This window comes from Microchirus variegatus (genome assembly GCF_963457635.1).
Source record: "Microchirus variegatus genome assembly, chromosome: 13".
Taxonomy (NCBI): Eukaryota; Metazoa; Chordata; class Actinopteri; order Pleuronectiformes; family Soleidae; genus Microchirus; species Microchirus variegatus.
In genome coordinates, this window is record NC_139814.1 from 23,333,938 (window position 1) to 23,472,040 (window position 138,103).

Genomic DNA, 138,103 nt, shown 5'->3' on the forward strand with positions numbered 1-138,103 from the left:
GCTCCAGGTGCTTTTTTTTTTTTTTTTTTCGTAGAGCGGACACTGAGATGTGAACGTGCCGCGTTCGAAAACCCTTTTTCGTGCCCTGTGCTGTTTCCATTAGCGGGTAGTTTTGTGGTTGTCAGTGACACCGTCCGTATGTGAAGCGTATCAGCTGGAGGGGAGGGGGACTATCTCGGTTGACAGGGACACCTGCTGTGTGTGGGGGGAGGAAGACGCACGGACGGCCGCATCAGCACAAAGTAAATAGCCCTTAAAATGTTGTCCGACTGAGGCGTCGCCTGTGTGTGTGTGTGTGTGTGTGTGTGTGTGTGTGTGTGTGTGTGTGTGTGTGTGTGTGTGTGTGTGTGTGTGTGTGTGTGTGTGTGTGTGTGTGTGTGTGTGTGTGTGTGTGTGTGTGTGTGTGTGTGTGTGTGTGTGTGTGTGTGTGTGTGTGTGTGTGTGTGTGTGTGTGTGTGTGTGTGTGTGTGTGTGTGTGTGTGTGTGTGTGTGTGTGTGTTGGGTTTGCACAGTGGAGTCACATGAATCAGGAGCCCCCAGTGTCTGAGTGGGTCTGTGCCGCAGACTCTGATCCTCATCCTACCAGTCAGCTCCACGTTGTCAGACCGCGCAAGAGCGGAGGGAGGAGGGGGTTAAAGAGAAATAGACTTTTCAGCTGGTGGTACAGTTGGAGACGGAAGCAACAGTTCCCATCCCCTTCTTGTCCCTGTTCACACTGTCGGCTCCTCTTCTCTGCAGTGCAACTTAATACAGCGAGAGTGGAAGGACTTGCTCTGAGCCTCAGGTATGATCACTTTTGTGGTATCTTGGACATGTGCTGACCTTTGCTATTATCCTGAAAGGATTAGTACCTTTTTAATTAATGATTACATGCTATGATAGTATACCCATGCCGGGTTAAGTAAAAGTCATCTTGTAACTCGCTTGAATACCAGATACTGGAGAGTGAGTGTGTCGTAAAAACAAACTTTTTAACCGTTGTATTTCAACACAGCCTTTTAATCTCCTCACTTCAACACTTCAGCTCACTTGATCGTGTCTATTTTCTGTCATCGTTATCGGTTGCGGTCGTCTGCTGCGACAGTGTTCACGTTATCTGCTTCCTGTGTTGTCTTTGTGGTAATTTATGTCCATTTGTATAACAGGAAATTACACGCTCACTTGATTTGACTTTTTAAGCAGATACACACCCTTAACCCTTCTCCTTTTTTTTTTTAACAGCCATTGTGTTTAAATAGTCCAAGAGAGGTGTTGGTTTCACTGTCGGACAAATGGAAGGATGTACTAGTTTCTGGACGCTTTTGAGCCGGTTTGCGTTACACAAGAGTTGGTGTCACGGTGACGTGGCCCTGCCCTCACAGATGTCACAAAGAAACTTGGTTAAAATTGAATTTGTAAAATCCTGAAGGAGGCAAAAGAGTCTACATATTAGTAATATATGTCATATGTCTTCTTTTTGTGTTTTGAGACAAAGTGTAGTCATGTACTTTGACTACATTACTAGATCAGGCTTGTTGTGTAAACATCCCAACTAATTTGCTGTCTTCCAAGTCGACGTGTCTCTCTCTCAGTCTCTCAAGATGAACTAAAAATGAGGCTAAGTTATCAATAAATAAACAAAATATTAAATAGGAACTGTTTTAATTATGGATTGGTTCTTTTCTTTTCTTTTTTTTTTAGAAAAGAAAAACTGCTGTTTTTCGGCTACACAGTGTGAGCAAGGGTTTGGCAAACGACCTAAAATGTGTAAATAACAGCTGTCTTGGAAATGCTAAAATCCTGCAGCGAATCGAGCACAACATTTGTGCTCTCTTATAAAATCTGTGCACATTCTCACAACCTTTTTCACTTCTCAAACATGTCACTGCTACATACTCTTTGTCAGGCATTAAAATAAGAAGAAGAATAGTGCAGTATTTATAGTGCAATAGTTAATGTCCCACAGCAGTGAAGCAGAGAGAGAGACATCCAACGCTAATCAGTCTGTTTATCACCTGTGGACAAACATCTATCCTTACAAGGTTATTGCGGGGCCTATATTTATCGCCACTAATTGGTTTAGGCTTTTTCTAATACCGAGCACCTCCAGGAGAGGATTTAATGCACTGTTCTTCATCCTCCGCTCACTCACTCACTCACTCCTTTCATCCCTCCATTACCTCACAGAAACAAAGTAAACATCTTTTTTTTTTCTTTCTCCTGTTGACACTCGTTTTATTTGACTGGAGGCCTTTGTGTAAGCAACTTTTGAACCGGGTCCTGTTTGTTCTTGGGGAGGTGGACCTTGACTGCGCGGCATAATCTCTCCTAATGACGTGTATAATGTATAAACAGGCCATTTTTATTTTAGTTCATTTCACCCTAATTCCCGATAATTACTCGTTAATGGCGATATTCCTTCTTCTTCTCTCGCACAGTGATTCAGCTTTGAGGCTTTAATAAGTCCTCATATTCGGTACCAGGGGCGGATCAGATGTCATCAAGATATGCAGATGATGTGGATGGAATGAGATTATTGATTAAACCATAGTAAGATAGATGGTCAGACTTATGCAAGATATTGTCTGGGGTGGTCTAAGGGACTTTGATGGCCTTGGGTAAGAGGGAAAAGCTCCCATAGAGTGGTCCTATGGCACATATATGTGAGTTATGGAGGTCTACTTGTATACATTAACTTGTTTTATGGTCAAAAACCTCCTAGTTGCTGGAAACGAGCCGATAGAAATCTCTCCTCGCTGAAGCTCTCGTCAGCTGCGGTGTTTCAGACCGAAACCTCACATCCAGAAGACGGACTGTGTTGTGATTGGTCAGCCAACGACAGCTTTCTCAACTGTCTTGTAATTGGCCAATACCTGGAAGTGACGTAATCAGCACACCAGTTCTCAGAAGCGCAGCTCCCCCTTCTGGAACGGTGGATGCACTGCTACTCATTATCAACAACAATGTTTAAAAATAGCTTCATCACGACTCCCCGCCTCAGTCCCTTTTTACGACTTTGACCCAGAGTCAGAAGCCACTTTCGCAAGCGAAACGCCTCCGCAACGGACGTTCTTCTTCTGCGGTTCAATGTACGCAACCGGATGTGCCCGGAGCAGGAGGATCCGCTGTTCAGGAGAACTGCCCTTTTTAGGTAAACCGAACTGGGTTTTTTTGGAGAAATATCGCTGAGACCGAGATTACAATACAACACAGCGTTCTCAGCAGTCGCTGAACTGTTTGTTTCAACCCTTCAGGGCTTCATAAACGAGATAATGGTGCAGATACACACCAGAAAAACAGCGTTAATTGGAACGCCAATTCAAACAGCAATAACCTTTAACACTTCTGGCAAACAAACAGAATTCAAACGATTAACTGAGCCTGACACTGATATTTCGGATACAGGATCTCGGAACCAAATCGAAAAGTACTGGGACTTTTTTTAATGTACGCAGCCCTGCTGATTGAGGCGGAGGTTGCAGCGCTGCAGTTCTGATTTGTTGGAGCAACTTGTCAATGTTTCGTTTCAAGCTGCCAAAGCACGCAAATGGAATCGTTTAATTTTTTACCAGCACTGAACTGAACATACCTGGCCGACCGATCTCCACAACAACCGTTCACATTAAAGGTCCAAACACAGTTCACATGTTTTTAATCACCGCAGCTCGTCTCTTTAGCGCAGCACGACATGAGCGTTTCTTGGTGCCAGGTGGTGGTAATGTGTCTCTTTAATCCCATTAGTTCCTCCTTTCATCTCCAGTAAAACTTGGGGTCATGAGACTTTCAACATGTAACATTTAAGTGGAGTTTGTCTACTAAAGTGATGTTTTCTCTCAGCCGTTCATATAAAGGTGGGTGTTTAGAGCAGCTGTATGTGCCCTGGGATCTTGACCTCGCACAGAATGCATTAAATATGTTGTCGAACTGGGCTTCTTTTTGTGTTTGGAGAAATTTAAACGTCTTTTTTTTTTTTTTATAAAGGAACCAGCGGTAACTGTTGACTAAACACGAGCAGCTGCTCCAGGTCACTGTGGTTCATTGAACACTCAGTGTCGGCTTACAGGGCCCTTTTGTATCTGCTTGGTTATTATAATGTCGGAAAGATTCATTCTGCTGCTGATTTAATTTCCTCTGTGCTCTGTTTTCAGGATGACGGCTGAAGGATAGCATCGAGAAGTCACAGTCCCCCCGCCCTCCCTCCGAGTCCGAAGTGACCCCACTTCCCCTTCCTCCGCACTTTCTTTAACCCGACTCTGCACTTTTTAAAACTCCGCCCTCGTCTATTTTTGGGTATTTTGATGGAGTTCATGAACAGTCCTGCTGACGCTCTCCTGACCCAAAGAGGGGATGATTCTCAAATGTGAAATATTATATTGAGACTGGATGTCACCGTCATTACCACCTTGCTCTGTAGGTTTCTCAGTCTGGTTCCGGCACTTATTTTCACGACCCGTTCACATTTTTTAAGCGTGATTGGGCCATGGTTCGCAAGAAAGGTTCTCTTATACTATGTGGTGCTTTCCTGTTCGTCGCCTGGAATGCTTTGCTTCTACTTTATCTTTGGGGTCGCCCTCCCATCGGCCGCCCCGGAGAAGGCGGGGGAGCCGAACCAGGAGGGAACGAGGAGTGGGAAGCGGGCAAAGGAGCCCAGGCCAACCTGGCCGGTGAGGTGATTCGGCTCGCGGAGGAGGTGGAAGATCAACTGGAGACCCAGAAGAAGCTGCTCAAGGAGATCGAAAGTTACAGAGCGCTGTGGGCTCGGCACAAGGGCGTCGGCAAGAGACAGGCGGGTGATGCAAAACGAGTTATAGAAGACGTTAAACCCCAGCCGTCAAAGCCGCCGCCGCCGCCTCCTCTCAAAGATAAAGTAGATGACAAGGCCCAGGCTGTGATACAGCACACACAGAAGCCTGTTCACACCGCAGCTCCAGACTCTAAGTTAGAACAGCACCAGCCCAATGAAATAAGGGACGAGGTTGTCGAGACGAATGATTTACCGACGTCGGCTGCCAGCCCAGGAGTCGTCATCCCTATTCTGGTTATTGCTTGCGACAGAGTGACTGTAAAACGGAGCCTTGACAAACTGATCCAGTACCGCCCCAGTCCGCAGCTGCACCCCATCATCGTCAGCCAAGACTGCGGCCACGCCGAGACGGCCCGCGCGATCGGCTCGTACGGCGACCAGGTGACGCACATACGCCAGCCGGACCTGTCGGACATCCGAGTCCGCCCGGAGCACAGGAAGTTCCAGGGCTACTACAAGATTTCCCGACATTACCGCTGGGCTCTCAACCAAGTGTTCAACACCATGTCCCACGCCACTGTCGTCATTGTGGAGGACGACCTGGAGGTGAGCACGCTCAGCATATCAACAACCTACATTACCGTTCATAAGTTTGGGCTCACCTCTACAATTTTTGTTGTGTTTTCCATTAAAAGTTGCACTTTTGTTAATCAAAAGAGTTGCAAAATGAATAGAAAATATAGTCAAGACAAACTTTGCTTTCGTCAAAGAACCAGCAAAACTGTTTTCAGCTGTGCTAACATCATTGCACAAGGGTTTTCTAATCATCCAATATCCTTTTAACGCGATTAGCAAACACAACGTACCATTAGAACACTGGAAATGGGCCTCTATACACCTATGTACATATTCCATTAAAAACTTTGCAGCTACAATAGTCGTTTACCACATTAACAATGTATGGAGTGTATTTCTGATTCATTTATAGTTGTATTCATTGAAAAAGGTGCTGTTCCTTAAAAAATAAGGACATTTTGAAGTGACCCCAAACTTTTGAACGGTAGTGTACATGTTTTAAATTTCATGTTCCATCAAAAAACCTGTGGACATAACATGACTTTGTAACTTTGCTCCCTGGTGAAGGTGTGACCAGCCAGTGCATAGGTTACTGGTGATTAGAGGAGCTTCCCTTGAGAGAAGTTGCAGTAGCTGCAGTTTATTTTCCGTGTCGGTGACGGAGAATAACAAGACATCAGACATAGGAAGTCGAATTAAAACATCAGAGTGAGCGTTTGGCTGCTTCAAAAAAAGTGCCTGAGCAGCATTAAATACCGTGAGCAGGAAATAAAGAGTCACTCTAACTGTGACCTAGACAAACTGTGTCCTATAAATCAGCTATAATTTGTGTTGGTGAGTGGGGAAAATGTTGGTTCTCTTGCGCAACTGTTTTCCAGTATTTTTCCTTTCCTTTTTTTTATTACTCACAACTCTGGGAATGACTCACTTTTATTGGTTGAGATAATCTCTCCTTTAGCAGAAGTTTATTTTACCTACATGACCCAACAATACTGAATTTACTCAGACGACGTGTTAAAACTCCTCCTCCACTGCGGCGCCTTGTCTTTAACAATACTTTCTCCATTTGACTTAAACTGGTGGAGGCATCAGTCGTCCTTTGTGTCGAGATGTAAATTTGCTGTGACACAAAGTTCACTTCCCTGTCGGATCAGACTGTGAAATAAAGTGGTGAAGCAGATGAATTTAATTTGTCGAGACTTGTGCGCGTCTCTCAAGCCGGTACCTGTCGATGGCAGTGTGCTGGTGGAGTTGGCACTGAAGAGACCGCCGAAAACCACACTTAAAGGCATCCATTTCCCCTTTTATTTATGTTTAAAGCAAAGCGTTTTTCTTCTTCTTTTGTTGTTGTTTCAGTTAACTGATAGATTTAAACTTTTAGTTCTGGACCAAGTACAAACTAAAGTAAGGGGTTTTTCCACAGTGTAAGACATCCTCTAAAAACAGGAAATGGCACAAATGTGAGTCTTGAAGTCGACATGTTTCATATTAAACTGAAATGTCAACACTTTTTGAGGGGGAAATTTGCAATTGTTACTCTTTGCTGTTTCTGTTCATCAAGTGTACAGGTTTGAATGGTCTTGAGATTTTTCAATAGCTTACTCAGTCGTCTGTTAGCAAGAAGTTACGTTCCACAGGTTCAGCAAGTGAACAACGCTAACGCACGTTAACGCATGACGCGTTTCCATGACAACTGACTGGAAAAAGACGCGTGACGTCATGTTTACGTGCCGCGCCACCGGAAATCGGGCACCATTTACCAGTTAGCTCCTTTAGCGCCGTTAGCGCGCCTACAGTCGAACTGGAGCGCTCTCGTTATTAAACGAAAAGGGCAGCGCTACAAATAACCAGCGTACCTGTGTACTGCGTATGTGTGCCTCTGTTTTTAAAGTTTAGCGCTACTTTAGAGACTCATTTTAACGTGACGGCTCACGCGTCTTTTTCCGATCAGTCGTCATGGAAACGTGCCATGCGTTAACGTTGACACTGTTAAAGCGATAACGTGCCCAGCCCTACCTAAAACATGAATTCTAGTAGCTAGCATTTAACATTTTTAGCATTCACGCAAAGTCTTTCATTAGCAAAGTGCAAACAAAAGTGAAATAACACAAATTAAAGTTGAGAAAACAGAAACTGTATTTTACTCTATGACCTGTTCTTTCGCCTCAACATCAAGCTTGTGGCGATATCATCTCTTTTCCCAGCCTTACATTAGCCCAAAGTTCTTGAGAATCCTGTGTATCTCACCTCTGCGTCACTCTCCTTCCTCCTGCAGGTGGCGCCGGACTTCTTTGAGTATTTCCGAGCCCTGTACCCGATCCTGCGCGCCGACCCGACCCTGTGGTGCGTCTCCGCCTGGAACGACAACGGCAGAGATGCCCTGGTGGACCCGTCCAAGGCCGAGCTCCTCCACAGGACGGACTTCTTCCCCGGCCTCGGCTGGATGCTGCTGAAGGAGATGTGGGACGAGCTGGAGCCCAAATGGCCGCTGGCCTTCTGGGACGACTGGATGCGTCAGCCGGAGCAGCGCCGAGAGCGCTCGTGCGTGCGGCCGGAAATCTCGCGGACGATCACGTTTGGCCGCAAAGGCGTGAGTTTAGGTCAATTCTTTGACCAGTATCTTCGCTACATTAAGCTAAACACTCAATTTGTGCCTTTTACCAAACAAAATTTGTCTTATTTGTTGAGAGAGAACTACGACGTAAAGTTTATCAAAGAGGTTTACAGCGCGCCGCTGGTGAAAGTTGAGAAACTGCAGCAAGGAGGCAGCTTACAGGGCCCCGGACCGTTCAGGGTGCAGTACTCCAGTCGGGACAGTTTTAAAGTCTTGGCTCGAAATCTTGGCGTGATGGACGACTTAAAATCCGGAGTTCCTCGTACCGGTTACAGGGCCGTGGTCGGCTTCCTGTACCGGGGCCGGAGGGTGTTTCTGGCTCCACCAGAGGGGTGGACGCAGTACGACATCAGCTGGAGCTGAGAGTCTCGGATCAAGACGGTGACGACACACGTGAATTTTTGGTTGACGAGGAGAGAGAGTGCCCCCGAATCAGGGGAACTCTCTCTCAGACCAAAGAAAATCAGCAGACGCTGTGGTTCATAAAGAGACTGAAGACGGCGCTGCGAGGTCAGGTCTTCACCCGGTGGCCACGGCCGCGGTGGAGAAGCTTCTAAAGTTCAGGATCAGTCGTTCTAGAGCCACACAGACCTCACATGGAGCTCCAACAATGTAGGAAAGGAAGATCACACCCTTAAAAAAAGACCTACTATTGGCAACGTGCCTTTCCGTATGGGCCCACTTTAGTTTTTTTGTTTGTTTTTATTTCTGTGAATATCGGCCAAATATAGACTCACACCACACACGGAGGTTTGGAGCGGAAGAAGAAGTCGGCGAGATGATGCTGCATCATAATGAGGCAGCCACACACACGAGCAGAGCGATCATTATCCGGAACAAAAGAAAAAAAAAAACACACAAAGACGTACGAGCGCGATGTGGGTCATGTGGAAGGAAGGTGTCGAGATTTGAGACTCGAGACGACGTTTTGCATTTTTTCTGCCTAATTAGAAGCAGGAAACCAAGAAAGCATCCGCAGAGTTGGAGGTGGTAAACAAAGGGCCGCGTCGCAGACCCGATGGTTGTCATTAAAGAAGAAGAAAGGCTTCTTTATTAGTGATACTGAGCGCACGAGGAATCACACGAGAGGCGGAGACGAGAGCAGCTTTGATCCAGCTCTAACTGATCTGGATTTATAAATACATCTGCTCTGGAGCTGCAACAATTAATCAGTTAATTAAATGCTAAAACTATTTTGATTAATCTGTTTGAATTGTTTTTTATTTAATAAATCAAAGAAATTCTCACATTGTTATCAGCTTAAAGTGATAGTTTGAAAATTTGGACATAAGAACTATTTTCCAACTCAGCCGGTGTGATGGAGACGTCTGGAGACGTTTTCAAGAAATTTCATTCAGTTCTTCTAGTTGCCGAGTTTGCTGGTGCTATTCCTAGCGCAAGTCAATGGTACAGGTTAGCATGGCATTAGAAACACTCATACCGACTTCACTGCTGCTGCTGAGACATAAATCCTTCAAATTGCAAGGTTGGTTTTATTTCAAACATTCTATCAACACATATGTAACAACAGATATGTACATCTATAGTCTGCCGTTACAAATGATTTGCCTCAGGTGCACTGTGGAATCGGTATGAGTGTTTCTAATGCCATGCTAACCTGTATCATTGACTTGCGCTAGCCATAGCACGTCTCCATCACACCGGCTGAGTTGGAAAATATGTCTTATGTCCAAAATTCCGAACTATCCCTTTAAGAAATTGTTAAAACTGGATCATTTTGAGATCAACATTTTCTGACATTTTTATGGACCAAAAAACAAATGGAGAAAATAATCACCAGATTAATCGATTATGGAATTAGTTGCAGCCCTGATCAGATCAGAACACACAGCTCTTTGTTTTCTTTTCTTTTATTGTGAAAGGTTCTTGGAGTCTGAGAGTGTTAACGGTTCAGTGTTGAGAAGTTCTGTTTCAGTTCATGTTGCTGGAGTGTGTGTGTGTGTGTGTGTGTGTGTGTGTCGCAGTCTTCACGGTGCCAAAATTCTACTTCACCCTGTCCTTAAATTTCAGTTTTCAGCTTTAGGAACGTTGTTTGTGAACGCGTCTGCAAAGACTAATGTGAATAATTACATATTTATGATACCTGACAGCCGTTCAGACGATGAATCTGGATCAGTCTGTGGATCGGTGACATTAGTCCAATATCCAATAAGTCAATTTTAGTCAATACTGGCTCTTTTTCCAATATTGGCAAATCCTACAAATTATTATTTTTTTACTCTCCAGGTATCATAAACAGCTCTCTATGGTTGTAAATGTTTAATATCTTCACCTGGGCTTATGGAAACGGTACAAACCACAGTATTTCATGGTGAAGTTGGGCACCACTTTAAAGTTACAGTGTGTAAAATTTTAATATCCATCGCTCTCACCCTTCTATGAGAATCTACGAGTCTACGAGCTAAGTTTTAAGCCTTTGGAAACAAACCCACAGTGATCCAAAATGGCGGCCCCTTGTAGCGCTGACCCTGCTGCAGGTATAGATATTAAAGGCTCAGTCTGGGGTAATGAAAAAATGATTCATATAAACACAACCTCGCACAGTGATATCAGGCCCTCACATCCCCGCCGCCCACGTCGCCTCGTCATTTTTTGTAAGTGTATATAATCGTCTTTTAATTTCTCATGAATTCAGAAGTTAGAAGTTCACCAAATTTTACACCATGTCCCCAAAATGGTGATTTGCTTCACAGGCAGTAATTAATAAAATAGAAATACACGGAGAATTAAACATATGACACCTTGATTAAATAATGTTAATTATTAGTTAAATAACCCTTCTTTTTACAGGGAAATGGAGCGTTGCGCCCATATTCTTGTCATTACGGTAGCCCCTCAGGACTTCCTCAACGGTTGAATGGTAACAGATAACAGATATCGAAAGTGGAAGTTATCTTGGGGGGAAAAAGGGGCAGAAAAACTCACTCATTTAACATTTATTGATAATTCTACAGCCATAAAATCTGAAATAATATGGTCATAATAGGGTTAAGTGTCTCTGAAGGGAGACGTTGGGTTTATTCTGTGCTACTGCACTAATATATGTTCACATCTCTCATGGCTCCATCTTCATTAGAGCTCACGAAATGAAGCGTCCACTATTTTGAAATTTTTTCCAACAATTAAAACAAACTTTCAGCTTCTTAAATGTGACCATTGTCTTGTTTCTTTGCTCCATTGAACAAAGCTTTTTTTTACATTATTATGACGAGGTTTTTTGGATCAAACGAGTACTCGATTAATCCAGGACATGATCGTTAGTTGCAGCCAGTTAATCCTCACGCTTCTTCTTCTTCTTCTTCTGCCGCTCAAGTCTTTGGATTTCACCGATGTGAATTCTGATTCTCCAGCTCCCTGAAGGTCGTGGACTTCCTCGCTCGTGCGTCTCTTGCTTGGCCCGAACGAACTTTGCGTCTTAACCAGTTTTTTGAAGGAAATGATTTAAATATGAAGGACGAACCTGTCGAATGAGATTCATTCAGTCATGATGATGTCACTGATAATCACTCTGAAGCTTTGTAATTACATGACTTCCAAACCGTCGTTTGGTCAACTTTAGGTTTGTTGAAGAACCAATGATTGTGTTGTTTTTGTTTGATTTTTTTTGTTTGTTTTTATTTGTTTGTGCACCAGGAAAGGCTGACAAATGATTATCACTGTACTGTAATTAGATTTGGGAGTTTATCAACAGGATTGATTATTGATTGATTGATTGATTGATTGATTCCCATGTCTGTATGGTGACGTGTAAAACCACTGCCTGATGTGTTTATAACTTTAACACAGTATAAATAAAAAATCAACTATTTTGATATTTGTCCACATGTGAAACGAGTCTCTTTCATTGACGGCAGTTAACGATGTGAACAGTTAGCGAATGGTGAGTTTAATCAGAATTAAGACGGTGTTCACGCAGTACTGCTGTTTTTAACGACGTCTTTTTCACATGAGGCTATAACAATGTGTGATATAAAGTGTTTTATATCGTTTTTTCACCAACCATATCAACACACCTGAGTAAAAAGTACTCAAAATGTTTAAAATCGGATTGAATTTGTGAAATTTGTAAATGCGTCACAGTTCAAAGTTCGCTCGGCTAATTTTTATGAACAGAAAGAAGTGTCTGGTTTGTGACTTTTGATAACTATTGCTGCTTATATCACTACTCAATATATTATATAAAATTAGTCAAAACTTTGGCTCAACAACACATAAGACGATGCATTTTTTTAAAGCCTGTATATGTGACTTATAAACACACCCCCAGGATGTCCATATAAGGAAATCTTAATGCACCAATACATATTGTCAAAGACACTTACTTTACCCCAGATTTCCCTGTGATGACAGCTGGCTGAGTGTGAAATGCATGAAATACCAGCTCAAACCACATGGGGGAGTAGGTGCTACAACTGTGGGGGAGGTTTACAGCTGTGAAGATGGAGAGTTAGATCACATGACAGCCTTATGAGTTGCAGTTGTATAAAAGGCTCTCACTGCATATGCAGCATAATCTCAGTATAGCATCTCTCATATTTTTACAAATGTATGTCAAGTTTCAAGAAAACTGAGAAAAACCATAATTCCAGGACATGAATGCTGAATTATTTATTAAACTTAGCCTCCAATAAATGGATAGCTTAAACAAGGAAGGAAGTTTATTTCAAACTAAATCTCCGTAGAATTTACTAGTGTTGAACTGAAGAACTGATGAAGACTCTAGGATGAAACTTGAACGTGGTCAATCGTTCAGTTTCAGGACCCAGCATGAGACATGGTCACTAGCTAGCTAGAGACTCTCTGAGTTAATAATACTCTGACCACATTTTTAAAAAGTCTAAAGAGTTTAAAGAGTCTTCTTCAGTTCAATGTTTAATACATTTAATTTTTATAGTCAGGAACTAGCTAGTAACTCTCTGTGTTAATAATATCTGACCTGAACTGCTAGCTAGCTAGCAACTCTCTGAGTTAATGCTACTATAAGTTTATACTCTCTGAAATGAACTACTAGCTAGCTCTAAGTTTATAGTCTCTGAACTGAACTAGCTAGCTAGCAACTCTTTGAGTTAATACTACTCTAAGTTAATACTCTGAAACAAACTGCTAGCTAGCTCTAAGTTAATAGTCTCTGGACTGAACTGCTAGCTAGCTAGCTAGCAAATCTCTGAGTTAAAACTACTCTAAGTTAATACTCTCTGAAAATTCTAGCTAGCTCAACTGATGAAATATACACCTGCTTAAGTCTATGATATCTTTAAGAAGAATATGAACATGCACTGGGTGGAGCTGTGAAAACAGCCACATGTTCTAAGTGGTGTGTGTGTAATTAGGCACAGGTGTGCTGCTCACAAGCACATTATAAAACAGGAGAACAGGAAGAAAAACATGTCGACTACAGAAGCCGCGCGTCCAAATAAAGGTGCGTCAAAACCAACGTTATTAAGCCTTTTTTTCTGACTGAAAGCTAAAGTTTGTAACTCTCCCACACCAAAGGCCATAGAGAAAATCAGTGTTTCTAATTTTCAGGTAAACAGGAGCTGCTGATTCACTTGTGTTTTTTTAGTATCACTGCTTTTCTCTGTGGACTTTGGTGCAGGAGTAAAACTGTAGTCATGTCACTTTTTAAAATATATAAACTAATGTCTGTTACGTTCAAACCATCTTCTGTGTTTCTCAGTACAGTCGTGTTCAGATGGCGTGTCTCACACACAGGAAGTGATTTGTCACACGGAGGCAACGGCGGCCTCCATTTTGAATTTCTCAGGAAGGAGATACAGGTGAATACAAAACTCACACTCTGTTTTCACATCTGCATATTGTGTAATACTTGACGAGTGCTATATTTTGCATCCTCAGTTTAGTTTAATTTAGTTTGAACACACAAATAGCATAAGGTCCAGAAAGGGGGAAAAAAGAGTTGCACAAGTTGGAAAAGCTATAAGAAATAACAAAAAGGTAGTACAATATATATACAGTGACAATAAAAGCACCGTATCATATTTAAGTTTGAAAGGATCATGGCTGCAACAAACGATGACTTAGTTTGAATGTTTATTTAATGATTAGAACAAGTTTTCTGATGATTTCTCAGCTTCTTAAACGCGGTTTCTTTGCCCCACGTAACAAATATAAAGAAATATCAACATTTTATGGCTCAATTAATCCAGAAAATACTTGACAGATTAACCGATTATGAGAATAATTGTTAGTTGCAGGTGGGGGGCCCGGTCAATAACTGTGTGGGGGGAAACTAGCTTTAAAATTATATCACAATATTCCATCATGACATAGCAACAAAAAAACCCACTATTTTTTCCATCATTTCAAAATAAAAGTGGTTGTTTTCACACAGGACGATATATAGTTTATATTATAAAAATATATTTGTGAAACATAAACATCAAAAACAGCTATTTAAGTTGCAGGCTGTGAGTTTGAAACCCCCCTGGGATGAGACACTTTTTGCCTGCGCTGCCGCTGTATACACACAAACGCTCCCTCAGTTTTCAGACGCAAATAATGCGACATCATTTCTGTCCAAACGGAGGCAAATATGTCGACGTAGATCTTAGTAGATGAGAATAATGTCCTTTTTCCCCTGTGTTTCTGTGCGTCCTCCTGCAGCAGCAGCCTGCTCATGGTCAGGTGCTGCGTGTCCAGCTCAGGCCACAGCTGGACCATCATGCAGTGGGGTGGGGGGGGTGTTGCAGAGCAGTTGGCCTGCATCTCTCTCTCTCTCTGTGTTTAAATGAATATCAATCACGGCTCCTCAGGCTGAGCTTCCAGCCCTCCATCACCCACACGGGGCTGTGATTGGCTGGCTGGACGGTGACCTGCGAGAGGAGGCCGGTGAAAGCTGCTGCATCAGTGTCCATTCAGTGACAACAATGAGGCTAAATAACTAATGAGCTGCGTGTGCGCGAGCTGAGGTGTCTTCTTCTCTTTCCTCGCTCACTCTGTTCTCGGCGTATCTGTGGACATGACCAGCAGCCTTCAGAGGGCCACGCACTGGACCAGGCAGTGAGAAGAACAACCACAATGCTTTGATTAAGTCAAGCGACACCTATACGTTTGTTTTAGCTTCATCCCCAAAGAAGAGGAGGATACAGAATTGAAAGAAAACCACATTTTCACTTGGATTATTCTTCTTTTTTTTCCTGATCGTCGAGGCTTCCAAAGGGAGAAAAAAAAAAAGAAGCTTTAACATCCCGAAGAACGCAACAGAAGAAAAACCAAAATGAAGCCAAGGCTCTTCCTGGTCTGCCTGGTATCTCTCTGCTGTCTGAGTGAGTATGGTTTCAACTTTTAAACATTTAACTTTTAACAGAGCAGAGGAAACACTGAGGATGATGATGCTGCAGGAGCTGCTGCTTTAACTTTGACTTAACTCAATTCTGGGTCATTGTTGATCCTATAAAACCTATTTCAGCTGATTTTAAACTTGTTCTGTGTATTTTATTACACAAATGTGCAAAAATGAAACTGTGAATGTCTGGATGTGAAGTACAAAAAGTGTGAAGAATCATCTCTGTCACATCCTGAGGTCGCACAAGGCTGCAGGAACACATCGTGTCATCATTTATATTCTTAAAAACTGACACAAATGTGGTAAGAAAATGCAAATATTCCTCATTTAGGCTGTTAAATAATGAAATATCCTGACAACATTTTCCTTAAGATGAAAAAATTATGAATCTGTATCATATTTGTATCAACTTAACTTAAAAGAAAAGCCATTAAATGTTTATTTTAAGACACGATTATAGGAAGTTACAGTGAGATTAACATTAACATGTGAAAAAACAACACATATCATGAGAAAATAAGAAGTCTTATTGATATATAGAAGTTGAATTTAGCGTTATTGAACCGATTCCTTTATTCTAAGCATGGAATAGTTAAAAATAACATATAGAGGGACGAGGGTTTGTTAAATTGGAGGCTAAAGTAAAAACAAAAAAGAGAGAAAACTCCAGGAAATGTGAGTAAGTTGACCTCAATATTTGTCTATTGCTACACCCATTTGTTTGTTATTCATATGTAACTTCACTATTAAGGAGCATTTCAGACTAAAACACCTTAAAATCTGCAGATAAAGTTCTGTTTCCAGTTGTTTTGGGTTATTTTTAGCCGTGAACATCCCATAAAACTTTAAATCTGAGCCTCAGATTCAGGCGATTCTGTTTAATTCAGGAGACGGTGATCGCAGACGGCATTTAGGTCCGACCACGGTGAAGGGTCAGAGTCAGTGACCTCTGACCTTTAGGAGGGGGTTGCTGTTCAGACCATGGACACAATAGTTGCCCCCCCCCCCTCCACCTCCATCTCCATCTCCACCTCCTCTCCATCCCCCCACCCTCATCCCTGAAGCTCTCAGTTTTTTAGTGACCTGACCCTCACACCCTCATCTACATGACACTGCCCCCGCTCTGCGCCGGGATTGAGACCTTATTAAAGATATGTGTGTAAAAGGTAATCCTCCTCCCCCCGACAGCTGCCCGTGACCGTGCCCTCAACAACCCCCCAACACACACCCACACACCCACACACACACACACACACACTCACACAGTGTGTCCATGATGGAGACACCTCTTGGTTTAAACCACAGCAGGGACACAAAGACCCTGTGGAGACCAAAACACAACTAATGTCTCAATCTGTGATCAGAGTTTTAGACGAACGCTAACAGGATTTCAGAGCACGTGGGGATACGCTTGTAAGACATTTTGTAGACGGGCCTCATTCAACATTAAGCCGGAGTTCACATGATGTTTTTATTTAACACAGGCTGTGAACAATCCTTTCATACTTAGACTTAGTTTCTTCGCCGTTTTCAAAAAGTTCCCCGCAAAGACGGCATCAAAACGCCGTAGACGTTACATCAAAAGACGAAAGAAGAACTAAAACGCTGTCTCCATGTCCACTTTCAGCGTCTTCATATTCCATCGTAAGTCTAATCTTTAGGGTTTCAGAGGCAAACACTGAAGAAAAAACACCCACTGGTGTTAAAGAGACAATAGTCCCTCGATTTGTTATGTCTAGAACTTCTAGTTCCAGATAGAGATGGGTTGATACCACTTATTGTGTGTCCAATACCGATATCACAAACTCTGTATGAGTCAGATACAGTCGTTTCAGACGATGCAGTTCGCCGATCACAAATTAGGTTCCCTTTTACGTCAGAACACGCAGTAGTGTTGATGGAACTTTAAAATTTGGGGGTTTTACAACATGGTTCGGCAAAAAGACCCCCAAAAACAGCTGATACCATGGTTGGAAAACCCCTCGAACAAGGCCAAGTGTTCAGTGTAGAATCCCATTCCTTACCCCATTCCTTGGTATTTTTTGGCCGTTTCTGGGGTTAAGAGTTAGTGTTAAGGTGAGGGTTTCTACAGGAAGTGACCACAATTCTCATCTTCATACACTCTTAGAAATAAGTGTTCCAAAATGGTCCTTCTACAAGGTCTGACGTTCTAACTGGAACCATTAGCTTCTGAAAAACCCTTTCCCTGACTAAAGGATTATAAAAGGGTTCTTGGTGGAACGGGTTCTCCTATGAGGACAAGCTGAAGAACCTTATATTGTTCTACTTAGCACTTTTATTTCTAAGAGTGTAGAACTAATCAGGTTCAGGTAGCGACACCATAAAATAGGTTTACCACAGATATTCAGTCGTTGCAGAATAACACAAAGAAAAGGTTTCACCTCAAACCTGCAGGATAATCAAAGACGCCCTATTTCCAATCACATTAGACATTATTGCTTATTGATTTTGGTCAGGCCTCTTCAATCTGCACTGACAAATCAAACCCCCCCCCCCCCCAAAATGCAGATGGGACGTCCTGAGCCCAGAGGGTCAGTGTCGACACTTTATGAGCAGAACAGAAACGCACAGGATCATCTGTTATATAAAAAGAAAGGAAATACATGTGTACAAATCCTGTTAAAGTGGAGACAAATGTGCTCAGTGATGGAAAAACTGAGACAAACGCTGATGGATGAAGTCGAGGCCTCTGCGTGGAGTCTGTTTCACACTCTGACAAAGGCAGCTTCTGTCAGGAGTGAGCTGACGGCCAAGAAAAAAAAGAATAATCATTATTGAAGGAGCTGTTGTTGCTGTTGTTGGAGCTGACGCAAGCAAACAGAGTCGTATTGTTGTTGCAGCAGAGCAGAGTTTAGCATCACACAGCTGATTCGTGAAGGGAAAACCACTGTAAATGATCTATTGAGAAGGAACAGACGCAGGTTTTTGTTCAAATCATGAAGTTGTGTTGGACTAAAATCATGAGGAAGACTTCCAGATTAGAGTGCATTAGAGAAGTTATTGGGATATTATGGAAGCAGTAACTCTTAACTCTCTTAAAAGCTGTTTATAAAGACTGAAATGAGTTAGGGTTAGAGTTAGGGTTAGGTTAAGGGTTGGTGTTGGGTTAGGGTAGTGTAACCCAAGTGTAGTAAAAGAAGAGGGACTTAATGTGGAATGGAACACATTTGTTTGGATGTCAGAACATGAATTTATCTACTATTTAACTCTACATTTGACCATTTAGGCAAAAACATGTATTTGTTGTTTTACTTGACACGACAGGTTAACTTTAGCTGAGCAATGAGGAGAGAGGAACAGAAAAAAAATATAGGAAATAAGATTTTTATGTCCATCAAGACCCCCCCCTCCCTCCTCTTTTCCCCCTATTTCCATGTCTGTTTTTTACGTTGTCTGGACTCTGGACACAAACGTGTGAAGTTCAGGTGCAGCCGTCTCCCTGAACAATAGCAGCAGAGGGTTTGACTAAATAAAATCACAGGCTGGACACAAACTGCCCCCTCCCTCCCTCCCTCGTCCTCCTCCTCCTCCTCCTCCTCCTCCTCCTCCTCCTCCTCCTCCTCCTCCTCCTCCCTCCTTCATCTGCACATCCATCCCTCTCACCTCTGACTCTCCCATGACCTCTGAGGGGCTCGGGGTGACAGGGGAAGAGGGTGCCAACCCCCTCCCTTACCAAAAAAAAAAAAAAAATCTCATTATAGTCGTACCCCTATAGTGAAAATGGTTCAATCTCCAATGTTATGCGCTTAATCACACCCCACGCAGCTCCAGCTCGTTTTGAACTTCTTATGAAGGATATGTTGAACTCCTCCAGTCTGAAGTTTTGTTGTTGTCTAAAATGTTTCCCTCATCATCCATAAATCACGGAAAATCTGGAAATAAGACCAGGGAGTGATGTTGTGACATCATTTGAGGCTGCAAACATCACTCCCAAAACCTGTAAACCTTCATGAAAACTGTCCCGGATTATGTTTTATTCCGATATTTGGTCATAACTGTGGCCTAAAAACTGTGTTCAATAATCTGGGATTCCTCCCCCCCCTCACCCATGGGAGATCCCAAATTTCATTACCAGGCCTCAGGGATGAGAGGTTGACTGGTTGCAGAGCTCTATCAGCCTGTCCAGACACAGCTGACCAGTACACCCTCTGCTGGCTGCATCTGCTGGGGGGGGGGGGGTGGACGGTTGGAGAGTGGGGGGTTGGTGAAGGACGACCACTGCTCATTTCTTAATGTGACACGTTGGTAAAGCTAATTTCAGATTATGAGGATGGAGAATGTTAGGTGGCGTTGTTTGTGCCTCATGGCTGTGTCTATATATCTATATATCTATATATAGATATATATATACAGCGTGTGACAATCTATTATGGGATGTTATAAAGTCTCATCATTTGTCAATAACCTGCTTATTTCCAGTGGTAGTATAGCTGAAGGCAGTCATGGCAACAAGACAGCGGAACACAGTAGAGCGACTGCTTATCGTCAAAAACGCACCTATAAACGTTCATCGTTGGATTATTATATCTGACCTGAGTCGTTTCCTTTATACTGTGTTTGTCTTAGCTTCTAAGTAAACCAGTTCTGAGCCGAGCCAGGCCAGCGAAACTGTCACAATTCAACTTTTTACTATCTTTTAGTTGATAGCCGTCCAGTTTAGCCCTCATGAAAGCAGCCGTTCTACGTTTCCAGATTGTAGCCAGTGGCTAAATTACAAAAGTACATACATGAGATAACTATACGAATAGGAACCATGGATTTTAAAGTTCAAGTGACTGGTGATAACTTTTAACATTTTATCCAATCCAATCCAATCCAACTTTATTGGTAAAGCTCTTTAAAACAACCATAGTCAACAGTGAAAGTGCTGTACGGAAGAATTACCACAACTAGAAGACACAATAAATAAAAGGCAAATATTCTCACAAGAGGCGGAAACAGATGTTATTGTGCTTAGATTTGTAGAAAGTTGGAAACGATACATATTATGTTTTAAGTTCTCACCCTTGCATTGAAGTTAATCTAAACCAGTTCAAAGTGTCACAAACTCAAATCATAGTCAAAAAGTTTGAAATTTTAACCAAATTGTTCAAATTTAGTATGTGAGAAGGTGCATTTTATCCAGAAAGAAGATTGGTGAAGTTAAAGTTTGTGTAATTTTGGTTTTTCGATGTTCTGAACTTCTGTCCATTAGCAGATTAGCATTAGCTGACAGTCACAGAGTTAGTGGACAGAAAATCCACGGAAAAAAGTCCCAAAGCCAAGTTCACATGTGGACAACAAACAAGTGTTTGTGTGGGAAGGAAAAAGAGCAGATGCGAGGCTGAGCCGTGGCGACACTGATGCGGGGCATTGTCCACGTTCAAGTGCAAGTGCATTGTTACCCAAGGTTCACAGCTGGGAAGAAAAGTGGCAAAACGCAAAATAGGGTTCAAGTCTCTATGCATATGAGAACATTAACACCAAAAAAGAAAATGGGGGAGCGCCACCAAGGTCATGGCGGAGCGGGGACAAGGGTGACGGAGAGCGGTCTGGTGGCATGGGAAAGTCACCTCAGAGATGGATCTGAAAGGGCTGGTGCAGAAGGGAGGGGTCGGGGGATGCATAAGAAGGGGCAGATGGTGCCCTTGGGTGCCTGGAAGCTGATGGGAGACTTTACAGAGGTTGCCGGGATTTGGGTGCAAATAAGCATTGTCACAACACCATTGTCACCCTCGGTCCCGGGCCTCAATGGAGGATCTCCTAACTTGACCCCGGCGACCTTTGCCAGTCTTCTCCTCCCCAACTCGGGCTATTGTTGTTTTGGCTCTTTGGCTGGATGGTTCGCTGGTATTCAGCCGCCATTGTGGCTCGTCATCAGTAAAAGAATTATAGCCCGCAAAATGAAATGCTCCATCAATCAAATGAGATGATTTTTTTGAGGGGGGGGTTCTATTCCGGGGGTAGGGTTCCCCGAGGCTCGGTGTCCAACTGAGAAGGTTATGCTTTTGTCTGTGGAGCCATTAGTTTTTTAAAATGATCCACCATCATTTTTCCTGCTCTTGACAAACCCTTCAACGGTTCAAGGTTGGGTTCCCACAGACGACGCTGAAGATGGTAGACTTGAGGTACTTGAGCAACACAGAGCAAAACAAAAGATATAATGACGGCTAATGTCTAACCCAAAAGAAGGACGTGTAACATCACGTTGCGGTCATTGTGTAGCTCTTGGAGATCACAGAAATACCAGATCAATATGAACCCTGGGCTCCTCTCTCTCCACGCTCCATTGAAGCCTTTTTAATCATAAAAAGAAGAGCTTTCTTTGAAGGTAAATCCATAGAGAAACCTTACACTACACTACTTGTTGCCACAAGCAAGAAGCTTGTCATGCTGCGTCATTTTTGACGGATCCTCAACTTCTGAGCCAAGACCAATAACAAGAAAGGGCATGACTTGATCTTGGTTTCTTGTATTTTATATCTTGATCCAAGTCTAGTCTTGGCCTTGTTGTCTCTGAATTGTCCAAATTCAACCATCTTCAACATCTACACCATCTTGAAGGTTTCTAGTCTAGGTTCAGTGTTTTGTTGTTCTTTTCAGATGTTTCAATGTATGTAAACCAAGCTGTGATTCTGTCTCTGATCACCAGTGTCTCTTGTCTCCTGTCCTCAGGTGTCTCTCTGGCCTCAGAACTCTCTTTCCTCCGGGAGCCCAATGACGTGATTGCGGTGAGGGATCACCCTCTCATGCTGGACTGCCTGGTGCAGGGCGAGGATCCCATCATGGTGACGTGGCGCAGGAATGGCGTGCCTGTGCCCACCGGGCCGCGGGTCCAGGTCCTGGCCAACGGCACGCTCTTAATCCAGAGCTTCCAGAAACGCAAAGAAGGGAGCGACTCGGACGTGGGCGAGTACGAGTGCGCCGCCCAAAACCGCTTCGGCTTGCTGGTCAGCCGCAAGGCCAAGGTCGTCTTGGCATGTAAGTGTGCAGATAGATTACATCAAGTCTTAATATTACCCAGAGATAAAGGGGAAAGGTGATTAAGTGGAAGCAAGAAATCAACCTGTCACTGTTCCTGCAGCTATTTTAAGCTCATAGAGACCAGATCAACTCTTGCTCTTGATTCAGACCCAAAATTACAATACTTATTTTCATGTCTACAGACAAAAATTATGGTGATGACACCGGGTTTTGGTCCAAAAATCACCGGTTTAGGTGCTCTGCGACCAGTATTGTGCCTCTATAGAATCAACAACACAACACAAGTTGTCATAACACAGTAAAAGTCCATAAAAAACACTACGTGTTCTAGCTGTAAATTGTTAAATATTCTCAAATTGTATTTATGAAACCATGAAACCAAAAAAACAGCATGTCCCATGATTTGCAAAGAAGTAAAAAACAGGACACAAGGCTGTCAGAAAAACCCTGACCTTCCCTTCGACGATGAAAATACAGATTATTTATTTATTTTTCCTCCCCACAGAATAAACCAAATCCTTAATTTATTACTCGGCTACTTAATGGCTCACAAGTACTGTCATCAAAATGAGTGGAAAAATACCAACTACACATGAAGAAATGAAGCTAAATCAAGCTTCGCATGGCGATAAAACTCTACATTATATATACATTACACTTGTCAAACCAAGTCCCTGCTCTGTGCTTGTATATAAACACACAGTGTATACATTAACGCTGCATATACTATTAAAAACACACACCAGTGTGACAACTAGACTTAGATGTACACTCGGCCGCTCCCTCCTCGTCACTCGGAACAATAAAAGCAGGGGCTTATGGGTAATCCAAGAGAGTTATGGGCTCCTTTAAGTGGTCTTAACGCTGTGCAATGAGTTGCCATGGTGACCCCCCCCTCTCATTTGGGGACCACTCCTCAATAATATACGCCGTTATTGATTATGGCCACAAGGTTATTTGTTATTTGTGTGTGTGCACAACCCGGTTTCAAAGGCTCTGGTTAAAGTTAGTTAGGTTAAGACTGTTTAAGGCTGTACAAGTGAATGGAAGTGACAGGTTATTGATGGTTAAAGAGGATTCCAATAAGTAAGTTAGGACCTAGTTATGGACTACAGCTTTAAAACTCCACAACCACAAGATGCGCTAGTTCCTGCTCTTAGCTAACACCCAGAAATAATGGAAGAAGCCGCTACGTAGAAGAATAAGCTAACCTAGCTCAAAAAATGTGGTGAAAATGAGGCCAGTAAATGCTTGGTTATATGTCCTGTTAGCTTGTTTTTAGGTTAATGTGTGGTAGGAAGTGTTTGAATGACGCTCTAGCTAACAACTAGCTACATGCTAAATCAGAAACCGCCTTACACTAAAACAACTGAAAGGGGCTGTTGTGTTTTAACATTAAATACATTCCTTTAATACACCATAGCTATGGAAAGATACCGTTGACGTCAACGGGGTTATTTTTGCCGATAAAAGCGATCCAAAAAGCCTCGGGCGTCAGTGTTTTTCACAGGATAACGGTGTGTATCCATTACTAAACAGATTGATTACTGCAACTAGAACTGGTATTGATATTTTCCTCATTAAAGCTGATCTGTGTGTGTTTGTGCTCCTGTGTCTCTCAGCTTTACCCAAGTTCCACACCCACCCGGTGTCCATGACTGTGGACGAGGGAGGCGTCGCCCGCTTCCAGTGTCAGATTAATGGAGTACCTGAGGCGAAGATCACCTGGGAGAAAGACAACGTTCCATTCAGCACCACAGACAAAAGGTAACTCCATCTTATGGCCTTTTTTTATATATAAATATACCACAATTCTACTATTTCCCCCATACAGATGAAAAATCACGTGTTTTAGCTCATGTGGAGCTGCCTGCACTTATGTTACCGGTAAATCACGTGGAATCGATCGTAAACGTGACGCGGATATGAGCTGTACTTAAAACTGTGACCTGTTCAAACTACACGTTGTAAACATTTATAATCTCGTAAAATCAGGAGGTACGCTCAAAACACTGCAATTAATGCTTACAGTATGGAAAAGGCCCCGTTTGATGATGCAGGTCATAGAGTTCACGAGGACGAGGAGTAAATCTGTCGCTGATCTCTCTTGTTAACCCCACTTTAAGTGTTAAAGGTTGTTTTATTAAGGAGGAATGTCAATATGTGCAAATAACAATTAAAACTATGAATAAATAAATAATGTGTAATATGACTTGTTTACACTGTAAATATAAAGCCCATACTGCATATTCTGGTACATTTTTATAGTCATATTTAATATTTAGTATTTTTATATTGTACTTTCTTAGAAATGCATGTTTATTCTTTATTATCTCTATTTTTACTGTTTTTGCTGATGTGACAATGTAAATTACTCCAGTGCAGGACTAACAAAGGACTATCTTATCAATTCTGGACTGGGTCCTGAAACAAAACTACTGTTTTATTTTCATAAGAGTCATAAAAGTGTTTACTAAATGCTCTTAACTATCTTGAAAACAGGTTAGCTGTGTTAATCTGAGGCCACTATGACAATTTTTTGCATAGAATTTTGCAGTTTCCAAACCATGACACCCCTCTCTCTCTCTGTCCAGGTACACTCTACTGCCCATGGGTATTCTCCAGGTGACGGGTGTGAGGCAGGTGGATGCCGGCATTTTCAGGTGTGTTGCCTCCAACCCGGCCAACACTCGCTACAGCCACGAGGCCATACTCAACGTGACGGGTAAGTGGACTAACACTCAAAAAACTTCAGGGGAAACTGGCTGTGTTAAAGTGACAAAATAACACTTTATTTATCATCTTTTTCTGTCTTTTTGCACAGGTGGAGCTTCCAGAATCTACAAAGAGCCAGTCATATTGTCAGGACCTCAGAATCTGACCCTCACCGTGCATCAGACGGCCATCTTGGAGTGCATCGCCACCGGAAACCCAAAGCCCATAGTTTCCTGGAGCAGGCTAGGTACACATCAGACATCCTGATTTAATGATAATAAGCCTTTTTTTTAAAAAGAATTTTAGCTCACAAACCAACTCTCTGTGTACGTCAGATGGACGCTCCATCGGTGTGGAAGGTATCCAGGTTCTGGGCACGGGGAACCTGATGATCTCAGACGTGACCCTTCAGCACTCTGGCGTGTACGTGTGCGCCGCTAACCGGCCCGGCACCAGAATGAGGCGAACGGCGTTCGGACGACTCGTCGTACAAGGTGAGGAACAAACGTAATCTGCTGCTGCTCGAGGGTTTAGAACTGACCCAATGGTGAAAAAACATCAGGATTCCTGCTAGGAGGGAACAGCTTGGGATTATTTATCATCATCATCGGGCATCCATTTTGACAGGTCAGAGTAGCAGAAAGCACAGGTGAAAATTATCAAATGAATGATGGCTGAGTTCCATTTAGTTTCCTCAATATCAGTGATTTCTGGCCAAAGTAAGCTAAGTAAAGCATGTTACTTCCTAACTGTTGGATTGTCCCTTTAGTGTATTAAAATGTTAGTACATGAATGGTCCGAGTCAACGTGAGGGAAGGTTTTAGAGTTTAAAATCAGCATAGTACAGTATGTGAAGACGCTCAACACACTATACATGCTATATAAGTGCTGAAATTGACCAGGGTCATTGAATGCATCTCATTAACTGTTCCTGTTAGATCCACATGCTGTGAACCCTGTATTACTTTCACTAGTTCTCATGTGCTGCACTTGAGAATATTCACTTTTATTCTTAACTTTTTTAATATTTGCACATTAATAGTGCAGTTGTTCATTTGATATTTATTCAAGGGACCGTTATCAATTAACACCAGTATCAAAAAATTAAAAACCTTGCTCACCCTGGACCAGAGCTTATTTAGTAAACACCATCATGACATACATATGTGTGTGTGTGTGTGTGTGTGTGTGTGTGTGTGTGTGTGTGTGTGTGTGTGCACTTGACCGTGTTAACTGGTGATGGTGTCGGCGGTGGAGACAGAAGGAGGACAGGGGTCAATACCACAGCTCCTCCCTGTCCTCTCACCTCTGCCCCCTGGCTGTTTAGTGGGGGTGGGGTCCCGGGCAGCTTGGGGCCTGTGTTTGTCGTATGGCGACACTGATGGTGTGAGACCCCCACCTCCCCGACCGCTCCACCTCCTCCGCATATATGCACACCCCCTCCCAGTTTCTCCATAGCAAATAAGCGCTGACACCAGTGTTCAGCTGTGTTGAGCTGTGTGTGTGTGTGTGTGTGTGTGTGTGTGAGAGACGTGGACTCATCCATCAACGTGCACATGCCACTCTGCTTATATTTCTCTCTGTCATTAGCCGTGTGTTTAATTGGCCGTGCTGAGGCCAGCTCAGTTAGCGGTGAGCGTTAGCGACGAGATGGACTTTCACTGAAAGCTTCTGCTTCTTCTGCGGATGATGTATGTGTTTAAACTCTTTAAAACACACTATAAATCCTCAGTCCTCAAATGCACCCAGGCAAAGATGCAGTGAAGCTTATGGCGACAACAAATAATCTCAGTAAAAGCCTGATTGGAGTATAAAGCACTTTAAAAACAACAGCTGAACCAAAGTGTGGTAAATCAGGGATAAATAAAATATTAAAACCATAAGACCTGAACGGAAACAATAAAATACCTCTAGAAAATATAAAAACAATAGTCACACAATAGAAACAATGAAAACACAGCTCAGTTTTCATGTGTGAAGTTTTGAGCAGATCGGTCAACATACAGCAAAGTAACAAACGATTTCCTGTTTCGTTGCGAAATGGCGGCTTAATTCAAAATGGGTGACTTCCTGTCGGGCGGAGTTCATCTTCGTAGACGAGTTGCCATTCGGTCTCCTCCGATTCTCGTGAAGTTTCGAGCAGATTGGTCCGCGTACGGTGAAGTTCCTGGCCACTTCGTGTTTCGTTGCGAATTGGCGGCTACATTCAAAATGGCTGACTTCCTGTTGGGCGAGGTTCATCTTCGTAAACGAGTTCACAGTCGGTCTTTTGTGTCACCCGTGAAGTTTCGAGCAGATCGGTCGGTGTACGGCGAAGTTACAGGCCACTTCCTGTCTTGCGTTTAAATACACCAAAATTCTGTATTTGTTTACGAAATGGCCAATATTCAACTTCCTGTTGGGTTGAGCTCATGGTCCCAATGGACTTTTTTGTTCGTCTTGGCCTGTGACATGTTTCCCACCAGTTTACGCGAAATTCGGTGCAAGTTAGCGTAGCTTTGTGCTACCGGGTTTCACCTTTGGCCGCGCTACTGAGCCAGTTTGCGTATTTAGGTTATTTTAGTCCAGTTTTCACCAACGTTTAGGCCATAAAAGATCAGAGGTGACACTTCATATTGCACATATTATTCTTATCGCCTCTACAGTTTTAACATGTTAGCGTAAAAAAGGGCAGTCTAAATGCTCTGAGTTCACAGGGTTAATATAAAAATGTAGGTTCAGCGACGTCGAAAACGGCAAAAGCAAAATAGATGCTGTGAATATTTATCGGAACGTAACCGCGTGAAGAAGCCGCCTGCGTTTATTTCTATGATATATGACTGTGAAGAGCGAGGACGTTTGATACGATTATAGAACATCACCTACACTTTCTCAGCGTTTGTTAAAGGTCAGCGCTCGGCCTCTCTTCGTATACGGCTTCTCTTAATGACCACATACAGAGACTGTGAGTCACATTCACGCCTACATTCACTCATCTATATATAAATAAATATATATATCTGCATCCTGAGCCACAGCTCGACGTGTTATATTAGATTTTGTCCTCAGCGACGTTAATCTTTATAATTCATATAGAGAATTGGGGCGTCGTGAGCGGATCGATCAATACGTCCTGCTGTCGCTGACTCTGTGTGATTGGCAGAGCCTCAGGTGTACGAGAGGAAGAGGAGGAGGAGGAGGAGGAGGTGCTGATCGCTAACATATTCATGATTTTATTGATCATTCTGAGAGAACAAAGGCACTGAAACGCTTTGGTTAAAACATCAATGTTGTTCTGCTGCTGCAGCAGCGTCCACACACTTCATCACAGTCATCGCAGAGTTAGAGAGAAGCTCCAGCTTCAAATAAATCAAAGATTTACCGTTTATCTGTATCTGACGTCATCATATATGCAGTATATGTGATAAAGTAACACTAAAAGAGTACATTTAGATACTTAAACACACACAAAAGAGTAAAATACACTCAAGATTAGTGTTAAAATCAAGTATTTTAGTTAAAATTCAGTCTATTTAGTCTCAATAGGGGTTGATGTTAAATTTACTCTTTTATTATAACTTAAATACTGCAAAATTGACTGTGTATGGTAGAATATTGTGGATTTTCCTTTTGTTGGACAAGAAAACTCACTTTATTCATGTTTTACAAACAAAAACTTCCATTTTAAAATGTATTTTATGGGAAAAAAAAGACATTATTACGATATTAAAAGTACAATTCAGCTACTTTTTTTAAACAGAGGTTTTAAATCCGGCTGAATTCTTAATATGAATCATTTTGTCACACAGTTTATATGCAGTCAATTTGTTAAAGTAACACAAACATAGTTAATTTAACTCAAATTACCATTACAACCAAATACTTACTTGTACTTAAACACAAAAAAATGTATAAAACATGCTCTACTAGTAACTATTTTAGTTTAAATTCAACACTACAACTGAGTCTATTTAGTCTCAATAGAGGTTGATGTTAAATTTACTCTTTTATTATGACTTAAACAGTGCAAAATTGACTGTGTATGGTAGAATATTGTGGATTTTCCTTTTGTTGGACAAGAAAACGCACTTTATTCACGTTTTACAAACGAAAACTTCCAATTTAAAATGTTTTTTATGGAAAAAATGACATGACAAGTACAATTCAGTTACTTTTTTTTTAAACGGAGGTTTTAAATCTGCCTTTATTCTTAATATGAATCATTTTAACATTGAAATAGCAGTTTGAAACAATGCAGTGATGTTGATTCATATATATTTTAGTTCTCAGAGTATTTGAGTATTAGAGTGTGCAGCTGTTAATGTGTTTTTAATTATCTGAATATGCAAGTGACTCAAGACTGGCTTGAGAAAAGAAATATGACAAATGAAATCACATAGAGTCACAATGTCTGTCCAGAAATCATTCAGCTCTAGTTTTAATATTTCTCACACATTTTCTGCAACCTTTATTGAGCCCCAAGTAAATTAAACTTTACATATTTTAGAGTATATATAGCGTTTAGGAGACGTGACTAAAAACGTTGTATAGTGAGAGTGGAAAGATGTTTTTTCCTCTGGATTTTTAGAGTTTTTTTATAAGAACACAGATGTGAAAGTGAGTCAAAGTTTGTCCTCGAGTCAAGTTCAGTGTGTGTGTGTGTGTGTGTGTGTGTGTGGTCACGGTCACAACACAGGGACAAAGGGAACAAAAAAAAAGTGCAGAGCGACTAGACGGTCATTTCAGGACGCAAGGTGCTAGGCAGGGTGTGTGTGTGTGTGTGTGTGTGTGTGTGGGTGTGTGTGTGTGTGTGTGTGGGGGGCGTGGGTATGAAGAACGACCTGCGACCTCTGACCCCCTGACCCCTGACTTTGACAGGAGGAGAAACAGGGAAACAGTTGGAGGGAAAGAGGTGGAGGAAGTGTAAAGGAGGCGTGGTCTCAGGGGTTAATTAAGGAGAGCTGGAAGATGGATAGCATCCCAGCAGATGGGTGAGGGCAACTGTGGTGTCAACGTAAAGTGACACACACACACACACACACACAAAGGGGTGTCCAGCCATTTTTTGGGAGGATGGTGCGTTTAATTCGTCCACCCCTCCCTCCCTCCCTCACATTACCCAGATAAGATCAGCTGCAGATCATTTCACTTTCCATATGTTGCATAAACATCGTCAGAAAACTTTCCCACAGTGAAGAACTAACTGGTGTAAGAAATTAATAAAAAAAAGTTGTAGAAATAATCTGACGATAAGATTAACACAGAGATTAAAGGAAACGAGTGAGAAAAATACAGAAATAAAGAACGACTAAATGAGTAAAAAGTCATACTTTAGGAAAATAAGATTAAACAATGAAGAAGTATGAAATTAAGTGATTGTAATGTGATATAATCTATTATAATATGAACTTTTATCACTTTTAATACGAACATGTTTAATGATTTTTTAATAATCGAGTTACTTGAATTACTCGAGTAATCGGTACAGCTCTAATATATATCGATCCATATCAAAACAAATGCTTTTATTTTGAAATTCAATGAAAAACATTCCATATTCAATACTGGAAAGTAAAAACATTAATATTAGTAATTTACTCATGTTCTTTTTCAAGATTTATTCATTAAATGTCGTACCTTTTTATATCATTATTATTATTATTATATTTATTTTAATATTCCAGAAACATACATTAAACTAGTGATTTTGAGCCAAATTATGGCTAAAATGAATTCTTATAAGAGTTCATAGACGTATATGTGATTACAGCAGCTTAATCTGCAGCTTCAGCAGAGGGAAAAATCGAACAATAAGAGACAACAGAGACTAAATATTAGGACTTAATGAGACGCGGTGAAACTCAAGGTCAACACGCAAACGCTGATCAATAACAGAGGAGCCGATCGATTGATTAACGGCCGAGGAAACACTGACACTTTGTAACAGATGAAGACGGGTGGAGACAGCTGAACCCCGGAGACAGAATGACACACACCAACCCCCCAACACACACACACACACACACACAAACACACACACACACACACACACACACACACACACACACACACACACACACACACACACACACACACACACACACACACACACACACACACACACAGAGAGAGTCTAACAATAAGAATAAAGGGGAGTTTATCCATTAATTTTACCCTAAATTATTTCTTTATATAAATGTCTCTATTACTTTAAGATAAGACAAAATATTCCAGGGACCTCTTCATGTGTTTCCCTTGAAATAAATTAGACAAATTTAGCGATTAACGTTTGAATTTGAACATAATCCATACATTTTTCTGCAGACGATCCTTTAAAAAATGACTTTTTTGATAATACACTCTTTGATTAGGGAAATTAAATACATGATTACTGGTAAATCAAAGCTGCTGTTGCTGTGTCGTTTTATTCTTATTTATAAAGGAGCTGAAAGATGAAAATGAGCCTTTTCACTTCAATCTTATTTTCTTCTTATTTTTTAATGTTCACCGATAAAAGCCATCCCTGTTTTAAATAAATAAATTCATATAATTATACTTTTAATGGATTAGTTTGGGCATTTTTTCCTCAATGTCTTTGTTATTACATTATGACTCAATACTAACTCTTCTAAATATGTAAATTCTTTAAATCAAATGTGAATATTTTCTGCTTTCTTTGCTCCATTTTGACAAAGAAATCATTAAAACTGAATCATTTTCGGTTTGTTGATGAAATCTAGACACCACGTGGTAACCGTAGCAACAGTCTCTGTCTGGCAAAGACATTTTTGTTAATTCATAATCAGTTTTTAATTGTGATTCCTCTCTCTCTCTCTCTCTCTCTCTCTCTCTGCTCCCCCTCAGCTCCTCCTGAGTTCCTGCAGTGGCCGCAGTCTGTGTCTAAAACAGCAGGGGGCAGCGCTGTGTTCAGCTGCGTGGCCCAGGGAGTCCCAGAGCCTCACCTCATCTGGCTGAAGAACGGCAAAGTCCTGACTCCAGGAAACAACGTCAAACTGACCAACAACAACAGGTAGGGAGGGGTTTGTACTGGGAAAGGAATAAAGAAATCTGAGTGAATCTGAGACATTAACTGTGAATCTGCAGAGAAATAAGTCACTTATTGTCACTTTAAGTAAGATTGGAGTGATTTAAATACATAGGTTTTATAATAGCGCTTTTCTCAGTACCCAAAGACGCAAAGATTTTACCTGAAAAGCAGCTCAGTAACAGTAACATCAGGACGTTACCCAGGCAACACAACCTGATACAATCATCAATATCATGACATCATGATATTGATTAATAACTGTAATATCATCATCATCATCATCTGTGCAGTCATTGTGCTGATGATGATGATGATGATGCAGTGATTCATGTGTTCATGAAACAATAACAAACAAACACGTTCTCACATGATAATATACAAGTAAATTCACCTCAAAAATACTGAGAAGAGGGTTTTGTGTGGAGGGTTTTTTGTTGTCGTGCATTTTCACAGTTCTACCACATGGTGGCAGCACCACGAGTGAGCCTGTAATCTGTGACTGAACAACAACATCAAACCACAACACTTATTATTGTGATGTGACCTTGAAATAAAAAGTGTAGGTCAACGATTAGTGTTAATAATAATTTCGTGATGTTTGTTTTAAGTCACTTCTTTAATTGTAATCTTTTTTCTTTGATTGATTTAGAATTGGAATATTCTGTCAGTGAAGTGAAACATGCAAATCCTGACTTTTTAAAATAATGTTATAATAGTAGTCGTAACAATGCTTGTAGTAATAGTAGTGGTATTTGTTGTAGTGCAAGCAGTAGAAGTAGTGGTGGTGGTACCAATAGTAGTACAAGTAGTACTACTATAGTTGTAGTAATAGTGGTATTAGTTGTGGTAGTAGTAATAAAGTAATAGTAGTAGTGGTGGTGGTGGTGGTAGTAGTGGTAGTAGTAGTACTAGTTGGGTGATGGTTGTAGTAGTAGTGATAGTTGTAGTAGTAGTAGTAGCAATAGTAATTGTAGTAGTATTATTAGTGGTGGTGGTGGTGGTAGTAGTAGCAATAGTAGTTGTAGTAGTAGTAGTGGTGGTTGTGGTTGTAGTAGTAGTTGTGGTAGTAGTAGTAGAAGTGGTGGTGGTAGTAGTAGTAGTAGTAGTAGTAGCAGCAATAGTAATTGTAGTAGTATCAGTAGTGGTGGTTGTAGTAGTTATAGCAGTTGTAGTAATAGCAATAGTAATTGTAGTAGTAGTAGCAGCAATAGTAATTGTAGTTGTAGTAGTAGTAGTAGTAGCAGCATTGATAGTAGAAGTAGTGGTTGTAGTAGTAGTGATGTAAGTTGTGAAAGTAGTAATATAGTAATAATAGTGATGGTATTTGTTGTCATAGGAGTAGTAGTAGTAGAAGCAGTAATATTTCTAGTATTAGTAGTACTATAATAATCAGAGAAGGGCTTAAATTATTATTATTATTATTTTCTTTACATTACTTATTGGTAATTAATTATTATTTAAAGTAAATCTGAGCACTTTAACCTCCACTGGTGTGAGGTCAGTGCAGCAGCATCAGCATCAGTCATGTGACGCAGCATCAGTGTCAGTCATGTGACGACAGCCGTGTGTTTCCTCTTGCGTTTGCAGCACTCTGGCTCTGACCCGCATCACCTCAGAGGACGAGGCCATCTACCAGTGCATCGCTGAAAACAGCGCCGGCACCAACCAGGCCAGCGCCCGCCTGGCCGTGGTCCAGGGTAAAGACCTGCCCGCTGCCCCTGAAGGCTTCACAGCCAGCGCCCTGACCACCAACAGTCTGCAGATCACATGGGAGCAGCCTCCAGCAGAGGTCATCGAGGGCATCATCGGATACGTCCTGCACATCCGCAAGATCGGAGGTGAGCGAAACTCACACCACGTCACAAACCACGCTCTAATGGTGTGACTGTGATTAAGTTACAGGGAGTTGATTTAGTTTTATTGTTATAATAACACATTTGTGTGTATGTGTGAATCTCAGAACCGGACAGTCTGGAGCTGCAGGAAGCCATCAGTAAAGGCACCTTCAAGCATGACATCCCCAACCTGGAACCAGCCACCACCTACTCCCTGTACCTGAAGGCCTACTCTCCTCTGGGAGCCAGTCAGCAGTCGCACACTGTGGTGGCGACGACACTGGGCGACGGTGAGAGCGCGACACGACACGACACAACGCAACACAACACAACATTACACAACACAACAATACACGACACGACACAACACAACACAATACACTGACCAAACACAGTGGGCTTCACTTCTGTATGCTGAGGTTTTACAAGAACATCAGTCTTCAGTTGAACGGCCTATTTTAAACTTTCAATTTTGGATATTTTGGATATTGAAAACACTGAAAAGTGACAGTGAAAATTAGAATTATTCAATATAACTAACATTGCACAGATTTACTTTCATAAAATTGCGCTTTTTCAGTAAGTTATTGTTTAAATTTCATTGTTTCACTAGACCAGAGGTCTCAAACTCGAGGCCCACGGGCCACATACAGCCCTCCGATGGATTTATTTTGGCCCGTCACTTAATATCAACTTACATTGAGTGATTTCTGTATGTTTTTTTATGAATAGATAAAAAAAATTTGGGATCATAAATACATTTTTATTATGAAGTATATATTTATCCATATGAAACATGCTTTTATTTTGAAATTCTGTGACATTCCATCACTAATTATGTTATTTTAGGATCATATCGCTCAACACCTACTGAACAGTTGCTTTTACCAACAGGTCATTTGAGAGAGCCCTGCAGATCGACTAACTCTGATTTAAAAGATATTTTTATGCATTTTTAGCTTTTATTTATTACCTGGACAGATAAATGTGAAGGGTCAGTAATCAGGACTCAGGCCTGTGTTGCTGCAGTAAAGCCTCAGCCTCACAAACTCTAACCAGTCTTCAGTTGTCTTGACGACAGTTTTCTCCTCTCTCTGAGGACGCTTAGCTCCATCTCTGTTCCTCTCATACGTGACCTCATCTCTTTTTTCTCCCCCCCCCCCCCCACAGTGCCGACCCCTCCCACCTTCTTCACCAAGGTGGTGAATTCCAGCGCGGTGCAGGTTCTGTGGGAGCTGCCCAGTAAGGCGGGCAAAGCCGAGGGCTTCAGGCTGTCCTACCGCAAAGTCCCGCACTCGGACTTCCAGGGACCCGTGCAGCTGCCGCATCACGTCAACGCTCACGTCATCTCCAACCTGGGTGAGTGTGTGTGTGTGTGCAAAAGTGTAAATGACACGATCTTATTCCAGTCACCACAACACTCTGTGACCTGTTTAAAATGTCACCCATGTACCAGAATGCATCAGTGCAGGTTCATTATGGAATAGACAAAGAGACGAAACCATAAATATTTCCACTCCCTCTTTGTCTTGATGTCAGAAAAGAGCAGCGCCTGCTCCTCCACCACAGACCTTTGTTTGCATTCTCTCTTCTGGGCTCAAGACCTGTAACCACGGCAACACTCTTAACCTTGTCACCGACAAAATAATGTGACCAGGAGAGGAGGACGCCGGCTACACCGCGTTAGCTCCCTTTTTGTTTTAACAGGTCAGGTTAAGCACATTTTGGCACCGACTGTCAACTGTGTTGACCGTGATATATATAAACAGTAACCCCAGAATTACTGAGTAATAAAGTAGAATTTACAAGTATAGTAGAGCGCATTAATTGTCAGGTGTTGACTGACCAGTCTATTTACGTATACGTATATTATCTTCTTTAACTGGACGCAATAAAACAACACTGAGAACATAACGGGGATATTCTGAGGTTGACAAACTGCCTGGACAAGATAGTGTATGTATGAAAATGTTGTGTAGTTAGCATGTCTAGCCTGAAACATGCACCTTCCTACAACATCCACAGGGAGTCGCTCCCCGATACCTTCAATAGACAAAGAGGTGTGAAAACACGGCCTGGAAAGGCAGACTTCTTTGTCTATTGGAGGAATGCGAAAGGGGAGTTGCTCAGGTATAAATGTGGATGGCTGACTACGCTCTGGGTCTTTTCTGCAGCTAGGATCACTCCTGTGAAGATTGACCTTTTCCTTGCAAAGAAATTAAAACCTTGTTGGCCGGCAGAAGTTCTCTATTTAATTTTTTTGAAATAGAATTTCCACAACAGGATACACGAGCGGCAGATCTGTAGCTGTGGCTAATTCAAATTCAAAGAAACCTTTACACTATTATAGAGAGATAATTAATAACACAACACTAGTGGCATCAGTGTAAGTAGAGAGAGTAGAAAATACTACCTTTTAACAGGAAGAATTCCCCAAAAATGTGCAGCCATCTGCCTAGACAGGTTGGGGTGAAAGGAAAAATGGAGGGAATTGTTGACTTTGCATTCCCGTCTAATAGGCAGCTGATGTCAGAAATGACAAACCTAATGTGTTATGTGAGCTAATTGACATGCTCCGGGTTCCTGTTGTTACTAAAAAAAAAAATAAAAGGTTGACAAGAGCACTTCATTTCCCACAAGAGCCGGGGCTCATTAAACGCGCTGCTAAGAGTCAATCAATTACTGTCTCTCAAATTAGCCGCTGTTCTCCAGACGGTGGCCTCCTCACATGTGAGCGAGCAGACTGTGTTTACACAGTGTGAGGATAAAGAGGCGCTGAAGCACCTGCACGCTTAGACATAAGGGTTCCAAAAGGGTCCTTCTACAAGGGCTGAGAAAGCCGAAGAAAGGGTTTTTCAAGGGTTCTTCTTGGTAACACTAACGGTTCCAGTAAGAACCATTTTGATCCAGAGAACCCTTTAAAACCCCTTTCCTGAATAAAGGGTTTTAAAAGTGGTCTTGGTGGAAAAAATCGAATCTCCTGTCTGACTCTGGACGTCGCGCTTCTCTTTCAGAACGGGGTGGAGTGTACGAAATTAAGCTAGTGGCCTACAATGGAAACGGTGAGAGCGACTGCTCCAAGAGACTGGTGTCACTGGCAGAGGAGGGCAGCAGTGACCAAAGCACTGGTGAGTGTCGTCACACACTATTGGTCTCAGGTTTTTAGATATAATATAGTGCAGTCGTATATAACACACTATCGCTGTGTTTGTTTGTGTCCAGGTGGGGACAGTCCGTGTCAGTGCAGGGACGGAGAGGCCTCTCTGGGCAGCATCGTCATCGGCATCCACATCGGCACCGCCTGCATCATCTTCTGCGTCCTCTTCCTCATGTTTGGATACCGTCGCAGGTGCGTACAGTACAGACTCCCCAGACGCTCCACTTATTCCTTCATGTATCGTTCATGTTCACTTATGCAGGATGTGTATTCATAACCTGGAACCTGTTTGTTTGCAGCCTTTTTTGCAGCAAAGGGACTCAGGACAGCTGGTCTGTGCCGAGCAACAACGCGGGACACAACGGAAACACGAAAGACGGAGCCAAGTGCCTCAGAGTGGAGTCGGCGCCTCAGGTAGATTCAAGATTCAAGAACACTTATGAGTCTAGGGAGAAAAGTTTGTCTTCTGGTCGTATCGCTCTTCTTCTCTGGAGCCTTTTTAGTGGTTCATCAGCTGTATTCAGGTAGAACTCACCAGCACGTTGTGTTCAGGACTTCCTGTGTTTTCAGGAAGTTGTGAATATAACAGTTGGATCAGAGCCTCTGCTAACCTACACTACATATGTGCATAGTTTAGACCAATAGTGACAATACACATGTCTATCCCTACATTCATAGAAATAAAAGTGCTAAGTAGAACCATATAAGGTTCTTCTGCTTGTCCTCATAGCAGAACCCTTTTTGGCTCCAGGCAGAACCTTTTTATAAAGACAAAGAGGTGTGAAAACATTGCCTGGAAAGACAGACTCTTTGTCTATTGGAGAAAGAGTCTAAAACCCTTTATTCAGGAAAGAGGTTTTAAAGGGTTCTCTGGATCAAAATGTTTCTTACTGGAACACCATCAGTGTAACCAAGAATGCTAATGCTAGAACCTCAGCCCTTGTAGTAGAACCCTTTTGGAACCCTTATTTCTAAGAGTGTATTGGACCCCGTTGTATGACTTATTTTTATTTTCCCATACTTGAACGACGTCTGATTCCTTCTCTCTCGTGACTCAGGTGATCTCTCAGTGCCAGGTCATCGTGGAGCCGGAGTCGGCGGGTTTGCCTGGCATAAGCACTGGCTAACACTGGTCAAGAATAGCGACGTTAACACCCCCCCCTCCAACTTCCTCCCCTTCCTACCCAACGCTGCCCCCTTTAGAGAGTCCAGTCAAAGGTTTAGTCTCCCCCCTCCCCCAAAACCTGCTGCTATAACCCCAGTAACAGAATACTGTACCCACTTCACCGCCCGACCTTCCTACGACCTTCCACCTACCTTGAACCAAAGCATATTGCCTTTACTGCCTGTGCACATGCACGTGTGCATGTTGAAAAAAAGCCTTCACTCCAGATTAGGCCCAGTCAAATTCTTTTTTGTGTGCACAAACACTCGCTGTCACGTCTGTCAGTGGAAGTCTGCTCCATAACCAAAATATATTATACCTCATCAGACTTCCGCCGGCGACCTTCGATTCGACGTGTTTACGGTCTTAAAAACACCCAAACGAAGCCAAATAATTTTAACGTGACTGGGCCAATTTAATCTGTTGCCTTCAATTTCTCTGCAATAAGAAAGGGAAGAAACACAGCTGCCTTTGCGAGCGCCTTACAGAGGCGACGAGTGACAGTACGAGCCATTTAGGAAGAGGCGCGTACGCAAGCATTCTGTACGCGCGTCTTCCAAAAGAAAGCTACCTCAGTCTGACAAGAATGTCTGAGCCATAGTCGAGGCCAACGTTAGCCTGTCGATGCTGCTTGTGCCAGCCTACCTCAACCAAAAAAAAACAAAAAAACTTTTTAACCTTCAGCTATTTACTTGACCAGTGCCAATGCCAGTGTTCCGTGCAGGCTGCCGACCAGGCCAGTCCAGAGTGTGCCTAACCAGGATGACCGCCGTGGAGAGCGTAACCCCACGGCAGAGCCTGACTTCCGCTGCCACAAACTGAAGAAGCCTTACCCTTAACGGAGATTTCCGATTTGCCTGAACAAGCACGAGTTCAAGCCGCCAGGTCGCCCGTTGTTTCTGTTTCCGACGTCGGAAAACGTCGATATGAAGTTTTCATCTCCAAAAACACACGATATGTGCAGAGGATGGAGCACGTAGAGAATATGGGAGCGTTAGACTGTTACCTGAACATTGAAGCCTACGCTATTCCATGTTTTCTCTACGACGTCCGTCCGAGAAAACGAGTTACGCGTAACTCGTTTGAGCTGCACAAACCCTGACGACGCCACGCCGCCAAGTTAACTCTCCAGATGCCAAATCGGTCACCCTGGGACCTCAAAGACCCTGAGTTGGCAGCTTAGGAAGTTTCAAAGCGATGCTCGCCTGAATGCACGGACAAGGCTTGCGTCTCACCGTGTCAGCCTATCCCAAAAACAAAAAAAATTAAGAATTTCCTCTATGAAAACCAAGTTGAATGATACCCAAAGATGTAAACATTTTGACGGTTTTCTTTAGTTTCCTTTTAAATGTTATTTTAAGAGAGACTACATTTTCTTACAGTTTTGGTCCGTTCCTGTTCGAAGGCGTCGCCCGTGTTTAAAGTGCTTTAACTGAACTTACGCCAAAAAGAAAAGATTTACCTCATAATTTCATAACATTTTCTTTCTTTTAAAAAAAATAATATACCGTTTGGGAATTATTCCAGGTGTACGCCTTCAACGTGGAACTGTATTTTGTTTATTCTAACGTTTCATTTTTTTTAAATGACCAAATGAAGATGTGAAATATTTTAAAAAAGGACTTTTATGTCAATAGTATAAGGAATACTTGCTTTCTATTTTTAAGTAGGTGAGTTTGTGCCAACTATTTAGCTAATTTTTACGAAATATGTAACCAAATACCTCTACATTTTACACATTTCCCAGTTTTAACCTTTTCATGTCCTCATAACCAAAGCACAGAAACATGCTAGCGAGCGTGGAAATATAACGTATGTGTGTGTGGAGAGCAAACAGTAGGTGAACGTTGAGCGCAGCAGATTTAAAATGGAGCCACACTTTTAGATTCAATGTCAATAACCAAAGAATAACAGCTAACAATATAAACATCTACTCTCAAAATAAGTTTAGCTAGAATTATTTCTGTCTTAACGGGCAGAAATACACACACACACACAACATTAGCTATCGTCGCTGAACAAACAACCAAACAGGGAAAAGTAGCTACACTGCTAACACCACTGTGTAGCTAGGCAGCTAGCTAAGCTGTAGCACAACAAAATGAACACCCCAAAACAGCTGCCTGTTAATTTAAACATACAGAATTATCTCGTAAGATTTTGGGACTCTATAAAAGAAAGACTTCTATAGCAAGCCGTTTTAACATTTAATGACCACATTTGACTGAATTACCCTGTGAAAATAGTGTCACAGATATCCATAGGTCAGTTTTTACGAGTCAAAATGGCGTCACGGATATCCGTAATTCAATTATTAGTCAAAATGGCATCACAGATATCCGTATTTCAGGTTTTTACTACTCAAACTAATGCCACAGATGTCCATAATTCAGTTTTTTTTTACTAGAAAGATTCAAACATATTTGTTGACGTCTCTAATTCCAATTTCAGATATCTACAACGTCATTATGTTTAAAAAGGACAATTTAGATATCAAGTGAGGATAATTAAAGATATATTGAACTTGAATTATGACCAGTTTGAGTCTTACTAGTAAAATTGAAGTGTTAAAATTGAATAACATATATCTGTAGCTATAGTTTTGATTAATAAGAATGACAAAAACAGCTAGCCATAGACTCCTGGTTCCTGAACAGGATTAGGCTAGCTAAAAACCTGCTAACTGTGACTCCATTCTTGCGTCCCACGTTGTTTTTTAGAAACTGTAAAGAGTATTCAGGCAAACAGCAAACACAACTCTGGGCCTGGATATGCTTTTTATACATCAGCAACTTAGCGGCATATTAGCCGTAGCCAACCAGATGATATAGCTAACATGCTAAATGGAGTCAATATTCACCACTGCTAACAGAAAAATGAGAAAATGTGCCTCTTGTTAAATGACCGCAGAAGTTCATACAGTGTTTGATGGGTCAAAAGTGTGCGTTGCCTCAAGCTTTAATGTTCCTCAATGTTTATCTTCATGTTTTCTATGAACGGTATGAAAGGTTAATTCAAAACAGAGCCACTATAAACCTCTATTCTTCTTCTTTTTTTTAACACAGTTGAATGACGTTAACGCGATGCCAAAAAAGTGTATTTGATATGAACGACTGAGAAAAAAGTCTTAAAAGTGTTTTATTTAGTGAGAATTAAGTGTGTAGTTGTTGAGCTAGTTTTGTTTTTAAACGGAAAGCATCTGTAACTTCTTTTTTGAACCATTCAACCTTTGTCTCTTTTCATTTGAGTCGTATTGCGTTGCTCCTGTCGTGCACAGGAAAATGTGCCAAAACAAGTGTTCACTCTTTTTTTTTACAAAAAAGGTTGTTATTGTAATTATTAATTATTATTATTATTATTAGAATTGATGCCATTCATTATGATAATTTCAACATTTTGCTGTTTCTTTTTGTCATGTGTAAGGATGCTAAGAAAAAGGATGTTAGGATTGCTTTGTGATGAGTTTTCAAGTTTTTTTTTTGCCAAATTTGCTTTCTGCCCTGAAGAGTCAGTTTATTATAGCGAACAAAGACGTATAAGAAAAGGTAAAAAAAAAATGTAGGAATGTAGAAACTGGCTGCTCGGACCAATGAGAAAACAGTGCTTTAATAATGTTCTGGAAGGTTTCCACTGGTGAACTGACGGCAACTGCAAAATGAAAGCTTTACACTGTCCAGACCGAGGTCGTGTACTCGGTCTTTAGGTAACGAGGAAAAGGTCGGTGATGACTGACCGCGGAGTTTCGCTGCACCAGGAAACACGGAGACCAAGCTGTGACTTATTTTCCATGTTTAGATATTTATCTTTTTATCACTTTAATGTTGGACATTCGCACAAATCACAAAAACATTGGATTTTTTATCAATTTTACTGAGGTTTACATGGTTTGAATACATTAGTTTGTAAACAGACTCTGGAAAGTTTGGCTAATATAGGGGAGAAATTAATTGTTTTTGTGATTTGTGTGATTTATAACCTTATTTATTTACTTCTATTGTTAGTAATTAACTTGAAAATGTAGTTTAAAGCTCTTAAAAAAACAACAACAGCAACTTATATTTATTGAGAATTTTGTTTTTCCAGTTCCTATAAGCTATCCATCGAGCTACACTAGAAACCGAACATCTATTATTTAAAAAAAACAACGAATAATAATGACCATAGAACAAACCAGTACTGTTTGTTACTTTAGCAGAAATAACCTGGGATTAAAATGTTCCTTTTTAAATTATGTCAAAAGTGAGTTGAATTTAAAAAAAATTAAAATAAATAAAAGTGGTATAATTTTAACTAAGCTATTTTAAAAGTTTAACAGCAGTATTTTCATCTTTCCTAGCAAACAGCTTGGTCTCTGTGTCTCTGCAGACGTCTCTGTTTAAATGTCAGACTTCACTCCGGCCTGTTCTTCCTCTTTCTTCACAACCCAATTTGCCTAAAACCAAATAAAGACATTTTGTTTAATTTGTGTTTCTCGATCTTTCTTTTGTTATTTATCCTTTGCTGCCTAATTCAGTGTGTACTGGATTCTTCGGTGTCAACTTCCCATAGACCGTGAACATATTTTGTTTTTTTGACATAATCACCAATAGTCACGAAATGAAGGCTAATTCGAACAAATGCTAACTCTAACTGAAAAGACTGACTGGGTAATGTATTGATGATTTTGTTAAATATTCAAATTTTTTTGATTTAAATTGATCTTTGACCACTCTAAATTACCACTAGGGCTGCAACCATAACGATTATTTTCATAATTGATTAATCTGCCGATAATCTTCACGAAATGTAAGGAAAATGTTGAAGTAGAAGCAAAATTATTCAGGTTTTAATGATTTCTTTGTTTCATGGAGAAAAGCTACGGAACACCCGAAGTGACATGAGAAAAAAAAAAGGAAAAAAAAAAAAATTGAAATCTCGAGTTTCAAAGTTGAGATCTTTAGTTTAAAAAAAATGATGAAAAAAAATATTTTTTTCAAAAAAAACATTTTTGTCTTTTTTTTCTCATGTCACTTCGGGGGCTCCGTACAAAGCAAATCAGTAATTGATTAATCCAGGACTACGACTACTATTGTCATATAATAATATTTCACACCAAGCGTATTTTCCATGACATCTTTTATTGGGCAAATATAAGACTGTTTAATATATATATATATATATATAACATCACACCTGCTTACAAGAGAGTAATAATGTTGGTATAGTCACATTAAATGAGCACTTTATTAAGAAAACACAGCTGATGGAAAAGGCTGCACTAACTCCAGATACCGTCACAGTTTCCTATCTTTTAATTTAATTCAGACAATGTGTCATCTCTTGGACGGAAAGTGAAAATCCTGCTACATCTACTTCACATCTTAGATAAAAACACAACATCACTTTATCATTCCTGTATCAAACAAATGTCCCTTTCTGTGAGTGTGTGATGGGTTGCAGGTGTGTGAACGCTTGATTGAACAACATGTGTGTGTGTGTGTGATGAATCCTGGGAGCTGATTGGTCGTGCACAGATAGGCTCCAGTATAAGAGGCCGGATTATCCGTCTGCTGCAGTGGACTTTCCTTGAGCCACTCACAGTCAGATTGCTTGTAAACGTCCTCATGCTTGTGCTAGTAAACCTTTAAAAAATGGTGCGTTTGATGTGTTGCTGGTGGGTTTATGGGAGGTAGGAAAAGGGAGTGTCCTCGTAAAAACTTTGTTTGTGGGTTTCCTTCACGTCCAGAAACCGTGAAGTTGGACACTCTAAATTGACGCTCTGAAGCACATGTGTCAAACTCAAGGCCCGGGGTCCAGATGTGGCCCGCCACCTCATTTTATGTGGCCCACGAGTTAATAATTGGTCTTAAAAATCAGTGTTAAAAATAGGTCTACGCTGCTTTAAAGGTGTGCGTTGACCGTAAACTACATTTCCCACAATGCACGGCGATTGTGTTACCCGCACAACGCCACTAGATCGCAGCGTATCGTTGTATACGCATCATGCGGCGAGTGAAATTGAATAAAGTAACAAATACGGAAAGTTATTTAGCAATATTTAACGGAATAGTTCCCTTTATTTTTACATGATATTTGGTGACATTTAGTTACATTTATTCTGTACGACAGTTACATCTGGCTCTTTGAGGGGAACCGTTATGCTGTCCTGTGGCCCTCGGGGGGGGGGGGGGGAATGGGTGGATTCCTGTTGTATCAAACACATTTTCCTTGTGTGAGTGTGTGATGGGTCGCAGGTGCGAATGCTTGATTGTGTATGTGTGTCTTGGTGGAAGCTGATTGGTCCTGCACCATGGATGTATTATATGAACTGGATAGAGCTCCGCCCCCTTCGCTTCCGTTCATTCCTATGAAGCTGCTCACCCAGCGTCCATATGCCAAAAATCTAGATCTATAAAAGCCCGTGTCCATGTCTCCTGTGGACACTTTTACAGGCGTCTCTTTTACTATTGAGGTCAATGGCTCCATATGGGGTGTACTGTTGCAGTACCCACAGTGGCCACCATGTAAACATTGGCTTCAAGGCAGAGAGGGGGCGGAGCTCTATCCAGTTCATATTATACATCCATGTCCTGCAGAGAAGGTTCCAGTATAAGAGGCCAGGATCATCGCTAGCTCCAGCTAGCTAGCTAGTTCCTTGAACCGCTGAGCTAATAAACCTTTAAAATGGTTTGCACTTTGACCGTTTGGCGTGAGAGTGAATGGCGTCTTGTCTCCGTGTGAGGGTGTACCCTGCTTTTTCACCCTGGGATTTGCACCAGCGACCCAAACCCTGCGACCCTCATGTGTTGGATAAAGCAGTAGACGAATGAACGAACACCACAGTCACCACGTGTGAATCCAGGAGATGGTGCAGTCCAGAATTCCTCCTCTGTATTAACTCTGCGTTTCTAATAAAGTGCCTCTTGAATGTGTACATGTTACATATAGATCGCACATATATTGTAACGATGTAGCTGCAGCTTCTGCCCGCGACGACCAACAAACATGATCAATACCGGCATCTTTGTGCGTATAAACCTCAAGAATGAATCAATATTTCATCAGTAACGACTCTCTCTCTCTCTCTCTTACCTTCTATTGCTCTCTATACAATTTAGAAAAAGGAAAAAAACAAAGAGCCATGCAGCAGCATTACAGTAATGACCTTGTTAAGTGGTTCTTAAGCTGCTTTTCAGACATGCACACATGAGAGAGAGTCCCGAGTGTGAACGCAATCTCTGGATTACGTTCCTCATGTGAGGTCACACATGAGGAACGCAGCAGGAAGAGAACCAGGGAGGAACCAGGAAGAGCAGCGAGCCGGTACAAGGACAGTGTTGAGCGTACGATTTAAAATACAAAAACATCACTGCTCCTGCTGCATCGTCCTGACATTACATGGAGCTCAAGTCTGAAAACAGCTTCTTTTTCAGGAGGTAGTGATAACAACACCCGACACAGTTTTAAGGAGCAACATTCTCTTATCTTCTCTTCTAGGACTGAAAGAGATAAGAAGTTTTGACATCAATTTTGTGTCTGTGTTTTATATGTAAACACAGTATTATATACATAGCTAGAGTACCATAAAGTACGTTGATTTCAGTAGACGACACAGTGGGTATTGAATACGTATATAATGTCTCACGTGCTACATATACTGCATGTACTCATGTGCTGCTTCCAAAAACGAGGCCATATTCATTGGGTGTTCAAGGGGAATTGCGGTATTATTTTTTTCACGATTGGTCCAGTGGATCATCTCGGGCAGCAATGGCTGCAGTGTAATCTCTGTTAACGCCATCAAAAGTGCTAGTTTTCTAGTTTTCTCGATTTTTTTTACGAGCGTCGCTGAATGCATCGCAGCCTAGCAGACACTTCTGTGTGTCACAAAGGTCGAAAAATACCAGAATTCCCCCCTTTTTGACTTGAGTTTAAAAACACTGAGTAGCTTTAAAACTCTGAGTCACGTCACATTTTTGTTTCCGTCAGCATGATTCATCATTTCCTGTTTCACTTCCTGTGATTTTCCCACCTCCGAGTCGTCCAGTCAGTGGTTACGTGAACGATTTAAGACGTCACTGTGCTTGTCGTAACGTTTGATCCGTTTGTAACTCCCGCACGAGTCACTTCTATAAAATGTATCTGAGGAAATACACAAGTTTTTCAACCAAAAATGACAAAGTTAATCTCTCGTTAAGCCGACCGTTTGCATAAAATACACTCAAAGTCTTCACAAAGACGTCAAAAACAACAGGAACATCGCTATGTCGTTTGAATTTAAAGGTCCAGTGTGTAACACATTGACAGAACATTATACCACAGTGTTTTTTACCACCACACCAACTCAAAGACGGTGCCTACTGTACGCATGCTGCATAGTTAAAACCAAATCAATGTGGTTTAATTAAAGTATTATGAAGTATTGGCACTCACAGGTCTCGCAGCCATTTGACGACGACTACGGCTAAGGATTCACCACCCTGACGGTCAAAGAGCGGCCAAATAACGGCGTCTCTTGTGTGACATCACATCAGCGTTAATGCGTCAAAATTGAATAATGAAGGACGTGGTAGAGTAGAGCCTTGTTTTAAGTCATTTGCCTTCCACTCATAGTAATCTCTCCCACTGAGATTATGAGCTTATGCAATATGCTAAATCAGCCAAAAAAGCCATTAGCGGATCTCCTTTAAGATGCTGACAAAGGTCAACAGGGACCAACACAGATGGTCATTAATTGCCCGCCTGCTGGCCGTCAGGGTGGTGCGTCGATTGATGTTCGGATATTGCAGCTAAATTCAAGAAAGATGTTTTTTTTTTCCTAATTGAAAACACCTAAAAAGACCGTGTGCTTGTGTGTGGTTTGACGTCGACAGCTGATGTCGCAGCGCTGCTTTAAACCTCCAGGTTTTAACTGGGATTCCCGCTGTGCTGATTGGAACTCAAATCAGACTCCATCTCCCCGGGGGCTCCGGCTCTCCGAGCGGAGAGGCCGTCCTCGGAGCGCGGCGAGGCGTTGTTGTTGCCGCGGCGGCCGCGGCAGCACGCCGCCACGTCGGCGAGGTCGGCGCGGAACGCCGCCGTGTAGAAGCCGTAGATGACGGGGTCGCAGCACGTGTTCAGGTTGCCGAAGACGAAGAGTATGTGGTGGACGTACTCGGGCGTGTGCTGGATCATGGCGGGCTGGAACCAGTACCAGATCCCCATCAGGTAGTAGGGCGTCCAGCAGATGACGAAGGAGCTGACGATGACAATGGTCATCTTCAGGGTCTTCATCCGCGCTTTGGGGATCATGTCTGTGCCGCTGCGCCTGAGGCAGTGCTCGCCATCTGCAGGTGAAACAACGTGGTCAAACGTACGGGAGGATTATGTTCTGAAAATGTGACGCTGTGTTCACGCCGGACCCGACGCAGTCAATGCAGAGACGCAATATTTGCGTCCGCGCGGTAGACGCGATTGGCAATTTAGCAACGTGACAAAATCGTCAGTTTCTTCTCTGCAGAAGTTTCCACAAGAGATAGAGAAATGTCGTACATACACAAAAATACTACGTTTCCCTGAGGGGAGTCTTGCCGCTAGCAAGTACGTGATGTAATTTGGAGAATCTCAACGCTGATTGGTCATCGTGTCTTCGCGATTTTTTCTCAAAAAGTTGAAAAATTCACAGCGCCCACAACGTGGTAGCTGGCACAACGTGGCGAGTTTCACCGCTAAATTCGGGAGCTCCGATGGTATCCGATCGTCTTCAAACCTACGACTTTTGTTCTCGCTCAATGACAACATTTAGCCCGTGTTGCGCCGGTCCAAGAATTTATGGATGATAGCCATTTCCAGCAACCTCCGCATGACGAGCTCACAAAGTTAGCGGCGAATCTCGCCCTACGTCGCGTCCAGATCCTCGCGTAAGGCGTTGTGAATCCACACGAGACGACGGTTTCTTCTCTGCGGACGTTTCCACAACAGAGAGTGTAACAAACGCTTTTAGTGGATGATGGAAATAAATGCCTGTTACTTCTGTTTTAAAATACGCCGACTGGCTCCCACCGACGCGACAAATCATGCTCGGTTTGAACACAGCATCACACCTTTTTTTAAAAACCTTAAATAACGTCTATATAAGCCTCATCACACACTGCTGACTCAGCCATCAGGAGTTCAGTGTCTCATCCAAGGACATAAACCTCTGACAACACTGTAATAACACTACATGAATTATTGGCGTTGAGACACCGAGCTCAGTCAGCTTGTTCTTGCACGTTCCTGGCTTTCTTTCTTTCTTTTTTAGATGTTGGTCACCGTGTTCAATTCGTAGCTGAACGAGCTTCATGCTAACCACAACAAGGGCGACGTTGACAGCTAATGCCGGTGAAATATTGTGTTCCTGTTGGTGGGTTAAACCAGGCGCGTCCGAAGTCCGGATCCCCGCGGGACTTGGTCACGTTGGCTCAGCCCACCTGTGAATGCTGGTGTTTCCGTCGTGGTACGGTTCGGTTTGGCATGATAAAGCCCTGGGTCAGACTACCTTTTCCTTGGTAGGCGGGGTCTGGGCTGTGGGTGGACTCACCCTGACCGTACCATACCACAGTATGGCCAAGTAGGGGCCAGTAATCACTTCACCAAGTATTGTTTTGTCTGTTTGTTTGTGCTTCCACACTTGCACTTGCAAATATGACCAACAGAGGCCGCCAGAGGCTTCTGGTGGATTTCTGGGGGTTAAAGTCTGCCATCTCTGATTGCCTTGTTTTAGGGCCAATTCCAATTCCTATCTTAACCCTCAACCTTAACCCTTAATCTTAACTGGCCCTCAAAACCAAGTGTTGAGGGTTATTTTGTCACTTAGAAATGGGAAACCCCTTAAATGCAGATATGGCTTCAGACCGTGGGGGGCAGAATATACCATCTTTGTTATGTCAAAACACGCAATGCATTCTGGGTAGCCCTTGCTCCCAAGGGTGGTCTCGGAAAATCTCAATATTGAGGGCGATACAGCCCTTAAACTTGGCCCTCAACTTAATTTTTCTGAGAATCGGGACAGCACTTTTTTGAGATTGAGGGTTAAGCAAGGAATTGGAATTCACCCTGAGTACTGTTTCTGATGGAAATGCAAAGAATTTGGACCAAACTGAACCGTTCCACTGGACAGAAACACGGCTTTCGAGACACGTTATTCACGCCATGAGTGAAATGTTGGGAAACACACAAACACGACCGCAGGTGAGAAAGTGTCACACACACACACACCTTTTCTCTTGTGCATCTGCCCATTGATCTTGGTGAAGATGCGGGTGTAGCAGAAAGTCATGACAAGCAGCGGGAAGACGTACAGCGTCACAAAGTGAAACATGTTGTACGCCGTCTCCTGCCAGCGCTCCCGGAAACTGCCGTGCGTCACGCACTGAGTGAAGTCCACGCCGTCGGCCTTAATGGCCCGGAAGATGAACAGCTGAGGGATGAATAGAGCGATAAAAGACGTCGTGAGCGATGAGCGCATGCGGTTTACACAGAAAAAAACCACACAGACAGGAAAAGTGGAGTTTGTTTATGTTAAACAACAGTGTTTTTGTTTACATCCAAACAAACTGCACCGAGGACCATGGAGTTCAGGAGAGAGTCTCTGACTCCATGGTGGTGCATTAAAGTCGTTTTCTTTTGAATGCACCATCATCGTGTGACATCGTAAAAGACACAAGAGCTTGTCGTGGAAGCAGATGCAGGAGGCGATGGAGGTGAAGTCTGTTCACTGAGGCTCAACTCAACGGTTAGTGCTGTTCGTGACAGTGATTAGCAATTAGAGCAGGAGTGTGAAGAAGAGGAGGAAGAAGGAGGAGGAGGAGGAGGAGGAAGAGGAGGAGGTCACTGTGACCACACAACGCCACACAGAAGAATATATATGTGGAATAATAAGAACCAGATTTCATCACATTATTACACTGAGCAGGGCCGGCTCAGGCCTTTACGGGGACCTAAGCTTAATTTGATTTGGGGACCCCCCCCCCCTCCCCGTATATTGATATAAATGTATTATATTTATGTTATTTACACTAAAACCGGTGACCTTTAAAGGACAGTTAAATCACAAAAGGTGTGCTGATACTGAACTTTGAATTAAACCAGTTTAATGATGTGGTTATTAAAACCTAGCACAGAAGCAAATGTGCGCTAAATAAGAAAACTACAAAAATAAAACCAAATAACTAAAGAAAACCTCTATTTAGAATTTTTTTTAACTCCGCACACTTCTTATGGCACTTTTCCATTATACAGTTCCAGCACGACTCGACTCGGCACTCGGCTGGTACTGGTGAGTCATGAGCCCGACGTTTGGCAACAATGCCGAACTGTAGATCAGTTAAAAAGACTTAAAAATCTTAAAAAACATGTGTTAATCTCCAACGTTTAGCAGAGTAAATGTCTAAAATCTCAGTATTCGAACCGTTCAGCCTTCTTTGTGTCATGCAGGAAGTACTGCATGACACAAAGAACTGGAAGAACTGAACTGAATCTTTTTTTTATTGAACCGATTCTAATGATTCCGTACGCTGAAAATCCCTGCTTTTGCTCTCCCACGTTGAGCAGGTACTACAGGAAGGAAAAGAAAACGACGTGTCGAGCTAGAATAATGGAAAAGCGTGATTAGCTCACTTCTGCCTTGGGCCTTTGCTAATAACATAACAACCTCCTGCCTGTGTGCGACTCCGTCGTTTAAAACACTCGCATTATTAACTCCAAACTGTGGAATTCGTCTTGTAACATAATCAATTGCTTCTGTCTATGGATCGGTCTCACATCCTGTTATTGGTCAGTGTATATACAGTACTATACAGTGTGAAAGTGATCTGTGTAAATATATATGATAATGTTCTATTTCTGTCTGCGGCGTGTACTCACACACACACACAAATATATCATTTGTTCTTCCTTCCTGATCGAGTGTAAACAATAAAAGTGAAAATAATATATCATACATATACATATAGATGAATACTGTATGTTTTCTCACCATGAAAAACACATTAAATTCAACATTATATAACTATTACCCTCATGTATTAAATCCTCAGTGTTATATACTGTCGATAAAAGAATTGCACATTCGTCATTAGAGCTGTGAAATGACTCTGTGTAATGATGCTAATGACTGAATGAATGATTCTTTTTGTCAGTATATATCATTTTAATTCAAAGATCTAACCATGTGTGAGAGGTCAGTCGTTATAGTCCCTTTGTAACCTGACTGTTAAATGACAATAAAGACGTCCTTCAAGGGACATTTTCTCGTCCTGTTTTTATGATTCAGATAAAAGATCATCATCATCATCATAATCTAATTTTACGGCCTTAAAATGACGGATAATTAACGTTAATCCAGGGGGATAACACGCGCTGATTTAAAGCTGTAGTTCGTAACTTTTTGGTGTTGGTTTATATGCTGTCAGCATACGTTTGTGTGTATACAGCAGCTGCGCAGAAAGTGGGCGGGGCAAGGAGTTTGTTTTTTTTCAAATCCCGTCAAAATGTTGAATTCACGTGTGAACGTGTTTCTTCTTTGCTAAAAACACGTTTTGCAGCTTTACTAGCGCAATGTTGCTGTTGCCTCTTGCTTGTGTTGACGAATAATCTGCTGCGTGTCACCGGGCGACACCAGATCTAACTGGTATCTGGTTTAGTTTATATTTAAAAGTTACAACTGCAGCTTTACTAGCGCAATGTTGCTGTTGCCCCTTGCCCGCGTTGACAAATCATTTCCTGTGTGCAGCGACGGAATGTCACCGGGCGACGCGAGATCTAAACACAGAGAGCGTTGTGTGTAGCTAAATCTGCGTCGCGTGAGCTAATTAGACTCTGGTTTGAATTGAAATCTACGAGTTTAGTTTATATTTAAAAGTTACAACTACAGTTTTAAGTGTGCGGTTCTGTCCGAGCGTCTGACACCATACGCCGTGAAAGCAATTAAGTCCAAGAACCGTTCCGTACCTGCGGAGACGCCAGCACCACGCTCAGCACCCAGGCCACCAGCAGCATCCGTCTGTTCCGGAGCCCGGCGTCCAGAGAGTCCAGCGGGTGAAGGATGGCGCGGTACCGGTCCAGACTCACCACCACCAGGATGAACGCGGCCGAGTGCATGGCGAAGAGCTTGAGGAAGCACAGCAGCTTGCACATGACGTCGCCGCCGTACCACTGCACCGTGATGTTCCAAATGGCGTCCAGGGGCATCACCACGAACGTCATCACCAGGTCGGCCGAGGCCAAGCTGGCGATGAGCGGGCGCAGGTGAGCGGCCAGGCGGTAGCCCCGCCCCCAGCACACGCTCACGAGCACCGACAGGTTACTGACGGCGGCGAAGACGAACAGCACCAGCGTGGCCGCCACGCGGCAGCGCGCCGCCACGGTGAAGGTCGGCGCCTTCCAGGGCGGAGCTGGGGGCGGAGCCGAGGCGTTGAGGAAGGAGACGTTCAGAGGCGTGGCGTCCCACAGAGACTGGTTTCCGGCCATGCTGTGACACCTGTGACACGGGGGGAAAACAGGAACACGAGGTCACAAAAGACGCTAACGTCAACAGAAACCAGATTTTTAGCCACTTAGCAAAAGGCGCGCACACAAAAAAAGTTCTGTTTGAGGCAACGATTTCCACTTTTTCGAGCAGTTACACGGACATTTTTGACTGGAAACACCAACGTCCACACAGAAAATCTACAGTTTTTGCTGCTTCGTCTGCTTAAGTTAGGGTTTAAGTTGGTTACTTTATCCATCCATCCATTATCTACCACGTTATCCTCCACCACCTCCATCCATCCTTTACCTAATCCCCAAATCTGCATGTTTTTGGACTGTGGGAGGAACCCAGAGAACCCGAAGAAAACCCACGCACACATGGGGAGAACATGCAAACTCCTTGCAGAAAGGCCCTTGTTCTACCCGGGGCTTGAACCTGGGTCTTCTTGCTGCAAAGGCAAGAGCGCAAACCACCACTACGTCCACCGTGTGGCCTGGTCCATCCATCCTTCTTCTTCTACTGCTTTAGGGGCGAAACAGCGGCGTACACCCTGGACAGTTCAGGTCGTCAGTCCATCACAGGCTCACGTAAGAGACGACAGACAACCATTCATACTCACAGCTACAGTCCAATTTGGCACCAAAGTCCATAGAGTCTGACTTCAGTGTTTAAAAATCCTTTTATTTTTCAAGACTTTGGTGCAGAAGAGAAAGAGAAACGTCCATTTTCCCGCCCAGAAAAGCCTCTGCGTCTTTGTCCCTGTCGGACGCCTGGTCATCACTGAACGTCAGCGTCCATGCTCCAGGCTGCTGGTTCATGGAAAATGCTAAGTCAGTGTTCATGAGTCAGCATCCAATAATAATAATAATAATAACGCAACCTACAATTCAAAGAAACCCTGAATCACCCAATGATGGAAGTGATGCAGTCACTGCTGAGGACCAACGTGAGCCAGGAAACCTGCTGACGGCAGCAGCTGCTGCAACCACTGACTCCACATCTGTCTGAGCAGACTTATAGAGGACTTTATTCATTCATACCATATAGTATATGCTGCTACAACAACATGCTCAACTAATACGATCCTCTCCAATGTCATTTTCTTGCAATTTACCAGCTTTTTTGTAGATGGAAACTAAAAACCACTTTCTCCACGTACCAAATCCCATAGAGAAAACGATCAATTTTACGTCACGGCAAACAGCAGATTTACTGCTGCCTCCGTCAGTTTGTTCACATTGTGATGTTGTTGTGACTTAAGGTGTTTGAAAGCTTTTATACACGCTTTCCCTAAACGACACAAACCGACCACACAAAGCAACAACAGAGCAGAAACTCCTGTGTTTTACCCTGAAGCTAAAAACAGACATTTTCTCCATGGGATTTGGTTTTGGGGGGAAGAGTAAGCAGTTTACACACAGTCTGGTAAATCCTCCTCCTCCTCCTCCTCTTTCTCTTCATGTCCTTCTATATCAACACGATGTATGACTGAGTCACCCCCAGATCCGGTTATTGCAGCGATCCGGCCTCTAACTGACACTCGGGCTGCTTCACCTCACCGATCACGCTGCGATATCTTCGTCCCCCGGAGGGCGAACAAACATTATCTCATTTTTTTTTCTGAGCACTTCAGTGACAGTGGCAGTGTGTCAAAGCCTTTTCCAATCTTCTCCACACAGTGTGTTTCCAGATCTGCTTTCCAGTAAGTGGACGCACTTACAGCTCAATCTGTATTAGGCAACAAAAGAGAGGGACGTGTCCTTAAACTGATGAAACAATCACTATCTACTTAAACGACTGAGATGCATTGAATTCTGTCGATCACTGGAGATTTAACTGTGTCCACTGTCACTGCTTTTTGTCCTTAAAGAGACACCAGAGCAGAACGAGAAAATAAACTCATCATTGCACTTGATAACAAACCTTAAAACTCATAGTCAAATAAGAATATAGTCAATAAAAAAGGGGAGAATAATCTCCTCTGCCACCTGAGCCACAGCGATGCTGCTGCTGCTGCTGCTGCAGAACTGTGCAAGAGCGCCCTCTTCTGGCTGATTACTGCAGGTCGACTTGTGTTCCTGCACCAAAAAAAGAAAGAAAAGAAGAAGGTGCAACCCGTTGCAGCACAGGTACATCCTTACATCCATGAATGAGATTCTAAAGCGTCAAAAATCATGTGTTTTTATTTACTTTTATCTATTTGATTGATTAAATTAAGAGTGGAAGCATCTGCTTCTTCCTTCCACTTCCCCCCCCCCCCCCCCCCCCCACCACACACACACACACATTTCCCGCTTCACTGCATCACTCTGACACTGTGTGTGGGGGGGGGGGGGGGGGGGAGTGGACGCGCGCACACACAGAGAGTGACATAAACACAGTAAAAACACATTATTTCACAGTTTGTGTGTTGTCTTACCTCACTGAGCTTCTTCTGCTACTGAAGATGATGGTGAAGATGGTGATGGAGACCACATCAAGAAGAAGAAGAAGAAGAAGAGGAGAGAAGAAGAATCCTCAGCATCAGCGCGGAGCTGTCCAGGTGCTGAAGCATCACTGTCCACTCTCTGTCTCGCGGACACTGTCCATTGTGTGAGGAGTCAAAGAGAAAAGAGCCTCCTCCACCACCACCACCTCCACCTCCTCCTCTAATCTCTCCATCACACGCCGGCCTCTGCCCTCTCCTCTCCTCTGCGATCACCGAGCACAGAACAAACCAGCGACAGCCGCCGCAGGATCCGCGCTCATTGGCTCGTTAAAGGCGCGAGCGGGGTGGTGACGCGCGAGGTGTTGCAGCAGGAAGGAGACACCTTTGGTGACACGTGCACAGACAGAGAGAGAATCTCCAGAACATTTATGGACTCTTTGTGCAGAGCTGTGTTTATATCAGAGGAACACACTCTGTCTGTCTGTCTGTCACTGTGTGAGTGTGTGATCTTCTATTTATATCTTTATATCTCGGTCCAAAACCCCCATAAAAACCCATCTTTGTGGGGACATTTTGATCTTTGTCTGGGCCCAATGACTTTAAAGGGCTTTTTCCAGGGTTAACACCTCGTTTTAGGGTTAGGGTTAGGGCTGGGCACTTAGTTGTGATACGGGATGCATTATATCAAGAGTGTGTTCAGTAAGATAGAAAAACAAGTGTGTGTGTGTGTGTGCCTGTGTATATGTTTGCGGGGACCAGAGCCATATACAATCTTAGAAATAAGGGTCCCAAAAGTGTTCTTCTACAAAACCCTTTCCTGAATCAAGGGTTTCAAAAGGGTCCCAGGTGAAACCTTTATGAAAATGTTCTACCTGGAGCCCAAAAGGGTTCTCCTAAAATGACAAGTCGAAGAACCTTATGGTTCTACTTAGCACTTTTATTTCTAAGAGTGTGCCATTATAGCACCAGCCAAAATGTCATACATACTCTAGGTTTCACCTGGAACCCTTAGTATTACCAAGAACCCTTTCAAAACTCTTAACTTAGGAAAGGGGTTTTAAAGGGTTCTCTGGATTAAAATGGTTCTCACTGGAACCATTAGTGTTACCAAGAACCCTTGAAAAAGGTTCTGTGTAGAACCTCAGCCCTTGTAGAAGGACCATTTTGGAACCCTTATTTCTAAGAATGCACTCCTTAAAGGGTTTAGGACTTGTTTTTAGGGTAAGGCATTTCGTTGTGATGGTTAGGGTTAACATAAGAGGCCAGGGAATGTGGTGTCCTCACTAAGATAGCAAAACAAGTTTGTGTGTGTACTTCATGTATATCTTTGTGAGGACAAATATAAACAAATATAGGAACTGAGGACATTTTGACTGGTCCTAAACAACTGTTCAGGACATTTTGTGGATTAATACGTTGGTTTTAGGGTCAGGGTAAAGTTGGGCTCAGGTTAGATATGGATTAAAGGTCAAGATTAGACACTTAGTTGTGTTTAACGTTAGGTTTAGGGTCTAAAGGAATGTGATATGTCTTTAAACATCCTATAATCTGTTGCAGTCCTGATACCTTTATAGTGCAAAAACATATATGTGTTAATATGCTGCCATCTACTGTCCAAACCATGAACAGCTGGTGGTTTCAACATTCCAGTGAATGGATGAAAGCAAACATCCAGACAAAGAAAGACCATTATTTCCCTTCTATTTTACCATTTTTAATCAGTTCTGTTCTGTTTTTAAAAAGTGTTTTTAAACAGCTGGACTGTGACACTCAAACCTTTATCCCATGAAGTCTTTTATTATCAATATTAGCATCAAATCTACACTGTCAATAACATTTATAATTAAATGTATAATTAATCTGCCAAAGTTACCAAACAGGACAGCGATCCAATCGCAAAATGTGACGAAATAAGTTCAATTATAGGGATGTTATAGTGTATATAATGTAATTTCAATTATAAATGTTATAAAGATGAATAATTATAATAATCATTATGTAAATACAATATATAAACGCACTAATTTGATTGAGCTGAGAAACGACAAAGGAAATACAGCAATAATAATACTTTATTTTGAAAATCACTGATTTAACCTGATGTTTTCAGCATTCAGGTGTGCATCTACACTCTTAGAAATAAGGGTTCCAAAAGGATCCTTCTACAAGGGCTGAGGTTCAACCTGGAACCATTTGCTTCTGAAAAACCCTTTCCCGAAGAAAGGGGAACCATTTTGATCCAGAGAACCCTTTAAAACCCCTTTCCTGAATAAAGGGTTTTAAAGGGGACCAAAAGGGGACCTTTTTAATAAAGGTTCCACCTGAAGCCAAAAAGGGTTCTCCTATGAGGACAAGCCGAAGAACCTTATATGGTTCTACTTTATTTCTAAGAGTGTATGAACACTTGATGAACAGGTCATACAAACTATTACCACCGTTTGATAGACTTTATTTAATGTCTTTATTTGTTTGAAGATATTAAGATATAAGATAGATACATAGATATTTGTAACAGCAGATAAAACTCACAGCAAACTTGAATGAAATCAACAATAGTGTACAACACAGATCTTTACTGTGTGACATACTGCATGTGGCCACTAGAGGGCTCAGTCTCCACAGTCGTGGACATGAGCAGCAACATCTTAACTTGAGTCATTGTCTCCAGTGATATTAACATGTATCTGTTTATGTCTCAGCCTGTGATTCATCACACAGAAAACAAACACTTTCCATTCAAAATAATAATAACGTGTGAATCACATGACACACACACACACACACAACCGCAGAGGTCAGAGGTCACCACCAACAGTACCAGTCACATCCTGTTGCAGAACACCGTGCTAAAGGGTGAGGACTTTTCTCACAAAGCAGAACATTTTTCGAATTAAACTCTTAAATGTCTCACTTTTTCCTCTTGAAATTGATTCTATGACTGAACAGAAATTCCTCTCTCCTCGCTCTCTATTCGCCCCCAGTGAATAAATCATGACGTTCACTCTTCTTTTTCCTGACCGATTCATTTTGGGGTTTATTTGAACTGTGGTTGCCACATTATCAGTGCTTATTTATTTATTTTAAATCTTATAAACTGCCGTCTGGGCGGCGCGGTTGGTGCAGCGGTTAGCATTCTTGCCTTTCCCCGTGTGTACGTGGGTTTTCTCCAGGTTCTCCAGCTTCCTCCCATCGTCCAAAAACATGCAGATTTGCGGATTCTGCGTGTAAATTGACCGTGACTGTATGTGTGGCCCTGAAGTGGACTGGCGCTTTTCCACTACACGGCCCCGGAACGACTCGCCTCAGGACAGCGTGGCACGTTTTTTTTTTTTACCTTGTACTTCTTTTAGTACCTTCTTTGGCGAGATTCCGATACTATGCGTGATGTCGTCCACCGATTTGGTCAGAAAGTGTCGTCACTGGAAGAGTCATGAGCGCGACGTCCGACACAAGAATAAAGCCGAACAAAGCCGAACTGTAGATCAGTTAAAAAGACTCATGAAAACGTGCGTTAATCTCAAACATTTAGCAAAAGAAATGTCTTAAATATCAATATTTAACAGAGGAGTCTGGTGTATTTAGTGACAGAGTCCGTGCTCCGGTCGTACAGGAAGTACTTTTTAATGAACTGATTCTAATGATTCAGTTAAACTGAAAACAGTTTCATGCAGCCGTGCTAGGCCACGTCGAGGAGATACTAAATTGTAGTGGAAAACTAAAACTAAACCATGTAGTAGGGATGTTGAATCTTTGGGTGGCTCACGATTCAATTCCATTCCGATTCTTAGGGTCACGATTCGATTCAAACGATTCTCGATTCAAAAATTGATACAATGCATAGTGTGTTAAGGCAAATTATGGCATCAAAACAGTACAGTGTGTATAAGATAATGTGATCACACAAAGGCAAACTTAAGACAAAAGTTAACATTTATTCATTCAAAACAAATAAAAACTTACTTACTGTACAAAAAAAAATAACTTGCATAAATATAAGCTTAGGCTAGCTGCCCTTTTCTCCTAGAAGTTACAAAAATAAACTGTATACAAATAACACAAACTGGTGTTTTGTGTGTTTTTTCAAAATAGAAATTAATTTTTTTTTAATTAAATCGATTTTTGAAGTAAACTAGTTTGTGCCGCGTAAAAAAAACGCAGTTTCATGCAGCCGTGCTATGACGAGACCTCTCCCACGTTGAGGAGATACTAAATTGTAGTGGAAAAACAAACGACTCTACGTGTGTAGAGTCGAGCTGTGCCGGAACCGTGTAGTGGAAAAGCGGCAATAGTCAAGTGGTGTCGTGAGGGAGGGAGGGGGCCCCATAATCTAATTCACCTTAAGGTCCCATAAAGGCTTGAGCCGGCCCTGTGAATGTCAGTGAAAATGCAGTCTCTGAAGTCAGATTTGATAATGAGCCAAAACCTCACACAATCATATTTATAACAACAATATTTACAAACTCTCCCTTTAATTGCGTCACTCTTGCGTCACACATCATACCTGTAATGTTGTGTATTGTTTTTGTTTGAGTCCTAAAATGCTTTGGACCGTCTGTCTCGCTTTAGTGGTGACGTTTCCTGTCACAGCTGTTAGCCCCGCTTAGGCTCTTTTGTCATGTACATGTGCAGCGCGGAAGAACGCCGCTATAATCCCGCTATTTAACAACAAACCCGGGTTATCTTCACCCGTGACACGTGTCGAGGAAGTCGGCGGCGTCTCGTCTCCGCCACAGAGCGAGCGACAGCGGCTTGTAAAAAACAGGCCGCGACACGCCGAATGCTAATCAACACTTTTGTTTCTGTTAGCCCCGCTGGAGCTAACATGGCTCTCCATCCCAGACACAGACAACAACACAAGGAAGCCACCAATCAGCGCGGAAACCCCGGCGGCCAATCAGGAGCCAGGCTGCGTTCAGCGGAGGAAAAACAAACAGCCAATCAGCGGCGTGTCTGAGCGCGCCCTCAGCCAATGAGCTGCCGGCCTGGCTGCACCGAAGGGGTGAGCGTCTGCCGAGGCCCAATCAGCGGTTTAGTGCTGCCTGCCGGTGCCGGGGACTGGTGGTGAGGAGCCGCTGCAGCGCTGTCAGGACCGGACCGTGAACCCGGAGACGGTACACACTGAGGCCGTAAGGAGAACACAGGTGAGTCCGAGGATACGCGCGGGGCCTGGCTCCGGCCGGAGGGGAGGCGGGGAGGGTGGGAGAACCGTGTTTTGAAATGGCAGCGGCGGGATTGGTGTGGCGGCGGGACGGCAGCTAACGAGTCGTCGTGCCGCCGGTGGCGGATACGCTGATGTGCTTTGATAGACAATAGAGCGGCGTCTGCTCGCTTATTTATTGATACGAGGCTGACATGTTGGCGTCCAGCAGCCGTTCGCCTCCAACTGTGTTCACGCGTACGTTCAGCGGTGCGGAGCTTAAACGTTTACTGTTTGTGTTTCGACAAGAACCGACCGTGTTAACGGAGACGGGTTTTTTTGTGGTGACGGCGGCGGTGGTGGAGGAGGGGGGGGGGAGTTTTTACGGTGGTGATGGAAACAGTGAGCGGAATGCCTCCAGTCGCTTTTCATTGTTTGATCCGGAGTCTCTGGGGGTTAACCGGGGCTGCAGAGCGAGCCAGGCTCCGCCGAAATGCTTCGCTAATGCTCGTTTAAACAGCACCGGGATGAGACGCGATGTTCCAGCGGCGGTAATGGACTTAAAGCCGCGGGAAGTAGCGGATTACACGGCGCTAGGAGGAGGAGGAGGAGGAGGAAGAGGAGGAAGGCCGGAGCAGGCTGATGGCTCTGAGCAATTAGGAAGAAAAAAAAAAAAAAAAAAAATTCGAAATGCATCAGCCATTTACGTAGACACGCAACTGGCTCCATATGCACCTAAATGGCTGCCTTTGCGCCCCAGAGCATTTACCTCCACACACTCTGACTGCAACCAAGGGCAAGGCTATTATTCGGGCTGCGAGGCTTATTAAAGGAGGTAGATGTCTGGATGACGTTAGAGAGACAAAACGGGGGGGGGATCAATATTTAATGTCTGCTGCCTATTATTCTGCAGTGAGTGTACACGAGCTGCTGCACCGGCTCCTCCTCCACATTTACATGAGACTCGCATGTCTGGATCCATCTTTGACATGGTTTAATTCATGTTCACATTTAAAACTCCTCCATTATAGGTACATTTTTTTTGCACAAACTTGTGTGATTTGTGTGTCACTCATGAAAAGTTGTACAGTTAAAAACTTTGTGTTTTCCACAGATGTGGAAGAGATGGAAGATAAGTTGTCAGAGACCTTGATGCACACAGTCAGCCCCTCCACTCACATAGTGATAGTAGTGGGTCGGCATGAATGAAAGGTCCTTGCGGTTTGAGGAGCTGTGAATGAACTGTAGTATTCTCAATGATGGAGCCCTTCCTTTTTCCTATTTCCAGCTCAGAGTCCCCTGGCAGCCCCCAGCAGCAGCGGCGGCGGCGGCGGCGGCATACAGATGAAGCCTGCCATACTTCTGACTATGACAGGCTCTTTTTACTGTACCTGCACACTGTTACTGTCATTTTGGATGAGTGTGCAAGGGCTCCATGTGTTTTTGAGGCGTCGTTTAGCTACTGGTGCTTGAAAATATAAGAGGTTGTGGTTTATTGGATGTTCATTTTGACAACAGAGAGGTGATATAAGGGGTCAGGTACTGTTCATATTTGATTGGTACCTGTTTTCAGTGTTGTGTTGGTGATGGTTCGGTTTGATACGGCACATTTTCTTGCGTTTCCTTTTAGGAATAGTGCCATTTTTTGGCACCCTTCCCTCGCTCTACCAATGTAAAAATGGTATGGTACGGCCCGGGTGGAGCTAGACCGGGCTTTACCATTCCAAACCATACGGCACATTTTCTTGCGTTACCTTTTAGGAATGGTGCCAGTTTTTGGCACCCTTTTCTCGCTATACCAATTTAAAATGGTATGCTACGGCCCGGGTGGAGCTAGACTGGGCTCCATCAACACTTGCCGTTGTTGTCTGCGTTGTCTTGGTGTTGCGTCCACCGGGCTTTACCATTCCAAACCGAGCCATAGCACGATTGAAACGCGTCATTACTGTCTTTATAACTAGGCATAGGTGTTAGGAACGCTAACATCTGGACAAACTTTACTTTCGGATATCAAAAATATCAAATAATAATGGGTTTGGTCCAAAAGGAACCAAACCAGACTCATTTCTTTCTTACCTTTACATCCTGAAATTGGGCGTTTCATAAAAACCTGCATCAGTTACCCAGTAGTGCCCAAGTTATTTGTATAGTACCACTTACAATACTTTGTTTGGTACCCAGACTAAGTATTTGTACCTGCTTGTGTAATAGTAGTAATAATGTTGTATTAAACCCACCGTCTCCCAGTCTGTGACAGTAATATAGTTGGACTGCTATTGTATCATCATCAATATTGAAATTTGAGGCCCATGCGTTTGTTTCTGCAAGTCATGAATCAATAGCAGGGTTGTTTTTAATCTAATGTGATACACACGGCTCACATTTATTGATACAAAGTGCTCACTCAAGTGTTTGTTGTTGTTTTTTTAATTGAATTATTGTCATTAAATGTCACTCAAACTGCTGCATTCTTACATAAAGTGAGGACGTGGGGCAGCAGGACATTGGCGTTAAAAACGCATGTCGCCGATGCGTCTTTAATAGTTCATTTACAGTCTGCCACATGTGAAATATTATTCAATACGATGACATTTACCGTCAGTTTTGGCTCCGTGTGTCTTTGTAGTCGGACGTCGCCAGACGTGTCCAATAAAGAAAGTCGACCCTTCTGTTATTGACATCATTCCTCTGCTGTGCACAGGATTCACAAAGGCCCTGTTACACTCTTTTTATGACATATAAAAGGTGACTTTATGACTTTATGACCCAGGTTTTCGTCCCAGTCGATCATCGCAGACAGCAGCAGGTGATGTCACTTATCAGTGGGCTGGTAATTACGCCGCGTCGGTGTTATTATAAGGTCTCTTATTCACTGGGCGGGTTCAGCAGAATTTCTAAATTACAGCAGAGGGGGTGAAAATGAGTGTTTGTTTATCTTCCAGAGGGAGTTTTCTGTGGCGTGTCGCGCTCCGTGGTCGTTTCTCTGTTGACTCGCGTCTGAAGGGTGGAGGGTGGAGGGTGGAGGGGGGTTCAGGTGAAACAGTGTCTGACCGTTTCAACATTTCGACGTTTTTTTTCCACACACACAGAAACAGTGGCAGAGTGTGTGTTACCAGGTTGCTTGTGGTAGATAAAGTTCTCATATTCCACACAGGAAATGGCTTGTGATCGGGACCCAGGGCCGCATAATGTAGTGTAGATTCTGCAGAGGTTTACACAATAATGGTTGTTTTGGAATTTCCGAGAAGCCGAATTTGTCCGTTTCTGGTGAAATGTAACATTTAAAGGTTTGTATTTGTAGAGAAAATGTCAGAAAAGAACCTCCTCCTCCTCCTCCTAATTCCTCGTCTTCTTGTTCTTCAGTTGTCCTCGAACTCAAACTTTTTTAGACTTGTATAACTGATTGTGTTGAACAAAAGAGACAGAATTGTCGTCGTCGTCGTCGTGCAGACGATGGATTCCAAATAGAAACGCGCACACATTTCAGTCGCTGTAATTTGTCGTTTCTGCACAAGCGTTACCGTGTGTGTGTGTGTGTGCCATTATGTTGCGTTAGCGCCAAAGATTAGGTAAAGACGTCTGGTGTGCACGGTTACAAAATGACTGCAGCATTTTCTGTACCCACACACAAGAGTGTGTGTGTGTGTGTGTGCAGGGTAGAGCGTTACTGTGTATCTGTGTTAGTCAGATACTTAATCACTGGAGTGGATAACGGGGGGGAAAAGGAAGAAAAATCCAATACCATCCACAAAAAGCCTGAATATCACATATAAAGGCTTATTTTTAGTTATTAGTTCCACATTTGGAGCGTCGTGTTATTGACATGTCAGGTTATGGATAAGTAGTACGTACATCAGCACAAACGGCTTAACGGTTTATAACATGTATACATTACGTTATGTAAGGATGTGAGAAGACTTGAGTGCTAGTGGGCCAACATTTTATGTACAGTATGTACAGTCACATTTGTTGTTATGTTAATTCTTTAGTCCACACTGTCGTAACCATAGCAGTTTGAAAACGCCGGTGTTGTTGGGGCGAACAGAAGGGATGACGTCATGCACGATGACACCCGTAAATCCCACGTCTCGGGTTCATTGTTTGTGTTATTTTCTGGATTCAACCGCCGTTGACAAGCGTATGTATATAGTCGACGCGATTAAAAAACACAATTTTAAAAACACTGTAAACGTGCATAGTTGCGTTGCATGGAGTGGTGTAGTAGAACACGCTACGCTGTAGTATCGTATAATGATATTAATTATAAATGATTGCCATTAATGAATTAGTTGATTGTCTTAATATTTGTTTTAAATGCTGCTGCCCTATGTATTCACTACTTCAAAACAATCAAGGATTTTCACTGTCGATCTAACGGCGAAAACAATGCCGTCGTTAAATGTGCATGCATGCATGTACACATACACGTGTCATTTGTTCTACAAATGAAGACAAGCGTGTATCTACGCCTTGGTCGTGTTTACATAAGTATTTCATGTATGTAAATGTGCAATTTGCGGTTGCTGAAGGCAACAAGTTTTAAAAGTTTAAGGCTTTCTTTCTGCCACGTTGCACATTTTGACTGAAAATCACACATTAGTCATGTCATTAGCTAGAAAAGCACTCTGAGAGCGCAGACCTCCGCCAAGGCAGCTCAGTGCCTACAAAATTAGGGATGCACCAATCCACTTTTTTGAATTTGCATATCTTTCCGATATGGATGCTTTGTTTGCTTTAATATTATTATCATCATTGTTGATTTTATATAAGGCTTTAAAAACTCCTGTATACAGGCAAGTATGATATGTGCGACTTTTACGATGTTTACAGCTACTTTATAGCCCCCTGGCGATTTTTTTCACAGCGAAACAACATTGTTTCTGTGTGTTCACAGCGAAACAACATGACGTTGCTGTACAGTGTGTGACGGCCTCGTAACTCACGCTATTCACCGTGTCACATATTGATTATAGCAGTGAATTAGGGGTCGGCGAAAATATCAATTTGGTGGTTTGTTGTCGTCGTCCGTCGTGCAATTTCTAATAATAATGATAATCGATAAGCCAGGGCAAACGTAGATATTTTTTAAATTAAAGTAAAACGTCCCTGCAGTTTCATTCGCCGGGTGCGTCGTTACTTCCTCTCTCCTCGCGGCGGCGCTGCTCAAGAGAATGAGTGAAACTTGGGTGGAAGTTACCTGTAGAAGAAGAGGGAGTTTACAGCAGGATAACGGCGGAGAAAGCTACGTTTAGAGACGCTCCATCCACGTTCAATCCTGCACTTTTAACTTTTCACGCTTTCAAAACATTTTGTTTTCTTCAGTTAGACAGATATTGTGATGGTTATCTTGCAAGAATCGTTATACCGTGATATTATTGGTATTGTTTATCGTTTGGTACCCAGCGATTCCCACCCCTGACACTGAATACATTATTAAAATGGTTGCGTCTGTGTTTGCCGTGTTGCGAGGCAGCGCGGCCGACTCCACTATAATGTAATTTGTCCTGCCACACTTCATAATGATAATTATATAAAAGGTCTGTAACTTGATGTTTTGCTCTTTGCCCAGCTGTGGCTCTAATCAGAATATAGTCATTAGGTTGAATTAATTGAACATGCTGTGCACGGTGGCTTAAAAAAAAAAAATATTATTCTGTAGCTTTTAACAACGGCAACAGACGTTCCAGCTGACTCGCGTTCTGTACGTTTTTTATTCTTTACATATGATATCTGATGTTGTAATGAGAGCAAATCTGCTGCTGCTTTATAGTAATAACGTAGCGATTACATGCGATAGTGTAATACACACGATTATGTAGAGTTTTATAAACATGCAAGTCGAACTCTGCGTCCCTTTGTGTTTGAGAAGATTGGAATCGGTGAAGTCACGTCTTCATTAAAGGAGCAGGTGTAGTTAATACCTGTGTTTTGGCACTAATTGATGAGTGTGATCATAATGAGGGCGCTGTGTGTGTGTGTGTGTGTGTGGACTGTGTGGGGAATACTTTTGATTTGTCTTCTCGGTCGTAAGGAAACGGCTGAGCAGTCAGTAGCAGTGCAGCTGTGGGCTAATCCAGCCAGTGAATAAGCAGCGTGCACACATCAGTGCTGCATTGCTGTGCTGCTGCATTTAGCCAGGTGCAGCACAAGGTCACCCCCAGTCAACCTGTCTGAATGTAATTCTGCCCAATGCTCCGGCGCATCGAAGGACACGTCGTCCACGTTTTAGGGACTTTAACGACGCTCTATTCTGCCTTCTGTCGTCATGACCAGACGTGGATGTTGTGTGTGCGCATATATTGATCAGCTTTGTAAGACGAATACTAAGATGGAGGCAGTGACGAAAACACCAATTAGTACAGAGGAGTCAGTTCACTGGAGTCAGAGACAAATCATAAAAATGTTCAATATCGGAACATATTGCAGTATGTTTTTCTTCAATATGAGTCTTATCAATAGAGCTGCAGCTAACAATTGTTGTCGTAATAGATTCATCTGTCGAGAATTTTCTCAATTCAATTCCTTAAAATGTCAGAAAGTGTTGAAAAATCTCGATCAGTGTTCGTCAAACCCGGAAATGATGATTATTTTTGAAATGTCTTGTTTTGTACACAAACCAAAATTATTCAGTTTTAATGATTTCTTTGTTTTACGGAGCAAAGAAAACAGGAAATATTCACATTTTAAGAAGCTAAAACGATCAGAAATCTTGTTTTAACAAAATGGATGAAGATTGATTTAGTAATCGATAATTCAAATAATTGTTTCAGCCCCATATGTATTGTCCAGCTGCACTTTGACACATATTTTGCGTCTAATGTGCAAAAATTAGTATTATTATTTTTATTAAAAAAGTAATACTAAACTTTAAAAACAGAGGCACACATGCAGTACACAGGAACGCTGCTTATTTGTTGCGCTGCTCTTTTCCTTTAATTAACAGACCGCTCCAGTTCCACTGTAGACGCGCTAATGGCTACGCTATAGGAGCTAACACAGCTAATGGAGCTAACTGGTAAATGGTGCCTGGACTCCAGTGCCGCGGCACACAAACATGACGTCATGTGTGGGTTTTTTTCCGGTCAGTCGTCATGGAAACGTGTCACGCGTTAATGTGCGTTAACGTTAGCCGGCAAGCACTAGCAAGATTTTTAAACCATTATTAAGTGGTTTCTTCACGTCACTCTGACATTTTATAGTAACGATGATCGATATCGACGGCTGTGACGCTGTTATCGTGATAATGATTGTGGTTGAATGGTTCAGCCTTAAACAGAAAGGTTTGCTCCTTTTGTTCTTTGTCTTGTTTTAACACATTTCCTGTTCAGTAGTTGTTGTTTCTGCTGCAGTCACTGCTGGCACAGTAAACTTGAGTGTGGACTAACGAGGGTAAAAATTGCGACGCTAATGTCATTCATCTCCAGCGGTTTTGCAGCGCGAGTCGTTAAACAGCTGCTGTGTTTCCACAGGTGACGCCGCGTCGCCTCCCTTTTTCCATTTCATATCATAATCATAACACAAGTGTGCGCTCGTGTGTCATCTTTTGTCAACTTTTTACACGACTCGTCGTCGTCGTCCCACTCTACAAACACCAGTGGCTAATCGTTGAATATTGATTTAAGTCTGTCCATAATTCTGAATCAAACAGAACTATTGGGCTAAGAGTTCGCGCCACACATATTGTTGGTGAAAATGTTTCGTCTTAGGATCAGCGGGAGACGGCGACAGGATGTTTTAATCATAAATTACCTACGTAATTCACGTTTGAGCTGATGAAGACCAGCCGTGGCTTTCTGTCGTGTTCCAAATGTTCTTGGTGGAGTTTGCAGCGTGATATACTGTCCGTGTGTGTGTGTGTGTGTGTGTGTGTGTGTGTGTGTGTGTGTGTGTGTGTGTGTGTGTGTGTGTGTGTGTAATATATTAAACTTTACACACACTCACTGCTCTGTGTCAGCAGGCTTCGCTCTCATGTGCTGACCTCAGAGCAGCACTGACAGCCGCTGCCTGCTCGCCCTCTTCCATGTGGTCCTTTTTTAAAAATATTAGCCGCCGCTGAAAGTCAAGCTAACTGAGCCGGAGTGAGGCCAAGGATGTTTTTTTTGTCTCACATGGATCTCCCACTGTGGTCTCAGTCCTGATAAATGAGTTAAGAAATGACCAAAATATGAAATTGTTTAAACAATAAAGTCTACTAAACTTATTTCAGTACGGTTCCTGACTCAGACAAGTAGCAATTAGTTAATAAACTTGTAAATGTGTTATTTTGTTCCATACATTTAATTGTTGTTATGGCATACATATGTTTATACAGTATAAAACTAGTGCTGGACAAGTTAACGGCAGTTAACGGCTATCATCGTTAAAGCACATTAAGGCATTTCCTTGACGACTGACCTGAAAAAAGACGTGCGTGACGTCACGTTTACGTGCCGCGGCACTGGACTCCAGGCGCCATTTAGCTCCGTTAGCTGTGTTAGCTCCTTTAGCGTAGGGGTGTGCCAAAAAACATCGATTCACATAAGAATCGTGATTCTCATTTACTACGATGCACCGTTTACCAGTTAGCTCCGTGAGCTGCGTTAGCTCCTTTAGTGCCGGTTAGCGGGCCTACAGTGGAACGGGAGCGGTCTGTTTATGAAACGAAAAGAGCAGTGCTAAGAATAACTAGCGTACCTGTGTATGTGCGTATATGTGCCTCTGTTTTTAAAGGTTAGCGTTAAGCATGCCACGTGTTAATGTGCGTTAATGTTAACGCAACGTGCATTATATAAAACTGTCATTTGTGTACTGTGTGTGCGTGTCATGTGTCTCAGGTTGAAGTAAAAACCTGGAGTTAAGAACCTGGCTTCTCTTTCTGAAAACACGGCTGCCAGCAGGGACACTGGGAAAAAGCAGGTTTTATTCACTTAACTCAACAAAAGGCTAAAACCTTTGATAGCTTCAGAATGCGATTGCCACTTTTGCACGAATTTGCACTTTGGTGACCTTTTCAAGTTAGTGAACGACTCGCTCTTTCACACCAAACGCCATGAAGAAAATCAGCGTTTTTTTCTCTTAGACCTTCAGGTTGAAGATTTGAAGTTACTATTGGAGACTATTACTGATTTCCTCGGTGGACTTTGGTGTGGCAGAGTTAGTGTTAGCAAACCTCTCTTCTGTACAGTTTATTCCCCCCCTCGGTTTGGGCCTTTTTGCTCTTATGTCTGTCGCTGTACTTTTTAGGAGGATCTCATTTTATAGACACTACACTGGTGCATGCGAGTCTGTGGGGACTGGTTTGTGGTCGTTCTCTGGTCCGTGTTGGAATTTTCATACTGGGGGGACGCGAGCGCTCCCGGTCTCTGGTCTCTTCTGGTCTCTGCTGGTCTCTGGGCAGAGTCGTCTTGCATCACATTCGCTCTCCTCCATGTTTGTTTGCCGTCATGCAGATTCACCTCCTCGCCACCGCTCCCCCCCCCACCCCCTGTCTGCATGCGCCGCGTTTAAGAACGACGTAACGCCGTTGTCGCTTTGATGCATACGCTCTATAGTCTGTGTGTGTGTGTGTGTGTTAACGAGCTTTAGCGTCCGAACAATGACGCATTATGCCCTTAACTACCCCCAGGATGCAGCAGGGCGATGCAGAGGGTGAATCTGAGCTTGTGTAATCCAGCGTCGTCGGTCAGGGAGCAGTAAATCTGATGAACACGTCGTGTGCTCGTACTCGATTGTCTCTGTTGTGTGCTGGTGCTGCTCCTGGCTGCCACATTTTCAAAATGTCTGTCTACCTTTGTGTGCCTCGCTCTGACTAAATGTCTCATGTTCCCGCTGTTTTTTTTTCTTTCTTTCTTTCTTTCTTTTTTCTTTTCTTTCTCTCTTTCTTCTTTTTTTCCTCTCATTTGGCTGGTGAGGCAGTGTATGCCCCACCCTGTGGTCTGAAGTTCTGCTCTCACTCTTTTCTTGACAAAGTGCCAGCTCCTAAAGGAAGAGATTTTCCTCTTTCTGCTCTGAAAACACCGGGGCTCGCTCCTCCTCCTCCTCCTCCCACCCTGGCTCTTTCTCTCTCTCTCTGACTGTCTTACTGTGTGACGTCTTGACCACTAACGGCTACATATTAAGAGATAATTCCATACCCTGAGGTTACAAACCGGCTCAGACTGGCTCTGCGCTCTGTTCCCTGCGTTAAAATAAATACGTTTTCAGGGAGCGAGAAAGGAAATGATGTGTGCCTTTTGTTAAAGGAACATGAGACTTGTTTGCAGCAGGAGTGAAACGTTGACAAGAACAGCACCTCTGTTGTCTGAAAATAAGGAATCACCTTCTGCACGGGTCTCGTTTTTGAACCTCCCGGAGCAAATTCCACTTTCATTTTTCAGCCACATTTTTGCGTAAAAAGACAAAGCGTCACAGGAGTTCACCTGACAACTGCACTGTATTTCAGTTAAAAGCACAAACCGCATGTGAAAAAAAACCCCAGCAGACACGTTACCCGTGCAGATAATCTTAATCCACACATCCACTCAGATTCACACTGTGTGTGTGTGTGGTTTTTACATAGGTTTTGTCTTTTAAAAAATCATAAAACACACTCGATTCAATACAAGGCTTCTTCAGTATGATGCCGTTCATCTTTCAGCGCGTCACAATAAATCTTTCTTTTGAAATGTACGTAATCAAACTGTAAATACAGGTTGTATTCACTTTATATCCACGTATGACTGAGAACGACACTAGCACAAGCTCCAGTGCTAACCTAGTCGAGTGTAGCCAGTTTTATTACATGACGAACACAACACATGTTAAAGCATTTATCAGACCGGTCAGCACCTTGACCTTAGCGTGATAGCATGCTAGCTGGCTAGCTTTAAATCAGCATAGAATGAAAACAAATATACACCATGTCAACTCGGCTTGCTTTAAAAGAAATCCCGCTTTTTTGTTGGAAAACACTATTCGATTCGGCAGGAGCTAACTGGCTAACGTCACGCTTTATATTATTATACAGATTCTAAGCTAACTTATTTTTCTTGTATAATGCCCAGTGTAAGTGACAACACACGACTTTATCACCTGATGGGAGAACGCTAGCTTGCTATGTCTGCTAGCCTCATCTTAAATTAGCATAGAATGAAAACAAATATTCACGCTTCTGCCTTTTTTGAAATACTGCGTCCTGTAAACCGGTGGATTTGGCACTATTTCGACTCATTCCGCCGTTAAAGTAGCCGCGCTGAAGGGAGCTAACTGGCTAACGTCACACTTTATATTGTGTGGAAAAATAGGTGGAAGGTCTATTCACTAAGAACCAGTAGAAGTTGCAGTTTTAAGCGATACAGAGTCTAAGCTAACTTATTTTTCTTACATAAACTTACATAGTGTAAGTGACAACACCTGAGTTAATCACCTGATGGGAGAATGTATAAACCCTAGGATTATTATTAGGAAGGAAAGGATCTTTATTGTCATTATACAAGCGAGGTCAGATCAAGGGTTGACTCGTCACAGAAAGGTCCCACTAACCACTAACCTACTATATCACCCAATAGTGTTAATAAGTGAGAAGAAGCTCAGTCCTGGTTTGAACATCTGTCCCGAAAGTTCCAATTACAACCGGTCGTCACAAAAGTTTTGTCCCTCCACACTTGGCATTAAAAATACATCCCAAATTTGTCTCCCGTGACCACTTGGCGATCTCATTTTTCCGCCTCGTGTGCAGAAAAACAAGTGCGGCTGCTTCTTTTCAACAAAGACAAAGAGCCAGGCCTCGGCGTCCTGTGTGGCAGAGGACGAGAGCTGTGAGCGTGTTCTCTCCTCCAGGTGAACCTCCTCGAATCCCAAGTCAAACACCAAACCCCCCCCCCCCCCCCCCCCTTAGCCTTTACTCCTGTATTTGTTTACTGCAGATCTGTAATCACCTGCCGGCTGATAAGCAGAAACATCTTAATGGCAGCCTAATTAATGTTGACAGCCTGTAGCTACGAGCTGAAAATGAGACGTGCGGGCGAAGCGTGAACATGGCTGCTTAAATATGCATAATCAACTTAAAAATGTAAATGATTGGCCCGGCTGATTTTGACAACTTGTTTTTTTTCGGACGCCGCGACCCAGGGGACGGATCAGTCAATCCTAATATGCTCGTCCTTGGTCAAGACACTGTCCCTCAAACGTTAAAAGACATTCAGAGAAGCTTTAAGAAAGGTTTTTCTGGAGTTTCTCAGTCAGAACTCCTTGTAATTGAGTCGTCTTGAGAAACCAGTGAATGTGCACAGCCTTAATATTATCATGTCAATGTTTTGATTGATTTTTGTTACGCTAATTCATCCTGAATTTTCTGTATTAACGCACATGGTTACCTTTCCATTCATTGGTACAAACACTCAAATAAATATATATTTTTTTTACAATCAATGCAAAGTAGTTAGTGCTGGGCGCGTTAACGGTGTCAACGCACATTGGCGAATGGCGCGTTTTCCATGACGACTGATCGGAAAAAGACGCGCGCGACGTCATGTTTACGTGACGTTATTTGTAGCGCTGCACTTTTTGTTGAATAAGCAGACCGCTCAAGTTCGACTGTAGGCGCGCTAAAGGAGCTAACACAGCTAACTGGTAAATGGTGCCGCGGCTAGCCCAACACTACCAAAAAAAGTAAATGAGAATCTCGAATCTTATGTGAATCTTTTTTTTTTTGGGGCACACCCCTAGTACAAACTCCCCGATAAATATGAATTTTTACAAACAATGCAAACTAATGCTTCGGCAGAGTCGTCCGTGAACAAATCATGATGCATCTTAAACACGATGATGATCGCGAACGTTAACCTCGTGGACCAGCTCAAGATGTTTCACTCGCTATTCTCATCGCTCCTGGAAACATCTATATCGTTTTGAAACTATATAGAGCTTCTTTATTTTTTATGCCAGGCTTCTAAATTGTGATCAGGTGCTTCCTTTCCACCACCTGTGGACCAGCTGCATCAAAACCGTTTTTCCACTGAAACGGTCAAATCAAAGGCAGGTGAACCAAGCCTTGAGAGAGTGGAGATCGTGTAACTGCTGCCAAAAAAGTCTTCACTGTAGCTCCGAGTTAAACGTTTAAGTATTGTGACATTTCAGTTTCAGCATTTATTAAATTATAAAAACCTGTTTTCAATTCTCTCTTGTATAGCCCCCCCCCATATCACAGTAGTATTATAGACCCAGCAGATTCCACATCTCCTGTTTTCCCCCTCGTGTTAAAGCAGTGTTTACAGCGTCAGTGAGTGGATGAAGCAGGACTATCCCGCTGTTGAACTCCAAAGAGAAAAAAAACAAGCACCCCGAGAGTGAGCTGCGTGAACAGCATCCAGATAAACTTGTCTTCTCGCTCTTTGCCAAGTTCGATGTCAGCAAATAATAGTAAGCCAGTGTTAAGTGCTTGCTTTGCAGTGCATCTGTCTTGAGTCCTCAGCGGTCAGTGCGTCGAATGGGTCGGTCCGTGTCCTGCTTTCTCAGCCCACTTCTATTTCTATGGCCGTTCTGTGACTTTGTGGGGGGGAATGACACCCAACGGGGGGGTCATATGTGTTAATTATCTGCAGCTTAGTAGAGGTGGAACACAGTGTGTGGATGCAGAAGTGGCCCCAAAACGAGCACAAGCTTGCTCACACTCTCAAAACTGCTCAGTGAACACTGCTTGTTCATCTCTACCATCCACCTACTGCTTTATCCTCCACATGAGGGTCTCACGCTCACACCTATGGTTAATTTACCTAATCCTCATATTGGATGCTTTTGGACTCTGGAGGAACCTGGAGAACCTGGAGAAAAGGGTCTCACACTCACACCTACAATCAATTTAGAGTGTCCAATTTATATAATCCCCATATTGGGTGCTTTTGGACTCTGAAGGAAGCCAGAGAACCTGGAGAAAACCCTCAAACACACGTGGAGAACATGTAAACTCCATGTAGAAAGGTCCTTGTTCCGACCGGGTCGCGAACCCGGGTCTTCTTGCTGCAAAGGCAATAAGTGCTAGCAACCTGTTCATCTCTACCTTTCTATACAAATAGGTGCATATTTAAAATGTAAATGGGAAATGTACTAGTGGTTTGCGCTCTTGCCTTTGCAGCAAGAAGACCCAGGTTTGAGCCTTTCTTGCATGGTTTGCATTTTTTCCCCCCATGTGTGCGTGGATTTTCTCCAGGTTCTCCGGCTTCCTCCCATGGTTGTTTGTGTCTATATTTGGCCCTGTGATGGACTGGCAAACTGTCCAGGGTGTACCCCGCGTATCGCCCTTTGTCAGCTGAGATTGGTACAGCGCCCTCCCCGCGACCCTCTGGTGGAGGATGAAGCAGCAGATAATGGATGGATGGATGGACGGCACTTGTCATTGGCATTTCTCTGGACTAATGAAAAAAAGAGTGCAGAAAAGAAGTGCAACACAGTCCAGTAAAGAAACTCAAAATAACACTTTCAAGAGCGCAAAAAAAAGAAATGTAACATTGGAGCGGAGATGGGGGGGAAACAGAGCTCAGAGAAGACACACAACACAGAGCAGAGCACAGAAAAGAAGTGCAACATGATGTGTCATGTATGTGTGGGCCGACCTGATGCTCGGTGCGAGAGGTAGATATCAGTTGTTAGCAGTGCGGCGTTAGTCACGGGTGACTGCACGGCAAGAGTTGGTATTAACGTTGGTTAAAAGTGTTAGCGACGTGATGTCCGCCCAGTCTGCAGTCTGTGGACGAATATAACAAAAACAGTCGTGTGCAGAGGCTTCGTCAGGGAGTTATGTTTGAGTTAAACAAGTTTAAATGTAATTTAATTGATTGATTTGTACGCCTGTTGTTGTATTTGTTTCAAAAGTCGGCATTGTTTGGAGATGCAGGTAATTGGTTTGGCCGATATTTGACATTTTGCTTTGCTAGCCTTGATAACCACTCAAAGCTGCTTTACACTACAGTTTTGCCATCACTCACACTGGAGCAGTCACTCTGGAGCAACGTGGGGTCAAGTGTCTTGCCAAGTAGACTAGCTAGCGTAGGCGGGAATCAAACCCAGAACCTTCGAGTTCAAAGATGACTCATTTACCACTGAGCTACCGTCGCCCCGTTATTTAGACGAGAATTCCAAATTACGCATTTTTGTTCTCAGAAACCTTTTCCGGCCAAAAATTTTTTGACGACCCACATTTAATGTGATGATTTTTTTATGGAAAATACCGTGTTTGTATCGCCATCGGTCAAAGAAAAACCCATAATCGTCGACCTCTAAACAGATTTTTTATGCCGTCTGGCAAACCTTGATGCAGCTTCATTCCAACCCAAAGTGATTGAGAAGCGTTTCAGTCGATGGCTTCTCCGAGCGATGTTACGCAGTAAAGAACCCGGTAGGAGAATGCGACAGAGCGCAGAAAATCCAGTTCAGAAACACATTGTGTTTTAAGAATTATTTTTGTTTGTAGCTTTGTCCGCGTAGAAGATCGTCAGAGGTTCTTGTGTCACGTCGCTTACTTCGTTCCATCTCACCGTTAAACAGTTGGCCGCCGCAAAAGTCTGGGCATGTCGCGATGGGACGTTTTTTTTTTTTTTACGTGATGCGAAAGTCATGTCGATGACGACCTTTTGTGGTATGGAGTGTGATGGTATGAGACGACTCCCCGACACGGCTTTCTTTCTCTCACTTCCTTTTTGCGCCGTTCTTTGTCTCCAATGGCACACACACACACACACACACACACACACACACACACACACACACACACACACACACACACACACACACACACACACACACACACACACACACTCACTCACCCCCTCCTCCTCCCCTTTGCCCTCTACCACTACCCCCCCCCCCCCCCCCACCACCCTCACACTCACATGCACACCCCCACCCCTCAGGCGACAGCAGAGCAGGAATTGATTAGTGGCACGGCATAAAAATAGACGACCGGTCGTCATAGCAACGCCCACAATGAGCTGTTGTCTTGTTTAATAAAGAGCAGTGTTGTGTCTGAGCGCTAGGTGGAAGGTGTGTTGCCGTCGTGCTGTGCATCCAGACAGAAGGTGGAGGTGTGTGGAGGTAATCGTCACACTGCGGTCCCGCTGAATGGGGACTGGTGTGTGTGTGCGTCTGCGAAAGTCAACAACGCACCAGTCACTTCAACCCAAAACAAAGCAGCAGCACCACCGGCATCCTCCTCCTCCTCGACTCTCATTGGCTCTGAATCTGCATCCTACGAAACCATCAGCTCCTGAGCCGTTCCACACGACCAATTACAACTCTGTTGCTATGGGCTCCGCTCTGATTGGCCTCATTAGTGTCAAAAAACTAGCCATATGCAAATGTTGATCATATTCCCAGAAGTCCTGTCATCAACATCCTTTACATACAGTCTTTGTGTGTGTGTGTGTGTGTGTGTGTGTGTGTGCCTCCTGTTGGCATAGGGAGGGGTTTGTTGTTTCTGGACATCTTTCCATCTCTTCTAGCTGTGGCTAAGAAAGCCAGATGGTGACTGCCTCTGGTAAATAAACTGTTCTTAACGCCTCTTATCCACCTTTTTTTTTTTTTTTTGCATATCTTACATGCGATTGACTCATTCTGGTTGTCCCACAATAAGATTGTCATCACCGTAAATAGCAATATTTACATTAAAATCGCGTTGCCGTTCAAGGTTTATTGTGATTAAGGGCTGCGTCTTGGCTCACGTTTTGGGGATATGATACATTCAATGCGATATATGACAACATTTCCTGAAAACAGATAATAATGAAGTCACACACAGATGAATAATCGATATTGATTTACAGTAGGGGTGTGCCAAAAAATCGATTCACATAAGAATCGCGGTTCTCATTTACTACGATTCAGAATCGATATAAAATGTCCCAGAATCGTTTAGTGCTGGACACCGTTTACCAGTTAGCTCCTTTAGCGCCATTAGCACGTTACCGGCGTCGGCGTTAACATACATTAACGCATGACGACTGACTGGAAAAAGACGCATGTTTACATGCCGCATCACCGGAGTCCAGGCACCGTCTACCATTTAGCTTCGTTAGCTGCATTAGCTCCTTTAGCGCTCCTACAGTCAAACTGGAGCGGTCTGTTTATTAAACGAAAAGAGCAGCGCTACAAATAACCAGCATACCTGTGTACTGTGTATGTGTGCGTCTGTTTTTAAAGTTTAGCGTTACTTTAGAGACTCATTTTAACAATCGGGAGTCACGTACACATGACGTCACGCGTGTCTTTTTCTGGTCAGTTGTCATGGAAACGCATCATGCGTTAACGTCGTCAACACTAATAAAGAGGCACTTTTATTTGTGTTACTTGTGCAACTTTAATGTCTCCATTTGCCATTATGTCTTGCAAAGCAGACTGGAGTAGATCATCCTTTGCACACCTATAGTTTGAAGAAGAAATCGTTTTTGAATCGGAAATCGATTTTGAATCGAGCCGTAGCCCCAAAAATCCGAATGGTAACAGCATCGCGAGATAGTAAAAGATTCTACTTTACAGCTTTACTCAGCTCTTGAGTGGCAGGTGAAGTTCACCCCGTCCACGTTGAGTGACTTCAGCGTTTGTCTGCTTGTACAGAGCTGGTAATGGTGTTTGACAAAAGCATGTCCTTGACGGTGAATTGTGGCTCGGACGTGTTTACTAACTTCCCCAAATCTTTTGTTGTCCACTTCAGAACGTTGTCGTCTGGGACTCGGTCTGTGTACTCACCGCTGGTGAAAGGTTGTGATCTCTTAAGCTCTTGTGCTGTCACGGGGGGAAGTGGGATTGTAAACACTTCCTTTTTTGGATTTTTTTTTTTTTCCCTGCGTGTTCTCAAAGCTTTTCTTGCTTTTTGAGTATTACTCATATGTTCCCCCCTCGACTTGTAGGTTACTGTAGTTTGTCAGTGTCTGCACATTATTTTTTCACCTCTCCCCGACTTCCCGATAGAGGTAAACCCAGAGGTTCCACACTGCAGATTCAAAAGCAGCTGGAGCATCCACACTTTCACAACCTTCCATCACAGTGGTGGAGAAAATACAGATTTTCTGCGACCCCAGTTCGGTTTATTACCAATAAGTTGGAGATAAATCAGAACAAAGGCTTTGGAGCTCCATTATGCAGTAAAAAAAAAAATGCAGTTTTGCTAACTGTTGTAGGAATGGAGCTGCACACAGATGACCTAGATGGTTATTTTAAGATGCATAGTACAGTAAGATATATGATAGGTGGCTACGTGAGCCGACAGTGCTGTGACAGTGACGTGAATAATTACACTCAGTGTGGACCAGGCCTGTGGTGACTCAGGACGGTCAGCCGACTGCTGATGGACTGAAAAGACGTGAAAAAACAACTCTGTGTGTGTGTGTGTGTGTGTGTTGTCGTAGAGATGTGATCCGTGTGGCCGCGCAGTGAAGAGTATGAGGATACTAATTTATTCAGTTTGTCGCTGCTGCAGAGTGAACACCAGCTCACAGCTGTCTGCACATGTCGACTCAACACAAACACAAGAGATGAATTAACGAGCCCACTTTTTTTTTTTTTTTTTTTTTAATGGTCCACGTCTCTGAATCGGTGATTATTACATGTAGAAATCTGTATGTTTGTACAACCAATATCGCAACCTGGATTATTTACTGATTATCATTGAAAAACAACATATTTTTACCTATTTTCAACAGCAAAGCTGTCAATCACAGACCTGTAGTGTTGCTCTTGCCACTTTACTCGTTATGAGTATTGGTTTGGTCCATCCTGAATTACTAGAAAATACAGTTTAGACTGTCCAGTTTTTTCTTCTTAAGACACCAAACGACGGACATGATCATATCAGTAACTCGAACCAAGGGTTAAGTATCGTTGGTGCTTTTTCGATGCTAATCTGATAGCTTGTATGAGTATAAACATAAAGGCCCGTCCACACGGAAACAGGTTTAGGTGAATATGCATACTTTTTTTGTTTGTTGGAGAAGGTGTTTTTAGGGGACCTGGAACAGTATTTTCTGAATATGCGTAATCTTGAATACTCTACTTTAGGGAAACATATTCGTCAGGACGCCATATTCCCAGCTCTCTCTTGTGCTGTTGTTCATTGTCTTGTGTTTGACAGAGTTACCAACTATGGCATGCAATTTGTGTTTCCGCTAGAAACGGTACCAAAATGGTACCAATAATACCAAAATAACCCGACCCTTCCCTTGGGGGTACCAGAGTTGATGGTACGGTACGGTCACGCTACGTATCTCACCGTCGTGGCCATCGCCATGTACTGTACCAAACCGAACCGTACCATGATGGAAACACTCTTTAACAGCTATCTAAACTGAGGTTTTTCAACTTTTAAGTTTCAGTCTTTCAGCAATTATCACCATAAAATGTCAAGACAGTTAAAGGTTGAGTTTTGCTCTTGAGCAAAAGTTGTTAAAAACCAGTTAAACTTGTTTTAAACATGTAAACATCTTATTGAATCATTGCCCAATCCGAGAACTGACATCACTGTCTCACACACACACCAAATGCAACTCTTGTGTTGTTGTTGTTGTTGTGGTTGTGTCGATGTCCCAGACAGAAATTGTCCATTGTGTTTTCAGCTTCTTACCTCCCAGCCAGAGATGTGAGCCAGTTCTCTCAAATTTGTTGTTGTTGTTGTTGTTGTTGTTTTACCTAATCACCAGCATCCTTGAATCTTCTCCACACATACTCTTGATTTTCTGCTTGGGTATCGTTTTCTGATTCTTCATCGGTTTGGAACATTACGGTCGGTGCCAAAAACATTTGCTATCCAGCGGTTTACTTTGTGTGTTTTCGTATTTGCGTGAAAAATTAATGACTGTCATGAGATTTTTTAAGATTCCATTTTGTATGAAACGCCGCGTGGCCCCATTTTCAACGCCGTGGAGACCGAATGTCCCTGCGCTCTTTGTCTCAGTTGAGCTTCTGCTTTTAGAACGAAGATGTTGGCGAAACAGCTCTTTACTTTGTGGTCTGGGAACCGTGAAATAAATAAATAAATAAATAATGGAGACTGTCTTGTGAAGAACATACGCTCTGTTCTGAAAGGTCTCCAGTGGACTTTGAAGCAGGGATGGGGGGGGGGTTGGGGGGGGTTGGGGGGGGTTGGGTGGGGGCACCATCACCATCACTGATCCAGATGCTGCGTGAGTTGAGAGTGAACATCTTGCTGCTGTTCACCCGGTGTAACCTCAGCAGGAAGCCCCCGCTGTACACACACAGCCTAAAGCTCAGCACTGCCACAGTTAGCATGACCTACATGCTGACGGATAAACGCATGCTACATGATATAGACTGTGCTGATGTGAGCTGGAGGTATCGTGTGTCACACAGTGTCACTGCTGGGGTTATGACACAGCAGCCATTTTGCTCCCTCCTTCTTTATTTGAATATCACATTTGCATAAATATAGCAATTAGCATTGTAACGTGCATTAGGTGGACAGTCCTGTGACATTCTCTCCGTCCCGTAACCAGACGAAAGGAAAATACGTTCGTTAGTATTTTGAAAACGATGCATCTGATTTTCCAGTTTCTTTAATGTGAATATTTTCTGATTTCTTTGCTCCATATAACAAAGAAATCATTTGTGGACAAAAACAGGACATCAGGTAGAGGTTTGGGAAACGTTGGTCAACGTTTTCCAACATTTTATGGACCGAACTTATGATAATAATAGTTATTTATTTAATAATGTAGCCTCAGTCACACCAGGCCACTCCACACAATCCCACAAACGCGTGACATTTGCATTGTTTGCTCCAGTCGAGTTGAGATATTTGAACTCGGGAAGGGAAAATTTGCCTGTAGCAATGTCGGAAAAGCCAAATTGGAATCCAGAGATTCTTCCAATGTCCTGACGTTGCATCAGAAGCGTATGGATGTTGTATTGACCTGGTAACCTCAGAAATTATACGTGTGTGTGTCACTTGATTTGAGCTCTTGTATACACTGTTCGTTAGTTGTTGTTGGTTTAGCTGTAGCTTTTAGCCTCAGGCGTGTAGGAGGAGGAGCAGGTTGGGTTAACATGACTAAATTCAAATAATCCTGTGACCACACTCGCATTAGTAATGCAACAGAAAATTAAAAATTCACCTCAGTCGGTACTTCCTGTACCCAAAGTAATGGAAATGACACAGTTTGGTGATAGAAATCCTTTGTTTTGCAGCTTGACCTCCTCTGCCGGCTAAAAGTCACGACCATTTATAATAATAATGTTCCTTTTTATTATTAAATGACAGAATAAGTAGTAAATCACTACGTTAGAGACTTAACATGATGTCGGGAGACAATATTTATTATAATGGAGTAATAACCTTTACTCGTGTGTTGTCACAGTGACGGGCGGTTATTTATTTTGGATTGGTCGGCGTCCTCAAGAGGGCGGGTCTTATATAATGTGAGCTGGCCTCAGGGCAGACAGGGCTGTACATGAAAGTAACAAATAACTCTCTTGAGTGAGAATGATGGACAATGAACATTAGCCCTCGCCCCTGTTGTATTTCTGCTTTCTTGCTTCTGTGTGTGTGTGTTAACCTAAACAACTGCTGTTGACTCGAGAACAGGCCTACAATTTTTTTTCCTTTTGATTGGCAGCAACAGGGCGTCTTTAATATAAAGCCTATAAGGCCTTGTTCAGATCAACGTAGGCTCCTGGACAGAGGAACCACTCCTCGGCTATTTGAATGAGTCTGTTGATACAGTCGCGGTATCTCTATAAACAAGGGAGCATTCAAATAAAGCATTGGACCAAGCTCAACTTATAGTGTATGGCATCATTTGCGGAGTAGACCAGTGAGATACAGCACTTTCCAGGTTGATTTCTTAACCTGCATTCACATAAGAAACCCTCCATCGAGTGGTCGAACGGGCCCTCGAAATCCTTGAAAGTCTGTGGATTTAAAACCCTCTCAAAGCCCTTGAAGGTTGTGACGATGCCACCTACTCTTTGAGCACGTTTGGTCCTTGAATTTGAAGGGAATTTGGTCCTGGAAAGTCCTTGAATTTGGTGTCAACTAACGCGTGGCAACCCATACTACCAAAATAACAAAATAGCTAACCCCTACCGTTGGCTACCATTTTTCAGGACACCCTTCCCTTTGGGTACCAGAGTAAAATGGTATGGTACGGTCAGGGGTTGAGCTCCGCCTACGAGTCAGCTGATTGGGCGACAGTAAAACGTCACTTCCTTACGAGAAACCGTTATTCTGTCAAACCTATCTTTTCAACCATATTCCATATCGATTGCTGTCTCTGTCATTTAATTCTTCGAATGAATCACTTCCTGTCAGGTGACACAAGATATAAACGATGCTATATTGAGAAACAATTTAGCCTGTTTAGCTGTTTATTTGTTTTTCATAAGGGTGAGTCGACTCAATTAAAATGAGATAAAAGAGAGCAGAGAGACTACGCTTTAGGTCCCACCGTTGAAAATGAAAGGGCTACACGGAGACCGTGACCACCGAGGACATTACACGACACAACGCGACAGCGTCTTGTCTATTTTTGTCGCGCAGCGGCGCATAAATCAGGCTTTTACCCGTCGTGCCGAGATCGTGGTAAACACTTAATTTCATGTTGTCGTAGAAGTTTGGGGAACTCGGTAACACGGAGGAAGTTTTTTCCCACCATCCTCCACTGGCCTGTCCGCCTTCAGACGACTGCACACGCAGCTGTTCTTTCATTGGTCGTGTGCTTCTCGGAGGTCGGGGTCAAAGTTGAAATAATTTGAACTTTGAGCTCAGCGCTCAGTGGCAGTTTGCAGCCCGGTGCTGCACCAGCGCAGCGCTTTCACGCCTGGTTGAGCGCCACCGCTCGCTCTTCCCATAGGAAAACAATGGCAGAGTCAGTGCAGAGAGTGGTTTTTTTCCATTTTTATCATGTATGAGTTCCTTTAGTATTCCAGGTAAAACGGTCACAGTGAGTCTTTTACACACTGATGTACAGAGTTTTTTGGCATCAGATGAGGCCTTTATTCACATCAGTCTGTTGGTACAAATGGACTTCCTGGATCATGTTTCATTGTCTCAGGGGTACATTAAATAAATCCAGCCCTTCTGCTGTTTTTTTTTTAAACACAAGGTTGTTTTCTGAAACCCTGTGTAATAGAGAGTGTAGGGCTAAACATCGCAGTATGGACTAGTGCAAATTCTCAAATCGCAGGAGGCCAAAAAGTGTGTCAATATGATCACAGATTACTACAGATTGGAGAAAATGTCATTGTTTCTCAAAGATCTGCTCTAATAATACTAGTGTTATCATTTTAAATATGTAATTAGACATTTTTTCAAAATCGTTCAGCTCTAATTGAGAGTCGAGTCACAAGCATTCATTTAGGGCTGAAACAATTACTTGTTTAATTTAAGGAGTTTTCTGATTGTTTCAGCTTCTTATATGTTCTGGTTTCTTTGCTCCATTTAACAAAAAAATCATTAAAACGGAGCAGTTTCTGGTTTTTGGACAAAACGAGAACATTTGAGAACATCGTCCTTTCTAGGTTTGAGAAACACCGATCAGCATTTTCTCACTTTTTTTGGACCAAACGATTATTAAAGCCCACATAGAGTGGTCCTGTCGCGCATATATGTTAGTTATGGAGGTCCACTTGCATACATTAACTTGTTTTTATGGTCAAAAACCTCCTAGTTGCTGTAAACGAGCCGATAGAAATCTCTCTTCGCTGAAGCTCTCCCCAGCCGCGGTGTTTCAGACAGAAGACAGACTGTGTTGTGATTGGCCAGCCAGCGTGAGCGTTCCCAACTGTTTTGTGATTGGCCAATACCGGGAAGTGACGTAATTAGCACGTCAGCTCTCAGAAGCGCAGCTCCCCCCTCTTGAACGGTGGATGTACTGCAACTCATTATCAAAACATTGTTTTAACAATGTTTAAAAATAGCGGATGTTATTCTTCTTCTTCTGCGGTTCAATGTATGCAACCGGATTTGCCCGGACTAGTACCTTCAGGGCTTCATAAACGAGGTAATGACACAGATACACACCAATAAAACGGCGTTAATTGGAACTTCCAGTCTAGGTCTGCTTTAATGAAATAATCTGGACCCCAAAATCATGTTTACCAGGATTTACCTAGCGGTGTCATGACAACAGCGCTCTTCTCAATCCAGAAAATGATTGGCATCGTGTTCATTTCAATCCAAAATTGTGGCTCAGCTGTTTTTTTTATTGGTCCCAAAGTTCTTGTTTCGTCGAACAGTCTGTCGTCGTTTTTGCTCGGCGAAGCCAAAATACGACGCCGTGTTTTTTTTTTTTGGCTTCAGGGTCGTTTCCCCGACGTTGTGTCAACGCCACCATTTTGCGCCCATCACCACCATTTTGACAGTGGGATTGATGACGTCAGCGGAGGTGTTTGGTGATGTGCTTTCTGTTTTTTTTTTTTGTCTTTGGGTAGAGATGGGATGTCAGGCATGGCACGTCGAGCTCCTGCACCTTGGCGATAAGCTCCATCAATGAATCAAACGGGGGGGGGGGGGGAGGGAAATAAAATGATCAAGCGCGGAAACGCTTCCGCGGTCATGTGTGAAAAAATTTGGGGGGAGTCCACAAGGAGGAGAAGGTGAAGGTGGTGGAGAGACACGAGGCAGACCGGGGGAGGAACGGAATTGCATCAGCCAAATGAATTGTCATGATGCAGATCATGCGTGAAATGAGCAGCAGATTCCTCAATGCAGTGGCAAACGGCCTTTATTGCTATTACTGCTCAGTTACTTTTGGATGCGGGGCCTTGTTTGGTGGTCGAGGACCAGAGAGGGCGCCGCGGGTTTCGCGTTGTGAGGGTATAGGGAGCGGGTATGAGGTGGGGGGGGTGGGGGGGCGACACTGCGGTTTAATTCTGAGGAAGACATTTTAGCAGCCGCACATCAGATCGACAGCTCTGTGCATAAAGAAGTGTGTGTGTGTGTGTGTGTGTGTGTGTGTTGGGGGATGGGAGGAGGGAATTAAGAGTTGGCATTATGTCAGGAGAGAGCTGCCATCTCTGCCTCTCTTTTCTAGCACACACACACACACACACACACACACACACACACACACACACACACACACAGCCAACAGACAAAGACTTGTGCGAGGATTGCACAGGATGAAGAAAGAAAGAAAAAAAGGAAAACACCCTCGACTCTCATTTTGTCTTGGCTGTGTCACTTCTTTATTACCTCCCCCCCCCCCATATGCATGCACGCACGCACGCACACACACACACGCGTGCACACACACACACTGACATGCTCGTGCACACACATGCCTACACAGACGTTCCTGTGCACTCCTGATTGGCTGCTGTAATATGAACAAATGAATCCCTCAGCTCTGGCTACATTTAAGGGGCCCCCTGAAAGTAAGCATGTGTTTATTTTTACAGTGAGACGAAGGGGGGGGGGGGGGGGGATAGACGGAGGGTTTGAGGAATTGGGGGAGGGTAGAGTTTTCTTTGTGGTACAGTACAGCTGGAGCAAGTAGAGAGAGGTTGGTGTGTGTGTGTGTGTGTGTGTGTGCGTGGGGGGGGGGGGGGTGTTACAGAAAATCCTGCCTTCTGTTGGAATGCAGCGCTGTACGTGGATGTCTGGACACCATCTCCGCGCTGTTTTATGACAGATCGCTGCGTCTCCGCCTTTCTTATCCGTAGTAGGAGTCCTTTTTAAAAAAAAAAATAAATAAATAAGATTTTAATTTTTTTTTTTTTTTTTAAAGTGTGTTTTTTGTGCGACGTTCGCCCACCTCCTCGTCTCCACCACCATCGTGTCTTTTTTTTTTTTTTCCTTTCTTTTCCATTATTGCATCGGCCTGGCAGCGTGCCCAAATCTAGAGGGGTGGGGTGGGAGGTAGTAGGAGGGATTATGGGAGGGCGGTGGGGGTGTGGTTGAAGAGAAAGAGTGCGCGGCTTGTGTAGCAGCTGACTGAAACAGTCATTATATTATGTAAAGGCAGTCGGCGGCGGCAGCAGCGGCGGTGGTCGGGGATAGGTGGTGGTGGGTGGGGGGGGGGGTGCTGTAAGTGACGTGCGGCACAAGGTCTGCCCTGATTGGCTCATCAGCTCCATTCTGAGCAGCGCTCTGTGTCTCATTAAAGGTGGAGGCTTGGCAGAGAGGTTGCAGAAGCTGCTTGTGTTTTTTTTGTTTTTTTTTTCTCAGCAAATGGAGGCGACGACTGGGCCTCGCCGCTGCGTCACAAATTAATTATAAGACGAAGAGGAAGAAGTGGCTGGGAGGAGGAGGAGGAGGAGGAAGAGGGTGGTGGTATTGTTGCGATGATTAAGGCTCCTCCCTGTGTTAAAGGAGGCTGCTGTAGATGAGAGCAGGATAACGGAGATGTGAGAATTAGCAGATTAGAGATGCACAACGATGAGCGGAGGCGATAGGACGACACCAGCAGCAGGAATAATCTGCTAATAGGACGCCGATGTAGAGCGATAGCGGGGTCGATTAGGGCGACGATGCTGCGATGATGAGAAAACAAGATTTCCCCCCCCCCCTTTTCTCCAGGTGTTTTTATTGACGCCTTTTGTTGCAGTGCTGGAAATCATCAAAGCGTCCACCATTTGCATGTCGTCTGGCCCACGAGAGCGAGGACGCAACCGTCTGTCTCTGAGCAGGAGGAGGCTGCAGAGTCGTAGTTGCGGCGTCTCATTTCTGTCTCACAGCTCACGCTCTTACAACTTGATTATGATCATGATTCTTCAGGTCAAATCACGAATCAAGCGCTGGAGCAGTTTCTCATAGAGTGTTTTGCTTCAGAAAACATCAGGAAACAGAAATGACGATGTTCTCGAATGTCCTGCTTTGTCCTCAAACCAAAATGATTCACTTTCAATGATTTATTTCAAAGAAATGAAGAAAATATTCACATTTAAGAAGCTGAAACAATCAAAAATCTTGTTTTAGTCATGCAAAAGCTTCATAGCGATTAATCGATTATCGAATTGTTGACGAATCATTAAGTAATCGAGTAATTGTTTCAGCTCTAATTCAATTAATTGCCAACTATTTTAATAATCACTTTCAGTTTATCAAATTGTATGATTTCAGCTTCTTGAGTTCGAGTATATTCTGGTTTAGTTGTTGACATTTTCCCCCATTTTCCAACATTTTCATGGACCAAATCACTACTAGCATGACGTTAACACACATTAACGCGTGACATCATGTTTACGTGACTCCCGGTTATTAAAATGAGTCTCTAAAGTGACGCTAAACTTTAAAAACAGAGGCACACATACGCAGTACACAGGTACGCTGGTTATTTGTAGCGCTGCTCTTTTCGTTTAATAAACAGACTGCTTCAGTTCGACTGTAGGCTCTAAAGGAGCTAACTGGTAAACGGAACCTGGACTCTGGTATCGCCGTTAACCGCCATTAACCGTCATTAGCGTGTTAGCATCGTTAGCATACACAGCACTAAGTTAAACTGATGGGTTAATCATGAAAATAAAAGTAAACAGTACATGTTCATAGGTTTATATACCATAAACTCAGCCCATGGTACCATGGGATTGCGAGTATATCGCTAATAACCATGGAGTCATGTGGGTCCATGTCGACCTGTCCTCATTTACCACATATTTGTAAACTCTCGGCTTCTTCATTTGCAGAAAACAGAGCTGAAAGAAGCCAAATCACTGGCACATGTGTTTTAGGAAGCAATAAAATAAGGAGTGCGATGCCTGTTTCTTTTCAAATTGTGAACAATGAAAGCAATAAAAATGCTCTTTTTTTACAAGCCTGAACATGTTTTTTTTTTTTTGTTTTTTTTTTTTAAAGAGAAACATATTTTATTATAATTAAGACACAAAGAAGCCTGTTTTTAAAAAAGTTTAGATTGTGGGGGATGAGAGCGTGTTGTGATTTGTGTGGAGTTCAGTTCGGCGACGGCTCTGCCATAAAAGGTGCTTTTGAGGGGCTTACGTTGCCCGTGTTTATAGTTCTATATAGTTTCTCCCCAGAGGCCGACAGGCTGAAGAGATGATGGCAGAGACGACGATCTTCTGCTGCTGCTGCTGCTGCTGAGGCCGTGTGATCTCACCGTGTCGTCCAGCGAGGGCAGGGAGTGGCTGATTATGTCCTGGGCCTTGTTTATGTGCGAGTGTAGAAAGAGAGAGAGAGACTCTGCTCAATGTGATGCAGTACATTAGTCCGCTGCTCAGTGGGAGAATTGACTTAAGCAGCTTCGCTCACAGGCTGCTGAACTTCCCACAGAGCTGCAGAGCTGCTGCTGCTGCTGCTGCTGCGTCTTCCTCAGCAGTGCAGGTGAAGCGCTTGTTGGTGTGAACTCTGCTTCAGAGGACGGAGGACGCTGTGTTTGTCTCCTGAATGCTAATTCATACACGCGCGGTCGTTAATTGCCAGGTGATTTTATTAACCACAGTGTAAAACCGTCCTGTTTTGTTCTGTCCTCAAATCCAATCGCTGTCGTGTCCAGGATTGATTCAATTTCACTAACGACGAACCACAGTAAACGTCACAATTATCCCGACCAGAATATGACGAAGTTATATTCTGATCCTTAAACTTGTGCATCGCAGATAGGATACACATTTCTTTCGTGAAAATACACTTTAATAAGGTACATAGGTACATATGCTGCTGAGTTAGACAGGATTTTTAAGAAAATCATGTGATTTATTCAAGGTTTTCATTCACGATTCATTTATTGTAAGCGCTTTTAATCCCGATAAGTGATAATATTGTATATTGTCCCGTCACAACATGGTAGATGCCATCTAAAAACATTCTTTGGTCCTTAATTTTATCCTAGATTATTTTTAGATAACTGAATTATAACTCTATATATACTCTAATATTAATATCTAATCTTGTCCAATCACAAAATAGTGGCTGTGAAATTTTAAATTAACCTTAAAATAACTATATATAATAATATATATTGTGCGTATCTTTACCGATTCGGGACAGGAAGCCAGACACCATTATAACTTTAAAAGCATTATTTTCAGAATAAAAGCCCCACGTTTTATAACTATCAATTTTCACGTGGCACATGGCTTCACTATATTGGAAAAAGTATTTACCGCGTTATATTGTGATAATATATATTATCATATAAAAAATAATTTCAGCAGATTTAGCTCACATGCTGCTCTACTGCTGCTTTGTCTGTGCTGTGGTGGTTAAATATCCTTCATTTAGATTCACCAAAGTCACAAAATAACACGCTTGAATACGCCTTTAAGACATCGTCGACTTCAGCAGGTGTTGGGTTTTTATTTGGTGAGGCCATTGTGAAAAGACGGTGTTTTTAGTGAGCGTCAGGTTCACAGAAATGGTGAATTCTTCTTTTAAATTCCGTTAAAGGGACTTGACCTCACATGGACTCTTCCTGTCTGAATAAATACCCCCACTAAGTTTGCTGGGATTCGTAAAAATTAATGTCAACATTAATGAGGCAGACGGTGTAATGAAGATGGTAGCATCTGGACGTAAAAAAAAAAACGTATTAACCCAGAGTTTTTGCCCACAGTGAAACACTTGGAACAATAAAGATCAGAGGGGGAAGAAAAAAGCTCCACTGATACGGAGCCGACGCCTCTTTCCTTGTAAAATGTCTGCTATAATCTGTAACGCCGCTTTATCACGCAGTCGGAAAATCCTAAAAAATTCCTAATGGGGGCATAAAGAATGGTGCCCTTTAATCACGGAGTTGCATTTTACACGCAGTTTTGAACAAGGAAAAGTGGCCGGGGGGGGGGGGGATGGGGTTAAGACTCCTAACATAGAGATATGTCTTTTATGAGCCCGTCCCTCAAATTACGCAAATAGCTTTGAGGTAAATACAGAAGAGTTTTTAAACTGTGTGTAACACTGGTGTCAATAGATTAGAATACGGTATTAGGGTGGGTGCTTTCACACCTACAGCATTTGGTGCGCACCTGGTCCCTTGGTTCGGTTTGTTTACGTAGGTGTGTGTAATCTCGGTACTTTGGTGCGCACCAAATCAACCGGTTCAGGCAGGTCTCGGACCGCTTTATCCGCCCTACTTTGGTACGGTTCCTCTGGGGTGAAAGCAACCAAACCAAATGGGACTAAACGGTCTAGTTTAGTGCATTATGGGATAATAGAAATACGGGGTAACCCCGGATTTCCACCAGGCGCATCGGAGCCTCGGAACATCAGCGCCACGGTTTTTGCACGGTTCTCTGCCCAACTTCAATCCCCACTGGGCGCGTTACGGACGCACAAGAAGCCGCGGCGTGCCCGGCGGAGATGCTCACATCGATTAGAGCGGCAACGATCGGCTCCGGTGATCGGGCCGCTAACGCACCCGGTGGAAATCGTGTGGTTAGTCTGGTTCCGATGCCGATGGTCTTCGCGGTCTATTTTGGTTCCGTCATTATATTATGTAAAGGCAGTCGGCGGCGGCAGCAGCGGCGGTGGTCGGGGATAGGTGGTGGTGGGTGGGGGGGGGGGTGCTGTAAGTGACGTGCGGCACAAGGTCTGCCCTGATTGGCTCATCAGCTCCATTCTGAGCAGCGCTCTGTGTCTCATTAAAGGTGGAGGCTTGGCAGAGAGGTTGCAGAAGCTGCTTGTGTTTTTTTTGTTTTTTTTTTCTCAGCAAATGGAGGCGACGACTGGGCCTCGCCGCTGCGTCACAAATTAATTATAAGACGAAGAGGAAGAAGTGGCTGGGAGGAGGAGGAGGAGGAGGAAGAGGGTGGTGGTATTGTTGCGATGATTAAGGCTCCTCCCTGTGTTAAAGGAGGCTGCTGTAGATGAGAGCAGGATAACGGAGATGTGAGAATTAGCAGATTAGAGATGCACAACGATGAGCGGAGGCGATAGGACGACACCAGCAGCAGGAATAATCTGCTAATAGGACGCCGATGTAGAGCGATAGCGGGGTCGATTAGGGCGACGATGCTGCGATGATGAGAAAACAAGATTTCCCCCCCCCCCTTTTCTCCAGGTGTTTTTATTGACGCCTTTTGTTGCAGTGCTGGAAATCATCAAAGCGTCCACCATTTGCATGTCGTCTGGCCCACGAGAGCGAGGACGCAACCGTCTGTCTCTGAGCAGGAGGAGGCTGCAGAGTCGTAGTTGCGGCGTCTCATTTCTGTCTCACAGCTCACGCTCTTACAACTTGATTATGATCATGATTCTTCAGGTCAAATCACGAATCAAGCGCTGGAGCAGTTTCTCATAGAGTGTTTTGCTTCAGAAAACATCAGGAAACAGAAATGACGATGTTCTCGAATGTCCTGCTTTGTCCTCAAACCAAAATGATTCACTTTCAATGATTTATTTCAAAGAAATGAAGAAAATATTCACATTTAAGAAGCTGAAACAATCAAAAATCTTGTTTTAGTCATGCAAAAGCTTCATAGCGATTAATCGATTATCGAATTGTTGACGAATCATTAAGTAATCGAGTAATTGTTTCAGCTCTAATTCAATTAATTGCCAACTATTTTAATAATCACTTTCAGTTTATCAAATTGTATGATTTCAGCTTCTTGAGTTCGAGTATATTCTGGTTTAGTTGTTGACATTTTCCCCCATTTTCCAACATTTTCATGGACCAAATCACTACTAGCATGACGTTAACACACATTAACGCGTGACATCATGTTTACGTGACTCCCGGTTATTAAAATGAGTCTCTAAAGTGACGCTAAACTTTAAAAACAGAGGCACACATACGCAGTACACAGGTACGCTGGTTATTTGTAGCGCTGCTCTTTTCGTTTAATAAACAGACTGCTTCAGTTCGACTGTAGGCTCTAAAGGAGCTAACTGGTAAACGGAACCTGGACTCTGGTATCGCCGTTAACCGCCATTAACCGTCATTAGCGTGTTAGCATCGTTAGCATACACAGCACTAAGTTAAACTGATGGGTTAATCATGAAAATAAAAGTAAACAGTACATGTTCATAGGTTTATATACCATAAACTCAGCCCATGGTACCATGGGATTGCGAGTATATCGCTAATAACCATGGAGTCATGTGGGTCCATGTCGACCTGTCCTCATTTACCACATATTTGTAAACTCTCGGCTTCTTCATTTGCAGAAAACAGAGCTGAAAGAAGCCAAATCACTGGCACATGTGTTTTAGGAAGCAATAAAATAAGGAGTGCGATGCCTGTTTCTTTTCAAATTGTGAACAATGAAAGCAATAAAAATGCTCTTTTTTTACAAGCCTGAACATGTTTTTTTTTTTTTGTTTTTTTTTTTTAAAGAGAAACATATTTTATTATAATTAAGACACAAAGAAGCCTGTTTTTAAAAAAGTTTAGATTGTGGGGGATGAGAGCGTGTTGTGATTTGTGTGGAGTTCAGTTCGGCGACGGCTCTGCCATAAAAGGTGCTTTTGAGGGGCTTACGTTGCCCGTGTTTATAGTTCTATATAGTTTCTCCCCAGAGGCCGACAGGCTGAAGAGATGATGGCAGAGACGACGATCTTCTGCTGCTGCTGCTGCTGCTGAGGCCGTGTGATCTCACCGTGTCGTCCAGCGAGGGCAGGGAGTGGCTGATTATGTCCTGGGCCTTGTTTATGTGCGAGTGTAGAAAGAGAGAGAGAGACTCTGCTCAATGTGATGCAGTACATTAGTCCGCTGCTCAGTGGGAGAATTGACTTAAGCAGCTTCGCTCACAGGCTGCTGAACTTCCCACAGAGCTGCAGAGCTGCTGCTGCTGCTGCTGCTGCGTCTTCCTCAGCAGTGCAGGTGAAGCGCTTGTTGGTGTGAACTCTGCTTCAGAGGACGGAGGACGCTGTGTTTGTCTCCTGAATGCTAATTCATACACGCGCGGTCGTTAATTGCCAGGTGATTTTATTAACCACAGTGTAAAACCGTCCTGTTTTGTTCTGTCCTCAAATCCAATCGCTGTCGTGTCCAGGATTGATTCAATTTCACTAACGACGAACCACAGTAAACGTCACAATTATCCCGACCAGAATATGACGAAGTTATATTCTGATCCTTAAACTTGTGCATCGCAGATAGGATACACATTTCTTTCGTGAAAATACACTTTAATAAGGTACATAGGTACATATGCTGCTGAGTTAGACAGGATTTTTAAGAAAATCATGTGATTTATTCAAGGTTTTCATTCACGATTCATTTATTGTAAGCGCTTTTAATCCCGATAAGTGATAATATTGTATATTGTCCCGTCACAACATGGTAGATGCCATCTAAAAACATTCTTTGGTCCTTAATTTTATCCTAGATTATTTTTAGATAACTGAATTATAACTCTATATATACTCTAATATTAATATCTAATCTTGTCCAATCACAAAATAGTGGCTGTGAAATTTTAAATTAACCTTAAAATAACTATATATAATAATATATATTGTGCGTATCTTTACCGATTCGGGACAGGAAGCCAGACACCATTATAACTTTAAAAGCATTATTTTCAGAATAAAAGCCCCACGTTTTATAACTATCAATTTTCACGTGGCACATGGCTTCACTATATTGGAAAAAGTATTTACCGCGTTATATTGTGATAATATATATTATCATATAAAAAATAATTTCAGCAGATTTAGCTCACATGCTGCTCTACTGCTGCTTTGTCTGTGCTGTGGTGGTTAAATATCCTTCATTTAGATTCACCAAAGTCACAAAATAACACGCTTGAATACGCCTTTAAGACATCGTCGACTTCAGCAGGTGTTGGGTTTTTATTTGGTGAGGCCATTGTGAAAAGACGGTGTTTTTAGTGAGCGTCAGGTTCACAGAAATGGTGAATTCTTCTTTTAAATTCCGTTAAAGGGACTTGACCTCACATGGACTCTTCCTGTCTGAATAAATACCCCCACTAAGTTTGCTGGGATTCGTAAAAATTAATGTCAACATTAATGAGGCAGACGGTGTAATGAAGATGGTAGCATCTGGACGTAAAAAAAAAAACGTATTAACCCAGAGTTTTTGCCCACAGTGAAACACTTGGAACAATAAAGATCAGAGGGGGAAGAAAAAAGCTCCACTGATACGGAGCCGACGCCTCTTTCCTTGTAAAATGTCTGCTATAATCTGTAACGCCGCTTTATCACGCAGTCGGAAAATCCTAAAAAATTCCTAATGGGGGCATAAAGAATGGTGCCCTTTAATCACGGAGTTGCATTTTACACGCAGTTTTGAACAAGGAAAAGTGGCCGGGGGGGGGGGGGATGGGGTTAAGACTCCTAACATAGAGATATGTCTTTTATGAGCCCGTCCCTCAAATTACGCAAATAGCTTTGAGGTAAATACAGAAGAGTTTTTAAACTGTGTGTAACACTGGTGTCAATAGATTAGAATACGGTATTAGGGTGGGTGCTTTCACACCTACAGCATTTGGTGCGCACCTGGTCCCTTGGTTCGGTTTGTTTACGTAGGTGTGTGTAATCTCGGTACTTTGGTGCGCACCAAATCAACCGGTTCAGGCAGGTCTCGGACCGCTTTATCCGCCCTACTTTGGTACGGTTCCTCTGGGGTGAAAGCAACCAAACCAAATGGGACTAAACGGTCTAGTTTAGTGCATTATGGGATAATAGAAATACGGGGTAACCCCGGATTTCCACCAGGCGCATCGGAGCCTCGGAACATCAGCGCCACGGTTTTTGCACGGTTCTCTGCCCAACTTCAATCCCCACTGGGCGCGTTACGGACGCACAAGAAGCCGCGGCGTGCCCGGCGGAGATGCTCACATCGATTAGAGCGGCAACGATCGGCTCCGGTGATCGGGCCGCTAACGCACCCGGTGGAAATCGTGTGGTTAGTCTGGTTCCGATGCCGATGGTCTTCGCGGTCTATTTTGGTTCCTTTAGAACCATGTGAAAGCAAACCGTACCCACGTCTGTTTGCTACGTCGTAACATGTTTCGGACTGGTGCAGACCAAAGCAATCGAACTATAGGCATGAAAGCGAGAAACTTCAAAAACGGGTGAAATTGTAGTCGTCAAAGAGGAGACGGATGGTTCTTGGACTTGAGTCTATGTTACAGCTGCAGAGTCTGTTTATTCTTAACTTTTGACAATAACTCGTACGTCTTCTTTAATGACAATCCTGAGCGAAGTTAAGTTTGGTAAAAGACTATAATCTGTCGTGAGTCAGGAACGTGGATACTCCCTGATACTCTCTGCCTCTACATGAATATGAAAATCAACCCCCAACTTGGTCAAAAGAGTTGTGTAATCCTGGTTTTTTAACTTAGAGTTATTTAGTTAAGTGAAATACTAACTACTACTAGTTAGAGACTAGTTTGACAGACGCTTTAGAGACAATAGAGGACATGAGGGGGAATTGAGCTTTGGCTGTGAACGGAAAAAATAAAGTATGGACTAATCCTTTTCATGAATCATGTGATAATAATAAGTCAAATTCCTTCTGTGATCCTGGTAAACGTGGCCAATAATGCAGATTTCTATAAACGGTAAATATCGGTAAATGAAATAATTACTTGATTAATCGATGACTAACATAGTTTGAAGCTTTGTTTTAGCTTCTTAAATGTGAATATTTTCTGGTTTCTTTGCTCCACATAACAAAGAAATTACATTTTATGGACCAAACGATTACTCCATTAATCGATTATGTAAATAATCGTTGGTTGCAGCTCAGATCTGAACATTTAATCTTGAGAGTGTAACCTTGCGGATTCTAAAAATCAGTTTTGTGAGTCTGTATTTTTTTTACACCAATGCAGTATCTTTCTTTATTTTATCGTTAAATCCATTTTATAGCCCGACAAACTTTCAATTCCAACGGCCCAGAAAAGTTGTGCACGGACTTGAGCCAGGTCTACCTTTTTTTTTTTAAAAGAGAGATTAAAATCTTGACTTGAGTAAGTAATGTTTATATTTTAGAATAAAGAAATGATGAAATGTCTCGTAGTTTCCTGCGAGGAATGAGGTCAAAGATAAGAGGAAAGGGGAAAAAGAACAAAAACAGTAGTAGTGTTGATGTTTTTTTAATGGATGACATTATATTTGACGCTGTTTTAGGTGAATGACGGCGATAAAGCAGTCGATGTGTGAATCAGATAAGACTCCGTACGTACACGTCTTCAGTCTCCGCAGATGCAGTTGACTGTTTGTGCTTTGTCACTTCCTCGTCCAACTGCCTCCGTGCCGGTCACATGACTTGAGTTCATGTGCTCATAAGACCTGTCATCGTTCTTCCTCGCTGGTATGAATCACATAGTAACACACACTCACACACACGTAGAGAGAGACTTCTCCAACGTACATATTTGTTCCCTTCAAGTACAGAATCTGGTGCTATTCTTAGTCGGCTGTGTTTAACCCACTTCCATCTGAATGAGCTTATACAGTCAGCTGCTCATAATATCGTCCGATTACTTCTTTATCCCCGTTTCATCCCGGCGCGTCGCTGCACTCGTTCTCTCAGAGAGAAAAAAAAAAAATTGATGAGTTAAAAACCTTCATTTGAGTCCAGTCTAGTGTTGGATATAAAGTCCCTCTCACCATTGTGTAGCTTATACTGGGGGATACTTGAGGTTGAAGTGTGGTTGAATGAGGTACTGACACACTGCAGGTATTCAGAATGGACTGAAAACATGGCTGCCAGCAGTGACTGAAGGGAAAAACACTTAAAGGGACACTGTGTAGTATTTATGGGTTTATATAACCCAAAATCCACTTTTTTATACATATTATGTGCTCCTGCATTGTCTAGTCGTTGTATAATAGTTTTTGTTTCATTTTCGTAGTGTTTCAAAAAGTCATGTAAAATAACATGGTCGCGGGCCGCGGTTGCATAGCAATCCGTTAGCAGCGAGACGCCATGTTTCTACCGGAGCCTGTAAGGACAAACGCGAGATACCGTAGCGCTCAGGGAATTGAGGGGGTGAGCAGAGGAGCAGTTCTTTGTTGTAAATTTCAGCCTCTCCTCTAGATGGCACTATAAACTACTTACTTCACCTTTAACAAAAGGCTCATGGAATAACGTCTACATCTGCTGGAGTCTATATCACTGGTTCCCAACCTTATTTCCTTGAACCCCCTCTTTCCTTGAACCAGGACCCCCAACCTGAACCCCGTTTATATGCAGAAATAAACAGCAGTTGTGGGTCTTTTGTTCGGTTCTTCTGGAAAATCCAAAACCAAGGTGAACTCTTGAGATGTTGCCTTGTTTTCTTGTTAGATACCGGCAAGGCTTTGGTACTTTTACAATCCTCAGACGTAGATATTTCATTGTACAGATGCTGACATCAGGTGTAGCCCATGGCCAAGTGGAAAGGGAACTTGGATTGTAACCGTTGGGTTGCTGGTTGGAGTTCCCACCAGGTCAAAAGGGCAGGGGTACCACAGTAAAGGATGGGTTAAATGCAGGCCTAATAGAGGACTAATTTACTTATTTATAGCTGCTAACTGAACTGTTGAGGCTTGGTTATGCAGTAATGGTCACAGAAGTTCAGAGGTCACAGAGCTCCAAAAATGGCTTTAATTTGGGTCATACCAACACGTTCTGATCATCCAATAGAGTGTGTGCGACTGGGATTTTCTGAATTTAATAACCTCACGACCTCGTGTGATCTCTGGCGTCCTCCTGAGGGGGGTTTGAACCTCAGGTAGGAAACCATGGGTCTATGTTTCTGACTGGAAACTGACTGTTTTGTAAATCACTCGTTCTTTCGCACCAAAATCCACACAGAAGCTTGCGTAGAACATTGGAGCTGCTGCCTCATCTGGTTAGTTTGAGTCACTCAAAGGTAAATCTGAATATAACGGATTTAAAGTTTTGCACATGGAATCTCCAGTGGATCAGCAACTCCTGAGTGACAAAAACTACATTTTCCACTTACAAAAGGTTGTGTCCAACATCTAGAAGAATATTCTTCAGACGTCCACTTGACCAGGTTCTTAATTGTATTTTGGGTGAAGCCACCATCTTATTTCTACATGTTTGACTGTATTGATAGCTATTGGAGGGTGTGGGTGTGCGACCACTGATACACGAGAATTATCTTAACGTCTTTTTACGTCTGTGGAAGAAAGAAAGGAAGGAATATAACCAGTGGGCAAGTTATGTAACGTATGCTGTGTGTAAAACGGGTAACACCAACTTACCATGGCAACCCCCGACCGGTCAGATTTCCTATTCTACCTGTGAAGTGTGAGCGTTTCAGACAAACGACACGTTTGGAAAAAAAAAGTCTCCCAAATAAGTCAATGCAAGTTTCTTTTTTATAATATTTTCAAATCTGCCTGTCTAGACTTAAAATGTAGCCTCTGAGTTTTCAACGGCAGCGTTTTCTGGAGCAGAATTTGTGTTTTCAAATGGTAAAAGTAGTAGAATGCAGCATGCAGCCTAATCAGACTATACAATGTTTTCTGTCTTTCACGATGTTCACCGTGTCGGATCGTACTACATTCATAGGCGATGTCGGACATTCCATTATGTTATATTCCACGTTCCCTACATTCATGATCAGGTCCGACACTGGAAACGTGCCCGAATTTGTGTCTTGCGATTCCAGCGTTAGCCGTTACAACAATACCAGGGTGTTCGTGTGTGATACTCGTGATGGGCAGCTTGAGACAAAGGGAACAGGAGAGTGCAGCACACTTTATCATTTCCACATTCTGTGTCTTCCAGTCTGCTTCTCATCAAATGACTAATTTCTTAAACCATAATCATTCTTTTATGATTCATGTTTTTCGGCTACAAGGCTGCATATTTATGCGGGGTTTAACTCTCAAGTTTGAATCTCCATATAGCCGTGGCCTTCCTTCCTTTCCTTCCTTTCCTTCATTCCCTCTGTGGCGTTTGCATGTTCTCTTAGTGTCTGTGGGTTTTCTGCGGCTACTCCAGCTTCCTCCCACACTTTAAAGACATGCAGATTGGGGTTAGGTTAAGTTAAGACTCTGAATTGACCATAGATGTTGAACGGTTGTTTGTCTCTGTGCGTTGGCCCTGCCTCTCTCTCTCTCTCTTGGACCCTCAGGATTTGTAGAACAGATAATGGTTGGGTGGATGTTATTTCCAGGAGTGCTCGGCTGCTCCGTCATGTTGTTATTTTTGGCATAAAGTTGTAACTCTTTTAATAATTCTGCCTTTTGAAATGAAGCCAGTGCTCTTGTGAGACTGGAGAGCAAAAGCCACCGTCTTTCTGCCGCTGTGTCGCGCTCCACCCAGCCCTCCACCTACATCCTTGTTGCATGTACTTGTTGTGTTTGCTAATACAGGACTCAGGAGCGTGTTAGCCGGTGACTCAGAGGCGGTGATGACGTCTTCTTCTCAGCGGGTTTTACCGTGAAGCCTCAGTTTTGAGACGACTGAGTCATCTCAAAAAAAACTGCTTGTCCTCAGAGCAGAAGGTCAGAAGGGTTTGATCCTCGGCTCCTCCGATGATCTGCATACCAGCGTGTCCTCGGGGCGAGACTCTGAACCTCGGAGTGCTCGTGGCAGCATGTGAATGGCTTTCTGAATGGTGCGCTTTAGTACATGTGAATGGGGAAGTGTCCTGAAGACGAGAGAAGCAGCACATAAACACAGACCATTGACCGTCGTGTAAACATTCGGCAGAGAAAATGTTAAATAACGGCTGTAAATTTCCACGTCTGACTCCAGGATTCGACTGAACGTAACCATGGATATATACACTTTCACTGTATTTACACCTGTTGTCAACAATACTGTGGAGGCGCCGTATGTTTATGTTGAATATAATCGTTGCTAAGGTACAAATCGCGAGCGTGGATGATTCTACGATGGTTGATGCAGATAAAACGAATATTTTTAACCCTTTAAAACACAGCATTTTGGATGCTTTTTCCCATTATTACAGTATATACAAAGGCTGTAAGAATAAGTGTCTTATATCCTTTTTTTTCAGCACAACCTAGACAATCTGATGACGGCTTTTTTTTCATTTTCACCATATTTAATAAACTCTCTTTATTCATTTTCTGACATTTTAAACAATACAGTACAGACAGACATAAAAAACGCACATACGTACACTCTTAACACTTAAAAATTTAATAAATAAAAATTGAATTTGAAAATAAATATATATATATACATATACATATGTGTGTATATGAATATATGCGTGTATATGTTTATATATGTATATGTATTTATGTGTGTGTATATATACACGTGTATATGTATATGTGTGTGTATATATATATATATATACACGTGTATATGTGTATATATATATATATAAATATATAGAATTGAATAAAACAATGAAATTAATTAAAATCAAAAACAATTGAATCAACCAATTTGAATAATATTTAAACCAGAAAACATTGGGGGAAAAATGATGTGCAGAGTAGAAACGGTGTCAGTACAAGACTGAATGAGACAATATAGGGGGTAATATAGGACGTCTATGAAGACCAATGGCTCACAATTTGGCACGTGCAAAACATAGGATGGAGTTGTATTAAGTGTTATGGAAGTGCAAAATGCCAAAAAACCCTGATTTTATTGATATTAATACATGTCACAAAGACGACCTGTGTGTGAAAGACAACGTTATATATATATATATATATATATATATGCTTTTCCTTTTCTAAGTGACGTATGGATGACGTTCGTGCCTCTAACTCTTGTGTCCTCTCCTTCAGGATGGAGCGGATGTCTGAGGAGGCGCTGAGGCTCAACCTGCTGAAGCGGGGCCTGGAGTCCCCCAGCGAGCGAGAGGAAGCGCTGGCCAAGCGCCTCAAGATGGAGGGTCACGAGGCCATGGAGCGCCTCAAGATGCTGGCGCTGCTCAAACGCAAGGACCTCGCGGACCTAGCGGCGCTGGAGGTGGCGGGGCCCCTGGGAGACGGCAAGGGCCCCGGGGCCAGCTCCCTCCACCACCAGAGCCTCATGGGCGCCGCGTACGAGGAGAAACTAAACGGGAGTCTGAGGCTCGGCGGACACGGCGGACACAGCGGCCACGTCGGGCCCAGCAAGAACGGGAAGGAGAACATGCTGGATGATATGCCGGTGGATATGAGCGCTGGAAGAAGATGGTGAGAGCGTTTACACGTAAAGAGCGAGAGGGCGGGGGATGGGATGATGATGATGATGATGATGATGGGATGGTGTGAGCGAAAAAAAGCCCACAGGGGGAATAAAGAAACCAGTGTTTCCCCTCTGAAACACTAGTATGTAGAGAGAGAGACGCCCTGCGCTGTAATGCAGGATTAGCAGTAAACCATCTGTGAGACTAGTTAATATTCTGACAACTTAATATCGACGGCTTATTTGCATGACAAAGTGACAGATATGTACATACGTGTTTAACACTGTGAGGAGGTTCTAATCTGTCTGAGGAAAAAAAACAAAAAAAAAAACGTACCAAAACGGTTTCACCGTCACAGTGCAATAAAAAAACCATAAAACCCCCACTGTTAATCCCTGCGTTGTTCAGAAAGTGCTGACATGTTTCCCCAAAGTGTCACTGTGACGGTGAGGCGACATCCCATAATGTGTGACAATGTGTGATTACTTCAGCTCTGCCTGTTGTGTCCTGAAGAGAGTATGTGAGACGTAGAGCTGGTCAATATCAGTACACTATGTGTGTGTGTGTGTGTGTGTGTGTATATATATATATGTATGTATGTGTATATGAATATATATATGTATGTGTGTATGTATATGTGTACGTATATACGTGTGTGTAGATATGTACATATATTCATGTATATATGTATGTATACATATATGTGTATATATGAATATATCCGTGTGTGTATATGTATATGTACATATATGTATGTATATATACATGTGTAAATATATATGTGTATACATGAATATATATATACGTATGTGTATATAGATACATATATGTACATATACATGTGTGTATATATGTAAATGTACATATACATGTGTATATATGTAAATGTACATATACATTTGTGTATATATGTAAATGTACATATACATGTGTGTATATATGTAAATATACATACATGTGTATATATGTAAATATATATATACATGTGCATATATGTAAATATATATATATATATATATATATATATATACATACATGTGTATATTTGTAAATATATATATATATATATGTGTATATATGTAAATATATATATCTTAGAAAAAAGGGTCAGACGAACTCACTCATTGAACTCCTTTTTGAGAATTTTACAGCAGTAAAATCAAAATAAATCCATGCGAGCTGAATGTCACGATGCTCGCATGGTCGAGTGCTCAAGTTTAAAAGAGTTGATTCCATTGTAAGAAGTCTTTGACCGTGGATTCACTCGGATTCACAACATACACGTGTAGTAAAATCACCACAGATTAAGAAAGTGATCATAGTCCAAAACAACACTGGCAAGAAAGTCGTCAAACTCTTGCCAAAAAAAAAATTTCAGCACAAAGCACAGGAAATGAGACATTTAAAGTTGAATCATCACACGTAAACTAGTTTATTATTATGTAACGCACGTATGTTTAGAGTGAAAGTCGCCCGCTTTCTCGCTGCGTTGCAAAGATGACGTCCGAATCTAAAAAACCGCTGCAACTGGTGGTGAACGTAGCGTCGGACATTTATAAGACATAGAACTAAAGCGTAAGCGTTTGCAGCTGCTGCCTCTCACAGCTGGACCACACTGGACTGCACATGCTGGGCATTAAACCTGGAGTTCAACTCGGGTTTGCCGTAAATAATACGTTTGAGCGACGATGTTGTTCTCAAAGTAAAATGTCAGGACTCTTCATTTGTCGCTGCTTCAAAGTGTGTCACAATAATAGGCCTTGTTACAAAAATAACACGTGGAAAAGGTTACACACACACACACACACACACACACACACACACACACACACACACACACACACACACAGAGAGAGTTGTGATTCTGATGTTTATGTTCTATGTTTGACACATTTAGATCATCACTGTTTGTCTACTTCAATGTTCGGAGACGCTAACATGCTAACGTGAACTTTAAAGGTTAGGTTTTGAGGCTACTTTTCATGAACAAATCTTGTGTGAATTTCTTTTTAAAAAAGCATATAAAGATGAAGTGATGTCATAAAATGTCAAATTTCAAAATAGAGTTGAAACACGACTCGGACGTGAACAGGCAGAGGTTGTGATTACGGCCGATGATTATTTTAATTATCGTTAATGATGATTAAAACAAGCTCTCTGATTTATAAACATGTATATTGTCTACTTTCTTTTGCTCCACATAACAAAGAAATAATTGAAATTTAATTATTTTTTTAATTTGTGGACAAAATTATCATTATTTTCAAGGTTTGGGAAACACTTTTTTGAACATATTCTGACTTTTTATGGAGCAAACGACGATTACGGATGACTAAATAATGACAATAATAATTATTTGTTAGTTGCAGCCCGAGTTGTGACCATATTTCCTGTAGTTGCACTCATATGTACAACTGTGAGTGGAATAATTGCTCAATTTCCACAAACAAACATGTTATAAATGACTAAAACGAGCCAAACATCCTTTAATTTCATTATAGATTTTGCATTTTGCTGCACTTCCACATCCTTAATGTCATTAATGCAGTTTTTCCCTTTCAGGACCTTTTTTCTCAAAAAGAGAATAAAGAAATCTTAAGATAATCGAAAAAACCAGGCTTGACCAAGTCAGATTACATTTCACATCAGCCAATCCAGGATTAGGAGATGCAGCTTGATGTAAAGTCAGGTTTAAGTAATTCAGACTCTCTATATCAGAACTTAACACTGTTTTTCTGGTGTTAAATATTTGCATATTTAACACCCAGAGAAAAACGGCAACCAAAAACAGGTGAAGTGAAATTTAATTTAATGTGTTTTATGTTTAAAAAAAAAAAAGTGTCAGAATGTATAATGAAGAGTAAAAATATATCTTTAACTTGTAATTTACACCTGTGTTCATATTCACATGCAGAGAGGAAAAAGGGGGAAATCTTCGGTGTTAAAAGGAAGCGTCTTCATCTGTAAATAATATCCTGAAACAAGTTTGTGATCAGAGTGACGCAGACGGAGCAGATTCCAGGATCATTGAAGCCTGTGCTGTAGATCTGCAGCAGAGCTTAGCTGCACATAATCAGACTCCGTGGCGACATTTCACGTAACTGGAAAGTCCCGTCCACTCGTCTTTAAGTTCTGCAGAACAGCACTCGGGGAGAGATGTTGTTGTAAATCTGAGCATCTTTACATCTTTGAAGCCAGAAACCGAAGCAGATAAATCTCTCTGTCGTCGACTTCGTGGAGTCGACAAAACATCTTTTTTTATATTCCGTCTCGTTTTTTCCCCCCGTTTCAGCGAAGCGGATCGCGACAGAAGAACTCCGTCTCCCGACGTAATCATCCTGTCGGACAACGAGGCGTCCAGTCCCAGGACGACGCCTCGCCCCGAGGAACGCCTGCACCAGGCTAACCTGGACATGTTCAAGGTAAACACTGTCGGCAGCACTGGACTTAAAAAACATCAACGTTTGATCACGATGTTTAGCTTCTTGTGAAACATTATCGGGCAATAGCTGCTGTTTCCTTCACCGCGCAGCTCCATCTAAGTGTCCGTAGCGCTACCTTAAAAGACAGAGGAAATCTGAAAAGAAATGGGCTTAAATTTGACAAAGATATAGACTTATACTTTAACTTGTAGAGATACAGTTGTTTTTAACTTAACTTAGAAGTAATACACTCGTGGGACATGTGGCTAGCACTGTTGCCTCACAGCAGGAAGGTTGCTGGTTCCCGTCCTGGTGGAGTTAGCATGTTCTCATGTTCTTTTCCTCCCACATATCCAAACACAGAGCTTAAATGGACACTTTAAATGAACTTTAGTTGTAATTGAATAGTTGTTCGTCTCTATAATGTTGTCGTTGTGATGGACTGGCGACCTGTCCAGGTTCAACCCCCCGGCCCCCGTTTTTTGCCCCATGTCAGCTGGGATTTAACACCAGTTCCCCCCCCCACGATCCTCATGTGGAGGGTTAAACATGCACTTATTCATTCATGCATCATCTATGGCTTTATCCTCCACACGCAATCCCATCTGACATAGGGCGAGAAGCAGGGTATTCCCTGGAGAGGTCGCCAGTCCATCGCTGGGCCGACCTATGTCCAATTTAGTGTTTTCTGCATATTTTTTGGGCACGCAAGAGGCTCATACTAGACTTAAAATACTACTTTAAATATATACTAAGCCAAGTACAACATATCCAAGACCTTACTTATTATAGGTGTGTAATAAAAGTCAAAATTACACCATGTTTTGTTGCTGCCCTTGTGCTGATTTGGGTGTTTTTTGTTCCAGGGGAAGAGCAACGAGGAGAGGCAGCAGATGATCAAAGCTCTGAGAGAGGAGCTGCGTCTGGAGGAAGCTCGTCTGGTGCTGCTCAAGAAGCTCCGGCAGAGTCAGATGCAGAAGGAGAACGTGGTGCAGAAGGTCAGTGATGATGATGATGATGATGGTTCCACACAGATTCACACTGAACACTTTACCAGCGCCTACCTCGCACCTTTACAGTCGTAGACGCTCACAGGCCACTTTATTAGGTACAGGGGACACACCTAATAAAGTGGTTACTTGAGTTACGTCGTCCTTCAATCATCTCGAATCATTCTCCTCTGATCTCTGAGACGTTTTCTCCCGGATTAAACGACGCTCTCGCAGGGCAGTTTCTCTTCTTCACAGACTGTAAAAAGTCACGCGTGTGAAAAAAACAAAAACCCCCCCGTGCATCATCACCGTCTGAAATAACTCCCTACGACGTATACGTGCTTTAGCATGCAGCCGCACAGGTTTACCTGACAGAGTGACAGGCGAGCGTATATACGACCTGAAACAGGATCTGACCTCAAAGTGTTAAAGTGTAATTATACGTAAAGAGGTGAAAGCCTCTCATTACGCACATTAATGTCATTAATGTTACGCTGCGGTATTTAATTACTCATACGTGGAACGCATAGATACATATGTACGGTGACATGTTTTGACGTTAATTTGAAAGCAGATTTAATTTGCTTGAGTTAAACGCCCTTAAACATGATTTACGCTGCATTTTAATTGGTTAGTTGATGATCTACCCTTCTTTGGTACACCTCTGTTCAAAAGTTTAGCGTCACCTATACAGTTTTTGTTGTGTTTTCCATTAAAAGTCACACTTTTATTCATCAAAAGAGTTGCAAAATGAATAGAAAATATAGTCAAGACATTGACAAGATTAGAAATAATGATTTTTAACTGTGCTAACATCATTGCACAAGGGTTTTCTAATCATCCAATAGTCTTCTAACGCCATTAGCAAACACAATAGACCACTAGAACACTGGAAATAGGCCTCTATACACCTATGTACATATTCCATTAAAAACCAAACGTTTGCAGCTAGAATAGTCGTTATTAACAATGTATAAAGTGTTATATTCATTGGGGAAAAAAAGTGCTTTTCCTTCAAAAATAAGGACACTAGTGTAAAACATAACGATGTCGCGTTGCAGGTCCCAGTCGTCCAGAACGCCTCGTCCTCGGTGCAGCCTCCCTCCATCCACAGCTCCTCTGGCCTGGGGAAGCTGCCCGTGAGGCCGGGCCTGCACAACCCGGAGCCCCAGAACCTCCGCACTGCACAGGTCTGTGTGCGTGTTTGTGTGTTTTACTGTTTTATACAAGCGAGTTATTGTGTTATTCAAGCACCACGGAGGGAGAGTGATTATATTGGATAAAAGGAGGAGAAAGAGGAAGATCATAGAGAGAGAAGGTTCAAGGACAAGATGGAGGCAGGTGATCAGCAGTGACGACCCCCCCCCTAATTAATTATAAATGTAATTTCAAATATCTGTGTCTGAACCTGGTGTAAGGAACCTGAAAATTAAGCATTTTAAGCATCGTTAAAAAAGGAGCTGTAAGACAACAAAGTGTTTTTTTACATCATCGTTAAACCAGGCAACTAGTTTTAATGCTGTGTCTGGACCCACAAACATTACAGTAATTCTGCTTTACCACGTTATTAAAACCAGTCGCGGGTTTTATTGTTGTGTACATGTTGATTGTGTCTTTAATCCTTTAGTCCTGTGTGAGTCAGTCCTGAGAGCAAATACAGCAGAGACGTCTTCTCCTCGAGGTCTAAGTCAGAATATTGAGTCTCAGGCTTCTGTTGTGTTCGATTTTTGAGCTCCTTTGGCTTTCTGTGTTTGCACAGAGACGAGATGTGTGTGTGTGTAAAATCAGGGTTAAGGTGTTGATGTGGACTCATGTTAGGTCTGGGTTTGAGTTATTTCCGTGTTTGAGAAGAAGATCCCGCTCTGACGGTGAAGACGATCGCTAGTCTTCGCTCTCCTGCTGGAAGCTTTTGTTCTTCCCCGTGTTGCAGAGCTCCTCCATTACACGTTGAGATGCTATTAAATATGCAGCAGATCTCTGTCTTTATGGATGGCTTTGTGTGTGTGTGTGTGTGTGTGTTGATGTTGTGCCTGGTTTTGGGGGTTTGTAGCCACTGAGCAGCTGCTGCCCTCTGCTGTCCTTAATGTGTATTGCACGTATAAACATTTAAACACTGAGTCTGTGAAAGACGGACGTTTCTTTGCGATGCTCACCGGCACTGATGTGTAAATGTGTTGTTATTGGGTGTTTAAAATTGTCGTTCAGTCAGGATTAACAAATCAGAATCAGCTTTATTGGTGAAAAAGGAGACACGACAAGGAGAATAAACAGACAACTGATGAACTATAAGTTAACTAACTGGGGTTTGGTCTGTACAGGACAGTATTTCCTTTTATTTAACCTTTATTTAACCAGGTTGGTCCCATTGAGATCAAAAATCTCTTTTGCCAAGAGGGTTTGAATTTGAAGTTCAGATTGTAATTGTTCCACACATTAGGTGCTGAAGATCTAAATGCTTTCTTGCCCAGTTCAGTAGTTTTTACTCTGGGGACGAGACATTGCAAAAACTTTCCTAGATTGGAGACAGAGACGTCCATGTTTCCATTTAAAGATGAGACAAATAGAAAGGAATAAAACCCAGATTATGTGAGTTTCTTGAGGAGATAGACCTGACAAATTTTTGAGGAACAGATCCCAGGTCAGATGTTGAAAGTCTCTCTGTGTGTGTGTGTGTTGGCATCAATGGAAAACAACAGTAATCCGAAGCTGATGACGCATCAAATCTGGCTCTAAATCATCGTTTGCTAACAGGTCATTTGTCTTCCCTCTCCAGGGTCACACAGTCATCAGGTCAGCGGCCAACGCCAACCTGCCTCCAATGTTAATGTCCCAGCGAGTGATCGCCCCAAACCCGTCCCAGCTGCAGGGTCAGAGGGTCTCCTCCAAGCCGACCATGTCTCGCTCCGGCTCAGGCAGCTTGGCCAACGCCGTCAGCTACCAGCAGGTACTCACTCGTCCTGGATTGTTGTTTTTTTTTTTATCCTCGATGTGACACCTGTGTCTGAATGATTTCTGTTGTGTTATATGAAGCAAAGAAACCAGGAAATATTCTAGTGCTGGGCACTAGGTTAGCACGTGTTTACGTGCCGCGACACCAGAGTCCAGGCACCGTTTACCAGTTAGCTCCGTTAGCTCCGTTAGCTGCATTAGCTCCTTTAGCGCCGTTAGCGCGCCTACAGTCGAACTGGAGCGGTATGTTTATTAAACGAAAAGAGCAGCGCTACAAATAACTAGCATACCTTTGTACTGCGTATATGTGTGCCTGTGTTTTTAAAGTTTAGCGTTACTTTAGAGACTCGTTTTAACAATCGGGAGTCATGTAAACATGACGTCATGGAAACACGTTGTGCGTTAACGTTGACGCCGCTATGGGGTTAGCGCACTCTTTTTTTTTTTTTGTACTTTATTTTTTAAAGTCACCACGTGTCTGTACATTTACATGTACACATGAAAGAAGGTCACGAGACATAGACAACATAACAGTCACAACGTCATACACATGAAAAAAGAAGAAGAAAAAGAGAAAAAAATAAAAAAAAAAATAAAAAAAGAAAACAAACAAAAAAAACATATAACATCAACAATCACATAGACAGGCACTAATAAATAATAAATAAACATTAAAAGAATAAAAAAATTGTGCACTCTTGCCTATGAGCACGGACTTAAGGTATCACTTTCTTAAAAAATGGACGTTTCTAACTAGCGATGAGAGTTAGCCACGCTTAGCAGTCATGAAATAAATAAGTTAATTATGCTAATTAACGAGCTAACACCTGAAAATCATTCAAATCATTGAATTTGACAATGTGTTTAGAAAAAAAAACAGTCATGAGAGATGTTTTTAATCACTTAACTCAAGACTTTAAAAGTGCAATTTCACACATTCTGCCCCCTGCAGGCCAGCCAGCAAGTGGCGGCTTCCCAGCGCTCAGGCTCCAGTGCCATGTACATGAACCTGGCCCACATGCAAGCCGCAGCAGCAGCGGGGGCCGGCGGCGTGGCGGGCGGCCTGGGCGGAGCCTCCGCCGTCAGCCCGTCCACCCTGTCCGGGTCGGCCAGCGGCGGCGTGAGCTCCATGGCCGACCAGGCCAGCAGCCAGGCGGCGGCCAAGCTGGCCCTCAGGAAGCAGCTGGAGAAAACCCTGCTGGAGATCCCTCCGCCCAAACCCCCCGCACCACTCCTCCACTTCCTGCCGTCCGCCGCCAACAGCGAGTTCATCTACATGGTGGGGTTGGAGGAGGTGGTTCAGAGTGTGCTCGACAGTCAGGGTGAGCAGCAAACACACATACACAAACACACACACACACAGGTGGTGTTGGCTAACGCCGAGTCGTCTCCTCCTCCTCCTCCTCAGGTAAACTCAGAGGCTCGCTGCCCCGCATGGAGCCCTTCTTCTGCGCCCAGTGCAGAACCGACTTCACTCCTCACTGGAAGCAGGAGAAGAGCGGGCGGATCCTCTGCGAGCAGTGCATGACGTCCAATCAGAAGAAGGCGCTGAAGGCGGAGCACACCAACAGGCTGAAGAACGCCTTTGTCAAGGCTTTGCAGCAGGAACAGGTCAGCGGCTCGCTCTCTGTCAACATTCTTTATCACAAGTATTCTGTGGACTTGAAATATGCATCTTTAAGGATACAGGACTTTCAAAAGGTCTATCTATAAATAAAGGACATGTGTTTTTAAGGAAAGAAAGGCCTCGTTATTGGGAGACAGCTGTAACTCCCTGGATTTTTATTATCTTCTTGATAAATTGTTCAGTTGTTTCATCCCTAAAAACAGAAAATGGTTTGAAAATACAAAGATATTATTTTTTTACTCTTATTTATTGTCCAGTCTTAGGGAGACGGCAAAATGCAGTGTAAATAGTGCATAGCAAATAATTCATAGTGTTCAAAACAAGTCAAACTGTGTAACACGTCAGCAAAACAAGGCGCAAAAACAAGGCTTAAATCATCACTGAGAGAAACACGATTAATTGATCACTTATAATATAATATATATATATAATATAATTTTTTTCAGATCTGGTGAACTGGACTCGTTTGTTTTTAAACATAAACAAATGAAACATGAAAACACGACTGTTGTTTTGAGCCAAAGCAAAGAGTCAGGAGAGATCTCACTTCATGATTGCGTGACTGAGTGTGATTTAATGTTTCACACTGTAGAAACAAAGTGAAACACTCTGGAGAGTTTGTGAAACAACATGTGTGGCTGTTGGACCACTAATAACCACAGGGAGCATCTAAAATGTGATTATTGTTATCAATAATAAAGCGCTGACATGTTTGCGTCGTTTGTTTTCAGGAGATTGAACAGAGGCTGCAGCAGCAGGCGGCGCTCTCCACCAGCTCAGTCCCCACTGGACCCAACGCGTCCAAGACCGACTCCATGATCCGACATCATGCTCTCCGCCAGGTACACACACAAAAAAAAAACCCACTCAGGACGACTTATTGATCAACTTTAGCCACCAATAATAACTCTGTGCACTTCATATCATTGTTTTCATGAACACTGAGCTCGTAGGGAGATAGAAAAAGATCTGCATGATGTGTTTTATCAGCAGGATTAAGTCAGGTCAGACGTGTTCTTTGGGTCTTAACAATAAGTTTTGCCTCCAACAGATGCACGTCCAATTGATCGCAGTTCATACTGTGATGACATTTATAAAATGTGTAAATAATAGTGCTGGGCACGTTAACGGCGTCAGCGTTAGCGCGCGTTAACCGGAAAAAGACCCGTGTGGTGTCATGGTTACGTGCCGCAGGAGCCGGAGTCCAGGCACCGTTTACCAGTTAGCTGCGTTAGCTCCTTTAGCGCCGTTAGCTCGCCTACAGTCGAACTGGAGCGTTCTGTTTATGAAACAAAAAAAGCAGGGCTGCAAATAACCAGCGTACCTGTGTACTGCGTATGTGTGCCTCTGTCTTTAAAGTTTAGCGCTACTTAGAGACTCATTTTAGCAAACGGGAGTCACGCAAAAAAACATAACGTCACGCACGTCTTTTCCGGTCAGTCGTCAATGTCAGTCAATGTTGACGTCCATGACGACTGACTGGAAAAAGAAGCGTGATGTCATGTTTACGTGTAACGGCACCGGAGTCCAGAAACCATTTGCCAGTTGGCTCTGTTAGCTGCGTTAGCTCCTTTAACGCTACAAATAACCGGCATATGTGTGCGTCTGTTTTTTAAAGTTTAGCATTACTTTAGAGACTCATTTTAACAATCGGGATTCACGGAAACATGACGTCACGCACGTCTTTTTCCGGTCAGTCGTCATGGAAACGCATCATACGTTAATGTGCGCCGCTAACGTCAATGTTGAGGTCCATGACGACTGACCAGAATAAGACGTGTGTGATGTCATGTTTACGCGCCACGGCACCGGAGTCCAGAAACCGTTTGCCAGTTAGCGCCGTTAGCTCCGTTAGCTCCATGTCACTGGACATGGAAACGCCTCATCTTTAACGTCCCCAGCACTAATAAATACGTCTATTTGCACATCTGGGATTGTTAAAATACCAGCAGGACCTTCCTTAGACCTTCAGTGTCTGAAAGTCCACCCTGAAACGTTTGTGTGCGACTCCCTGTGAATTCACCTGTGAGTCTTTCACACGTCTGTGATGTTGATCTGCTTCAGTGTTGACAGTGTTGGCTTCACTTGTTATAATCGTGTCGTTGGTGCTTCATGTCGGTGAAGTTCAGGGCATCTCTGTCCTTCCATCAGGCTCCTCAGCCACAGGCTTCCCTGCAGCGAGGACTGTCCAACTCGGCGCGGGGCGTCCTGTCAAACTTCTCTCAGGCCTCGCAGCTGTCGGTGGCCAGCAGCCTCATGGGAATGACTAATGCCAAGTACTGTGGCAGCGGCGGAGGCGGCAGCAGCAGCAGTAGCAGCAACAGACTGCAGCACGACAGCCGTCGCCAGATCTACAACATCCCAGGTACGGACACTGTGTGTGTGTGTGTGTGTGCGTCGGTGATTGCAGTGCAGTGATGCCCAAACACTGGGACTGGACCCACACATGAGTTTCTATACAAGTTTCCACAATTTTCCCAACCTTTTTAGTCAAGATTTATGTGTAAATGTTGTAAATAACGCGTAAACATTTAAGTTTTAGTTCATTTACCAAGGGTCTATTGGAAAATATTTGTTTACCAACTAAAAATTATATTAATAGAGATGGGTCATGATGGCATAAAAGGACATTTCTGTCCAAGACGTAAGACGGATCTCAGAGAGTATATATTTGTGATTATGAGGCGTCTTCCTAATGTGTGGTCTATGGAGAAAACACAATTGAAGTAAAAAAAACACTTCGCAGAATGCAGTTTTATGGTCAATCGAGGTTAGAAATAAGTCATTTAGAATTCAAAAATTTGGTTTATGTATCAAGATGAGCCGTATTTATAGTTTGGCAGCGACATTGTTTTTTGAGATGAAGCCTAAGGAACTGATTTTTACAGATTTTTCAACTTTAAAATAGTGTTTCTGCAAGGAATGCCCATCCTTTAGATATTGGGTGATAGAGATACGGCTGTAAAATCATGATTTATGGTGTGATTTGGGTACTTTGTCTTTAAAAAGTGGGTCAAATATCTGCGTATCAACATTTATGCTAACATAGCGTCTCTAATGTTGGACAGTCGGTCAACCATTGTGGTCCAGGCTGATTATACTCGCTTATTTTATTGTGAAAGAGCATTATCGCATTTTGAGGGTCTAAGGGTACCTGAAAACTCGTAAATGTACTTCAGGAAGTGGTTCGGTGCACGTGTGTGGTCATTTGGAAATGGGAGGGGCACCGCCCACAGGAGAATATGGCATGAAAATCAGGACATGTGTTGAACAAAGGTCTATGAAGACATGTCTCTGTCTCTGGAGCAGAAGTAAAGGCTTGTCCTCAGTGTCCTCAGTGTCCTCTTCATGTGTCTCGTCTTGTCCCCGCAGGGTTAAATATTGCTTATCTGAACCCGGCGGCGGTTGGAGCCCACAAGAGCAGCAGCTTAGCAGACCGACAGAGAGAGTACCTGTTGGACATGATCCCACCTCGATCCATATCGCAGTCCATCACTGGACAGAAATGAGCCCCAACCAGACCGTCCCCCCCGCCCCCCCCCCCCCCCCCCATTTACTGCCCCTCTGATGTCACGCCCGTCCCGCCCCGACCACCACCACTTCTACCCCCTCCCATACTGAAGCACTCCCCAATCAAACCACCCCCCTCCCCCTCCACCGCATGCAGTGCCTGTCCGTGTGCCTACCTTAAACCAACCCATGAAAACCCAACACAGTCGGACAAAGACACTAAAACTGTCAGTGCGTCTCAAATGTTCTTACGACAGTGAAACTCTTCTTCGTTGTTTAACAATTATAATTCCCATTATTATCGCTGTTGGTAGCACTATTATTATTATTATTATTATTATTATTATTATTATTATTATTATACCTGCTTCAGTTACTATTACTCATTATGCTTTTTTTAATTTTAATTTCGTAATTAAGTATTTGGTCCATTTATGTTTCTCTACCGGAGCGACGGTCAATCATCGCCCCCTCTTCCTCCTCCTCTTCCTCCTCTCAATTATAAAGCTTAGATGTGACAATTTGCTTAGTAACAGAAGATCAACAACAGGCTGCATTCTGGTTGCTATGCAACGACAACTTTAGCTCGCTAACTTGAAGTTAAAAAAAATAAGAACAAACCACAGAGAAAATAAGAGTTCAAAAGTGTTCTGCTTGCTCTTGAAAAGAGCTTCCTTAAGAAGTGAAGAATGTGAGAGCAGAGCGCCCCCTACTGTACACTCACTGTTTTATTATTTTTTATTTTTTGTTTATTTTTTATTATTACACTGACACGCAGCTAATGTCCCACCTGGAGTTTCAGGGCAGTGAACTGGAAGACGATGACAGAAGGTGCACACGTGTACAAAAGAGAATCCTGTGTGATCCGCGTTTTACTTTCCTTCGCTCCCACTCCTCCTCCTCCTCCTCCTCCTCCTCATCATCGTCTGTCTGTCTGTCCACCTGAGACGTCCTCGCCTCTCCCGGCAGGTGGACGTACCACGGCGGGACTTTAATGCAGCGTCAGCCATCAGTGGACGATCTGTCCACTCCTGAGAGGACGTCGTCGACAGCCACAGGAGGGCGCCACGTCCTGTCTTTATACTCACGGAGAAACCAGTCAATTTGACCCCCTCCAACCACGCCCGTCACCCCCGCCCTGTCTCACTTACCTGCCTCTGACCCCGCCTCCATGCCCCGCCCCCTCCCTACCTTTGAGAAAATGAAACTCTAATCTGAAGGTGGAAGCGCACACACACACACACACGCTGTGTCTCCAAGCCACAGATTTTGTACGTAGAAACTTGCAAATCTGGATTCCTTTGCTTCTTCTATTTGGGTTTTATAGATTTTCACGCCCCTGACCCCTCCCTCTCTCTCTCTCTCTCTTCCCATTCTTTACTTTTAGTTTGTGTCCTTTTTTCTTTTCTTCTTTTTTTTTTTGCGGCGTCTCCTAATAAATTGGCGGCGTACCTGAGAGGTGTCAGCCCCCCGGAGACGATAATAATCAACATAGCTAAAAACAGAAACTATTGAAAAAATCTGTATGGATTATGTATAGATACCTAGCTTCAGATTTAAACAAAAAAAAACTACTCAAAAAAAAAAAAAAAAAAAACTTAAAAACAAACAAAAAAAAAAACTTTAAAAAAAAGGGATGTGGATTATATCTTTTATGGGAGAGACATGGATCAATCATTGTGTGCACACTCCTGCACACAAGTTCCCTGACTCCAGAGGAGCACTTTGCATATTTCCAATTGGAAAAAAACCTTTTTATTTGACGTTATTATTTTATGTTTAGTTCTTTAAATGCAGAGGGAAAGAATGTTACAGGTGGGAGTGGCTGAAGTGGCAGCTGACCGATGACCGAGCACAGTGAGGGGACGCGACGCGACCACCAGGTGTGTGTTTACGTTTAAAATGGCTGAAACGTTTCATCCTGATTTCCTCGCCTCCAGTGTGAGGCGCTGTCCCGTACTTTATTAACAGTGAGATGTGAGTGTTTACAACAGATTCTGCAAATCCCCAATGCCTGTTTTTATTTTTTATAAACATTTAAGCACTTCTTAAAAACATTAATATACTGTATAACAGGGGTCTCAAACTCTACATTTTTAAATTATATTGAAAACTAACCCAAACTGACCAACAGTAAACAATATTTTTTATAAATAAATACAATAATAATGCATTAGCTTACAAAATAAAATGCATTATTATTATTATTTATCACATTATTTTAAGCTCGTCTAAGTGTTTTAATTATTAATTAATGTTATTTTGGTTCTATTTTTATTTATGTCTGGTTTTGTTATTTACACTTTTACTTTAAAATGTTGTGCAATATCATACTAAATACGTTATCGGGATAGGATTTTAATTTCTAACTAACTAAACAGGTCATTCTGACTTTGAGGCCCCTGTTATATAATGTATATAAAAACAATGGCGTGTGTTTTGGAGCGACAAAGTCTCATTTTTTTTAAGTTTTGTTATCATTCAGCATTTTTGCAGCAGCTTATAACTCTGCTGGCAACTCAGGCGTTTCATTAAACCGAGTTTGACCCCTGTGTGACCCTAGTTTGACCCCTTTGTGACCCCGTCACAGTCAGTCATGGAGTGTGAAAACACAGCGACTCTGAATCCTGGTCACGTCGGCACACGTCAGGCTACGACAGTTGTTTTTTTGGGGCTTCTGCAGTTCAAATGTTACAGAGTGATCCAGTTACATGTTACTGATACAAAAGGTCAAAGCAAGACTGTGTTTGTGCCTGTTTTGTTTCAACGTATTTCATTCAGAGACCGTTTTCCTCACTAAATCCTTCCGTCTCCTTGTTTTGGGAGCAAAGACACAATTCAAATGGAACAATTCAGGTGTAAAAAGAGTTGTAAAAACACTTTAAAGCATCTTTATTGTCGTCGTGTCGTACTTTTATCACACAGAGCAGAATGAGAAGTGTTTCTCAGAGTTTGTTGGTGTCGAATACAGAATAAATAACATTAGGGAATGTTCTCAGGTCATGTCAACAAAAACATCAAGACGATGCAGAGTCACTACAGCTACGGTCGGTAACAGTCAATTCAGTTCAGTTCAGTTAATCCTAATCCAACCTTAGACCTACAGAAATTCGCCGTAAGCTCTTCAACAACAATCAATTTGTTTTGGTTTTGTGTCCTGCACAACTTTTGACAATCGAAAAGCAAATAAGTGTGTACGTACTGTACTGAACTGAACTGTGCTATTTGGTAGAAAAGGGGCTTAAACTGACAAATTAATGCTATTCAACTACAACTGAGGTCAAGTACTGAAAAGAAACTCTCAACGTAAACTAAAACGGTCACCAGAGTAAACATTAGACACTTGCTAACTGCGCTTATAATATAAAAGCTCAAAGCACTGCTATGCCAAGTACAGCCACGTAGCTAACGTTAGCGAAGTACTTGGCTAACGCTAGCTAGGTACGTGGCTAACGCTAGCGAAGTACGTGGCTAACATTAGCTACGTGGCTGTAATGGCTAACGTGTCACTAGCTAACGTGGCTTCACCTAGCATAGCAGGGCTTTGCGCTAGTTCAAAGCTATGCCAAGTACAAAACGAGGCAAAATAAACACTTAGAAATTAAGCTAAAGGCGAGAGAAGCTATGGCAGCACTTAAACACTCCTCCTCAGATTAAGCTAACATTTAAGATAATCTAAAGCACTTCACATGGAAGAGTGTGTGGTTGTGAGGGTTTAAACCAGAGGTTTCAAACTTGTGGCCCTCCTTTCATACGACCCACCACTGAATATCAAGTAATAATGAGTTTTCTCTATGTTTTTATTTTATTAATAGATTCATTTTAGTGTTATTTATCATTCCACATCAAAAGAAACACTTTTATTTTTGAATTTGTGTGAAATATCACCATAAATATTGTTATTTTGATAACAATATACAAAAAAAACTGAGTGGTCGTTTGAGTTTGAGAGCCCTGGTTTAACGACATAAGAGTGAAAAGTTTAGGTTCAGGTTGTTCTTCGTTGTGATGGAGAGGGTTTGTGTAGGTGGTTAGCAACAGATGATTATTTAGAAAGCTGAGTAAAGAGTGTCATAATCTGTGTCAATCTGCAAGACCTGGGACTTCTTGCTCAAATGAAGAGCATAGTCTAGCTAAAACTTGCTCGCTGTAGCTTGACTTAACTGTTCATGGAAACGTGGGTAAGTCTTCAGTGTCGTCCTAACAACAGTAGAAGCTTCCTTCAGTGGTCGTTTGTGTTAGGTGTTGAAGCTAATCAGCTAAAATGGCTAACCAAGGCTCTTTTTTTCTCAATTTTGGCCACTGACGGCTAAACGAGAGCTAAAAACATCAACGTTAGCTGTTTTGTTTGAACACGAGAAGCGAGGGGAATCAGTCATTTCAACAGAACGGCTGAAGGAACTGTCGGTGTTTGTTGTTGCCGATGTTTTCGGCAGAACATTTGAAAGTTTAAGCCTTTTTTTTTTTTAGAAGTCATTGTCTAAAGCCATGCCCCACATGTTGTTAAAATGGCGTCTGTTAATCCCTCACACTCCTGGATTGTTGATGGAGGTCTCTGGGTTGGTTGGACGTGTCCCGGTCCCTTCACTGTCGCGAAGTCATCGCGGTCTGACGATAAAAACATGGGTCACTTACTCTGAAACTACCTAAGGTTATATAAGGTTATATTCACGGGTGTGAACGTGAAAATCAGCCGTTTTTGTTTGTTTTTTCCCTTCGATGGAACACTTGAAATTGGATGTAGAGATATATTTTTTTGGACATCTGGATCAAATTTATATCATTTTTTTTGGATGTTTTCGTCACGCATCTCCTTTTTGCTGACACGCTGACGTTGAAGGAAACGATAATAATGATAATAATGATAATAATAATAAAAAAGAAGCTCCGGTCTCTCTCGCTCTTCTGCAGAAACATCCTCACACCTTTATATTTGGACTGCAGATTGTTTTCGAACATCAAAAATTTTTAGATTTCAAAAAAATAAAAAAAAATCATCCTTTTTTCTTCTTTTTGTTTTTCTCTGATGTCTCTAAATGAGTTCTGTTTTCTTTCTATTGCAGTTTAAAAAAAAAAAAAAAAAAGTAAATGTATTGACTATGAAATAAATGACACGATATTTGCTAGGTTTGAAGTAATAATGACTTATTGTACATAAGCATTTTTTTTTCCTCCCTTGTACTGAAAAAAAAAAAGAAATTAAATGGTTGTATATTGTGTAGAAAAGCAAACAAAAAGCCATGAATATTGTGAAGCTTGTCATTTCGTTTTGTGATCACTGTGTATTATTGTGTAACTAATGTGCAAAATGTTTGGGATTATTTTTCTCCCCCCTCTTAATCCCTCTCTCTCTCTCTCTCTCTCTTTCCTCCCTGGATGCATTTGCTTTGCTTTGGACTCGCTGGAGTTTGCAGGAAAGTGTTCATGACTTCAGATTTCAGACAAACGTCACACTCGTCTCAAACATTTCATGTTTCCTCTCGAGGATTTTGAAGCTTGACTCGTTTTTTTTTTCTTCCTCCCCCTGCTTTGATGCTTTGATGCTTCACTGTGTGTGTGTGTTGAATTAAATGGACCTTCCCGATACAATGGTTTGCTCCAAGGTCAGACTGTTGCATCTGTTTCGCTTCTAGTCAAAGAACCAGTGTTGTGTTTGTTTTACTGTAAATCATGAGCTGACCCTATTCTCGCTTATACGTCCACATAATTCAGGGCTTTTTATCAATTCTTTAACTGGACAGTTAAAATGGTACAGAACGGCTCGGCTCACCTCAGCCTGCGCGTCGCAATGCGTGGACCCTGGTATACTCGTGCGTCAGCGTCATGTAGTACCCCACTTCACCATCGGGTGGCGGTACAAGTCTGGACGCAGGGAATAGGACGCAAATCCTACCAAAGGAGGAGAAGAGAAGGTTCGAGGGTTGCCAGGTCGAGGTTCGGACGACTATCCTTGGCGACTACTTCTGTTGTTTTCTGCTTGGTTAGCGCGGCTTAACACTCCACCTACTGGTGGGTCGGGAGTTCAATCCACGCGCACCCAACGCAATCTTTGCACCCGGTTCCAAAATCGGGGCTGGGCACCTTAAATGTTTGGGGTTAGGGGTATACCAGGGCCTTACTTAAACCCTGACCTGGCGTCGGAAAGTGATAGCTGCATCAGCTACGTGGATAGCGTGACATCGTAACCTGCCAATAGATTCAGCGAAGACGACGATAAAGACTCGGTAAATGCGGCACAACGAACTCCCGTTTTTTTAAAATCGTAAACGGATCTTTGTTGTCATCGTACAACTCGACTGAAACCGTACAACCAAATTGTACGAGGTCAACATTACAGTCAGTCTTAACATTAGCACGCATCTGGAATCTTCTTTTTAACTGGCGCCAATGTTTTTCGCAACCAGAAAATTCGTAAAAACTAGGCAACTGTTGGACGATACGAGCTGGTGTCCGCTCAGGTTCATGGGCAACAAAAATTCGATTGAGACCTTTATTAACTCCCCTAGTAGTATAAAGTATAAAGCTCACTTTTCCCGTAGACTTCCATAGTACTAGAGTCGCCCTCTGGTGGCTAACAACGGATTGCAGCAAGGGTGTCGCCTGAAATGCTTTTCATTCACTTTGAATGGAGCGGCATTCAGCGTTCCCCAACTGTAGATGTGGGTATGTGGGGAATTCCGTCACGTTCTAACATGTAGTTCTTAGGGGGCTCCCCTGGTCCCTTCTGCCCTTAGCCCTCTCTAGAAGCGCCCCTGCTCAGGTTAAACTGTGTTTCTGCTCAGAGGAGAAAAAGTTTAGTTTAATTCCAGTATCATGATGAAACGACTGGAAATCAGAAGCTGTGAGGAGCAGACACAGTTCTATTTAACGTCCCGGGGTCAGTGATTTCTTCATGATTTACAGAAAACGTGTAAACGCTGGTTCTCGTTGATAAGAAGAAGAAGAAGAAGAAGAAGAAGTCGTCACCGTTTGTCTGAAGCTTCATTTTCCAGCCGCGTGTCTGGACTGAAGCCTTGAATCAGCGATCGCACACCGACACGTGTACGTTCCTCTGCTGTTTGGGCTTTTAATTCTCTTATTAGTTATCGTTGTTGACGCTAATGCAGGGAAACATTGAATTGCAAAAAAAAAGCAAAGAAACTCACTTTGGATTTGACCCGTCAGAGCGTTTTGTTTGATGATGACGGCGTTTGAATTAAAAACATCTGTGACGCAGCAACGGAACACGAACTCGACCACAGAATGAAGTGAAGTCCTTTTTTTGTTTGTTTGTTTGTTTGTTTTTTTTGCTCACATCAATCCTGACCTTTTGCACATACTTGATATTTAACGGTCTTCAAAAAAAAAAAAAAGTAAAAGAAAATAATGCTGTTTGAATACTGCCAGTTGATTGACAATTATGCATTGATTGAAAAAATAAGCTAATTTTGGAGGAAATAACTTTGTAATATTTATCTCTTGCAAGCTATGTTTAATAAAGGTTGAAACATTTGCTTCCAAAGTGTGACTTCATTCACCTTTTTGTCATAAATACGACCACGAAAGGCAAAGTTCAGGGGCTTTTAAGTGCTTTTAAGAGGCAGGAGTACTGAAGTTTGTCGTCCACAACAAACCCCGTAGAGAAAATGTGCGTTTTTAGCTTGTGAGGTCACAGCAGCTGCTGTTCTACTCCTGCTTTGTTTGGTGAGTTTTTAATCCCGAAGATAAGTTTAAATTAAGAATCTCAAAAACAGAAGTCACAAATTAACACTTTGTGGACTTGGTGACGGAAGCAGAAGTGAAATAACGACAATCTGTGCCATGACGTAAAATCGCTGATTTTCCTCTATGGGGTTTGGTGTGAGGGGAGAAAGTCTTTCTCACAGCAAAAAAGGTCATTTGTATGTCACGTAACCACACTTTATATTAAGTATGACGACACAAATATCACACATTTATTTTCTTTTTGCTGGAAAAGGCAAACCTGGAAACTTTTGAAGTAGTTTTTTTCCCACATTTTTTGACACAAAAACAACTTTGTAAAGCCATAATTATGCACACAATTCCACTCTAATGTTCTAAATACAACTGATAAACACTCGTGACCTCCTTCAAAACACAACATCCTGATGAGCAATCAGTGTCACTCCTGTTCCACCTGTGCAAACACGACGCTCGTGTGTCACAGGAGAAAAGAGGCCTCAGCAGATTTATACTAAATCATTATTTTTGTAGTGAATTATAGTAAAAAAAAAAAAAAAAAACCTTTCCATGAAGTGTGGGTTTCACTTTTGTCAAATGTGCACTGAAAGCAGGGTTTTTTCACTCTTGAAACATTTGAAACACCTGATTCAAACGATTCAAACTCTGTAAGAATCCTGATAACGAGACGTTGATGTGAATCAGGTGAGAGACGGAGCAGAGAAACTTTTAAAAGACGACTGATTCAAGGAGCTCTTTTGGCCTCGTGAGGTCTGTGTGGGAATGAGTTTTAGGTGAAATACTGGGGCTGTTTTTATGCTTTTATTTTATATTATATTATATTATATATATGAAGCCAAACTTTAAATGAAAATGAGTGCACAGAGAGACAAAAGAGTCAAAAACAACAAGTGAGATTGAGGTGTTTATGATGTGAAAAGACCTTAAAATAGCTAATTTGGGAGGAAATCACTTTGTAACGTTAATCTCTTGCAAGCTTTGTTTGATAAAGTTTGAGACATTTTCAACATTTAGGGAAGAACTGACACAACACATGAGTGTGTGTGTGGGTCCTGTACCGGCCACTAGGTGGCAGAATGAAGCACAGATACTCGTTTTATTACAGGAAGTCAAAGTCTGCAGGTTTATTTGACTGCTGTACTGTTTAAATAAAGTTTTATTTAAAAAATACATAAATAAAAGGTTTATTTGAATATTGTACTGTTTAAATACAGTTTTATTTAAAATAAATGAATAAATAAAAGGTTTATTTGAATATTGTACTGTTTAAATAAAGTTTCATTTAAAAATGAATATATATATATATTTAAATTAAAAACTTTTATTTGAATATTTTATGATTATTATATTAACCATAATAGTAATTATAACGATACAACATGCAACATGGGGTTAAAGTGACTTTGCTCAAGGACACATAGAGACGAGCAGATTGAACCCACAACCTTCCACTCCATCCTTAATCCTCAATTTTTTAATACTTTTACTTTTTTTAACGATATATATATATATATATATATGTCTTAAAAATACATTCACGATGTTTATTTTCACTCGACTCGTATCAGCTCTGCTGCTTCTCACTGAGACTGTTGTTGTGACCGAAACGGTGATAACACAGTCACACAGGAATGTGTGTGTGCGCGCGTCTGTGTGTGTCTGTGTGTGTGTGTGTGTGTGTGTGACACTTGAGCATCCACAGGTGGCTGTTTGTCATTTTGTGTAAAAAAAAAAAAAATTGGTGATTCTTTTGATTTTGTTATTGTTGTAATACTCACTTTGGCCACAAAGGGCTGAATGGCGCCACGTCTCCCCAGTGTAAAAGCACAAGGAACATACCTGTGCTTTATTTGTGTGTGTGTGTGTGTGTGTGTTATGAAGTTGTGTAACACTGTCTCTGGTTCAAGGTGTGTCACAGGTTTTATTGTTTACTGTCCTAACTTTTATTATTAATGCGTTCCTTCTTTCTTAAAGACAAATAAAGATAAATAAAGATATCAGTGTCAGTGTTCCAGGTGAATCATACAAACACAGTCATTCATTCCTTTGTTGACTTAGTGACTCCATGTTTTTGTGGTCATGTTTGAAGGGATTAACGTGCATATAAACCCTTGAAACTTTGCACGGAGGTCAGGTGATGACAAAAATGTGATATTGTTGTAGTGCTCGGACTCGTGCGTTGCATCAGGGCTCTATAGCGCCCCCCCCAAGGCGAAACGGAGGAGAATATGCCGAAATTTAGTTGCACCAAATTTCCCGAAACTTGGTGGGAACTTGTCTTAGCCCAAGACGAACAAAAAAGTCAATTGGGACCATGGCCTCAACTCAACAGGAAGTCGGACATTTTGAATCTGGCATCCATTTTGGAGTCCATCTTGGCTATTTACAAGCTTTGGAAAATTTGCATGGATGTCAGGTTTGTGGCAAAAATGCGATATTATCATAGTACTTGAACCCGTTCATTGCACCAGGGCTCTGTAGCGCCCCCTAAGGCAAAAATGTGGATGGAGCAAGCCAAAATTAAGTTGCACCAAATTTCCTGAAACTTGGTGAGAACGTCTGTCGGCCATTTTGAATTTGGCGTCCATCATGGCAACTATCTTGGAGTCCATCTTGGCGATTTGCATGTTTCAGGAACTTTGCACAGAGGTCCGGTTTGTTGGCGAAAAATGCAATATTGTCATAGTGCCTGGATCCATGGGCTCTATAGCACCCCCCTAAGGTAAAACGTGGATGCAGCACACCAAAATTAGGTTGCACCAAATTTCACGAAACTTGGTGGGAACTTGTCTTAGCCCAAGATGAACAAAAAAGTAAATTGGGACCATGACCGCAAGTCAACAGGAAGTCGGCCATTTTGAATTTTGGCCATTTGCACTCTTCAGAAATGAACAAACCCGTCTAAAGGACATAAAACAACCTTTTTCTTCTTGTTAGCTTAATAAAAACATTTGTTTGGTGTGTTTCTGACTGTGCAGGTGCAGGTTTGCACCAAAGGTAAACAAACACCTACAGATCTGCACTGACAAAGTACATTGCACAACACACAAAAGGACGGTCATGTGACCTGAGAAGAACGGCTGTAAACAGTGCAGTGTGTGACAGTGTGTGATAGTGTGTGATAGTGTGTGATAGTGTGGGTGTGACAGTGTTTTTTCCACATGAAGTTCCGTGTGTTTGGCTGCAGCTCTGTCTCAAGGACACATTAGACAGGAAGTCACTTTCACACACACACACACACACACGTCCACAAAACAACCTGCAAATGTATAGAACCAATGTTTCCGCAGCTCATTTGTGCACAGACTTGTTTCCCCGACACGTCCCACTCTCTCTGTAGCTGCTGATGTGAGTCCAGTGAAACTGAAGCCACAGCTGCTGTGAGCAGATCACATCTCTCTATCTGCCGCACAGGTTTGAGGTCAATGCCAACCACGGCGTCTTTCTATTTGTGATGCACTGAACTTGTGTGTGTGTGTGTGTGTGTGAGCTCGTTCTCCAAGGCCTTGTTTAGACTGCAGACCAAAAGTTTAACCATATCCACATTTATTTTGAGTCACTTAAGAACCAATCACTCATTAATGATGTAAGAAACAGAGCAGACAAACGACAAAAAGAGACGATATTAACCTTTAACCCTTTGAAAGGGTTTTTAAGAGTTCCTCCGGACATTTTCTGCCATTCTGTTTCTGGTTGTGTTGAAAGAACTCAAATTTGCCACAGGATATTCATTTTTGGTAAACTTTAGAATTGGCGTCCTTAAGTTATGCACAAAACTTACCAATTTGTCCCTAGTGGCAAAAAATGTCACCTTCCCAAAAACTGCTGTAAAAATATTATATATTCATATTTTTTCTACTTTAAATGAGTCAATCTTTTAAAACTAATCCAGCTTTAAATATACACACTAATGTTAACCCTTTAAAGGTCAGTGTGTTTACACAACTCCACTGTTTTTTATCGAAAAAGTGCCCCCAACAACTACAATAATTTCCATAAAACACATTTCAAGGAGAATTTAATTACAATTATTATTATAAATTGGTTCAAATTAGTCCGGTTTTTTTTTAAAGGAACTCTTAAGGGTTAGTTTGCTTTTGTAATAGGTGGTTTTGTGCAGAAAATACACAAAAAGTCCACACGAGGCAATAAAATATAACCCTTAAAAACAACTAGAGACATAAAACATGGGTAAAAGTAACAGTCAAACACAAAATAATGTCCGTAACTTAAAATAGTGTCAAATGCCAATGAAAAGAGAATGTAAAATATTAGTTTCTGACGCACTCTTTTGAACAAGTTGTTATTTTTCAAACTTATATTGACTTCTCCATGTGTCGTCTCTGTCTTTATGTCCATGTCTCTCTCTCTGTGTCTGCAGCACCTTAAAGTATGAAAAGCGTTGTGTAAACAGGACTCGCCTGTCTTGCCCTACAAGGAAAGGAATCCTTAATTGTTGGTTGTTGTTGATGAGTTTGTAGATAAAGGGCTTTTTCTTTTTCCCAGAGAGCGACGCTGTCTCACGCTCACTGTTGACAGAACTGTCTCATGATAAAAAGGTCCGTCCTGGTTCATTAGAACCCAACCTGGCAACCGCGCGGCTACAGGGAAAAATCAGGGCGGGAAAAGACAGGAACTAAAAAAAATGTGTCACATGCTGCCGACCTGTGTCCTCATCGCAGATTATATAACCTGCAGCCGCCGAGAGGAAAACACGGCTGTGACTGAACATAACTCAGAGTTTACATACTTTACAGAGAGGTTGACTGACTGTGAAGAGAGCGAGGACACGGAGACACGGAGTGACTTCACCTTCACCAGAGAATGTGGATAAAATCATATATAGATAGAAAAACAACAGAGTCCAGGCAGAGTTGTGTTTATGTTTTTGGTGATGTGTGTGTGTGTGTGTGTGTGTGTGAGGGGGAGGGGCTTAAAGGTTATATTTGGGGCCGTCTATGTGGGTCAAATGTAGTTTCCCCCCCCGTCTGTGCCCACTTACCTGGGTATCGAGTGGGCACCATGAAAACCACGGACAAACCGGATCGGGACTCGCATTCGCAGCCCAAATATAAACCTTATGTGAGGCCTGGCAGAGGGAGCGTTTGTGTGTATACAGCAGCAGAGCAGGGGGGCGGGCGGAGTTTACAGCAGGCGAATGAAATCTGCCTCCACCGACACGGAGATTCACTTCCTGTTTTGTTTCATCCTGTTCTGTTCTTATTTCTTTAAGGGGGGGTTTTCCAACAGGAAACTGAAGCTTGTGTCGCCTCGTTCTACATTTTTTTCCTCTTTACAATAACTCAACTCAACAGGAAGGCAGCCATTTTGAATTTGGCGTCCATCGTGGCGTCCATCTTGGTGATTTGCACACTTCGGAAACTTTGCGCAGAGGTCAGGTGTGGTGAAAAAGCGTTATTGTCCCAGAGCCTGGACCCACGTGTTGCTCGAGGGCTCTGCAGCACCACCCAAGGCGAAGTGGGGATGGAGCGTGCCAAAATTAAGTCGCACCAAATTTCACGAAACTTGGTGGGAACTTGTCTCAGCCCAAGATGAACAAAAAAGTCAATCGGGACCATGGCCTCAACTCAACAGGAAGTCGGCCATTTTGAATGTGGCGTCCATCATGGCAAAAAAATGTTCTTCTTTACAATAATTGTACACTTACTTATACTACTATTATTTCAGCTGGTGTCAAGCCTTAAATATTTGACTTATAATTATCTCTAATAATTGTATTGGTAATTATATGTACAATGCAGCTATTATTATCATTATTATTATTATTATTATTATTATGTGAGGCGTGATCTGCAGTAACTGTGGCTAACGCTGTTGTGTGGAGGGGTTACGATGATGCAAGAGTCAAAAACCAAAAGGACATTTCTTATGGGATGGAGGACGCTCCGCCCTTCAGGACAACAGTAAATACAAACAGTAAATATGTCACACCTGCTTTTATTGTTTTACTCTGAAGTCCTGCTACTTTATGACAGTTCATTAGCTTTGCTTAATTCTTCAGAAAACGCTTTGTGACGTCATCAAGTCGGAAGGCTGTAATTTTAGGGGATTGGACACCAATATTTGTTAACTCATATATGTACGAAACAGTAAAATCTAAATATTAAATGCTACACTTAAATGTGACTCAATCATTAACATTTAGGTGCAACATTTAATAATTAGATTTAACTATTTCATACATGTTTAAGTGAACAAATATTGGTGTAAACGTGGGAAAGGTTCACGTTAAAGTTAACGTACAGCGTTGGAGCCTCGTGTGGAGGATACAGCTGTAGAAAGTGAATGGATGATTGTTGACCTTTTCACCGCGGGGTTGTGAATGTGAATGTGCAGCTACTTTTTTTTTTTTAAAAACACTTAGTTTCAACATAAAATGCAGCTTCAGCATCACATGACGAGGCTGAATCAGGACAGTGGTGACCACTTATCGCTAAATGTGGCCACATGATCACATCACATGAGTCTGCCTCTCTTTTCCTGCAGAAGCAGCAGCAGCAGCAACAACAAGTCTGTTTGAGTTTTCTTCCTGTTCTTCTGGTTTTTCCTGTGTGTGTGTGTGTGTGTGTGTGTGTGTGTGTGTGTGTGTGTGTGTGTGTGTGTGTGTGTGTGTGTGTGTGTGTTTGATTTGACCAAAGTGAAGTGCCTTCAGATAAAATACGGTGCCATAAGGAGTTATAAAAAAAAAAAATGTCTACGTTCTCATTCATAGATAATAAAATAATAAAAGGCCTGGGTCCACATCAGTGCAGTCGCTCCCTCTCGCTGACGCATGAAAATCCCTCTGCTGTTATCAAAGAAAACAGAGCGTGGACGGATTTTTCTCACGTAGCCTGTTGTCGTTTGCGGCGTAGAAACGAGAAGTGTGTTAAAAAGACGACGGTGAGGTTAAGGTCACGTCCTGCACTTTTTTTTTTTGCAGCTGAATGTGCACAAATATATGCATTCCACAAAGACTCAGTCACACATTCCACCTCCACCCCCACACACCCTCTCTCCACACACACACACACATGCACGTACAGGACGTGCACATGCTCAGGCTGTCCTTACATTAACAACCTCCTCATGTCTCAGACACAACATGTGCGTGCACGCGTGTGTGTGTGTGTGTGCGAGTGGAAAAGTTTTGGTGCTTTTCTGCACCAAAGGTCAAATTTCCTCCTTTTTTTCCAGCCCGTGCAGAAATGACAACACGAGTGCACCTGTGCAGAGTTTGCATTTTCTTCTGACTTTGTGAGGACATTTTTGTCCAACTTTTTCAGGGTTAAGACTTTGTTTTAGGGTTAGGGGATTGGGGAGTTGGGTTAATGGTTCAGGTTTAGCCACTTTGTTGTGATGGTTAAGGTTAGCATAAGGAGCTAAGGTAGTGGTTCTGCAACCTGTGGCTCGAGAGCTCTTCAGCGCCTCTGCAAACGTCTCCTAGCACAAATTTTAGTTTTCCTTCAGATTATTGTTATTGTTCCGTGGATTTGCGGTCAGTTTTTTATGGGGCTAACGTGCATAAAAACTCTTGAAACTTGGCATGAAAGTCAGGTGTGGGCGCCCATTTTGAATTTGGCGTCCATCTTAGCAAAAACTTTGGGGTCAGGTGTGACGAAAATGCGATATTGTCATGGTGCTCAGATGAGTGTGTTGCACCAGTGCTCTATAAACACCCTAAGGCGACAGGTGGATAGAGCACGCCAAAATTGCGTTGTTCACGATACTTTGGTGGGAACTTGTTACAGCCCAAGACGAGCGTGTGTCCAAAAAAAACCTACAAAGCTATGTTTTTATGGATATTTTGTCCCGGTTTTAGGGTTAGAATTAGCTTTAGGTTTAGGTTTAGGTTAGCTTCGTCCACACTAAGATAAAGAAAACCTAAATCACTTTAATGGGACTTTGTTTTCCATCCTTACGTGAACGTTCAGGTTTGCCGCCGTTTCACGCCATTAGCGCCGCAACGCTAATGGCTTCGTCCGTGTTGACATAATAAAACAACTTCCTGTGTGCAGCACAGGAATGTTGCTGGGCTGGGACATCGAAACGGGGGTAATAATAGGGGTCGGCAGCATTGGGCGTGAACTATTAGACCTAACTACGGCTTAAGGTGATTTCGGGCTCATTCAATCAGGAAAGAAGCTCTTGAAGACCTGAGTTTAGCTGTTAGCTAACCCTAATCCTAACCCAGAATTAAAGAAAAGTGAGCTTGTGGTGGTCAGAGAATATTTTTTTCGCAATAATTTTCATCTTGGATCTGTCGAGCAACTTAAGGGGCCGTGAAAGAGTTTAAAGCTGGAGTCAAACAATAATAAAAGTGTGCTGTGATGAGCCAGGATGGCAGCGATCTACTCATATATCTGTGACAGCAGTCGCTGGATGATGTCACCCAGTTATTGTCACTGACGCAGAATAAAGAGATGGAAATAATCTCATTGAAATATCTAAAGTAAACTGTGAGTAGAAATCTGATGACATCTTAGATTAACCTGAGACTCCCCCCCCCCCCACCTCCCGTGTGACATGCTCCGTCTGCATGCTCCACACATGCCCTGGGAGCCTCAGCCAATCAGAGAGCTCGTGGCAGCAGACTCGGCTCAGTAATAGGCTCTCTGTGATTTGTGCCTTTTTCCTGAATGGATGCAGCAACAGAGAGAAAGAGAAGTGGTGAAACTGGTCTCACATGAGAGCGATAACGACAATGTGAGAAGAGACTTGACATGTTTTCCCACATCAGTCAACGCTTAAGATACAGCAGATCGTTTATGAAACTCATTATACTTAAAACGCATATTAGAAATAACTTTAATTCATCAAACCACTGATCTGATGTAGGCATTTATGTCGTTTACTGAACTTAAAACTGAAAACTGAAAAGCTCCAGTGTTTAAGTCATTTAGGCAGAAAAGCATATAAATGATAGCATAAGTATATAAGTAATAATAATGAGTAAAAATTAAAGCTACAAGCAGCATTGTGTGGGCCCTAGCAGCCACTGTCCTGCCAGCAGGTGGCGCTATGCCGTTGACTCAGTTTTCATGTGCTGATGTTTTCTGGCCAGTTCTCTAATCTCACGTGTGAAGTTTCGAGCCGATCGGTCAACATGCGGCGAAGTCACAGGGCACTTCCTGTTTCGTTTCAAAATTCACCAAATTTTGATGGTTGTCGTGGCCACGCCCCTTTTGAATATGTGAGACCTTTTCATAACTTTGATGTGTCCAGTAGAAATTGACGCATTTTTTTTTATGTTGCTACAATTAGCGCGCTAAGACGAGTTCAAATGTCAAAATGGCCGACTTCCTGTTGAGTTGATGCCGTGGTCCTATTTGACTTTTTTGTTCGTCTTGGGACGGGAACTTCTGTGAAATTTGGTGCAACTTAGTTTTTACTTTTGGGGGCGCTATCGAGCCATTTTGCACCACTTTTATGTATTTCCCTTAATTTATAAAATGTTTCGCCAATTCTGATTTATTATTTTCACTATTGTTTCGTACCTCTGACCACAATTAGCCTTTTATTTGTACTTTAGCCAAGGCTCTTACTTTACAGAGGCAGCCATATTGTTTTTACGGCAGCCTGAATGGACAGACCACCCACAGTGTGCACTCTTAGAAATAAAAGTGCTAAGTAGAACCATATAAAGTTATTCAGCTTGTCCTCATAGGAGAACCCTTTTTGGCTCCAGGTAGAAACTTTTTTATAAAAGTACCACCTTGAACGCTTTTGGAGGGTTCCACCAAGAACCCTTTGAAAACTCTTTATTCAGGAAAGGGGTTTAAAGGGTCCTCTGGATCAAAATGGTTCTTACTGGAACCATTAGTGTTACCAAGAACCCTTGAAAAACCCTTTCTTCTGGAAAGGGCTTGAAAAGCAGAAGCAAATGGTTCCAGGTAGAACCTCAGCCCTTGTAGAAGAACCTTTTGGAACCCTTATTTCTAAGAGTGTAACATAAACAAAGAAGATCTTTTACTGGTATGTAAAGGTCACTGTACACTCTTAGAAATAAAAGTGCTAAGTAGAACCATATAAGGTTCTTCGGCTTGTCCTCATATGAGAACCCTTTTTGGCTCCCGGTAGAACCTTTTTTTTATAAAGGTACCACCTGGAAAACCTTTTGGAGGGTTCCACCAGCAACCCGTTTAAAACCCTTTATTCAGGAAAGGGGTTTTAAAGGGTTCTATGGATCAAAATGGTTCTTACTGGAACCATTAGTGTTACCAAGAACCCTTGAAAAACAAATGGTTCCAGGTAGAAACTCAGCCCTTGTAGAAGAACCCTTTTGGAACCCGTATTTCTAAGAGTGTAATTCCCTGATGTACATGGATCACTCATTTTTACACACTGGAGCTTTAAAACCCTAGCATTAGAAGAACAAAATTGAATGTTAGCTCTTATCAGCGCCACACCCTAACATCTACATCTGAAACTATTCATCATAGTCACTCATTAACGAGTCAGCAGTTATTGTCCTGGGGGCTGAATGGAAATATCAGGTATTAAGAGGACGAGTTCAGTGAGAGACTCTGAACACTGACACCGTAAATAAACAGTGATCTAAAGAGTGAAAATATCTCACAAGGACGACGTGTTCAGGTCTTTACACTCGCTCAGGCCGCTAACGCTAACTGTCCACACAACAACGCAAATTAAACTCACACATATCATTATCGCAGACAGTCGAGATGCCCGACGATGAGTCACGGTGAGTCATCACAGAGTTTCACAACCTTTGTTCAATATTAAATCAGAGGAGATGGAGAATAAGAGAATAATAGTTTTTATACAAAGTCTTTTTGGTGCTTGGACGTCAAAGCTGACGACATCAAGTAGGAAAATGATGATGATGATGATGATGATGATGATGATTGGCTAATGAGGCGAGACACAAAGATCAGCTGATAAGCAGCTGATTTTGCCGACTCATCGTCTTCCTGAATGAACTCATTTTATTGCAGTTTGATAAATGTGTTTTTTTTTTTCTTCTGTTGAAGTTAGCACACGTGTAACTTTACTGCCTCACAGCCTGGAAATGTAATGTCCTTTAAATTCTACCACGACACTTTGGTGTGTTCCATTTACAGCAGGAAGTCAGAAGTGGGAAGTGGGGATGAGGTCACCTTCCTGTGACTGTGTGAGTGTGAGAGGAGAAAGAAACACATCATGGAAGAAAATGGCTTCATGTTAAAGAAATAAGTGAAATTTCCCTTCCGATCTGGTCGTCGAAAAGGACCAGATCGAGCTGTTTGGGGGCCCTATGCGAGATACTATTTGGGGGCTCCTATCTTTTTCAAACTCGCGGTAGAGATTCCGAACTTTTACTGATTACCCCACAAACACTTACATGCTGTAATTGCAAATATATGCATAACGAATGCATCCAATACATGCAAATAAAGTACTTTTAATTCTCAAAAATATAATAAAATATGAGTCTGAACTTGGGGGCCCCCTGGTGGCTGTGGGGTCCTATGCAGCTGCATAGTCCGCATATAGCAAAAAACCCCAGCTCTGATCGTGGGTGTCGTCCGATTTTAGGCTGATTTAAGACGATCGTCTGTCCAAATTATCCCGTCGTGTGAGGGATTAACAGACGCGATTTCAACGTCATCGGACGCATTTTTACAACAGAATCCCAAATTAGACGGATTTAACAATTTGTATAAGCCAAGTTGATTCCGTCTTCTCAGCCGTGACTTCATCTACAAACTTTTCTTTTTTTGCGTTTCTCAGAACAAAACATCGCTAGATTAGATCACTGAAGTCACGTTAAATCACGTGAGATTCTGTGAGATCCCAAATCCCTGGAATGTTCCTCCCTGACATTGTTTGATTGTGTGTGTGGTCCTGCGTCTGGACCGGATCGTCTAGTCTGGATTAAAATGTTGGAAAGCGGATGACAAAGTTTGATTGTGTCTGTTGTTCTCTATCTTTATGTTTTGTTTTGTTTTTAAGATCAAGTCAGACTTTAGTCTTTGTGCTCCGTGTTGATCCAACACCTCCCTGGAGTAAATCACTGTAATCCAGACTAAGATAAACCCAGATTAAGAGGAAATTATTAATGTTCTTTAGCCAAATTAAAAGATGAAACTAAAAAAGAAAAATAATAATAACTGGATTTTAATCTCACAACTTTGGTTCTAAAGGCCACTAACTAAATTACAAAAAATAAAACTGCAGTAAATACACAGTTTAACCTGATAGAGATGTTTGGAATAATAAAAAGCTGAGGTATCACATGTGTCTGAAGCTAATCTGGAGTCATTGGCTGCACCTGTGTTGTTCTCCCACAGCTGAGGACGATCAGTCCACAGAGGAGATAAAGGTCTGTGAGAGTGAGTCTGTGCTCAGACGTGACTTTGTCTCCACAGAGTCAACAACTCCTTTGCTTCAAATCTCTTAAATGTGTCTGTTTCTGATGTGTTGTGTCTGGGTTCAGAGTGTGTTGGGATTATGGGGCGGGTTTGGCTGATTCATCTCAAGACTAAAGGATCTGAATAGATTCAAAAGTGACAATTTAGCACAAATGAAGCACATTATTCAGACACAGTCACAGTGTTGGAGAAGCTGTAGAAAGCTCAAGTTCTACCTCAGTGTGACCCCAAGACCTAAAGCGATTTTCCACCTTTAATCCCCTCCCTGGGTCTTTGTGTTTGCTTCCTCGTCTTTGTTTTTACTTCCTTGAACTTGTTTTTTATCAAAAACTGAATCCTGCCGTCAATAATAACCTTGCTGTCCTCGCCAACTTCCTGTCGCACAGCCAAATTCCCTGCCGATGACTCACACAGCCACACAAAAAGCGTGCCAACACAGTCCATGCTGGCTGCATGTGCTTTAAAGCTGACTACATGAACATGCAGCTCCATGCCCTCGTGCACAAACCGCCTCGGCCAATGAGGAGCGAGGAGCATGGCAGAGCTCGGCCAATCGCAGAGCTCCGTGCCCGAGGCATGCAGCGTGTGCTGCTATCATGACAAAATAGGAATGATGCGGCTGAGCGTGTCAGGTCTCGTCGATTCAAAGAAACTATCGTCGATCCAGTCAACGCCATGAGTCAGAGAGAAAGAGAGAGAGAAAGCAGCGGGTGTTTCCCTGCTGGATCACTAGAAATAACACAGAATATCAAGTGACAACAGTTTGGACAAACATCTGTGTCACAGTTTCACTTTCAGTTAAGCGATGGGGAGTTTCTGGTTCAGTGGCGTAAAACCAGGGGGTCTCACAGTGAGATAGGGCCACTGAGTGAGTGTCTCAGTAGGGGGCGGTCAACTGGAAAAACATTGATAATTATGATGATATTTCACATAATTCCCAAATAAAAGTGTTTGTTTTGACATAGTTCCACAATATGAATGTATTTATGATGCAAAAGAACTCAGTTTTGGTTCAGACTACCCTTTTTATGCTAAATTAGCATATGCTAAAGGTGTTGGGAAGTAAATTAGGCGTTTTGTTGCCACCGCAGAAAGGAATCGACATAACATCATAAATAGCATTAAAGGTTTCACCTTATAACAAATATAATAAATATTTTCACGTCACATTTTAAAAGTCCAATTTTAGTCGGACTAAGACAATAATTTGGTTTTCTGAATGTCACGTAAACATGTGAGTCAGACTAAAAACGGGCTAGTCTTAGTCGGATTGAGACAATAATTTTGTTTTCTGAATGTCACGTAAACACGTTGGTCTGACTAAAATAAAAACGAGCTAGTCTTAGTCGGACTTAGACAATAATTTGGTTTTCTGAATGTCGCAGAAACATGTTAGTCTGACTAAACCTTTGAACGGTAGTGTACTTAGTGAAGATTGTAAAGCAGATGAAAGAGAGAGGGTTGAGTCATAGAGACTGCATTGTTTTTGGTCATTACTCAGAAGTCCACAGGGGGCGACAGAGGTTCCGCACTGGACTTTTTGATATTAGCGGTGTTTTTACATGTGCAACATTTTGTCATTGTGAACAGATTTCCATCGTTTTTACGTGCTATATTGTTATTCGGATGACTTGTGTCCATGTAAACAAAGCTATTGTTAACACGGTTGTGACACTGGTGAGGAATGAATGAATGACGGATCACCGTTGACAGAAACTGACACGGAAGGATTAGTTTCTCTTCCATGTTTGTCTTTCTCGGAATACAAACGCATGGACACGGGAGAACGTGTGCTGCTATATTTTCCTCCTCCATGCCGCTAACACTTACACTGATTGGTCAGTGCTGCTGTGGCACCTGCCCACTCCCACTGTGGCACTCACACAACACGCAGCCACACTTGGAAAGTATTCAACAATGACTACAATCCTCCACCACCTACCATGGCCTCTCCTCTTACACAATACACTATATATTTGTATTGATGTCTCTAAATAGGTGCAAACACCTACTACAGTATGTATTAACTCCCTCTGACACTGTAAGCAAGCAAGTCAGTAAGCTAGTAAGTGAGCTAGTAAGTAAGCAAGCACATCAGTAAGCTAGTAAGTAAGCAAGCAAGTCAGTAAGCTAGTAAGTAAGCAAGCAAGTAAGAAAGCACATCAGTAAGCTAGTAAGTAAGCAAGCACGTCAGTAAGCTAGCAAGTAAGCAAGCAAGTAAGCAACCACGTCAGTAAGCTAGAAAGTAAGCAAGCAAGTCAGTAAGCTACTAAGTAAGTAAGCTAGTAAGCGAGCTAGTAAGTAAGCAAGCAAGTCAGTAAGCTAGTAAGTGAGCTAGTAAGTAGGCTAGCAAGTCAGTAAGCTAGTAAGTGAGCTAGTAAGTAGGCTAGCAAGTCAGTAAGGGGGTCGTACCTATGTTCCCCGGGTCCTATGTTCCCCGTTTTTCCCAAAAAAGGTCCACTTTGTATGTGACAGGGGAACATAGGACCCTTTTTTTGAAAAAGGGTAGGGTTAGGATTAGGGTTAGAGAAAGGGTCCCGGTCCTATGTTCCCCGGTCACATACAAAGTGGGGAACATAGGACCCGGGGAACATAGGTACGGTCCCGTCAGTAAGCTAGTAAGTAAGCAAGCAAGCTAGTAGGCAAGTAAGTCATTAATCTAGTAAGTAAGTTAATAAGCTAGTAAGAAAGTCAGGAAGCTAGCAACTATGGCGTGTTTATTCCATTGGTTAACATATAAATAACAAAGAAGACAGAGTACTGAAATATTGAAAGTAAAAGTTCCACTATTTTGGTCACATTTGACTTAAGTACAAGTAAAAGTACTGGTCTAAACGTGTACTAGAGTTACTTAGGCTTTCTTGTGTTGTTTTTAATTAAAGGCAAAACCTTTACAAATTGAAGTGCTCACAAAATAAAACATGTAAACACATGTGTCAGTCAAAGTAGGTCAAAGGTCACATACTCTATGACTCACTCAGAGACCTTAATTCGTCCTGTCCTCATCATTCCCTCCCAAAGGTAGTGAAGTACAATACTTTAAAAAACATACTTAAATAAAAGTAAAATTGTCCTCTTCGTTTTTATTCTAGTGGGAATAGGTTTTACAGCGACTTTCAGAGTTCTACTCTTCACTGTCTTCTATATTTGGATTTTAAAAAAGGTTGATGATTACAGTCAAATACGCTCTGTTGCCTCCTTTTAAATAAACCAAGGTTTTCATTCAGGTTCGAAACAAGCCACTTCCACGCCGCACTGATGATGATTCCCATGGTCGTCGAAGCGTCGCTGCAGCCTCTAGCAGAGGAGGAGGAGGAGGAGGAGGAGGAGGAGGAGCAGCAGCCTCTGTCCTTATGAGCCTCACAGATAAACAGTGTCTTTATCTGCAGCCAGCTGCTGCTGAGAGAAGTCACTGCGCTGCCGTATTTACGTCAACGTGACCTGGGCGGCGACCGTCAGTCAGTCAGTCAGTCAGTCAGTCAGCAGGCTCACGGCTGCACTCAGGCCCATTTTCACATCACATGACACGGGCATAACAAAGAAGTTAAATATTAGATTTATCAAGTGAAGTAAGGTCAATGCTGGTCACATAGCAGTTGTTTTTTTATATATATATACATAGACCACTGTATTTCATCCCTCACACGCTGTTTAAAGTGAAAATGAAACTTTCCAAACAGTTTAAATCAACTTGACTTAAAATTAAACTAAAACACTAAGGATAATGTTTTTGTGTGTGGTAAATAAAACTCTTACTGTTACTGGAAAACTATCATTTACGAGGATTATTTTATGTTTTAAAACTAGCAAAGTGAGAACAAATATTAAATACAGATGTGTATGTGTCAGGTTTGGGAAAGTAAAATGTTATGGAAAGAACTCAATAATTAAATTAAATTGTGTAAAAAAAACTCTTTTGGGGTTGAAAAAAGTTTGAAATGAAGATGATTTTTGACCCTAAAGTACCATTTGTATCTAATATATATTTTAAAGCTGCAGTGTGTAACCTTTTGTTGTTGTTATTATTTGCTCTTTGTGGACAGAAACGATGTTACGTCAGGCAAAACTATCAGACCTGACCGAGGGAGCATGTATGTGTATACAGGGTCAGAGGTGCTTCAACTGGCAAAAATTTTGAGCCATAGACTTCCCGTCTGACACTTTCACTTCCTGTGTGCAGTGCGGGAATGCGACAACACAACAATACGTGTGTTGAATGCTTAATCGTTTCATCTGCATTTCGACGTGAGTTTTAAATGTTACGCAGAAATCACAGCCGAGAAGACGGACGGACGGCATCTCTAAAGTCTGAGGTAGAAGTAAACAAAACAACAGAGTGTGCACACTTGTCCTTCAGTGTCTCAGCAGTGTTTACATAACTGCTGATAGAGCACAGAAACAACACATCTGCTTTCAAAGCATCAGT

The 138,103-nt window shown here is 42.4% G+C and overlaps 4 protein-coding genes across 4 annotated transcripts; 3 read left to right on the forward strand and 1 right to left on the reverse strand.

The window, feature by feature from the left end:
* Positions 1-4,459: 4,459 nt before the first annotated feature.
* On the forward strand, positions 4,460-8,510 carry mgat1b (alpha-1,3-mannosyl-glycoprotein 2-beta-N-acetylglucosaminyltransferase b; the record flags this gene model as incomplete). The annotated part of the gene is made up of 2 exons (XM_083900118.1): positions 4,460-5,329; positions 7,575-8,510. The coding sequence occupies 2 exons, from the start codon at positions 4,460-4,462 to the stop codon at positions 8,274-8,276; spliced, it is 1,572 nt and encodes a 523-aa protein (XP_083756244.1). The 3' UTR covers positions 8,277-8,510.
* A 13,407-nt stretch (positions 8,511-21,917) lies between these two features.
* On the forward strand, positions 21,918-38,085 carry LOC310935654 (immunoglobulin superfamily DCC subclass member 3; the record flags this gene model as incomplete). Its single annotated transcript, XM_083899588.1, has 13 exons — positions 21,918-22,221; positions 23,847-23,991; positions 24,819-24,949; positions 25,049-25,186; positions 25,275-25,433; positions 31,783-31,948; positions 33,554-33,804; positions 33,927-34,091; positions 34,972-35,160; positions 36,816-36,929; positions 37,024-37,150; positions 37,258-37,372; positions 38,017-38,085. The coding sequence occupies exons 1-13, from the start codon at positions 21,990-21,992 to the stop codon at positions 38,083-38,085; spliced, it is 2,001 nt and encodes a 666-aa protein (XP_083755714.1). The 5' UTR covers positions 21,918-21,989.
* An 8,924-nt stretch (positions 38,086-47,009) lies between these two features.
* gnrhr1 (gonadotropin releasing hormone receptor 1) lies at positions 47,010-52,592 on the reverse strand (the record flags this gene model as incomplete). The annotated part of the gene is made up of 3 exons (XM_083900051.1): positions 47,010-47,428; positions 49,341-49,542; positions 52,074-52,592. 3 exons carry the CDS (start codon positions 52,590-52,592, stop codon positions 47,010-47,012), a joined length of 1,140 nt encoding a protein of 379 aa, XP_083756177.1.
* Positions 52,593-60,070: 7,478 nt separating this feature from the next.
* On the forward strand, positions 60,071-113,601 carry gatad2b (GATA zinc finger domain containing 2B; the record flags this gene model as incomplete). Its single annotated transcript, XM_083899860.1, has 11 exons — positions 60,071-60,162; positions 100,717-101,109; positions 104,395-104,524; positions 105,391-105,522; positions 106,578-106,706; positions 108,290-108,460; positions 109,418-109,787; positions 109,874-110,076; positions 110,824-110,934; positions 112,244-112,457; positions 113,465-113,601. The coding sequence occupies exons 2-11, from the start codon at positions 100,718-100,720 to the stop codon at positions 113,599-113,601; spliced, it is 1,989 nt and encodes a 662-aa protein (XP_083755986.1). The 5' UTR covers positions 60,071-60,162; position 100,717.
* Positions 113,602-138,103: the final 24,502 nt, after the last annotated feature.